The sequence below is a fragment of the Amia ocellicauda genome, chromosome 17, assembly GCF_036373705.1.
Source record: "Amia ocellicauda isolate fAmiCal2 chromosome 17, fAmiCal2.hap1, whole genome shotgun sequence".
In the NCBI taxonomy this organism is placed as follows: Eukaryota; Metazoa; Chordata; class Actinopteri; order Amiiformes; family Amiidae; genus Amia; species Amia ocellicauda.
The window spans coordinates 28655546-28799724 of NC_089866.1; the positions used below are offsets into that span (position 1 = coordinate 28655546).

At 40.6% G+C, this 144179-nt stretch overlaps 4 protein-coding genes across 8 annotated transcripts; 2 read left to right on the forward strand and 2 right to left on the reverse strand.

Moving 5' to 3' along the window:
* The first annotated feature begins 2622 nt into the window (after window positions 1–2622).
* LOC136712312 (uncharacterized) lies at window positions 2623–12304 on the forward strand. 2 transcript variants are annotated; one of them, XM_066688810.1, is made up of 2 exons: window positions 2623–2856; window positions 3416–12304. In XM_066688810.1, the coding sequence occupies exon 2, from the start codon at window positions 8356–8358 to the stop codon at window positions 9307–9309; it is 954 nt and encodes a 317-aa protein (XP_066544907.1). In that variant the 5' UTR covers window positions 2623–2856; window positions 3416–8355; the 3' UTR covers window positions 9310–12304. The 2 variants fall into 2 exon arrangements, with proteins under 2 accessions (XP_066544907.1, XP_066544906.1); XM_066688809.1 differs by having other exon boundaries at window positions 3416–8353.
* LOC136712311 (rab5 GDP/GTP exchange factor) lies at window positions 9538–35592 on the forward strand. 2 transcript variants are annotated; one of them, XM_066688808.1, is made up of 9 exons: window positions 9538–9651; window positions 25389–25553; window positions 29513–29655; window positions 30276–30427; window positions 30737–30806; window positions 30978–31113; window positions 31439–31530; window positions 31851–32107; window positions 32416–35592. In XM_066688808.1, exons 2-9 carry the CDS (start codon window positions 25399–25401, stop codon window positions 32725–32727), a joined length of 1317 nt encoding a protein of 438 aa, XP_066544905.1. In that variant the 5' UTR covers window positions 9538–9651; window positions 25389–25398; the 3' UTR covers window positions 32728–35592. The 2 variants fall into 2 exon arrangements, with proteins under 2 accessions (XP_066544905.1, XP_066544904.1); XM_066688807.1 differs by lacking the exon at window positions 9538–9651 and adding an exon at window positions 23137–23222.
* A 14488-nt stretch (window positions 35593–50080) lies between these two features.
* On the reverse strand, window positions 50081–109395 carry morc2 (MORC family CW-type zinc finger 2). 3 transcript variants are annotated; one of them, XM_066690113.1, is made up of 28 exons: window positions 109133–109395; window positions 108264–108458; window positions 93934–93987; window positions 93446–93480; window positions 92228–92296; window positions 91643–91733; window positions 91061–91169; window positions 87937–88096; window positions 87610–87721; window positions 84112–84237; window positions 83394–83473; window positions 83194–83276; window positions 80732–80817; window positions 80183–80323; window positions 79438–79592; window positions 75811–75939; window positions 68317–68422; window positions 67339–67471; window positions 67047–67133; window positions 65550–65873; window positions 64026–64298; window positions 59613–59831; window positions 58839–58896; window positions 58310–58451; window positions 55185–55349; window positions 54839–54932; window positions 53158–53346; window positions 50081–52553 (listed from the first exon to the last, which is right to left on the reverse strand). In XM_066690113.1, exons 2-28 carry the CDS (start codon window positions 108329–108331, stop codon window positions 52485–52487), a joined length of 3357 nt encoding a protein of 1118 aa, XP_066546210.1. In that variant the 5' UTR covers window positions 108332–108458; window positions 109133–109395; the 3' UTR covers window positions 50081–52484. The 3 variants fall into 3 exon arrangements, with proteins under 3 accessions (XP_066546210.1, XP_066546211.1, XP_066546212.1); XM_066690114.1 differs by lacking the exon at window positions 59613–59831; XM_066690115.1 differs by lacking the exons at window positions 50081–52553; window positions 53158–53346; window positions 54839–54932; window positions 55185–55349 and adding an exon at window positions 57272–58197.
* A 6995-nt stretch (window positions 109396–116390) lies between these two features.
* Window positions 116391–131264, reverse strand: LOC136712404 (transmembrane protein 248). The gene is made up of 7 exons (XM_066688961.1): window positions 131070–131264; window positions 128521–128697; window positions 127712–127991; window positions 121743–121887; window positions 119258–119417; window positions 117805–117945; window positions 116391–117209 (listed from the first exon to the last, which is right to left on the reverse strand). The coding sequence occupies exons 2-7, from the start codon at window positions 128677–128679 to the stop codon at window positions 117177–117179; spliced, it is 918 nt and encodes a 305-aa protein (XP_066545058.1). The 5' UTR covers window positions 128680–128697; window positions 131070–131264; the 3' UTR covers window positions 116391–117176.
* Between the last annotated feature and the right edge of the window lie 12915 nt (window positions 131265–144179).

The following is a 144179-nucleotide window of genomic DNA, read 5'->3' on the forward strand; positions in this document are numbered from 1 at the left end:
GAGAGCAGAAGATCATAACAATATTAATATGATACTTCACGCTCTGCGCAGTTGGCGCCGTTTCTCAGATTCTGTTGGCTCTTCTGAGAAGCAGCTCGGCCGACGCGACTTGCTTGCTGTCCAATGGCATCAGTCAAATATATTTCACAATGTACCTCCCTTTCCGTAATTGCTTCTGAAAATGCTGCAGCAGCTTCTTTATTTTTTCAGCACTTCTAAATCTCACAGCCGCTGCAAATCTCGCAGCCCCTGCTTTATTTTTCCAGCACTTCCAAATCTCGCAGCCCCTGCTTTATTTTTCCAGCACTTCCAAATCTCGCAGCCCCTGCTTTATTTTTTCAGCAGTTGCACTTCACAGGGCCACCATAGTCATCCACCATTCCAGTAGATTAACCCCCAAAAAATGACAAAATGCTCCGCCACACTTCAAACATGCACACAGCAAACATTACTTCATTCAAAACAAATAAATTAAAACTTTTCATTGATTTTTCTTTTTCTGTGAGGTTTACATCGTCTAATGTGAACCCTTCTAAATCCTGCTGTGCAAAAGTTCATAGAGCAGGGTCTGGGCGCATGTGTTTTGTCTAGCTGCCACACGGTGTGATCTTTCTAAGTAGACCCTGTGACTGACTGGTTGTCATAAGAATGCAGTTCTGATCAGTCAGCCAGTTACCTTCCTGAGAGAAGCACCCAACCTGGCTGAAGAAGTAAAATCAGCCGAGTTGGTTTTGTGTGGACTGAAAGAGAAGGCTCAGTAAAGCATAAAGACAAAGCAGGCCTATTGTACGGTTTGTTTGTTTTCTGTATTGTTTTGTCGTTGTTGCTTGACCTTCAGGAGTTGTTTTTGTCTTATCTATTCTAGTTAATATTACAGTATTGTTATCAGCATCCCTCCTATTCAATGTCCTGTAGCCCATCTGGGTATACAGGCAGGGGCTGACTGGAGCCCATCTTTATAACTGATAGAAAGACTTCCCATACTCATTGTCCTCTTAATGGATTAAACATTGTGTTTCCTGCATGAGCCACTGGTTTCCTTCTTTTCCCCTAGGAGTGATTCCACAACCTGCAATTAACTGCTCTCACACTGGTGTATTTTATGAGGGGGCGTTCAATTCAAATTAACCGAAAAAATAAATCTATTGCTGCCACACACAATATATATATATATATATTTACCACAGAAAAAAAATGCAAGTTTTTTTTTATTTGTTTGTCCTTTTTTTATGGGGTGCGTGCGTGTTGTTGGCACGAAAAAAAAAATTGTAGTCCAAGACCATTTGTAGTTCTTATGGGTAACCTCGTTATACAGAACTGGATTGGAACTGAAACTATGTGGCTCCTGCGAATCTTTCTAAAAATTAATATCTTTAGTTAAAAGCCTGGTATATTTATTTGTGTTGAGATATTAAACAAAAATCAAATGCTGCCACAAAATTTAATAATTAGAAACATGTGCTAATAGCAAGTGTAGCCGGAGCTCCCTTCTTGGGATTCGTACTGCGCACCACAGGAGCCGCATTTCCTCCAGCATAGTAGAGTATTAATCCCACTACACCTGCTTTCACAACATCAATTAACACTCTACTGACTTTTATCATGAGTGGTTAAGTCATTTGTAACGTACTCATATATCGTATGATCCCCATTTGACTAGCTAAACAGGAATTGCAAGTGTGTCGGACATTGTCCACTTTTATGCTTCAATATGCTTATATCTAAAGCATAAAGATATAGTACAATGTTTGAGTCACGTAAACGGAACTGTGCTCAGATGATACCACGCAGAAGGGTTTTAATAAAAAAACATGTCCGCTTTATTTGAAGTAGCACTGTTTGAGATGGCAGAAATAGGTAAACACGTGAAGCTACATGGGTATAAAATGATGCACCTTAAATGCATTTTGTGGAAACTCAAGCCACCAGACGCCTTCTTCGCACACTGCATCCTGAAGGAGTCATGTTACAAGTATCTTACTAAGTTTATTACATTTCTATCCTTTCTATCCAGTTCTGTCGTATCGCGAGGTTACCCATAGGAACTACAAATGTTCTTGAACTATGTTTTTCCCCTGGCAGCAAAAAATACCCGAAAAAAAAAAAAACTGGCAGCAACACGCCCCCAAAATACTGTGATAAACCTGTATTTTTTTTTCGTGTGCCAGCAATACGCTTCTGTAACAATGTGGATATATCACATACCAGAAAACACTGCAAAAAAACATATACCAAAGTGACGTGGTGGAGATGGGTTGGGTTGAACATGCGCAGTGTGCCCAGTTGGTTAGAGATGAGAGCGGATGCTTCACCTCTGGGCTGCGTCCACAAATCGCACACTTGCTCCCTACACCCTTCGACAAGTGTACACTTTGCGTGACGTGCTTACGCCACAGAGTGTGCACTTGAGTGAGGAGGGTGTAGAGTGTAACTATAAAGCGCTCAATGGGACACACTTCAGCGTCAGCATTCAGCGCCTTTGCCGTTGTCTGAAAAAGTACCTACGCAGTCTTTTCTTGTATTTGTATTTGTATTTAATTAATAATAATAATAATAATAATAATAATAATAATAATAATAATAATAATAATAATAATAATAATAATAATTGTCATGAAAGGATATCTATTTAAGGGGTACCACCACCTAGTGGTCCCTTTTGACAATTACTTGTTGCAACCTGCTGTACTCTTGCTTAGTTCTAAAACAATTCTGATTGGTTGCCTTTGGTCACATTGCAAGGTCAAAGTGCAGTCGGCCATTTTACACAGAAAAATAATAGAGAAAGCATCCTTTCAACTTGTCTTTGCAATCTTCTTCAATCTGCTCGTGTTAAACCCTGGAGAAGCTTTGCTTGTAAGTAATATTGTTTATATTATCAGTTAGCTGCGGGTTCTGTTCATATTTTGTAATTCCATTGTTTATTTAGTTATGCTGTGTAGATAAGCAGCTGACCTCATTGTTACATGGGTTGCATAGTTATTGAATGTAGTTAAACTGTTTGATGCAACGTGATTTAGTAATCATACATTTTTTTAAAGGTAATGTCTTTAAGTTGTACATTGTATACTTACCGGTATTAGCATTTTGTACAACCGATGTATGGCGTTTAATTGAGAATATTGTTTCTATATTTGTCATTGCAGTTCACAAAATAATAGGATCCAGTGTTGTGAGAATGTACATGTTACTCAGGACATTCAAGTAAACATCCCGAACTTTACTTCAGCGCCTGGGTCTTCATTCAAGTCTTGCAATATTAATCCTTAGTGTTTAGCTATCTGTCTATTCATGCAGAGCCACGCATGCGGGAGACAATAGTGAAAAGCAAAGTCACGGCAGGTTTATGCAGTAGTTCTGGAATAACAAGTTACTGTCTCCGTTTGCTATCATCCTTCATCTTCACGCCCCCTAGGTTTACAGCACACAGGATGGACAGCAAAGCACACACGGAAGAACAGACAGCTCAATCTAACACAGAGATGCAGCAGACAGCCATGGCTTCACCAGCTAAAACATATACGACCAGGTCAGTTGCAAGTAGCTCTTCAAAGAGCTCCAGCAAATCCTCTGCAAGTATGACAGCTGCCAAGGCACGTGCCAGAGCTGAAGTAGTGCGTGCACGTTCTTCCTTTCTTAAGAGAGACTGAACTCATGGTTGAGAAGGCCCAATTGAAAGCACAATTGAAATCTCAATTGGCTGTAGAGGAGGCACGCACAGAAGCAGCTCTAGCTACATTGCAGCAAGAAAAAGAATATGCAGCCGCCCTTGCCGAAGCAGAGTTCCTGGAATCTGCAGCAGCAGAATTGGATGACGGAGAATGCAGCAAAGACATTGCATCTATCCCTCGTGAATCAAACGAGAAGAGGACAATCCATTATGTCAACAGTCATTCTGCAATGCACACCAGTCAGCCATCTCTGCTTCAACTCGAGCGCTTCACCCCATCTCCTCACTCATGCTACGATTCTCATACTGTGCACCACCCAGTGTAGCATCCAACTGACACTGGTGTCAACAGACAGAACACTGCTCCAGTCCATAATGATGTACCAGCCAGCCATAACAGAGTGCACGGTGAGAACCAGTCAACCGCCCATCATGACTTCACCACTCATCCGCACAGCTCCTCAGCACTCAAGACAGGTCAGCGTTAGGATGGAGGTGCCGCAGTTACCTGCTCCTGACTACAGCGGCATAAACGACATAGCAAGATACCTGGCTCGTCGCGAGCTTGTACATTCCGGGTTCACCAAATTCGACAACCGCCCTGAGAGCTACTGGGCATGGAAATCTTCCTTCAATAACACCATAGATGGACTCCAGCTTACCCCCAGTGAAGAACTCGATCTTATGACTAAGTGGTTAGGCCCCCAGTCGTCAGAGCACATAAAGAGGATCAGAGTCGTCCACATCAGCGACCCTACTGCTGGACTTAAGAAGGCATGGTTACGTCTGGAGGAGTGTTATGGCTCACCCGAAATCATTGAAAAAACTCTATTTGACAAGCTGGAGAACTTTCCCAAGGTCAGCAACAGAGACCCTATAAAACTCAGAGAGCTCGGTGACCTGTTGAGAGAGGTGGAGTCAGCAAAACTAGAGGTCTACTTACCTGGACTCTCATACCTTGACACTGCTCGGGGCGTGAAACCCATAGTGGAGAAGTTACCATATGGGCTACAAGAGAGATGGATTGCTCAAGGCAGTCAATACAAACTTCAGCACCAAGTTAATTTTCCTCCATTTTCTTTCTTCATCAATTTTGTAAGCAGAGAGGCCTACACACGTAACGACCCCAGCTTCACGCTCAGCTCACCCAGTGCTGCTACAGTGAAACATGACGGCGCAGTGCAAAGGTATGGACACCCTAAAAGCCTTGTTTCCGCACACAAAACAGAGGTCACTTCCACCTTTACCTCTAGTACTGCAGAGACCCCTAACAACAAGTCAAGTGTCGACAGACAGTGTCCTATTCACAGAAAGCCTCACCCCCTCAAGCATTGCTGAGGGTTCAGAGCCAAGACACTGGAGGAGCGCAAGATGTTTGTTAAAGAAAATGGGATATGCTTCAGATGCTGTTCATCAAGCAACCACATGGCGAAGGACTGTAAAGTAGCTGTTCAGTGCAAAGAGTGTGACAGCAGTGGACACATTGAAGCCCTTCATCCAGGACCAGCACCATGGATAGTAGATGGCACGGACACAAAGCATGGCGGGGAGGAGAGAAGTGAATCATTACTAGCCATTAACTCCAAGTGCACTGAGGTTTGCAGAGAAGGTGAAAGCTCCCGTTCCTGTTAAAAAATTTGCCTCATCAAAGTGCACCCTAAAAGTCAACCCAACAGGTCAGTGAGGATTTATGCAATACTCGATGACCAGAGTAATGGATCACTCGCACGGTCCGAGTTCTTTGATCTTTTCAACCTCAAAAGTGCAGACTCTCCTTACACTCTACGAACGTGCTGGAGTTACTGAGAGGTCTGGGAGAAGGGCTACTGACTTCATCACTCAGCCTTTAGATGGAAGCTGCACTGTGCTTCCCGCCACACTTATTGAGTGCAATGACATGCCAGATGATAGGTCAGAAATACCAACACCAGAGGCTGCCAGTCACCACCCTCATCTCAAATCTATCGCTCACCTCATCCCGCCACTCGACCCAGACACTCAGATTCTCCATCTGCTTGGCTGTGACGTCCTCCAGGTCCATAAAGTGAGAGAACAGCGAAATGGACCCCAGAATGCTCCTTAAGCCCAAAGACTCGACCTTGGCTGGGTAGTTGTAGGTGAGGTCTGTCTAGGCTCAGCACACAAGCCTACAGCAGTCAATGCTTACCGGACTCATGTTCTGGAGAATGGCCGCCCTTCTTACTTCAGCCCTTGCGAGAATCACCTTCTACTGAAAGAGAAGCCAGTAAAGAAGAACACTCCACTCTACTCAATCTCTCCTCAAACCTCTCACATTTTACACAGACCAGCTCCTACCTTAGAAGGCTGCTCACTTGAAAGAACCATATTCGAAAAGACAGAGGATGACAACAAGGTTGCCCTATCTATTGAGGACAGACTGTTTATTCAGCTAATGGACAAGAAAATGTTCATTAACGATGCAAACAGTTGGGTGGCTCCCCTTCCATTTTGGATGCCAAGGTCACACATCCCTAACAACAGAGGGCAAGACATGAGTCGTTTTGCTTCTCTCTGCCGCTCACTGGAGAGAAGACCTGAAATGAAGGACCACTTCATAAGTTTTATGCAAAGAATCTTCGATCAAGATAATTCCGAGCTGGCTCCAGCACTGCGAGATGGAGAAGAATGTTGGTACCTACCCACATTTGGAGTGTATCACCCACGTAAGCCAGGCCAGATAAGGGTCGTTTTTGATTCCAGCGCTCAACATCTTGGCATATTGCTCAATGATGTGCTGCTGACAGGACCTGAACTAAATAACAGCCTGGTAGGAGTCTTGATGCGCTTTCGTCGAGAGCAAGTGGCCAACACAAGTGATATAGAACAGATGTTCCACAGCTTCATCGTCAGGGAAGATCACAGAAACTTCCTCCGCTTCCTGTGGTTCAGAGACAACGACACCACCAGAGATGTGACTGAATACAGGATGAAAGTTCACGTATTTGGCAATATCCCCTCTGCTGCGGTTGCTATCTACGGGCTCAGGAGAGCAGCTCTGCATGGAAAGGCTGAGTTTGGAACAGATGTGAGGGACTTCTATGTTGATGACGGACTAAAGTCACTCTCCTCTGCTCCCGAAGCCATCAACTTGATCAAAACAGCCCAAGATATGCTTGCCATCTCAAACCTGAGGCTCCATAAAGTAGCTTCAATCAGTCCCGCTGTTATGCAAGCATTTCCCTCAACAGACTACGCAAAGGACTTGAAAGATATTGATCTAGATGTTGACTCCCTGTTCAGCGTAGTCTCGGGCTGGCATGGGACCTTAAGAATGACACTTTCACATTCCGTGTTGCCCACAATGAGAAATCATTCACACGCAGAGGCATCCTAGCAACAGTGAATAGTTTGTTTGATCCCTTAGGTCTAGTAGCCCCCATTACTATACAAGGGAAACTCCTTCGGAGAGAACTCACCCATGGCACAGTTGACTGGGATGCTTTGCTTCCACCTGAGAGAGAAGCAGAATGGAACACCTGGAAGAATTCACTTCAGGACCTTGCACAGTTTGAGACCTCTCGTGCCTACACTGCAACCTCACTTTGCAATGCTCGACGTAGAGAGATTCATGTCTTCTCAGATGCCTCCATCAAAGCCATTGCAGCTGTGGCGTATCTCAAGGTGATAGATGTACATGGTACATGCCATGTTGGTTTCATCATGGGGAAAGCAAAGTTAACCCCCCTGTCAGTTCACACCATTCCCAGGTTCGAGCTAGGTGCTGCTGTCCTAGCAGTAGAAATTGCAGAGCTGATTGTGAGTGAGTTGGATATTCAACCCGATGCCCTGGAGTTCTACACTGACAGCAAAGTGGTGCTGCGGTACATCCATAATGAAACCAGGAGGTTTTACGTATATGTCAGTAATCGGGTGCAGCGTATCAGGACGTTTTCTCACCCGCGGCAGTGGCTTTATGTTGCAACCAACCTGTCCGCAGCTCATCTCTCAGACACCAGTAGGCTCTCTGGTCCCGCTTTCCTATTGCATTCTGGGGAGACGGACACTACAGAGAAAAACACATACGACCTCATTGACCCTGAGGTTGACATAGAAGTAAGAGTCCACACCACTACATGCAGCGACTCACACAGTAGCCTTGACTCTCATCGCTTCGAAAGATTCTCCACATGGAAATGTCTCATAAAAGCAATAGCATCCCTAATCCACATTGCTCAGTCTTTTAAGTCTGCCACAGTGAAGCAAAAAGAAGAGTGCAATGGGTGGCATCACTGTTCAAAGCCTCCAACACCTGATGCTTTGTCGCTAGCTAGAGATGCTGTCATTCAGTGTGTACCAGAGGAAGCATACAGGATGGAGATCTCCTGCCTGAAGAAAGGAAAATACATTCCCAAAACCAGCCCACTGAGGAAGCTTGACCTGGTGTTGGACAGTGAAGGGCTCCTGAGGATAGGTGGTAGACTTCTGCATGCTGAACTTGACATGGCAGAGAAAAACGCCCCCTCATAATTCCTGGCTGTACTCACGTTGCCACTCTACTTACAAGATACTACCACGAGAGAGTTATGCACCAGGGCAGTGTCCTGACTGAAGGCACCCTCCGTTCAGGTGAGATATGGATAGTTGGAGCCAGGAAGTGTGTTATTAGTAACCTACGTAAGTGCATCACCTGCAACAAGCTTCGTGGGAGAATGGCATAGCAGAAGATGGCGGACCTACCCCGAGATCGACTAAGCACAGAACCACCTTTCACCAACGTTGGTCTGGATGTGTTTGGCCCCTGGAACATATCAACTTGCCGCACCAGGGGTGGCGATGCAAACAGTAAAAGGTGGGCAGTGCTCTTCACATGTCTCAGTGTGCATGCTGTTCACATCGAGCTTATTGAGGCAATGAACACTTCCAGCTTCATCAATGCACTCCGACGTTTCTTTGCGATACATGGGCCTCCAAAGCTAATCCGCTCAGACTGCGGTACAAACATCAAAGGGGCCTGTAAGGAGTTACAAATACTACTAGAAGACACCAATGAACCCAGTATGCAACGCTACCTCAGTGAAGAAGGATGCATGTGGATCTTCAACCCACCTCACTCCTCACACATGGGAGGAGTGTGGGAAAGGATGATCGGAGTTTCAAGACAGATCCTAGACTTCATGCTCTCACAGATCAGCCCTTCATGTCTCACTCATGAGGTGCTCTCTACTCTCATGGCAGAAGTGACTGCAATTATCAATGCAAGACCTCTCACACCCATCTCCACCGATGGGGAGTTACCCTTCCTCCTGACTCCAGCCATGATCTTGACAAAGAAGATCTGTACTCCTCCTCATGATAATGCAGACTTGCACTGCCAGCAGTGGAAGAGGGTCCAGCATCTGGCTAACATCTTTTGGACAAGGTGGAAGCGAGAGTACCTCTCTACACTTGAGAGTCGCAGTAAGTGGCAGGACAGCCAGCCCAATATCAAGGAAGGAGACTTAGTTCTGCTGAGAGACAACCAGTCAAAGAGAAACCAGTGGCCTATGGCACTCGTCATTAAAGCCACTCCCGACACCGATGGAAAGGTCGGGAAACTTGAACTTAAGGTCACCAAGAGTGGTACTGTAAAAACCTTTTTCAGACCTATTACAGAAGTAGTTGTTCTTATGTCTTCTTAAGCCTTTAATGGTCACTGCAGGTATAGTTGTTCATATGTTTTCATACATTTTATACTTTAATAAAGGTGGTATTGTGTTCAATACCAGGCGGGGAGTGTCATGAAAGGATATCTATTTCAGGGGTACCACCACCTAGTGGTCCCTTTTGACAATTACTTGTTGCAACCTGCTGTACTCTTGCTTAGTTCTAAAACAATTCTGATTGGTTGCCTTTGGTCACATTGCAAGGTCAAAGTGCAGTCGGCCATTTTACACAGAAAAATAATAGAGAAAGCATCCTTTCAACTTGTCTTTGCAATCTTCTTCAATCTGCTCGTGTTAAACCCTGGAGAAGCTTTGCTTGTAAGTAATATTGTTTATATTATCAGTTAGCTGCGGGTTCTGTTCATATTTTGTAATTCCATTGTTTATTTAGTTATGCTGTGTAGATAAGCAGCTGACCTCATTGTTACATGGGTTGCATAGTTATTGAATGTAGTTAAACTGTTTGATGCAACGTGATTTAGTAATCATACATTTTTTTAAAGGTAATGTCTTTAAGTTGTACATTGTAACTTACCGGTATTAGCATTTTGTACAACCGATGTATGGCGTTTAATTGAGAATATTGTTTCTATATTTGTCATTGCAGTTCACAAAATAATAGGATCCAGTGTTGTGAGAATGCACATGTTACTCAGGACATTCAAGTAAACATCCCGAACTTTACTTCAGCGCCTGGGTCTTCATTCAAGTCTTGCAATATTAATCCTTAGTGTTTAGCTATCTGTCTATTCATGCAGAGCCACGCAAGCGGGAGACAGAATAAGAATAAGAATAATTTTGAAATACACTGTTCGTTAATATCACCTCCTAGTTTTAAACTACTACTCCAAAACATTTTTTGGTTTAACTTTCTAATCGTATATTTAAATCATGATTATATAATCATTTTATTTTATCTATGTATTATTTCCTTTATACATAATTTAACAATTTCTACAACTGTCTAGCTAACATCACATGTATGCACCCGCCGCTGCTATATTTTTCCAGTTGTCTTGACTCCGCCTTTAACTCAGAGTTCTGGGACTTCAGCGCTTCAACACTTCCGCAAAAGCGCACTCTTTTTTACACTCCGTAGAAGGGAGCATTGAAGGGTGCAAACAGCTCGATTAGGCTCCTTCACTCGCTCCCTAAAGGTTTGGGACACCCCTTAAGATGGCCACCGTAGTACCTCCGCCCCACAAGGGAAGGGAACGAGGGAGCAAGTGTGCGAGGAGGCTGAGGAGATATCGATCAGGCATTAATCAAGATACCATTCATAAAGCCTACATTAAAGTTTACAAGTGTACACTCTGAGGCTAGTGTATACGTTGCTCGCTATGTTTTATTGTATGCTGTAGTTTATTATTAATATGCTATGCTTTTATCTTGTTGGTGTTCTCAGAAGAAGGGTCATTATTGCCCAAGGTGGCGGACACAAAATCTCGCAGTGAATAAGATGGATGATCGGACATTTAGTGCATAAATGTGTTTATTTCTGTGGGGTAGGGCCAGTCCCTGAGCTATGATACTGACACGCTAGTCTAATACAGACCAGATGCGTCAAAGCTTTATTAATTATTATAATTATTCGTTCTACTCTGATACCGTTAAACACAGGGAAATATATATCTATTTAAAAAATGAAACTAGATTGGTTTCACTACTCTTATTGGCTTGCCTTGATTTTGATTTTTAGCCGATATGTTTTGTCAATGTGATGCTGCCTCCGTTTGTTATAAACTTGAACAGCATCACATTGGTCACCACCAAATTACATTTTTTATGTATATAATTTTAGTTATTAATACATCATAAATAACAAATACAGTACCAATACTTTAAAAACTGTAATATACATTAATATACATATATGTACACTCAGTGATATTGATCATCTCATGCTTGTAAACGCTTGCATTGATTTCTCCCTCATTCGCTCTATTGCCTGTGTATGACAAGCCAAATCTCATCTCTATCGAACTGGTCACCCAACATCTCCACCATGTCACTTTGGTATATATTTTTTTGCAGAGTGAGATTTTTTTTTCTGGTATATGATATATCCACATTGGTATACGAATTGTTTTTTCTTCTATGTGAAATATCGACTTTGGTATGTGATTTATATTTTTGTGCCATATGATATATACATTTTGGTATATGATTTTTTGTTTTTCTGCTATATGATATATCCCCTTTGGTATATTAATTATTTTTTCTATTATGTGATATATCCACTTTGGTATATGATTTCTTTTTTTGGCTCTATGATATATCCATTTTGGTATATGATTTCTTTTTTCCGTTAATTTTGAATTGAACTGCCCTTCATAGTCTTTCACAGTATAAAGCATGCTTGACTTCTGTATAATATGTGTCTTAATGGTCTGAATGTTTCAGATGTATTACCTCCTTTCTATATGTAATGAACGGTTGTAATATGTCTCAGAGGTAGCAGGTGAGAAAGCTGTAACAATATTGGTGTTAAGATTTCAATGTGAATTTGATATAAGAAAGTAAATTATGTTGGAAAATGTCACTCTGTTCACTTATTATGCCCCTTTCAAAGGGTTTATATAAAATGTGGCAGATTTCCACTTTCTGTGCTTCTTGAAATATAAGTGAAGTGATCTGGTTACAGAAAAAATACTTTAACAACCCCTTTGCAAGTGCATAATCTTGCCCCTTGTAAAAATCATTCTGATTGTGTCTTTTTCATGTGTTCAATTTTTTTTAATAAGCAGTTCATGGTCTGCCTAAACACCTCTTCATACTTTACCAGTTTCATATGTACAGATTCATTCTGGAATGGCAGAATTTCATATTATCAGCATTCTTTGTTTTGCATATGCCCAACAGCTGAAATTGTGCAGAAACTGTGCAGTTCTGAATTTCCACACTAGATAATGTGGCTGAAGCTAATTTTGAACCTTATCTAAATTTGTACATTAAAATTTGTTATGTTAAACTTGGTTAATGTTTAGCCTTTCGTGTAAGGTACTATGAAAACTGGGGGATTGGGGGCTTTGTAACACATGGTCTCATAAGTTAATGGGTTATTTTTGTTAATATTAGAATTTCATAGTATTCTGCAGTTAATGTGTAGGAGTCTTAAATAATGCATCTTTCAGCTGAAAGGAGCTGAAGAATACAAGCTTTCAGACTCATTGAAGCCCCACCACCCCCTTGCCTGTCAGTAATGCATAAACTCCTTGGCTTCCAGTCAACTCCAATTGCAAACAAATGGGAACAAACAGCCAACACGCCCTTTGTTGTTTTGTGACTTTATTGTAAGTAAAAACATGCATGGTTTGTTGATATAAATAACTATGAGTGTGTCATCCACTGCTAAACAATGAGGAGGTACCAGGATGGACAGACTGCAGGTTAAACTAAACCGTCATCCTGGGGTCAGAATTAATAGCAACATTTTAGAATAATCTAGCTTTCCTGTTATGCATCTCTGCCCTGATCTTATCGCTGAGGGTGTTGGAGCTACAAGGGTCTGCTGTGGTAGACAGGATAGAGTCAAGATAGCATTAATAGGAGCTCCTATTTAGGGATATCCTGTCTTTCAGCAGCATCTTATTGCTGGGAGGGGAGTGTGCAGCCATTCCTGGCAGTATCGGTGGGCCAGGTGGGCAAGTACAGCTAAGTACATTGTAGAAAATGCAAAGCTGATGTAAAATGTTTGGAGCCACTGTTAGGAGAGTCCAGTTAATAGAACGGAAAACCATAATACTTCCAGTTATGCAGGGCATAAAACAATGATTAATGCAAATTTGCATATTTCCAAATGAGGTGTCCACAATACTTTTATTACCCCCATAAACCCTGTTTCCTCAGTGGTGTTCATACATTGAGCATGTGCATTGTAGCTTCACATCCCACCACCTCCCCAGCCCTCCCAACTGCTCCTTGGCTTATTCTCCGTAAGTTACGGGAGGCTGGTTCGGTAGTCTGGACCTGGCGCTAGACTGTCATTCCCTCAGTCAAGCGAGTAAAGCCAAACCTGTAGAAACAATGACGATCACTCACACCGGTTGTACACTCCTGAAGTGTTATTTCGTGTTACACATATGCAATTTTGAATAACACATTATGAGAAAAATCAAGCTCTTAGTCTGAAATCATCAAATGTGTGGGCATTCAGAGAAAATAACGATAATTTTAATCATGGTCCAAACCTAGAGCTGCTTTTCCATCTAGAAAAATGTTGTAGAATGTGCTAGTAACAGAAGATAACTAACCATAGAAAAAATCCAAATACTAATGTCAAACATGGATTTTCATTGTCTCGTGATATTGTAAAAATCAATAATTTCTGCTATCAATGGGTATTACTGTATGTGAAACTTCAATACATGACAGATTCTGAGGTGTTTTAATAAATGTGCAAACAGTATACAAAGACAAAATAAAAACTTTGACCTCATTCACAAATCACAACTCATAAACTTGTACCGAAGCAGGCTTTTATTTATGAGCAGAAAAAATTGCAAATAAAATAACATAAACCATGATTAGTTTGTAATTTTGATTTGATATAGTACTTAGGGCAGGGGTGTCCAACCCTGGTTGGTGATTCCACAAAAAATCCTACACTATACACTATATTAGCAAAAGTAATAAAAAGTCTCCCTTCATCGGCAGTCAATATCAGTGGCCCTATGTGATGTGTGGTTTTTTAGAAGATTACACTGATTGCCACGTATAGTCCCAAGACATTTTGGACAACAGTGAATAGCAAGTGTTGATGGAATACAGAAGTAAAATGCTGGTCTTGGAGAGTGACAGGGCATCCTGGTTTTCATTCCAATCAAGCTATCCATTACATAGCTGGTCCAATCATTGGCTTAATTATTCAAGATTGACATGATCCTTATCCAATGACTAAAGCTTCCTGAGTTTCTCTGCGGCCAGGGTTGCAAAGCGCTGATGTCTGTAATGGTAACATAGGTAGCCACACTAGTTTGGACCCATGACAGTTCAACATCGCTAGCTGTTGAGATATGACTCTGAATGATGACTGAAATTAGAAACGTTTGTCATTTCTCCTTTGTTATATATGTCTCACAGAAACAGACCTTTGAAGGCATGACTGGTTTCCATGTAGCACAGGAGCAAACACTAAGTGACCAGATAATGAAATGCCAGCCCTGCTCACTTCCTCCAACTTTTTTTGGAGAGGTTTTTCCGGTTTACTTATTTATTTATTGTTTTGGCTATATTCCTGATTCCTCTTGCCTGGCTGCCGCTGAATTAGATGAGAGAGGATCACAGACAAGAAGCTTCTCTGTGTGTGGAGGATGAGCAATGCTTATTCCAACCCAGATCATCCTCCCCACACACAAGGCCTCTGTTCACCGTGGCTGTGGCCCCCACTCTCAGCCTTGTGCCGGGGATGTAGGAACACTCCCCCACCACTGTTGTTAGCGACCTAAATGCAGCTCCTGTCATTTCGGTGCAGAGTGCCAATTCAGCAACACACATACACTGTGCCTGGTGCATTGATCTATCAATACAATAAAGTGAGTTAAATACGTTTTGGGTTACTGCAATGCACTTTTTCCCAGTGTATCACCTAGTTATGCAGGACATGACCAGCAAGGAATATGCAGTTACACTTATACACATCCATAGCCACCATAGTGTCCCTTATAAATGTGATACTATTCACTTAAATTGATTATGAGGATGCTTCAATGGGAACTTCTGGGAATATTACACAATATATATACACTCACCTAAAGGATTATTAGGAACACCATACTAATACTGTGTTTCACCCCCTTTCGCCTTCAGAACTGCCTTAATTCTACGTGGCATTGATTCAACAAGGTGCTGAAAGCATTCTTTAGAAATGTTGGCCCATATTGATAGGATAGCATCTTGCAGTTGATGGAGATTTGTGGGATGCACATCCAGGGCACGAAGCTCCCGTTCCACCACATCCCAAAGATGCTCTATTGGGTTGAGATCTGGTGACTGTGGGGGCCAGTTTAGTACAGTGAACTCATTGTCATGTTCAAGAAACCAATTTGAAATGATTCGACCTTTGTGACATGGTGCATTATCCTGCTGGAAGTAGCCATCAGAGGATGGGTACATGGTGGTCATAAAGGGATGGACATGGTCAGAAACAATGCTCAGGTAGGCCGTGGCATTTAAACGATGCCCAATTGGCACTAAGGGGCCTAAAGTGTGCCAAGAAAACATCCCCCACACCATTACACCACCACCACCAGCCTGCACAGTGGTAACAAGGCATGATGGATCCATGTTCTCATTCTGTTTACGCCAAATTCTGACTCTACCATCTGAATGTCTCAACAGAAATCAAGACTCATCAGACCAGGCAACATTTTTCCAGTCTTCAACTGTCCAATTTTGGTGAGCTTGTGCAAATTGTAGCCTCTTTTTCCTATTTGTAGTGGAGATGAGTGGTACCCGGTGGGGTCTTCTGCTGTTGTAGCCCATCCGCCTCAAGGTTGTACGTGTTGTGGCTTCACAAATGCTTTGCTGCATACCTCGGTTGTAACGAGTGGTTATTTCAGTCAAAGTTGCTCTTCTATCAGCTTGAATCAGTCGGCCCATTCTCCTCTGACCTCTAGCATCAACAAGGCATTTTCGCCCACAGGACTGCCGCATACTGGATGTTTTTCCCCTTTTCACACCATTCTTTGTAAACCCTAGAAATGGTTGTGCGTGAAAATCCCAGTAACTGAGCAGATTGTGAAATACTCAGACCGGCCCGTCTGGCACCAACAACCATGCCACGCTCAAAATTGCTTAAATCACCTTTCTTTCCCATTCAGACATTCAGTTTGGAGTTCAGGAGATTGTCTTGACCAGGACCACACCCCTAAATGCATTGAAGCAACTGCCATGTGATTGGTTGGTTAGATAATTGCATTAATGAGAAATTGAACAGGTGTTCCTAATAATCCTTTAGGTGAGTGTATATTGCTTTCAATGCTTGATTGTTTAATAGTTCATGCATTTGCCATACATTTTTTGCTATATATACACTCACCTAAAGGATTATTAGGAACACCTGTTCAATTTCTCATTAATGCAATTATCTAACCAACCAATCACATGGCAGTTGCTTCAATGCATTTAGGGGTGTGGTCCTGGTCAAGACAATCTCCTGAACTCCAAACTGAATGTCTGAATGGGAAAGAAAGGTGATTTAAGCAATTTTGAGCGTGGCATGGTTGTTGGTGCCAGACGGGCCGGTCTGAGTATTTCACAATCTGCTCAGTTACTGGGATTTTCACGCACAACCATTTCTAGGGTTTACAAAGAATGGTGTGAAAAGGGGAAAAACATCCAGTATGCGGCAGTCCTGTGGGCGAAAATGCCTTGTTGATGCTAGAGGTCAGAGGAGAATGGGCCGACTGATTCAAGCTGATAGAAGAGCAACTTTGACTGAAATAACCACTCGTTACAACCGAGGTATGCAGCAAAGCATTTGTGAAGCCACAACACGTACAACCTTGAGGCGGATGGGCTACAACAGCAGAAGACCCCACCGGGTACCACTCATCTCCACTACAAATAGGAAAAAGAGGCTACAATTTGCACAAGCTCACCAAAATTGGACAGTTGAAGACTGGAAAAATGTTGCCTGGTCTGATGAGTCTCGATTTCGGTTGAGACATTCAGATGGTAGAGTCAGAATTTGGCGTAAACAGAATGAGAACATGGATCCATCATGCCTTGTTACCACTGTGCAGGCTGGTGGTGGTGGTGTAATGGTGTGGGGGATGTTTTCTTGGCACACTTTAGGCCCCTTAGTGCCAATTGGGCATCGTTTAAATGCCACGGCCTACCTGAGCATTGTTTCTGACCATGTCCATCCCTTTTTGACCACCATGTACCCATCCTCTGATGGCTACTTCCAGCAGGATAATGCACCATGTCACAAAGGTCGAATCATTTCAAATTGGTTTCTTGAACATGACAATGAGTTCACTGTAATAAACTGGCCCCCACTGTCACCAGATCTCAACCCAATAGAGCATCTTTGGGATGTGGTGGAACGGGAGCTTCGTGCCCTGGATGTGCATCCCACAAATCTCCATCAACTGCAAGATGCTATCCTATCAATATGGGCCAACATTTCTAAAGAATGCTTTCAGCACCTTGTTGAATCAATGCCACGTAGAATTAAGGCAGTTCTGAAGGCGAAAGGGGGTCAAACACAGTATTAGTATGGTGTTCCTAATAATCCTTTAGGTGAGTGTATATCAATAATTGTTTTATGGAGTGCAACGGAATTGGTTTGTTATGGTTTTCCTGTTGGAATGCATACTACTTGGCATTGGATAGGCTAGGCTCTTTTTACTTCTCTTCTCACAAAATTACTTTAATTTTCCTTTTAGTTTCTTTCCTTCGGTAAATGCAGATATGACACAATCATTTCCCACAATCAAGGCACACCAAAAGTCTCAGTGCAATCACAATCAAGCAATACAGATAGATAAACCATGGTAAAGCAAAGTTAAAGCTTGATATCACCATGGTCAAACTATAAGAAAACAAACACATCTACCTTTGTAAACTGTCAGTCTTACCTATCAGTTCAGCTTTGGGGTTTATTTCCTTCTGATACCATTTCATTTATACAGCTAAACCTATATTACACACCAGGCCATTGCCATATCAGCTACTCATAGTGCCTGTTGGAAACCCATTAGTGTTCTACTGCTGTGTTTCATATTCGTGTAATCCCTTTCACAGGTAGTCTAGAATAGTTGGCTTGGTAAATGTCTGCATCCTGATTGGCTGACAGAATCTGGCTATTTTAAGGACTGGAGTTGCCCACCTTTGTATTAATTAGTCCCCACTATACATCCTGGTTGCTCTGCGTCAGACTGATGGGGTGATGAGGTTGCTTGTGTTGTATAGGGTTACAACACAAGGTTACACTTTGACACAAAAAACTAGTCCAATTAAATTTTTCCTTTCCCTGTTTTTTCTTTTCATGCAAAGTTCCTTGTAAAACTGAGTTCCTTTCTACTCCTGATTTGCCGACACATGGACAAGTCACAAATAGTTTCGTTCATATTGCACATACTTTCATCATTCTGTACAGTTTCTTCAAAAAGTACTTGTATCCTGTGGGTGGTGTTTGTTTGAGAGAGCACCCACTACTGGATCCTGACTACACCACCCTCTATATTCTAGTTGTCAGGGGGAAATGCACAATATTATGATTTATATACAGCAAGTCCCTTCAAATAAATGAAGTAAATCGATACTGGAAATACCTATGCCTCTACTTGGTCTATTAATGAGAGATGTTAGTGTTCTGAGGTTTGCTTTCTACTATTTAAAAAAATGTCAACACGATAATTTTACGTCCTACTGAGAGTAGAAAGAGTCACCTTTTGAGGTAAAATAGTGTTATGCTGGGGAGCAATTTGTGGAAGTGGAAATTCACACCCAAACTGGTTTCCCCCAATTTTCTTGTCCTCAATATCTTTGTGAGCGTTTCCAGGCTGGTTTTCTATTATTTAAAATAATTTCCCCAAAACCATTATTGCTCCCTTTGTTAGTAGTAAGGGTCTAAACCTACAGTAGTTCTATGCTGGGGAGCTATTTTTCGAACTTTAAATACAGGTGTTCTCAATGCCACAAGTTTGTGTCTTAAATTGCATTGGGGGTCCTCTTCCTCTGCCTCTACCTCTACAAGGTAGAAAGGTAGATTCAAGTTACATTCCCATGAAAGTATGTAGCTGATCCCCCAGACCACAAACTAGACAAGAAGAAGGTTAGCTTGAAGTTGAAAAGACTGTGTAGAGCTGTATTGAACTGAAATGTAGGTATAAAAGAGAATTATTGATTTTTAAATTAGTGGAAAGTATGCCTCAGAACGCTAATAAGACTTATTTAATGACTAAATGGAAAAATAGGGTAAACTAATTTGGGTATATATTCCCAGTTACACAACTCCCCAGCATGAAACTACTGTACATTTTAAGAGGACCCTTTCTCCTATCAAAAAGACAAGGAATGTTTTTGGGGACTTTTAATTTTTAATTATTAGAATGCAGACCTCGGAAAGCTCACAAAGCAATTTAAGACAAGAAATTGGGGAAAACCATGTGTATTTTGACTTCCAAAAATTGCTCCCCAGAATAAAACAACATTTTTTCAAATTATCGTAGTGTTTTTGTACATTTTTCCACTGACCTGTCTTATGTAAGCACTAGTCATTCAATTAGGAAATCATTCGTGCACAGTCCCCACAGTAGGGGGTTTAACTTTAGTATAGAATTGAATAAAGAACCAACTTCTAAAAAGTCAAATCTAAACAGATTGTTAGTTCTATTAAGATTCAACTAAGTAACTGAGAACTCGGTTGGAACAAAAACCACTGGTTTACACTATATGTGTAGGCCTGTCTGTTTATTCAGCTATAGTACAGCAATGAATATTGTTTCTATTTATCTATCTATCTCACTCTCTTAAACTGTTGAAAAGTGATACATGCAAACCATCCTTTTGTCTATACTGGCACACCTTCATTTTTTTAACTTTCCTCCATTCTAAGTGACAGATACAGATTTACAGATTTTATTTTTCCATTTGCAACACAGGTGAGGCTCGATTTGTTAAAGGTTATCCAGATCACTGATACAATGTTTCAGTTAAGTTATTTGCTTTGCATTCCTTTGGTGATGGTATAAAGTACATCTACTCTCTATCAAGTGAATAACACTGATAATCTCGTTATCATGGTACCTGTCAGTGGGTGGGATATATTAGGCAGCAAGTGAACATTTTGTCCTCAAAGTTGATTTGTTAGAAGCATGAAAAATGGGCAAGCATCAGGATTTGAGCGACTTTGACAAGGGCCAAATTGTGATGCTAGATGACTGGGTCAGAGCATCTCCAAAACTGCAGCTCTTGTGGGGTGTTCCCGGTCTGCAGTGGTCAGTACCTATCAAAAGTGGTCCAAGGAAGGAAAAGTGGTGAACCAGCGACAGGGTCATGGGCGGCCAAGGTTGACTGATGCACGTGGGGAGCGAAGGCTGGCCCGTGTGGTCCAATCCAACAGACGAGCTACTGTAGCTCAAATTGCTGAAAAAGTTAATGCTGGTTCTGATAGAAAGGTGTCAGAAGACACAGTGCATCGCAGTTTGTTGCGTATAGGGCTGCGTAGCCGCAGACCAGTCAGGGTGCCCATGCTGACCCCTGTCCGCTGCCGAAAGCATCTACAATGGGCACATCAGAACTGGACCACGGAGCAAAGGAAGAAGGTGGCCTGGTCTGATGAATCACGAGTTCATGGTGTTGACTTGGTCTCCAAATTCCCCAGATCTCAATCCAATCGAGCATCTGTGGGATGTGCTGGACAAACAAGTCCGATCCATGGAGGCCCCACCTCGCAACTTACAGGACTTACAGGATCTGCTGCTAACATCTTGGTGCCAGATACCACAGCACACCTTCAGAGGTCTAGTGGAGTCCATGCCTTGACGGGTCAGGGCTGTTTTGGTGGCAAAAGGGGGACCTACACAATATTAGGCAGGTGGTCATAATGTATGTCGGTGTATACCATCATCATATTCACATCATAATGAAACTAACACCAATTGAGCCAATAGCAGACTTTGTTTTGTAGATTATTTTCCTTAAGATTTGATTGGTGTCCTCTAATAGAGGTAGAGGAGCATGTGCTTTTTATTTTTTGTTGTCAGCATGCCTACAGCTGTGTGCTGTGAAAGACTAATGTTCTCAGTTCATTCCGGAGGGCTGGGGAGTGTCGAGAGAGTTCAATGTATGTTCGCAATAGTACAGATAACACACAATGGTTGAGGGGAATGGACAAAGTGCGTCTGCTCTTGACAGAGAAAGGAACCTTGTATAAGTGTAAGTACCCTGGACATATAGAAACATCCAATATGAATGAGCAGGGCTGGGTGGATTGTGAGATCATGTGAACAGAAGACTGTGGTTATATAACTGAATGAAGTCCACTTGCCTTATACTTTTAGTCATGATTTATGTAAATTAGTTGAATACAGGTATTATAGTGTACTAAGTAAAAATGTTTCCAATCAATCCTTATGATGAGCAGATAAATCTGTTGGTTTGTTTCCCCTCCCCCAGCTAATCCTCAGATTTCAAAAACTACAGTTTTATACCCAGTCAGTCACCCCTTGCCATGTAATATTGTTTTACACCCTAATAGAGTTATTTGTGTAGTACAATTACAGATCAGTCTTAAAAAAGTGTCAGCTTTTGAGGGTTTACAGTGTCTTAAGCAGTAGAAGTCTATACTCAGCGTATAGTCCAGACAGTGCTAGTTCCAATCTGGCCTAAACAGTGCTGCCAGGGCTGGGTGGGCTGGAGTCAGCCAGGGTTTTGTCAGCTTGTTGCTAAACCAGGTCTCTTGTGGTTTACTGCTAACCTTCTTAGAAAAACATCACTTGCACCAATAAACCAGAATTGTCCAGTAGAACTGAAGAAATCATCACACACTGGCAAGAGTTCCATTGACTGCGTTCACTGTCCAAATATGCAGTTAGCCCCTGAATGGAGCCATTGCTGGGATAAGTGAGACATTTGGAAGATGAATAGGAAAACACAGAACCCCACCACCCTCCTGCCCCCCCCATTTCTCACCACCCCTCCCCATCCCTACAAGTCATTCCACTTTTGGGTGCAGCAGTTAAATCAATCGCCTGCTCCCCCCTTTACACCCCCCCGCCTTCCTGACAGGTGCCTTTCATGAAAAGACCTCCAGTGCAGAAATGGCAAGCTGTCAAATGCCACAGAATGGAGGGTGAAGAGAAACAGAATGAGGAGAAGTGTGTGTGTGTGAGTGTTGGGGTGGGTGGGGGGGGGAGTTCGGGGGCAGTTGATGGATAGAAATGGATAAAACATGCAGCTGCTCCTCGGCAGCATGCGATGAGAAACAACAGAATGTTTAGTGTGAAGGCAGGCCCAGTCAAAGCCAGGGTGTCAGGGCAAGGGGAGATTTTTGTGTGTGTGTTCCAGTAAGGGCTCTGCTCTCACATTCTGAAGGCCCTTAATACTCTTGTTATTTCTTTGAATCAAAGAGACACTTGTGGCCCGTAGCAGACAGAGTAGGGGTGGCAGGGCAGGCAAAACAACCTGGCTGCACAGCGGGAGATGCTGCAGCCTGCTGGTCAGAAACCAGAACTGCAGCTCTAGACTTCTGAAGAGGTTCCCATGGAAAGTTCAGGGCTGGCACCAGCATTGTGTTGGTTTTAGGGAGAATCAAACCAATCCATCGATTTTCCATTTGTATAGGCATGGAAACAGCTTTAAATTGTCATTTAAGGGCTTTAAAACATTAACATTTTTGTTCTCATCCATTTTAAGTAGTTTTTAAGTAATTTCTTAAAAATGGGAATGAAAGACAGACAAAGCATGAACAACCTATGCTTTTGTATTTCTATTTAATAATGTTTGATATTCAGGGTTTATATTGCAAGGACTTTTTTTTTTAATGCCAACAATACTAATTATGCCAATATAAAATACACTACTGGGACAATGCTTAAAATGTTTGATATTATGTTGACGTATCAGTTACATTTATCGATATAATCATTTAACTTTAATTTCTTAAACAGTAAAAATAAAATAATAAAATAATTATTGTTCTGTGTGTTTGATAACAGCAATTCTATTTCTACAAGTTATAAAAACAATACGAATAATTTATTTCTAAAAACATAAAGCATGGTAGATAAAACATACATATGCAAACTGAAAATACAAATACACATGGAAAGAGGCATCTATTAAATATTTTTTCAGGAATGTAGTCTGACGAGTTTGACCTTCCTGATTGAGCTCTTCCGGGTTAAGGGGACGGAGAGGTAAACAGACTGAAACGGGTAACCTCTTTCTATTCATCTAATCAATTATGTTTCATGTATTTAAATATTGCGAATTGGTTTCTTTTCCGTTGTGGGTCTGTTAATTGCTGGGTGTCCTGGTTCTTATGGCATCACATCAAATAGTTGGGTCCTTTTCAGAGGGGCGGGGGGTGGAATCAAAAATGTCAAAGATTGTGTTGCTTCCTGAAACTAGGTTTGACATCTGTGCTGCTTGTCTGGAAGCAAGAAAGTCGCAGTTACTGAACTTTAGTAAATTAACAAAAGTCATCCTGGTTTAAACAGCTGTAGTCCCACTGTAAAAAGAAAGTCATTAAAAACAGCTAGTTGTGTGGCGTTCAAATGAAATTAGATGTTTTGCTGCGGAGTTCCCCACCGTCTTACTCTGGACGCTGGTGGTAGTACATTTTTTAGCCCTGGATGTGGTTGAACGATAGCCTACTTTGTTGAATAATTATCATGTATGAATTCTTTAAAATATATGTTTTCCTTTCTTTGTAGGCTACTAATTCAATAGTATATAGAGATAGTGTCTTAAGTTACATCCCACAATAATAATACAAATATATATATATATATATATATATATATATATATATAAATAATAATTACCCGACTCTTTTTACCCGAGAACTACATTGAGATTTCAAATTGAAAACAAGTTGTGTGGCGCTGACAGATACAAAATATATATTGTAATAATAAATATTAATAATATCAAATAGATTTTTAATTTTTAAAAGTTTGAAAATTAATAACAAGTAAATACACAGAAGCCTTAATTTATGTATGTTATATTTTGGTGCTGACGATATTGAGTAATTTATTATACTAGGCTATGCTATATAAATACTTTTTTTATAGTTGGTTTATAGTTTACTGCCACCTGATGGTGGTATACATTTCTAATGATGATAATGATGATGATTAATAATAGTAATAATATATTCCTTAGCAGACAGCCTTGTCCAGATATCTCTTTATTTTATTTTCAGACATAATTTATACAGCTGATTTTTGTTGCAGTCTTGGTAAAGTACCTAGCCCTAACTGCCACTCCACACGCCTGCTTCTAGGAGTTGGGAAATTTGAATTGATTTAAAAAAATATATATATATATATATATATATATATATATATATATATATATATATGAAATGTCCAGCTTGTCCAGCTGTATCTGGATTTTATTTTAAAAGAGTCAGATATCAGTTTGTCCACAAACATATCACTAGTTCAAGGTCTAGAGGAGAGGTACAAATTGGGGGAAATCCTGTTACAAATTATTTTTTAATTAGTACATTGGAAATATATTTTGTCTCTCTGTTACCTGGATTATGGTGGGTGGGGCCTGTTATTTCTGTACACAGACTTGTTCTCTCTGGTATTTTTTGGGCCAGAAATACTTCTGGTCAACTAGGGCATAAGTGTGTCTGATTAATTTTCTGTTTCTGTAGGACAAGGGTTGACAAAGCCACTGTTTTTACTGAGGAGGTACATCTCTGATGTGTGTATTACAGGTTAATTAATGACCTGGGTGCTTTCACCAACCAGTGGTGTGTGAGTGTGTAGAGTATGCCTAGATAAGGAGGGAGATTTAACTTTTTTAATGTGATGATCTGGAGGTTTTAACAGAGTAGTGGGTTCAGTTTTTATATTGGATATGATTGTTGTTGTGCTTTTAGTTTGTTTTTTATTCATGTTTTAATTTGGATTGTTTTGATGATTAATTATGAAAACTATTTATGTAAATATATAAAGGGGATTAAAAGTCAAAGTCTCTTTCTCTCTCTCTCTTTTTCTCAACTTCTTGGTTTATAAGTGAATGTATATGCATGTGGGTGTTCATATCTCCCTATCTGTGTCTGTACAAAATGTACCCCCTGCAGACAGATACAGACAAACACTACATTTGAATACCCAGCATATACGTAAACATTAAACAAGTAATTGGATTGGATCTTATCGTAGTGATCAAACTATTCAAATTAGTATAAACATATAGCAGTGTTTTTGCTCCATGCTTAGCATTTATTGCAGTCATGTTCATACTGTGGCAGCTGCCATTTCAAACCAGTGGGTTCAGCCAGCTATTCGGTGTTGTTTTGACATTAAGGGCTCTGAGGTTGTCTCCTGCTGACAGTCATGTGTTCTTAATCATTCCAGGTACAAAAGAATGTGGGCTGAGCAAAGAGGCATTCACGTGGATCAGTCAGAACTGCTGTGCAAAGATGGCTGCGGTTACTATGGCAACCCCGCATGGCAGGGCTACTGTTCCAAGTGCTGGCGTGTTCGCACCCGCAGCACGCAGCCTGACAGACAAGAATATGGGTAAGATGTCACCTTTCCTCATCCAGCTTTAAACCATCAGCAATGCAGCTTTTCCTGTTAGATGGCAAAACCAGCCTTTTTAGACGAGTTGTTCAGTGGAGCTCCTGATGTACAAGTTTTGAGCATGAAATGGCCTAGTCATTTCTTACTGCTCTGCACGATTTGCTGTGCTTGTTGAGTTGTCGGTGCAGAATGGCAGCCACACTGCTTCATGGGATGCTGTACTTCAATGGTTGATGATTGAGTTTGGAAAAACACTAGACAATAGACAATTATAGTTATTATTAAACAACTGATTCCTAGAACGTAAAAATAACCAGAGTTTCTTGTTAAGGCACTGTGTAGAAACCCATTCACAGGGAACTCTTTGGAACAAGCCTAGTGTGTCTGAATTACAAGCAGCAGGCAATAAGGTCACCAGCCCAATACTGAAAATCATTACAGATTAAATATTAATAGGAATGCCCCTGTCAGCTAGACATTCCTTCCTGCTTTTAGGGATTGTTTGACAAAAGGACTACAGTAAAGGAGTGCAGAATACTACTGCAGAACAATCAGGTAAAACAATCGTAAATGTGTGCGTATTCCATGGAGAACACATTGGAAAAACTACTAGTCTTTTTTATTTTATAGAATACGAAGAGTAATAAAGATTAAAGAGACAATCCAAACTTAACTCTGTTGAAAGCAGAAGTCTCATATTATGAATTTCTCTAATATATTCAAATTCTACAACCTTGGCATATTTCTAAATTCTGCATGGTACAGGGCAGCCAACACCAAGCAGTTAAACTGTCATGATTTGGCGACTGGTATATCTCTAGCCCTGACAGGGATGCTATCTAACTTCTTTAACAGGATTGCATTAAGAGCCTAATTGTCTATGGATACTCATGTGGCTGCATTTTGAGTTTATTTTATTATATTTAGCAGATTGTTTAATTGAAGATATTTCATAGGGGCTTTACGCAAAACATTCTAATTGAGAAAATAAGCTGTAATAACTGCCATCACTCTCCACCAATTTTGTAAAATCAGGCCCTTAACCTTTAACCTTAAGGAGCAGGATGTGAATATTGCTGAGAAATGTGAGAGCCGCTTGTCTTAAACAAACGAAGCTACACTAGTGATATATAACAATATTTTGTGGAAAACCCTGCCTTATCACCCCCTGAAATAACAGACCTCTGCCCCTCCCACTTGCATACCACTTCTTGATTTTATCTCTGGGCCACAGCTGCACTTCCTGCCACATAGGGTGCAGTTATCAGAGCTGACTGATGGGAAGGTCTTAAAATCTGTTGTTTTTTTAATCTCACACTTCTTGCAAACAGTGGAATGTAGGCCCTGTTTTGGTATCCTTCTATCAAAGCTTTATTTTTGCTTCAGGACATCCCTTAGACATAAGTTAAAAAACAACAACATACCACTACTGCAATATATAGGTAGTATTCTAGTGGAATAGCTCTGCATATTCCCATAAAATTCTAGTGGTATGTTTTTCTTACAATAGTGATTTCACTTTAGGATCAGTGGATTTCAACATTAATTATTTAACTGTTACAACTGGCCTTTAAAAGGTCATCATTCAATTTAATCTGACTCCCAATACATGTTCACTGCATTGCAAGTCAAGGAACGGAGAGTTTGTGTACTAAATACGATGGTTTTCATATAATATGCTGTAAATGTTGTCAATCCTAACACTTTGCACATTCTCGCATCGGGTTATGTGGCTGAATCAGCAGAGAGACCTTCCTGTTGAGTCTTTCTGTTATGGACTGTTACATTATTACAAAAGGTGAAGTGATAACTTAATCTTATGGAAGCATATAGAGGACTTAATTCAAATGACAATGCAAAATGGAACGTCATTATGCAATCCCACAATTGCATAATCATTTTCCAGTTATGCACACATTATTTGGGACAATAATCCCATTTGCATTTGCATTTCCATATTCTAGTACGCACATTCGCAGACAATATTAAAATGTAAAAGCAAAAGCCAATTGCAATTACATTTTCAAAAACTTCACCCGCTTTATGGTGTACTTTATTCACATGATAATGTATTTGAGAAAATAGAAAAACAGCACCCCTCTTGGCAAATACATGTCCTAGCTCTTACGCCGTTTTCTGGACAAACTGGAAATGCAAATGTCAAATCCTATTGTAAACGCATGGTCAAAGACTGCTATTACAAATGCATGATCAACCCCGCTTCAAGGTGGACTCTATTCTGTTAATAATGCAATTATGAAATAAGAGGAACAGCTCCCCTCTTTGCAATTAATGTCATACCTCTTACGCCATTTTCCGGACAAAATGTAAATGCAATGTCAAACGCTATTGCAATTAAATGATCGTGCTCTGCAGACCCCTAACCTTCAACCTCTGGACATGCCCACACAGGACTGAAGCGCTGCCATAGGTCAGCGGTGTCTGTTCGCTGTTCTCTGCTCTGTGGTCTGTGTGCGCAAGAGAAGCGTTTGATTTCAAATATTGATACACACCCGGAAATCAGACGCTCCTGTTTAATGTTACTCTCGCTTTATTTATTTAAAATAAATCTGAATACATATGATGACACTATTGACTGTAAACACTTTAAAGGAAAGTAAAATTAGAAGTGGATGTGCACTGTATAGAGTAGGTCCTGTTGGCTAATTTCTTATATCGATCATGACCTAGTCTACCCAGCTAACACACATTACGTTGCTACACAAATATCAGCCCTTGTGCCAAATCACTTTTGACTTCAGAATTAAATACTGTGCAAACATAGAGCTTAACTCACATTAATTGCACCTATTATATGGCACTGAGCCACGGTAATGAGTTTATTTTATACTTTATATTTTATACTGTCTGGTGTAGTCACCCTGGATAACGGCATCTTCCCTTTAAAGTGTTTACTGTCAATAGTGTCATCGTATTTATTCAGATTTATGGTAAATAAATGAAGTGAGAGTAACATTAAGCAGGAGCATCTGCTGGGTCTGCATCAATACTTGAAATCGAGCGCTTCTTTCATGCACACAGACCACAGAGCAGAGATAATAAACAGGGACCGCTGACCAATAGCAGCGCTTCAGTCCTGTGGGTGTGTTCAGAGGCTCAGAGATTCAGAGGTCGAAGGTTAGAGGTCGGTAGAGCACGATCATGTATTTGCAATAGCGTTTGACATTGAATTTACATATTGTCCGGAAAACGGCGTAAGAGGTATGACATGCATTTGCAAAGAGGGGCACTGTTTCTCTCATTTCACAATAGAATTATTAATTTAATAAAGACCATCTTGAAATGGGGTTGATCATGCGTTTAAAATAGCAGTCTTTGACTATGCGTTTACAATAGCATTTGACATTTGCATTTCCATTTTGTCCAGAAAACGGCGTAAGAGCTAGGACATGTATTTGCAAAGAGGGGTGCTGTTTTTCTATTTTCTCACATACATTATCATGTGAATAAAGTCCACCATAAAGTGGGGTTTATATTCATATTTTTGAAAATACTATTGAAATTGGCTGTTACATTTACATTTTAATACTGTCTGCCAATGTGTGTACTAGTATATGGAAATGCAAATGTCATTATTGCATTTGCATTTTGTCCCAAATAAGGGGTACATAAATGGAGAATGATTATGCAATTGTGAGATTGCATAATTATGTTCCATTTTATATTATCATTTGAATTAAGTCCTCTATATGCTTCCATATAATCTGACCTCACATTTTCTTAAAACATTCATGTGTTTTTTAGTTGTCTCAAGCCATCGTAGCTGGCTTTAACTGGTTCAACTTAGTAACTTTGTTTTTAAAAGGGCCATATTGTATTAAGATTAATCTCCAAGTGTTTGTCCTTTTTTCATAATCTTTTCATTTTATACATGAGTGTGAGTGAGAGAGAGAGAATTCTGTGTTAATGTCACATTCCTGTTGCTGTCCACTCAGCCCCAGCTCCTGCCCCAGCCCAGCAGGGGGGGCGCCCCTCACCTTTTCCAAGTTCGAGGAGAAGAAAAATACGGAAAAGGGCCGTCGGGTCAACACCATGAGGCGGTTGTTCTGGGGCTCCTCCCCTTCCCCCCCAAAGAAAGGTGAGATATTGCCCTGTACCACCTCCACATTTCACTATGTAACTGATCCACAATTTAGGAAAACTTTATACTGCTCAACAAAATGGACTGTGTTTCTACTCATAGTTCAGGTCATTTTCTTGTAGTCTTAAAAAAACAACAAAAAAAACAGTACTCATATTAATATTTAGGGCTCCTTAGTGATACTAGACCCTAAAAGCCGAAACACACAGCACAGGTTAATTAAATAAAAAACGTACTGCTGAAAGAAAAATAAACCACATAATATTTGTTTTAGGAAGTGATGACTATCGATGATCATTATCTGATCCACTGCTATTATGATTTCCATTAAAGGAATTGCATCCTTTGAAGTTACAACAATACAGTGACCTAGGTGCTGAACCAGTTATGACATATTACACAGTTTCTTACATTTTATATGTTTAGAAAACCTGGGATGAAGCATTTTGGGAATTACTATACTCAGGGCCAAAGTCATCCTTGTTGTAATTATAGCCCCAGTTTGAGCCTGCAATATTTTGACTTCAGGGGCCAACTTGATCTGTGAGTGGAGGTCTTTATAATGCTGAGATTCCAGGGCTGTCTCACTGTCTCTCTTCCCTGCTGTCTGTTTGCAGAGCCCTCAGAGAGCCAGATTGCTGCCCTGAAGGCATTCCAGAGCCTGCAGCCAGGAGACTTCACCAATTTCCTGAAGCTCCTAAGGAGACCAGCCTCCCAGAACCTTCAGTCCCGCTGCACCGCCTTCCTCAACACTATGGAGGCCTACCATGTAAGTCACCCTCCCTGTCACCCTGTCATCACTCAATCAAGCTGTCAGCTTCAATGCCCCCTCTCTCCTGCTATCTGTCTGTCCAGCCCTGTTTCACTCTTCACTCTGCCTCTCACCTCTCTCACTCCATTCTCCATGGGCCTCCCACACACCCTGCCACACAGTCCTCTGAGTGAACCGCAAGTTCCTCTGAGAGCCCTTGAGGTGTCCCACACAGGAAACATTTCTCTGATCTTCAGCAGTCTTGTTAATGTGGTTCCACCTCTGTCATGTTTATACTGGTGATGAGGCCTGTGTTTCTCTTGGCAGGATTTACCCGTGGAGAAGCAGTCAGACCTGGTGCAGGACTTCTACCAGAGCATCGCTGGCCATTTCGGTAGTGAGTACAGCCCAGCTGTAGTGAACAGGGAAACAAAGTCTTAATACTCTTCCAAAGTCATTAACAAACACATTTTATTGTTCAGAAGAAGGCATCTTATTGGCCCACATTAAATAGCAGTCACCTGCCCTGGCTCATGGCCTATACTGAGCTGCTGTCTGTGCCCTGCAGGCCTGCCAGAGGAGCAGACAGTGCAGATGATGGAGCACATTGAGAAGCTGATCATGACACGGCTGCACAAGTGGGTTTTCTGCCATGACAGCTCTGATGATGAGCAGAAAGACCTGGTGCTGCAGAGGAGGATCAGGTGACCACCACACATACACACACAATTTTGTTTTGCAAATATTAAACCTCTTGTCATTGAGAAGCCCTCTGGCTGATTTGAGTCTTAACTGAAACCCTTTTTCCCCTTCTAGGAACAGAACAGTTTTTTCAAATGCATTTTTGTCTTGGAATGAAGCCAAGTTAGTGGGAGTGTGCATGACGAGATAGCCAGCTTTAGTTTCTTGGAGGAAAATACAAGGAGGAAGTGTAGAAATCAGTTAATATCTCGAACTTCAGTGATCAGTGACCAGGCATATTTTTCTCCCTCTCACCCTGAGTTACCTGTGCACCCATCTTTTCCATAGGGCACTTAAATGGGTCACCCCAAAGATGCTTCGTGTCCCCTTCAAAGAGGAAGGGTCAGAGGCCAGTGACCCCTTCCTGACAGCCATCACAGGTAAGGGCTGGGAGAGAGTTTGTCGGGCAGCATTTACAGTTCCTTATAGTTTACTGCAGTGAATATCCTACACAGCACAAAAAAAAAACGTAACATATACTGCTCCATTCTGCACTACTTCATCCAGTATTGTAAGCTTTTGCTATTTTCTAAGAGTGTACAAAAATATACCATTTGTATTGAGTGTGTTTGTGAGTATCTGAAATGTATTTTGAGATATACAGACAATGGCCATGTATCAATAGATCGGCCCAGTCCCACCACAATGCATGTTCCAATTCTCTGTGTGTTGACTACATTCTCCCTGCCCCATTTGGCAGCCATAATCGAGATGGACGCACGCAGGACACCGCAGGACAAGCTGACCTGCGTGTCCAAATGCAGTCAGAGTGTGTTCCAGGCACTGGCATCCTCCAGCTCCGAGCCGGCCAATGCTGACGACTTCCTGTCCGGCATGATCCACGTGGTCCTGAAGGCCAACCCCCCCCGGCTTCACTCCAACATGCAGTACATCATCCGCTTTGGCCTGCCGCACAGCCTCATGGCTGGGGAGAGCGGCTACTACTTCACCAACCTGGTGAGCCTTGGGGAGCTTGTTTACCACTTAAAGAGCTTTTTTTTCCTGGTTTGGTATTTGTCCCCCTCAAAAAAATAGTGCAAATGTACTCGTTTACTAAAGAGACATGCATCATTAATACTATTATCTCTGTGATGATGATTATTATTTTTTGTTTTAAATGTATTCGGATTTATAAGAGTTCCAGCAAAAATATGAATACAATTAATGGGGGCGGGGAGCAGGGATGGAAACTGTAACAATTGACAATTAAAGGAGTACAATAAGTCACAATAAGTCACTGTCCCTGCTCTTGTCCCCCCCCACAGTGCTGCGCTGTGGCCTTCATCGAGAAGCTGGATGGCCCGGCACTGAACCTGAGCCCCGAAGAGTTTGAGGAGTATATGCAGGGCCGGCGCCCCCCACCCCACAGTGGGGTGGAGGGCTGCGAGGGGTTGTGCAGAGCCAGGACTAACCAGCAGCTGCTGGCAGAAGTGACAAGACGGCAGGAGAAGCTGGCTGAGGGAGTGTGTGCCATGCAGGCCGAGCTGTCGCAGTGGGTCCAGGCCGTACAGAGCCAGGTGGATGACATCCAGGCCAAGGTTCCTCTCCACATCACCTCCACAGAGTCAGATATTTAACTACGGCACTCTCTGACCAATCAGACTGACTTTTCCGTCTGTTTTATGGTACAGATTTCGTTGGTGTTATTTACACACGTTGGGATGTGGGTTCTCCTTGTGTCGTCCCTCCACTCTCACCTCTCCTTTGATGCATTTATATGGGTCTTTTATGGAAACACAAAGATAAGAAAACCAGCTGGGCCCAACAGTTTTGCTCGCTGATCTTCTCTCTTATGACAGTGTGCAGCCTCTACCAGTTTGAGCTCCTATAGCCTATTAGCAGCCTATTCATTAAACCAGATGGAAAAATACCAAAAAATCTTGCATCATGTGATACTGAGCTGAGAAATTAAACAATCACACCCTGGCGTACAGACGTTAGAGAGGAAATGGAAATGGAATTTGAAGTGTTCAACGACAGGTTCTGGATCGGGTTCCCTATCCAGATTGCACCACTCCTTTACCCATCTCTGTTTAACCCTGCATGTTGGAGTGCAGCCAGGGAGCGCTTGGCCTTCAGGACAACAAACAGCCCAAAGTTTGTTACCAATGCATTTCACTGGGTTTACTTCACTCAAATGCTGCCTGAGGACTGTGGGATGGCTCGTTGTGCTTTATATCTGAAATGAAACGCTTCAGGCTTTTATGCAGCTGAAGTGTTTCCGTTCCTAGATGTAAATCGTACGGCAGAAAATGATCGTGATGGGAAGAAGAGGTTTTAGTTTTGTGTCCCTGAGACATCTGTGTCTGAAGGAAAACACTGATTAAAAGTATTATATTCTGTTTGTTTTCTGAGTGATCAGGGAGTGAAAGAGAGGGTGCAATCAATGTGTCTTACAATTTCCCTCTGTCTGGTACGATTAATTCACAGAGTTGGCTTACACGAAAAACGGAAACTGGAATGCTTAATTTCAAGTGCCATATTTATACACAGCTTTGCCTTTGGAGTCATTCCAACCAGTCTTTGTCAGTTGATGAGGTACAGTACAGTATTATTAACTGAATTCAGATCTAGCCAGTGTTTCCCTCTAGTGGAACTTTAGGAACATTAACAACAGCTTTCAGGTAGAAACAATAGTGGTAAGCATAGTTTTCTATCTATGCAGGAATAAAAATACATAATGGGGCTCAGCAGAATATATTTGACATACTAAATAGCAGCCATTGTTGCACGTTTTGAAGTACAGTTCTGTTGGGTTCAAAAAGGAGAGAGATGTTTGTTTTTGGATGAAGTTTACAGCAGAGTAGGTATTCCTACTTTCTGCATTTTCTGATCTTTGGGCTTTGTTATTGAATTGCCTTTGTATTTATATAAGTTTGTAATTTAATGTCAGAATCTGTCCACCATAGTGCCTTAATTATACAACATTATATTGTATGTAGTTTGTACAACTCTTTTTACCAGCTGAGTCACATTACTACAGTACTCTCTTGATATAAACTGCATTCAAATTCTGAGTGGTTAGGAAAAATGTAAGAGGGTTAAAACTCATTATTGTGTGTATGTATGCACGAGAGAGAGGTATATGTGTGGGGTATATGTTATGTTCTGAATAATTTAAGTCTCACTGAACGAACATATCAGCTGAATGCACTTCTGCTCTGTTAAATTAAACAGTGAGGTTTGTGTGTGTATAGTTTTCAGATTATTTTCATTTATAAAAAAAGGACAGCTTTCAACTGTGGGCAGGTGGTTTGCATTTGTTTACCCCAAATATCCCATGCAGTCACAGATACACATTATAAAACAATAGTGTGTTTGAATATGTACACAACAAAGGTAATTTCATAGTTACAATCTATTTCTGAGAGAAGAGTTTGAGTGAATCAAGGTGAGGTGTATGAGACCATAACTGGCCATTAAAAAGCTGACAATTCATTTTCAATTGAAACACAAGACCATACACAGCAGAACCTGTGATTTAAAGCATTTTCAATTGATATGTTGATTCAGAAAAAGACATATTTAAAAATGGTATACATGAATATTCAAGGTTACATGAAGACTGGTCACATGAAAGCCCTTCCCGATGTGTTCATTGTTACTGTAGTGGAAACCCCTGCTCTCATACCTGAATGCAGATTAACTGAGCTCAGATCCATTAATACCTCATCCGAGATAGAAAAGGTGTAGAAACTGAGACATTTTTTTATCTGAGAGATACCTTGATGACTACGGTGTCAACAACCAATGTTACAGGACAGTACAGCCTTGATAAGTGGGATCTGTGAGCTCATCTGTGTTAAATCCTTCCCTCACTCTCATACTATCAACATACCAAAACTAAGGGCTTGTTGTCCACAGTAGCTCAATCTCAAGCACAAGGAACAAGCATTGGCTACTTGTGGTGAAAGCAGAGCTGCTATTGTAACAGTCTGGTGGTGTTAAGGGTAGTTCAGGGCTCTCCACTGGCTCATTTGTCTAGGGTAACCATGTGGGTCACATAAATGTTCCATCACCAGGGAGTGGCTTATTATGTGTTGGAGCTGTGAAAATGTATCATCTGTGTGTTGATGATAATCACAAAGTTAATATTTATTTGAGGAAAAAATGTTTAATGCTGTTCTTATAGGACCTCAATTTGTGTATATGGATGCACATCCTCTAGTCCTTCACATTTAATACACAATAGTACACAGTGGAGAGCCCTTGCTTTCTTGTCAGTGTAAAATGAAGAACTGGTATGAATGTGAATTTATAATAGTCAAAATAAATAATGATGTATTCTCTTATGACTGTTTTTTTCCCTGTAAGTTTACTAGTTTTGTGAACTTTACACTGTGCACAGAGTTTTATGACTTGCACTACATTGAAATGCAATACAATTTTAAAGAGCATTCCTATTTAATGTAAATTTGTGAATACAGCTTTAAAATGACCAATTTGATGTTTTCTCAGTTGTCATTTGTTTATTTGTTAGGCAGTGACAGTTTTCTATGTCTTTCTTTAATCACTGTGTTTCTTTCCACCTGAACAGAGAAGCAAAACTGGAGGGGGAAAATGCATTACTGTAATGATTAGTTAAAATGTTAAAATGTTTTAGTTTTTTATTGAAATAATAACAGTATCTTAAAACAGACTTAAAATAGCTTGTATAGCTTGTGAAGCACAAATGACTCAAGACTTCTTCAGATAGATTGCTTCTGAAATGACAGTTTTTAAACACTTTTTTTCTTGTGCCTTCAACCATAAGGTTGATTTGAAGGAATTTCCACCACAATGGGAAGAAACCAAACCATTTCAGAGGTAAAACATAAAGGAGTGAAGGACAGGGTATTATTTAAGGGTTTTATTATTATTATTTGTAAGAACCAATTTTTAAGGAATCAATAAGATGTTTATTAGATAATGGTAATAAAATAGAGATAGAGAGAGAAATTGAGAGCAAATTGTAAACTGATAACATTTTTAATTACATATTCAATGGATTACAGTACTTAAAATAACCGGACATCTTCCAAAAATCCTGGACAGGGGGTCAAAGTACATACACTACATGGCCAAAAGTATGTGGACACCTGATTGTCAAACATCTCATTCCAAAATCATGGGCGTTGGGCATGGGCAATATGGAGTTGGTCCCCCCTTTGATGCAATAACAGCCTCCACTCTTCTGTGAAGGCTTTCCACTAGATATTGGAACATCGTTGAGGGGATTTCAGCCAAAAGAGCGTTAGTGAGGTCGGCCACTGATGTTGGGCTATCAGCCCTGGCTCACAGTCGGCTTTCCATTCATCCCAATGGTGGAATGGGGTTGAGGTCAGGGCTCTGTGCAGGTCAGTCAAGTTCTTTCACACCAATCTCAAACTATTTCTGAATGGACCTCACTTTGTGCACAGGTTGTAATGCTGAAACAGGAAAGGGCCTTCCCCAAACTGTTGCCACAAATTTGTAGGCTGTAGAATTAAGATTTCCCTTCAGTGGGACAAAGGGGCCGAGCCCTGAGATTATTCCTCCTCCAAACTTTACAGTTGGTCTATGCATTCGTGCAGGTGGCGTTCTCCTGGCATCCGCCAAACCCAGATTCCTCCGTCGGACTGCTAGATGGTGAAGCGTGATTCATCATTCTAGAGATCGCATTTCCATTGCTCCCAGGTCAAATGGTGGCAAGCTTAACACCACTCCAGCCGACACCTGGCATTGCGCATGAAGATCTTAGGCTTGTGCGGCTGCTCAGCCATTGAAACCAATTTCATGAAGCTTCTGACAAACAGTTCTTCTGCTGACGTTGCTTCCAGAAGCAGTTTGGCATTCGGAAGTGATTGTTGCAACCAACGAAAGACAATTTTTATGCGCTATGTACTTCAGCACTCAACAGTCCCGTTCTGTGAGCTTGTGTAGCCGACCACTTCGCGGCTGAGCTGATGTTGCTCCTAGATGTTTCCTCTTAACAATAACGGCACTTACAGCTCACCAGGGCAGAAATTTTACAAACTGACTTGTTGAAAAGGTAGCATCCTATGACGGTGCCAAGTTGAAAATCATTGAGCTCTCAGTTCATTCTACTGCCAATGTTTTTCTAAGGAGATTACTGTGTGGCTTGATTTTACAGTGGCTCTCAAAAGTATTCACCCCTCTTGGATTCTTGGACTTTTCCACGTCATTGTGTCACAACATGAAATCAGAATGGATTTAATCAAGAGTTTTTGCCACTGATCAACACCGAAAATGTCCATAATACTCCCAACCGGCACGTATTCAAGACATTGACCCTCACCTACCGCTGTCTCGACCACACTGCACTAAGTTACCTTCAGACACTCGTCTCTCCATACATCCCCTCCAGACCACTGTGCACTTCTGTTGCCAGAAGACTAACTCTGCCTCCTCTCCACTCTCCTTCCTCCAGAGCCGCTCCTTCTCATCCCTGGCCCCTAAATGGTGGAACGACCTTCCCACTGAAGTCAAAACAGCAGAGTCCTTGACCTCCTTCCAGCGCTTACTCAAGACACATCTTTTCCGACAGTACTTGTAATATTAGTCCTTTTAATCCCCATTAGATAGCACTTCACAGAGTTTTATTATGCTTCTTGTGTTTTTTATTGTTTTCCTCCTTGCTCCCTTTCCCATAGCCCTTGACTGTGATGCTACATCTTGACAGCACTTAGCTTTTACTTTCCAGGATGTATTATAATTAGAATTGCTATGTTTAATGTAAATTTGAATTTATAATGTTTGATGCCTTGTACTTAACCGTATTCTTGCAGTTTGTATTGCACTTATGTTGTAAGTTGCCCTGGATAAGGGCGTCTGCCAAGAAATAATAATAATAATAATAATAATGTCAAAGTGAAAAATATGATCTGCATTTTTTTAAAATTAATTACAAATACAAAACAGATAATAATTTAATGCATACAGTGCATCCAGAAAGTATTCACAGCGCTTCACTTTTTCCACATTTTGTTATGTTACAGCCTTATTCTAAAATGGATTAAATTCATTATTTTCCTCAAAATTCTACAAACAATACCCCATAATGACAAAGTGAAAGAACTTTGTTTGAAATCTTTGCAAATATATTAAAAATAAAAAACAAAAAAAGCACATGTACATAAGTATTCACAGCCTTTGCCATGACACTCAAAATTGAGGTCAGGTACATCTTGTTTCCACTGATCATCCTTGACATGTTTCTACAACTTGATTGGAGTCCACCTGTGGTAAATTCAGTTGATTGGACATGATTTGGAAAGGCACACACCTGTCTATATAAGGTCCCACAGTTAACAGTGCATGTCAGAGCACAAACCAAGCCATGAAGTTCAAGGAATTGTCTGTAGACCGCCGAGACAGGATTGTATCAAGACACAGATCTGGGGAAGGGTACAGAAAAATGTCTGCAGCATTGAAGGTCCCAATGAGCACAGTGGCCTCCATCATCCGTAAATGGAAGAAGTTTGGAACCACCAGGACTCTTCCTAGAGCTGGCCGCCCAGGCAAACTGAGCAATCGGGGGAGAAGGGCCTTAGTCAGGGAGGTGTCCAAGAACACGATGGTCACTCTGACAGAGCTCCAGCGTGTCTCTGTGGAGAGAGGAGAACCTTCCAGAAGAACAACCATCTCTGCAGCATTCCACCAATCAGGCCTATATGGTAGAGTGGCCAGACGGAAGCCACTCCTCGGTAAAAGGCACATGACAGCCCGCCTGGAGTTTCCCAAAAGGCACCTGAAGGACTCTCAGAGCATGAGAAACAAAATTCTCTGGTCTGATGAAACAAAGATCGAACTCTTTGGCCTGAATGGCAAGCGTCATGTCTGGAGGAAACCAGACACCGCTCATCACCTGGCCAATAACATCCCTACAGTGAAACATGGTGGTGGCAGCATCATGCTGTGGGGATGTTTTTCAGTGGCAGGAACTGGGAGACTAGTCAGGATCGAGGGAAAGATGAATGCAGCAATATACAGAGACATCCTTGATGAAAACCTGCTCCAGAGCACTCTGGACTTCAGACCCTAAGCACATTGCCAAGATAACAAAGGAGTGGCTACAGGACAACTCTGTGAATGTCCTTGAGTGACCCAGCCAGAGCCCAGACTTGAACCCGATTGAACATCTCTAGAGAGATCTGGAAATGGCTGTGCACTGACGCTCCCCATCCAACCTGATGGAGCTTGAGAGGTCCTGCAAAGAAGAATGGGAGAAACTGCCCAAAAATAGGTGTGGCAAGCTTGTAGCATCATACTCCAAAAGACTTGAGGCTATAATTGGTGCCAAAGGTGCTTCAACAAAGTATTGAGCAAAGACTGTGAATACTTATGTACATGTGCTTTTTTTGTTTTTTATATTTAATAAATTTGCAAAGATTTCAAACGAACTCCTTTCACATTCTCATCATGGGGTATTGTTTGTAGAATTTTGAGGAAAATAATTAATTTAATCCATTTTGGAATAAGGCTATAACATAAAATTTGGAAAAAGTGAAGCGCTGTGAATACTTTCCGGATGCAGTGTAAGTAATCGCCCCTTCAGTCAATATTTGATAGAGGCACCTTTGGCAGCAATTACAGCCATGAGTCTATATGTATAAGTCTCTACCAGCTTTGCACATCTGGACACAGCAATGTTTGCCCATTCTTCATTGCAAAATTGCTCAAGCTCCATCAAGTTGGATGGGGCCCTTTGGTGTACAGCAATTGAAGAGTTGAAGAAATCCAGAGACAGAGAGATTTCCAATCAAAAGGTTTTTATTACAAGCAGCTGCAAGGAAGAGGTTCACGAGGCAATCTCAAGAACAGTCTTAGAGAAGTTACAAACTACAGGCAGACCAAACGGGAGAGAAAGATAACCGGAAAATGTAAGGCATATGTAATGTTTATTATAATGCTTATTGAATATACCAAGCCCAAATGTCTGGAGAAAACTGGTTCTTATCAGACTCTGTTCCTCTGGGTTCCACCCCATGCCCCACACTCCCCTTCCCCTGATATGTCTCTTCCATTTTCTATCCCTTTAGCCATAGGGTGTATATCAGTGAGGCTATGTGGTAAACCTGAAATGTGTGGCAGCAACGGTGAAGTGTAGGCGGGTGCATGCATATGATGGACATTGATTAGAGGATATGAAATAACCATTAAAGAGGAGTGCAATGAGTCCTGGGCAGAATCAAGCCTCACAGTTGGGTAATGTGAGGCCGTCGTGTGATGCATTTCTGGGACACTACAACGGGAGATTTTAGGTGCAGAAGACAGAAGACACCGAAGATAACAACAGACAGATAGAAAGGAGGAACACCACCGGAGACAGAACAGCAGAGATAATCTAAACAAGAGTCCACCAACTCATGAACGCTGACTTTCCCTCCCAACCCCACCAAGAGTGTTCCAGGGCCATGACCCGTGCAGAGCCAAGCTGCACCTTGTATCAGCCATGCTTAATGTCCGTCCTGGGTTTGAGGAACGAGTCATGAAGATCAGTTAATGCATCACAGGGTGACAGGTGTCTCGTCCGTCGCTAATTGTCCATACCACCAAGGAGCAGCCAGCAGGCCATTAAGGATGCAGCCAGGAATGACAAGGTCGCCAAGGACCAGTGTGTCATTCACCTGCAGACACATTATCGGCTTCGCGGGGCATGTCAGTGGGCCGAACCTGTATATAGGCAAAGAAGTCAGGAAGCACCATTGTGTAGGAGACACCTGTATAGCCTCCCTGACACCTGTCAGGGGAAGTACAGTGATGATGGCAGAGGACGTGTTCCCGAATGGTTGGAGAGTGGAACAAGAACAAACAATAAAAGACACGGTTTCAGTGCAACAGTCAGTAGTCGTTGTCATAACGCCTGTCAGGGAGGACAACATGTAGCCAGTGGTTCCTATCTGATACACAGTGCCATCATGTACTGCTCCTAGGGATTTAAACTTAAAGGCATGGGGAAAAATTTGGGAAGGGGTGGCTGCAGGGTGGATGAGGAGAAACCGGAAATGAGCAACAGCTGACTGGAGTGGGACAGAGACCACCAACTGAGGAGAAATGTTGGCAAGGGAAGCCAGAGAAGAATCAGTAGAAGTATAGAAAGGAGGAGTCCCCAAACGAATAACCAACGTCACCCCTCACCATCTTCAGAAGATCCCGAGCAAGCCCATCGCATGCCCTTCCATCAGAGATTGTTCACGTTATGTTAGCAATGATGTCTGGGATACCGTCCAAATAGTGGTGAAATGCATCTCCGGTCATAAGCGACTAAGTGACTAAATGACTAAGTGTGGTTTAGTGCCTTAAACCATTGCCCATTATGGGCAGCTCTGTCAGCTGCCGCGGTAACAGAATTGAAAACGCTCCCGAAGACCAGATCGAGAAGAGATGAGGCGAACCATAACCGAAGAACATAGGCGTGCTTCCTGAATTGGATGTGTCGAGATCCTGAATGAGTTGTGCCTCCTGAACATGAGCACGGAAAGAACACAGCTGCTGGCATAGAGTAACGACATAGAAGCATAAGCGGTCTTTGAAAGGTGCCGAAGAATCAGTGGGGCCAAAAATGCCCTGCGGCAGGGCCATAGCACGACCCATCATCAGCTCATAAGTAGAAAGCTGTGTAGTGCAACTGGGTGATGCACAAAGTTTATACAGAACAGCTGGAAGGGCCACAGTCCAGCCCTTACCAAGTGTGTGAAGAGCTTTCGCCAAACTCTCCTTCAGGGTGTGATTAGTGCATTCCACCAGACCAGAACTCTGTGGGTGATAGGGAATGTGAAAACGCTGTTTGACACCCATGAACTGACAAGCCTGTTTCATTACCTTGCCAGTGAAATGCGTGCCTTGGTCAGAGTCGAGCTGGTGAGGAACACCCCAGTGGGGAATGACGTCTTCTGCCAAGATCCGGGCCGCAGTCGTGGCGGAGCAGTCATGTGTGGGGAAAGCCTCCACCCAGTGAGTGAAGTGGTCCACAATCACCAGACAATAGGTTTTGCCATGGCACTTTGGAAGCGGACCTATGAAATCAATTTGCAGGTGTTCCCAGGTTCCCTGTGGGTGGGGCTGAAAAGACTAAGAAATTTTAATAGGCTTACCTGGGTTGAATTTGGCACATGTGAGGCATTGTTGACACCAGCGTGCCATGTCTCGACCCACCCCAGGCCACCACTATGAACCAGTGAGTTGCACCATCATAGCTTTATGCCCTGTGTCCGTATATGTCGAGCAGGGTGAGGCGAATACACCAAGGAGCAAGAACCTAAGTGCCATCAGGACCGCACCAGACGCCATCGGGGTGCTGCGTGGGCCCCCTCCTCCCCCACTCATCCAACTCCATCTGATCGCAATCAGTATGTAGCTGGATGATGTTTACGTGAACAAAAGTGGCAATGGTAGAGGCCACTGCAACGAGTGAAGCCGTGGCCCCCCCAGCAGCAGCTTTCGCTGCCGCATCAGCAAAAGCGTTGCCTCTCTGCAGAACATCCGAAATCCGTTGGTGAGCTTTGATCTTAATTACCGCAACCTCTGTCGGAAGAAGAGCAGCGTCTGCTAAAGCCTGCACAAACTGATGATTTTTAATGGACTCACCTGCAGTCGTGAGGAAGCCCTGATGCTTCCAAGCAGACATGTAGTCATGAATGATGCCAAAAGCATACCTACTGTCAGTGTAGATATTGACAGCACAACCAGAAGCGAGAGTGAGGGCCTCCGTCAGAGCCACAAGTTCCGCTACTTGGGCTGAAAGATGACCAGGCAGGGCGCCGGAGCGTAGCACAGAGCCAGTAGTGCCCACTACCGCCCAACCCATGGATGGAGTGCCATTGTTATACTTACGCAAGCCATCGACAAACAGGGTCAGATCAGGGTGACGCAGGACTGTGTCTTTAACAGGTGCAGCATCTTCCTGGTGAATTAAAATTAGACAGTCATGAGGCATGCCTTCCCCCAGCATGCCAGAAGCGGGGTTAACACCTGTGTCACATATAACCTAAACGGATTTGTCCTTGGGCAGGAGGAGTACCTCCCATTTAGCACGGTGGCTATCAGAAATGGAGCGCAACTTACCAGTGTTCAGAAGCTCCACCAGTGTGTGCAGAGTGTGCAGAATGAGCTGAGCCACCATGACAGTGGGCTCACAAGCTTGAATGGCCCAAGTAGCACAATCCAATGAGGCCAGACAGCGATACATGCCTGCTGCAGTAGTAGTAGTAGGTGACAGGATGAAACTTGTCACCATGAAGATGTGTATCAGTGGCGTTATAATACTTACCGACAATGGCGAAGTGCAGATGGGAAGCTTTGGAGTGATCAGGGAGGCCTAAAGCAGGGGCCTCACATAGAGCTTGCTTGACTGCGGCGTAGGCCCCCAGGCAATCGGATCCAGCGGCGCAGGGCTGCCTACAACAAGACGCTGTACAGGAGCAATAAGTTGGGAATAAAGGTGAAACAATAATTAAGGAGGCCCATGACTTTCCGAACACACTTCCTGTGTATCGCTGTAGGTAAGCCAGTTACACTGCACTCCTTTTGTTTATATGGTTATATTTTTATTCTATTTGGGAAAGCAACCAACTCATTGGTGATTGTTTGGTAATTTGTAGGGTGAGAATAAAGACGTGTTTTTATTACTTCTGTGCTCCACAGCTTACCTGAGGTATGTTTTGTTGGTTTTATTCCCTTATGGTTTTAAATTGCTATGGGTAATGTAGGGCAGAGGACTTGGTACATTGCATTTGCCCGAGGTATGTTTTTATAGTTTTTTTCATATGCGCTTACTTACATGGTCTCTCGGATCTTTTACAGGAAGTGAGTGCCGATTACTGTTTACTGATAGTGTAATTTTATTATTGTTTTATGGCTTTTAGAGTACAGTTTATTTTTGTATTGGTTTTTATCATCATGCTTTTTAGTGTAATACAGTGAAGGAAAAAAGTATTTGATCCCCTGCTGATTTTGTACGTTTGCCCACTGACAAAGAAATGATCAGTCTATAATTTATCATTATAATGGTAGGTGTATTTTAACAGAGAAACAGAATAACAACAAAAAAATCCAGAAAAACGCATTTCAAAAAAGTTATAAATTGATTTGCCTGTTAATGAGGGAAATAAGTATTTGACCCCTTCGACTTAGTACTTGGTGGCAAAACCCTTGTTGGCAATCACAGAGGTCAGATGTTTCTTGTAGTTGGCCACCAGGTTTGCACACATCTCAGGAGGGATTTTGTCCCACTCCTCTTTGCAGATCCTCTCCAAGTCATTAAGGTTTCGAGGCTGACGTTTGGCAACTCGAACCTTCAGCTCCCTCCACAGATTTTCTCTGGGATTAAGGTGCTTCTTCTTGAGCCACTCCTTTGTTGCCTTGGCTGTGTGTTTTGGGTCATTGTCATGCTGGAATACCCATCCACGACCCATTTTCAATGCCCTGGCTGAGGGAAGGAGGTTCTCACCCAAGATTTGACGGTACATGGCCCCGTCCATTGTCCCTTTGATGCGGTGCAGTTGTCCTGTCCCCTTAGCAGAAAAACACCCCCAAAGCATAATGTTTCCACCTCCATGTTTGACGGTGGGGATGGTGTTCTTGGGGTCATAGGCAGCATTCCTCCTCCTCCAAACACGGCGAGTTGAGTTGATGCCAAAGAGCTTGATTTTGGTCTCATCTGACCACAACACTTTCACCCAGTTCTCCTCTGAATTATTCAGATGTTCATTGGCAAACTTCAGACGGGCCTGTACATGTGCTTTCTTGAGCAGGGGGACCTTGCGGGCGCTGCAGGATTTCAGTCCTTCACGGCGTAGTGTTACCAATTGTTTTCTTGGTGACTATGGTCCCAGCTGCTTTGAGATCATTAACAAGATCCTCCCGTGTAGTTCTGGGCTGATTCCTCACCATTCTCATGATCATTGAAACTCCACGAGGTGAGATCTTGCATGGAGCCCCAGACCGAGGGAGACTGACAGTTATTTCGTGTTTCTTCCATTTGCGAATAATCGCACCAACTGTTGTCACCTTCTCACCAAGCTGCTTGGCGATGGTCTTGTAGCCCATTCCAGCCTTGTGTAGGTCTACAATCTTGTCCCTGACATCCTTGGACAGCTCTTTGGTCTTGGCCCTGGTGGAGAGTTTGGAATCTGATTGATTGATTGCTTCTGTGGACAGGTGTCTTTTATACAGGTAACGAGCTGAGATTAGGAGCGCATCCTTTAAGAGAGTGCTCCTAATCTCAGCTCGTTACCTGTATAAAAGACACCTGGTAGCCAGAAATCTTGCTGATTGATAGGGGATCAAATACTTATTTCCCTCATTAACATGCAAATCAATTTATAACTTTTTTGAAATGCGTTTTTCTGGATTTTTTTGTTATTATTCTGTCTCTCACTGTTAAAATACACCTACCATTAAAATTATAGACTGATCATTTCTTTGTCAGTGGGCAAACGTACAAAATCAGCAGGGGATCAAATACTTTTTTCACTCACTGTATACTGATCCTGTGTCTGCATTTTTTGTGTTCAGTCGGTATTAAGAGTGGAGGCTATTTGTTAATATAAAACGGTGCTAGGGTAAAACACTAGGGTAGGCGCCACACTTAACAGATAATCCACCACCCGTCCCAGTCTTTCCCGTATTCCCGGTCTCTCACGTAATCCTCTGGCTGAAATTATAATGTCAACTGGCACTATTCAATCACCCAACTGCAACATATGCAGACTCTAAGATTAACACCTTTTTAACAATGTCAGCTGGCACAATTCTATGAAAAATATAATGCAATCAATCTGCATACCCAGGTTTCCCAAGTAACCTTTGTTGGTCATAACACGTATGTCACAATAATACACTGCAACACTGCAGTCGCATTGCGGAAAACATCTCTTTTCAGTAGCGCCCACTGGACTCTCTGGATTGCACACATGGGCACCTGCAACCACACTGCAGTCTCTGTCTCAACTAGTGTCCGAATGCTCACTGTCGTGATATCCTGGCCGCACACGACCTCACTACTCCTCTCTGGGGAGCTGGTGCAGGGCAAAGCCCAAAACCTGGGACCCTCTACACTTGGAAACACAAAAATCTCTCCAGACTTACTCTATTCCTTCTAGCAGATTGGCGCCCTTCGTGGTGGTGATACCCGTGCAGACTCCCAGCACACAGAGCAGTATTGAAAGGAATCCTAAACTTACCCTCGCGTCTGGATCTGCAGCTGCTATCCTGCTGACCACGGCTACTGAAGAGTCGAAGAAATCCAGAGAGAGAGATATTTCCAATCAAAAGGTTTTTATTACAAGCAGCTGCAAGGAATAGGTTCATGAGGCAATCTCAAGAAAAGTCTTAGTGAAGTTACAAACTACAGGCACTTTTATGCAGACCAGACAGGAGAGAAAGATAACAGGACCCACATGTCTGTCCCGTGATGAGTGCAAGTTCGGTTTCTGCCTGACAACTCGTTAGGAAAACCCATATATGGTTAAACGGGGGAAAATTAAAGCATATGTAATGTTTAATATAAAGGGTGCTTATTGAATATACCAAGCCCAAATGTCTGGAGAAAACTGGAACCTCTGTTCTCTGTTCCTCTGGGTATTAGGGTTGCACTATGGCACAGTACCGTATCACAGCAAGGCTGCGAGACAGTGACCTTGTTTATACAGACACACAAGGGAAAGAAATACAGTTAATCAGCAATGTTAAACTCTATCCACATATTTTCAATGGGATTGAGGTCTGGGCTGTGATTGGGCCACTCCAGGACATAGACCTTTTTGTTTTTAAGCCACTCCAGTGTGGCTTTGGTTGTATGTTTGGGGTAATTGCCCTGCTGGAAGATTAATCTTCTCTCAAGTCCCAGGTCTATTGCAGACTTCAGCAGGTTTTCTAACAGGATTTCTTTGTTCTTTGCTGCATCCATTTTGCATAATGCTGCCACCACCATGCTTCATGGTAGGGATGGTGTTCTCAGGATGAGAATGAGGTGGTGTTAGGCTTGCACCAAATGTAGCGCTTAGCATTGAGGCCAAAAAGCTCTATTTTGGTCTCATCAGACCATAGAATCTTCCTCTACTTGGTCTCAGAGTCTCCCACATGCCAAATACATTAATTAGAAGGGGTGTCCACATACTGATGGCCATGTAGTGTACAAATACCACAGTCCGCTAAAATACTGGCCAGCTGGCAAGCCTAATTGCCACAGACATCTTTACAATTTTCTACTTTATCATGTTTAAATGGTTAAACATGTTTGTTATTAATATTTTGGTTTTGTTAAAGTTATTTACATAAAAAGAAGTAAAAAAGGATACAATATAAATAATGATGGCATCCTAGTTTGCACTGTTTTTTGTGGCTCCGGAGCTAGAGCTGGTTAAAAGCAGCCAGAGCCAGAGCTGGAGCTGCAGTGTGGAGCTACACCGGAGCCACTCTGGCGCTGGAGCTGGGGCTGCTGGAGACGGCCGGGAGCTGGAGCAGGGGGCCTCCATCAGCTCTGGAGCCTGACTGGCGCTGGAGCTGAACCTCTGGAGACACTCCGGAGCCTAAGCCAGCAAACCTGGAGCACTGCCAATCTTAGTCTAAATCCTTTGCATGGCCAAACTACTGTTGAAGTAGTGAAGCAGTGTTACTGACTTGGCTCTGTCTATATTTGGCTCTGAAAGGGGCTTAGTAAGTGCCCCTGCCGTAAACATGACAATCATGTCCGTACATTGTAAGTCATCAGTTTGAGCTTCACGCAAAACTTTGTGGAGCAATGCAGAAATCCATGAATACAGTCCTGCATCTTATTTAATTTGGCATCAAGTCTTCAGCCTTTTCAGAAGATGTGTCAGTGGCTCACAAAGATTTGCTACTGTTCAATGATGTGCATTGACTTAGTAAGGGCTAAGTGTTATGTTAAAAGTTGTGTTAAATATTGTGTTAGGAGTGACAACTCCTAGACAGGCGTTTCCAGTAAAACATGTAACGATTTAATCTCGAGAGCCAAAGTCCTCACACAGTACACAGTAATCAAGAACGTTTCATAACAGTACTGTGCATTAGACATAACTACGTAATACCCACTGTTATGGCAAGCCAAATTATCATTTAGAGATATCTCTAAATCCATTTAAAGATATCTTCAAATATTTAAAGATATCTTTAAATGATTTAGAGATATCTTTAAATATTTGAAGATATCTGGAATTATTTGAAGATATCTTGAAATATTTGCAGATATATTTAAATGATTTAGAGATATCTTTAAATATTTGAAGATATCTTTAAATGATAATTTGGCTTGCCATACACTGTAGACTGTTACTATAACTCACTGCAGCACTGCAACTCAGTGTGCAGACATAACACTCGGTACTGGTGAGAGTTTGTGCACTGCAAGATGAGATCCACATCTTTTTAGACCCCCAAGACTAGCCTTTTCTAGAATTTGTAAATGACAGTGTGATGATTACATAATTGTTTTCTTTTGCAAATAACTTCTGCTATAACGACTTAATGCCAAATCTAAGGTGATGAGCTTACTTCTCAGTTTCTAGTGTTGCCCCTTATCGAAAATGTTCTTTTTAATGTTATCCTGAATTTTCTGTGAAAATATCAAGATTCTCACCTTTGTTTAGCTGGAGAACCATTCTAAGAGGTATAAAAACAGTATGTATTCATGAGTTCAGCACAGATCTCTAGCAGTGGTTCTGAAAAGTCTCTCCACCATTATAACTTAACCAAACTGAGACTGTTAAGGAAAATTAAGAGTTAATGGAGCGTTACTGAGAACCAGGGAGGATTCCTGTGGACGATGAAGGAACTCTACCACTTCCCTTTAATAATAACATTTGTCTTAGTTCATTAAAAAGGGTGCAATGTGTGTAAATGATGGATACATATTAATAAGGAAAGACAAAGGAATAGGTATTCCAGCAGACATCTTGAATTTCTTATGAATTTAAATATCTTAAACTAGCCAAATAAATAAGACTGATCAATAGGAATGATCAGTGTTCCTGACTTGAAGGGGGGAGAGAGTAAATTAGGGTGTCATTAAATGGAGGAAAGAAATTGCCAGATTGAACCTGTTATTTGTCTTTTTTTAAGTCTCCAGTGGTGTGGCTGAGGGAGGGGTTCTCACTATGAGCTGAGAGAGGCAGAGGTCCTCCCTGCTGCCCAGTACTGCCCAACAGGGGCTGCTGCTCCTCACGGTTTCACTGGGCCAGCTGGCAAGACTAATGCATACAAATACAAAGACCCAGACATGGTCACACACACACAGAACATCTAAAAGGCCCATTTTATTCAATGTCTGTTTGTGTGATTTCCCTTCCTTTAAAATGGGCTTAAACTGCAATGCTGCATTGTATTCTTCTTGGTCTGTGTGATCTGTGTTTCCCCACCCCCCTACACTTGTATTAAGAAAAAGTTGCTACATATATTCAATATCTAGTGACTTACTTGCTTATCAGAATCAGACTCTTAATGGGACTGTGAGCATTGTGGTTCATTCAGTGCCATTCAGTGCCATTATTAACACCACTACTGGCACAAATGTTAAAAAAAAAAAAAAAAAACAAGACTGTGGGGAAAAACACATTATTGTGTTAAAAATACACTGTGTTAAAACAATAGTGTGTTGTACTTTGGTGAATTTTAACACAAAGTTGAACTGTCCTTGCACAAACACAGAATGTGTTAAATTAAACACATTAGTTCCAAGAATGTTGAAAATCTTGTATAGAAGTGAATCACGGTTTGGTTACAAATTCCAGATGACTACCAACATGAAATATCTGTATTTCAGCTTAATCAAAACATTCAATTTGTTCCTTATCTCACTGTACCATCTCCCACAAAAGCAAGCTTAGTTTTATCTTGAAAAAATCCTCGGTTAAAACAGGTCAAATTTAAAACTGATGTAATTGCCAGGAGAAACACCCCCCCCCACAAAAATACAAAACAAAAACAAAAACAAAAAAGCCAAAGCACCATTTTTAATAAAACACTTGTCTTTCTTCTTTGACATTTAAAATATTCTAAAAAATATATTTTTAGGTTTCAGAACAATGAAAATCCCACAACTGGGACAGAACTGTACAGACGAAAAAAACATATACACTCCTCCAGTCCCAATCCAAGGCCTCTTTCTTAAAAGATATTACAAGCTGGATGACCTTGAATCGAGGTTGATGGATTAATAACATTAATATTTTTCAATCAAAATAATAAAAACAACCACTAAACTGATGAAACCCAGCACTTTGGCATAAGCAATACTCCTGTGGAAAGTGCCCCTAGAGTTTGATACATCTTACAGTTAGAATCATATCCCTAACGTCAGGGAGACGAGGTGAATGACATGAGACAGTTCAGGTTGCCAATAAAATTGAGTTGGGGGATGTGCTAGTTCAGAATACAGGAATTATACATAATAGTCAAGTGGTAAATGGCATGTATGAAAAAAATATTGAATTCAGCTGCTTTACATACTTAGTCTGTGTGGCAGGAGTAGTGAACAGCTGATTAGTGTTACCGATTAATTAAGCTCCAATATTCCTTGTACTGCTGCATTTATATCATGGGTGTCAAACTCCAGTTCTGGAGGGCCACAGTGTAAGCTGGGTTTTGATCCAGCTCAGCTCTCAGCTCCTTAATTGGTCTAATTAAACATTCAACTGGATTAATTTAATACTGCTCCTCAGACTCTGAAATGTTCTATGGGTTCAATGTCTTGAGTAACCACTGAAATGTAAAGGTATCTACTATTAAAAATAAAATAAGCCTACCTGACATGAATTAAGTAATTGAATCTCCTGTTGGGAAAACAAAACAGTAGACACTTTGGCACGCCAGGACTGGAGTCTGACAACCCTGATTTAAATCCATTTCAAGGAAGCCATATGGTCACACTATTCAAAAATCTGGAGCCTATTGTGATAGGACTGGGACAGAATAACTACAACACAAAGGATTTAAAAGTGTTCAACCGTCACAGTATTCAAGAAGTTTAAAGGTAAATGGAAGAAAATTTGCGAAGGAAGGGAAGCAGTTAAGAATCCTATTGGGTAGTAGTATGATCCATTCCAGCTTTTATGGGGTGCTGGGCCCTGGTGAAATTAAATAAATAATCTGCTTAATATTATTGTAGCTTCACATATCTATTCATTCGTATTTTCTCAAACAAGGGAAGAAGTTCAAAATATGCAGCACCAAGGATTGCATATTATAAGAGCTTGCAGCTGGTAAATCCCAAAATGGAGCACTTACATGACCACATCAAATTCCACTCAAGACAGATTCAATTGAAGTAGATAAGAGCTCTATTCCACAGTACACACTGCTGTGCATTTGGGCTCTTATCTACTTCAATTAAATGTATGACTTTGTAACTAGAGAATGAGAAAAGATGATGGGTGATGTTTGAGGATTTATGAAACTGGAATTATGTTTTGAATGTATACTTTTTGTACGGATATAAGTTTGTCTTGTGAGGGCTGGAACGTCAAGTTTAAAACAACTTCAACATAAGAATGAAAATGAAACTTTGAACCCTGTCAACAGTTAAGAACATACTTGTTATTAAAAATAAAATAAGCAATAAACACTGGAAAGTGGTGATTACTTCTCAAATCAATCATCCTACTGAAGCCTTGGTAGGACCCCTCTGTCTCCGAGGCATAAAAATCTTGTGTTTCCGGGGCTCCAGAAGAACTCTGAAGTACTCCTCTCAAGTCCTGGATGTCAGTTTGGAAACAAAAGTAGGTGACTTCTGTACTGATCCCAGGGTTCATTTTAGTTCTGAAAACATGTTACATGTCTTGAATCAAATTTGGTCCACAACTGCTTTAAAACGTCAAGTCCTCTCAGTCCTTTTACATGGCCTTCACTTTCAGTTTAATACAACTTCCTTTAATTCCCTGGAGAAGCCTTATACCCTTTTACTGAGATATTTCACCATCTCAGTTCAACTCAAGTCGCTTGTTGTTTTGCTGAAGATAAAACGAAAGCAAGTTCTCATTCAGGTGTAGGTAGGAATGGAAATGGCAGCCACCAGACAGTGAAGATGTTAGCAGTGTGTGATCTGAACAAGAGAAGAGGCCGCACATTGCAGTTGAAGAATGCTCTAGCCTGTGAAGAGCTGCCCTGGACATAACAATCCCAGTGTTGCCTCCAATACAGCCGAGGTCACCCCACCCCACCCACTCAAACAGCTATCCTCGATTGGACCCCTTCTCCTCAATCCTGTCGCTCCCCTCAAAAAAAGGCTTTTGGAACACTGGGAACGCAGATCAATGTAAAAATCGAGAACAGAAAACTCCTGGAAGGGGGTTAGTGGGGCCCATGCTGGTTGTGTGTGTGGTCAGTCACTCAGCAGATGTTAATCTCCCTTGGTGAGCAGGTCCTCAATGTAGGCATCCAACTCGTCATCTGTGTTGATATCGATATCCTGCAAAGGGGGGGGAAACAATGGAATTTATTTAGTAAGTTATTAACAACCAACTCTGTGCTCAGTTCAGGAATTGCCACCTGCAATTACTTTTAAAATTGGTACATTTCTACATTTACCAAGATGTAAATGTAGGGCACAAACAGATATTCTGGTAAAAGCCATTTTCTTATTATCTTGCAATCACTACAGCTATATTACTTACTACAGCTGGCACTGATTTACACTTTACATTTAAAGCATGACTGATAATGATCCTCATTAATATGGAATGTGTTTGAAATCTAGGCAACATCTAGCTGTATGGCTATGAAATCAGCTTTTGCAATCTGTCTCTGATTGAACTCTCACCTGATTCTCAGAAGTTTAGGCATGTCAACAACAATGTGACAGCTAAAAAAAACAGAACAAAACAAAACAAAAAAGTCTCTTGCCTCATTGTGTGTTCATTCACTGCTTGACAGAGAAGGATCAATCATATTCTATAATTTGAAGAGTGAGCACAGGCAAGTAATATTATATTGATAGTAACATGAATCCTTTAAAAGTATCAATGGTATATACGGGAGAACCACCCACTCCAGGTCAGACCCTAGCTCCTCACCTCCTGGACTTTCTGCAGCAGAGCCACGATGTTGGTCCTGAGTTTCTGTAGCTTCTCCTCTGTCTCTCTGAGCCTGGCCTCTGCACTGTTACTCTTCTCCTCAACAGCCCGTGCGCGAGCGTCCGCCCGGCTCTGGTATGAGTTACACAGGCTCTGCAGCCCCAGCTCATACTGCTGGAAATACTCCTTCTGTTAGAGCAAGACAGAGCGCAGCCATCAGCTTCACTACACTAAATACACTCGCAACACTCCTACACAGGTATCCAGGTTTGTTGTACTTTCAAATACACAGAATGTTAAGTGTTTTGACAGATTTGTTCCATTGATTGTAATTTTCACCCATAATTAAACTTTTTCATTTTTAGCTGCATGTTTTAAGAACTGTTTTCCTTGTTTGAGGTGGGTTTTTTGTTGGTTGTTACCAATCACTGCACAACATATGGAAAGAATCCCAGGAAAACCATTTCTAAAAATGAACATATTGCTACCTGGTTTTCCATTCAGTTGGGGTTAATTCCTTTTGTTCAGTTTTAATTTCAGCTCAGTCTGGTCTAGTCAGTTCCAATTCGATACATTTAAATTTCAACTGAAATTCCACAACTTTACTAGAACTGATCCAAACTTTGCCTTTATCAGTCAGAATATTAACATCTAATTTAAAATATATTTCTATAACTTATATATATCTTTCACTTCAACTTTGTTACATTTTGAACAGTTTCTATCTAAGAGTTCATGTTATTGCTATGTTTCCAAAAGCCATGGTAAAAGATCCCTCAGATATTTAATCTAATAAGTGCCATATGCGGTTGTTGTAATATCCCTGTGTTGTCTCATTGCTGTCTGATAGCCTTGCCATTGTTGCTAGGATTGTCACCTGGCCTGAATTCCCAAACAATTGTGGTAACAAGTAATGATAGGATCTTTCTCTGCACCTAAATGAAAATGATACTGATATATATATAACGTGAAGTTACCTGACATAAATACTAACCTGCATAGTTATTTAATGTCTGACTAACAATACTAATGAGAGACTCACCTTCGTCTTACTAACCGGTATTGTAGTCAATGTGTTTATAACCTTTTTTGTTTAACGATTTGTTTGTTTTCATATGCGATCCCATGGTCTTTGATTTGGTCACGGAAGTGATTTGTCTTTGATTTGTTGATCTAGAGTTGAATTTTAATTAGTTTTTCCCTTTTGTATAATTAGTGTAGTGCTACATTTAGTCTTTGTTTTTGAATACATTTGACAAATGTATATCTTTGGAATTGGTGTCTGCGTCCAATTATTACAGAAATTGAGTTTTACAAGATTCCAGGATTCGTGATAAGGTGATACTATAAATTCACTTCTTTAATTGAAATGTATAAGTGTACCTTACGCTACATAATTGGTGCCCCGTGTGAGGAATCTTAGACTGAAAATAACTAGTTTCTGTAATAGTTATTGGATAGCTTTGTCCAGAAATCCAGATTCCAAAGTTTTGAAACAAGAAAACTTTTGTAGGCGCGATACACTGCCCATGTGGTATGTGGGTTGCCACCTGGCCTGAATTCCCAAACACTCTTTAAATTGCCCCTAACCCAAAATATATTAACAGGTCCTTTGTGCTTCAAACATTTGCTCAATTGAGAGGGCTGAGCTAGTGCAGGCCGCTCCCCAGCCCACGCCTACCATTGGGAATGCCACCAGCTCCTCCGCACTCATGTTGTTCACATCATCTTTGGGAATCCGGAAATCCGGAGGGAAAAAGTACCGGAGAAATGTCCTGGGAAACAAAAAAAGTACAGAACACGCTTGTTACAAGACAAACTGTACAGTGAGGAAGGGTTTTTAAAAACTGAGCCCATTAGGATACTTAGAAAATGCTACTTAGATTAGAAATGCGAACACAGATAACAGTACTAGGTACAGATACGTTTAAATATGTAAAACACTATTTTAATCCCCCAAAAACCTTTAACTAGAGGTACAGAAATGTGAATAAATCCCTAAATCACCCCCCCACCTCCTGGGGTACCTCATCATAACCACCAGGCTGTCAGTGACCTCGCGGCTGGTGCCAGGCTGTGTGGTATCTGGCTCCATTCTGGCCGAGACCCCCTCCTCTTCCAGGGTGTCAGGGCTCTGAGACTCCGGGGAGGGTGGACGCATCAAGCGCACATCAGCACTGTCTTTCAGCACCCTGGAACCAACACACAACTAGGCATGATATAAATCACAAAGGGCAGCAGTGTGGAGTAGCATCTAGGGCTCTGGAGCAGATGGTCATGGGTTCAATTATTATTATTATTATCTTTGTCATTTAGCTGACACTCTTATCCAGGGTGACTTACATTTGTACCCATTTATACAGCTGGGCATTTTACAATCTAAATGAAGTACCTTGTTCAAGGGTACAACAGCACTACCCCATCCAGGATTTGAACCCACAACCCACAGTCCAGAGCCCTAAACACTACTACACAGTGCTACCTATATCTCAGGAGGTGGACACTGTTGTTTTAACCTTTATCTAGATTGCTCCAGTAAAAACACAGTTGTATGAATAGGTAAATATATGTAAAAAAAAAAAACACAGTGTGTGCTAAGAAATGTAATAAATAATAAAAAAATAAAAAATAAATCATGCTCAAGTTATTCAATGTGCTAGTCAGACCACATTTAGATGAATGTGTTCAATTTGGACCGCCTTGTGACAAAAACAGGACATTTCTGCTGTGGAATTAGTTCAAAGCAGAGCAGCCAAAGATGCATTTGCAAAGCTTTTCTGATACAGATTCCTTTATACTATTGAATAAAAAGTAATTGTAAGAGTGTGGCAGTCAAAATCAGAAAAAAAAAATAATGATAATAATGTAGCATTATGTTGGGTGTATTTTGATAAGAGCATTTTAGCTCTGAGCTGAAGCACTGATCTAAAGAAGACCTCTCCCCCCAAAGTTATCAGATTTCCTTAAAGTGTGGAACTAGTTTACATCAAAGTGACAGTTTTGGGAGGATGGCACCGAGAATAGGCCAATTAGTTTGGAATCCTGCTGTGAAATGTCTGGGGAAGGGGGCCTGTAGGTAATAAAAACTCTTTGAAATGGACGAGAGCCGAAATCCAGACAGAGCTACGAACCCGGGCCAACCGGCATTTCCAAAAGATGGCATGGATTGACATCAGTCATAAATCAAGCCCCCCTCCAATAGGACACTGGGGGCTGAAACTGAAATCCAATCTCAAAAACTCAAGAACCAATCACCTATTGATCTGACAGGCGTATAAAGGACAGCGCACAGTCTCTGTCTCTCTCTCGCCTGAACCAGAAACTCGCTGCTACAGCTAAACCTGTAGCTCTGTTGCCCGAACCGGAACCAGAAACCAACCAAGTCTTTGCCGGCAACAGAAGAGTTAAACTGGGAGAAGGAGATTGAGCCATACGAAGAATTCTTTTAAAGGACTTTATTAAATAAAGAACTTTACAGACTGCGCGTGCCCGTCTGTGCCCACCTGATCAGTGGAGTTTTACAGCTGGACAATTGACTACGTCGACTGTATACGAAAGTGTCAGTCATTTAAATAGCTATTGAGTCTTAAGAAACTTGACCCTTGGAACCAAACAGGGCCCTGCTTTCCTCAAAGACTTTGTCTTCAAATAAGTACGGTGAGAGACCCTGCTTGCCAAGAAGATTTTGTGCACAACCTTGGAGCCTTCAAACCAGTGGAAAATCTGTTTGGAAAAGACTCTGTTTCGCAAAACCCCAACTTCCAGGTGCATCGACTGAGTGGAAGTTCTTGGACAAAGCCAAACCGGACTGCCTTTGTTCCAAACCACACGGACCTCGTGCCGTGTGCTGTTATCTGAGCCCGAAGACAGAGAGGCCTCTCTGCGACGAAGTTCAGATAAGTTTAACAGTTTGGAGTTCATCATTCATGACATTTGAGAAATCAATTAGAAATGTTAATCTGTGATTCATAACTCTAGAATGTGTAATATCATTTAGTTTTCTTAAATATAAATGTGTGTTGCATTAAACTGTTTTGTTGATAATTTTAGAAATAAAATCTGTCAACACTGAGAAATATCTTCTCATTGCTGTTTAACTGTTTAGTCTGAAATTGACACAAGTTAATAGACACCAGATTATAGGTGGCACTGCCTATCCTTTATCATTGAATAATAATCAGTTAAGGGAAATTGTGGTAATAAGTAATGATAGGATCTTTCTCGGCACCTAAACGAAAATGAGACTGATATATATATAACGAGAAGTTACCTGACATAAATACTAACCTGCATAGTTATTTAATGTCTGACTAACAATACTAATGAGAGACTCACCTTAGTCTTACTAACCGGTATTGTAGTCAATGTGTTTATAACCTTTTTTGTTTAACGATTTGTGTGTTATCATATGCGATCCCATGGTCTTTGATTTGGTCATGGAAGTGATTTGTCTTTGATTTGTTGATCTAGAGTTGAATTTTAATTAGTTTTTCCCTTTTGTATAATTAGTGTAGTGCTACATTTAATCTTTGTTTTTGAATAAATTTGACAATTTATATCTTTGGAATTGGTGTCTGCGTCCAGTTATTACAGAAATTGAGTTCTACAAGATTCCAGGATTCGTGATAAGGTGATACTATAAATTCACTTCTTTAATTGAAATTTATAAGTGTACCTTACGCTACAATAATAATAATAATAATAATAATAATAATAAACAAAAAGCATTTTCAAGAGTGAGGTCAAGCAAAGATCAAGACAAGGTATAAAACTATGTAATATTTGGAGAGTGAGGGAAGCAGGCTGGTTAATAAATGTAACAGGACTTGTTGCTGCTTTTAAGGTTTGAAATAAAACCTCTCTTGTTTGAGGCTTTTCAAAAACTCATCAGCAAGGGATGGGACGTGATTCCTGCCCATCTCCTTTCAGCACTGATTCTGACATCTGGCTTCTGGCATCTGGCAATTAAGTGGCTCTGCTCCCTCCATGTGTTTAATCTTGTTCATAAATCATGGTTGTACCTTAGCAGGAGTTAAAAATCTGTGGATCCAAGGTATTATATTCAGGTGGACACTGATAAGGTAGAAATGTTTTTTGGTTTTGATTTTTAAATGTCACCTGACTCTTAATGCTAAATTGTAAGATCACTCACCATCTGTCCCGGGGAGTTGTTGTAGTGGGCACATAGTCAAACTTCACTTTCCAACGAATGCCCTGCTTGCCAGTCTCCACAGCAGACACTCTGCCTGTGTACCACTCCTTATTCACCTTCACCTCTACCAGCAGACCCTTATCTGTGTAGGATAGAGAGCAGTGTGATTGAGAGGAAACACATGCATGTGTTCTCATTCAATCTTGAGATCAGATCGATGAATCAGTTATTGAAGAAGGCTATTGTATTATTCAGTTTCAAAATACGGTTTGAGTAGATCTGAATGTCATTAAGAACTGCTCACTGTTTTTGTAAGTTTTCACTTTTAAGTATATCATTTTAAATAAATAAAATAAGCAATAAACACTGATTTTTTTTTTTTTTTTAAATAGGGACAAAGGATAAGAAACACAAACTTAACTGGCTTCTTTTAAACTCCTTACCTGGTCTTCAGCCACACTCCCTGCCCAGTTTGCATTGTGGTATGTGTGCTGCAGCATAACCTCTGCAAGTCTCAGAAATAACATACCTTTTTGAGACATCTTCAGATCCACTCCGGTCTCCTCCTCATCGGGACTGTCTGTGATCTGTAAAACAAACAGGCATACTTTTTGACATCTCTCATACATAGACATGTAAATACCAGAAGAATAAAGCTTTCCACAGAAATACTTGGAATTACAGTACAGGGAATGCTTTTTTTGAGCAAAAATAGTTGGGCCTTTCATACCACTCTTTCTAAAAACACTCTCCTTTCATTCCAGTAAAATGCCAAATATTACGGATGGCAAAATTTGACAAAGTAGTCTGTCAAAGCCAACTGGATATTTTGGTTTCTGATTTGAAACTTTAAGTACTGTATAATAAACCCATTTGGCTGAGTGGAGATAGGAATGGCTCACCACCTAAAACCAAAACTACTTAAAAATTAACAGTTAGTTACCAGCTGTTCTATTTAAAAAAAGTGTAGAATTGGAGGCTTGTGTTTAACACACTTCATGGCTCTATCAGGCTTTATCAATTTACATTTTTAAATCATTGTGACTGCTCATCTGGTGTAATAAAGTCAAATATGAAGACCCTTTTATATCAACACTCATTTAAAGACCCACAGTGAGGAGAGAGTCTGTGACTGGAGAGAGGGGGCCACTGTTCAGACCTTCCAGCAGCTCCCTGAGGCCAGACACACAGTCACACAGTGCGGCAACAGTGTCCAGCTCCCTGTCTGGGCTGTGGATAGGAGAGGCCTGTCTGTGTCAGGAGCTTAAATAAACCCTGCTGCAGTCAGGGCACTGTTGTGTACCTCCACCACTGCGCCGCTCTGGGCTCTGTGTGCACCTGGCTGCATCTCGGGCCGAGACAGTGCTGCTCTGGACACCTGGGGCGCAATTGCTGCCGCCAGTTTTTGTTTTCCAGAGATCTGCTTTTCCTCCTCCTCCTCCTCCTCCTCCTCCTCCTCCTCACTGCTTTGTACAGGAGGGAGGCTCCTCCTCTGTGGGCCAGGTGTTCTCTTCACAGCACTCTGCAGAGTCAAGGACAGCAAATTCCACAAGGTGTAAGAGGAGATGGCTTTAGTTTTCAATGGAAACACTCAGGACAGAATCCCACCAGTTTGAAAAAAATGAATTTCAAGTTCTGAAGAAGTTTGTCAATTCCTCACCTGTCTGCTCTTATATTGGTTTAATAATGCTCTTGTTGAGATGAAAAAGTGGCTCATCTTATTTTAGAGAACTTTTTCTGTTTTTCCCCCAATAAAGCTGAAGCCAAAATCTTCAAAATCATTTTGTAGATTAAATCATGATGAAGGATAATAAAAACTTGAACATCACGATGACATTACACATTTTGGACTAACACATTTCTAATTTGGTCAGTTTTGAAGCAAATCAAAACTAGTTATATATATATACACACACACAAAAAAAAGCTTATTAAGTGCAAAGTGCAGGATGAATAGTTTGTTTTTATAAAAAGATGCCAGGATTGTATAATTTTCAAGTATAAAATGCAGGGTTTTCAAATGCATGTCTTCAACTTTTTTGTTTTTGTCTGAAATGGCTCCAAAAGGTATACTTGCATCACTACTTTCCCACCTGAACCTTAAATATTGTATGCTGGCCCCATTGCTTGAACATTAATTTTTTTGCATTACATTCATTCCTCTTTCAAAATAAGTACAGGATTTTAGTGAAGACATCTTTCCCAATATTTCAGTGCTTCAAACATGGTCCATTGGCTGCCATTAAAGAAGCAGGCATAACATTTTCTTTCAAATTGAGAAACCCATCTTCTGCAAAATACACACATGCACAAATGCACTCTGCATTTTGGTAAATGGGTGCAGGATTTTAACTTTGACATGAAAAAGAGAAAAAGTGAGATTCTATCCTGTCACATAGTCAGGACAGATGCGTTAGAATGGGCTTTACCATTTATCTGTCAAATCAAATTAATTAAAATCTAATACTGATGGAGAGAGACTGGAGAGAGGGGAGTGCTGTGTGTGGCCACTGTTCAGACCTTCCAGCAGCTCCCTTAGGCCAGACACACAGCCACAGCTCCCTGTCTGGGCTGTGGAAAGGAGAGGCCTGTCTGTGTCAGGAGCTTGTATAAACCCTAATGCAGTCAGGGCACTGTTGTGTACCTCCACCACTGTGCCGCTCTGGGAACTGAGAGTGCCTGGATGTGTGACGGCCACAAGTTTGGGCTCATGCCGAGACAGCGCTGCTCTGGACACTTGGGGCGCAGTTGCAGCCTCCAATTTCGGTTTTCCAGAAATTTGCTTTTTGCCCTCCTCCCCACTGCTTTCCTCAGGAGGAAGGCCCCTTCGTCGTAAGTTCAAGGACAGTAAGAATTTCACATGATGTCTGATGCTGATCAGTAGCTATAGCTGATGCTACTTATATTAGAAATTGGACCCCTGCAATATTTTCTGTGTATGGTTTGTGAATGGTAATTATCTAGTGTGAACACAATGTTGGTCTTATCATAAGCGATAGCTAGTTGCATGCTCAGACGAGGTTGGTGCAATTCTCAAAGATGCATAAATTTAACACCTAAGTCTGTGCACATACAGTTTGACTGTTAGAAGGATAAACGTTACAAAATTGGATTTAGTTTAACTTAATTCCCTTGTGCTCTTTGATATTACACGGCAATCCTACAAAAGCATAAGACAATTAGTCCATGCAAAACAGTTTTAAGTGCAGTGAGTGGATTAACAGTAAATAACAATTACTTCTTATTATAAAAATATGTATTATTATTATTATTTATTTATTAGCAGACACCCTTGTCCATAGTCATACATAGTCCCTGTGACTTACAGCACCTAAAAGAAATCCCCAGATCTGCAGTTACAGTGTTGGTAATGAAGACAATAATGAAGTCCCCAGGATTAAGCCTTTTCCTCACCACTTCATTTGCTTGGATTGTCACAGCCTCCCAAAAAACAATTAAAAAACACATTGTAAGAAAACTTAGATTACTTCAGATTCTGGGATAAGTGGAACAAACCTATGGATTATTTTTCAATCTATATGACATCTAATAACATATATTATTTAATTTTTTATATATACATTTTTTAGATAAAATCTGCATAATTGGCAATTTAATACGACAAGTTTTCCTGCAGTTATTTTTCCTGTCCAGACAACCTTGGTAACAATTCAATTGTGCATGAAGAAAGGAGAGGGGTCACCAAAGCAGGTATATAAAAAAGCAGAAGGCACCTGAGGACCTTTCCAAACTCTGATCACAATGTAAGTTAAGCACAGCTCATGCACTGCCATATTATTTCACTCTCCAGTATGTGACCCAGGACAAATGAGTCATAGAGACCACTGCCATAACTTAACCATTACCAAGATATGTCCATTGGCAATCTCATTGGCTGGAAAGACTTTTATTATAATGCATTTTGTAAATTGAAAAAGGGAATTGAAATATGTTGATGCCTGTATGATACGGGTGAAAACTGTGCAATAGTTTAATGGGTTTTTTGCACTGTTTCAGGTTAAACCAACATCCATGGAGTGGGCTACACTGTTCATTTTTATATTTAAAAAAGTATTTAATGACAAATACTTTCAATTAAATTTTGACATGTTAAAGTAGCTAAACCTTCTAAATTAATCAAAAGGGACATGACTGTTGTAGACTTAACGTATTAGACTAGTATGTTTTCCTTTACTAATCTTTATTAAGTTTTATATATTTTATATTTTTCTGTATTATTTACTGTATGTTTCATGCAGTTTGGGAGAAAGGAACGCAAAGTGAAGCTGAGCGGTTCTGGCTGCACAAACTGCTCGAAATGACATCTCTTACAGAATAAGAGACACCTTTCAAATGACATATTAACTTAGAAATCACACAAGCAAGACACACAAATCTTTATAGTGACAAAAACATTTAGGTTTGTTAAATATAACAATAAACCCACTTATCTCCATCTAAAAATCCACTCTGTAACTGATGTACAATAGTCTATATTCTATCTATATTGCGTTTTCTTGCTGGTTAAATGTAATTAAACTTTTTAGATTTAAATTTAAAACAATTGTACATCCTGTGAAACTTGCACCACTAGAATTTAAGTGTCCTGAAACTTCGATGGTAACTGCAGAATTTTTAAATCCTGATAATTCTCTGCATGGGATGACATTTATAGCCAAGATAGTTTGAAAATGATACTCTGGGATTGCCTGGTTTCTCATATGTAATTTAAAAACACAAATTATCCAGTCTAAGCTGGAACCGTGCGATGGAGAGATATCTGAAATTTTGAATTAATCTATACCAAACTGCACATTCCAAAAACCCTAAACCTTTAAACATTATTCTCCTTAATCCTGCTTAGAAACCAGGTTAGCAACCAATATTAGCAAAACATATTTTTTATCCTGGTGTATTAAATTGTCTGCTTGCTTTGTTTTGTCAGTCAGTCCAGTGTGATTGGCTGCAGAGGCGTGCTTTCAACAAAAGGATGTTTTTGTAATCAAATGCATTTTGAATTGCTTGGAATGTCTTATCAAATAACCGGAGTGAGAACTGAGGGTAGTCTTGTGTGTTGCTACTGCTCCAGGGGAAGTGGGGCATATGATCAGTGTTGAGTAACCCTAGTTCTGGAAAGGTGCAGTCCTATGTGTGTTACAGATCCCTTTAAATATCCACCTGCATAAGAGCAGGAAACAGCACCTAGTTCATTCAGTCAAACAAAGCATTAGTTCAATCACAACACAGTGCAGTTCTTTAGCACCCACCACTAAATGCTAAGTTGTGCCTCCAGTTTTCAACTGTCATTACGTGGTCAGAAAGCATCCCAGGGTTTTTGAAGCACAATAACCTTGCTGGGGCCATATTAAAACAAATACATGATCTACACAACTGAGCAGGATAGGTTTGATTGCTTTTCACAGGTGGGTTAAATATTTTCAATGAGGCCTTTTGATCTGCATGCCATTCATCTGTGATTCACTGTTGATAAAAGAGCATCTTCTGTATTGTAAAATGTGATTATGGTTCATATGTTCAAGGTATGGAGTGAAAGCATGGGGGACTCACCCACAACTAAACGATCTTTTCGATCTAAGCAAGTCTAATTAAGAAACTGTCAGGTAACGGTGCTTCACAGGCAGGCTGGTAAACCCCTCAGTGAGGTTGGAAAACTGGAGGCTGTAGCTAAACTGTGTGGTGAGGGGGGGGTTAGTACCTCCACAACCACGCTGCCCTCGGCTGTCTGCGCCCGCAGCTCCGTCACTCTGCCACGCCTTGGCTCCACTTTCACTTCAGCTGCTTTTCTGTGCTGCATATTGCCTGCCACCATTTTAGATTTCTTGGGCTGTGGCTCCTCGTCCTCCTCCTCTTCATCGTCATCTTTCTCTTCATCTTCATCCTCCTCCTCCTCCTCACTGCTCTCTGCCTGAGGGAAGCTCCTCTTGCGCTGGCCGCCTACAGCAGCTGGAGTCGTCTGCTTTGTTGCACCCTGTAGGGGCAGAGTTGTATGGGTGAAGAAAAACATTGAGAAACACACCTTCGAGAACAGCCTGCAGTTGGTGTAAAAGTTAATCATCATTGTCTTTGCTCAGTTTAAGACGGATTTACCTAGTAACAATATTTCCAGAGGATATATGCCTTGTAGTATATTAGTATTAGGAATGTGCATGACAAATATTTTGACTATCAATAATTCAACAGCTGTTGTCCACAACTATTTGAATAGCTGCCTACCCCCGCCCCCCTTCAAAATGTGACATACATTAAACATGAAATAATGCAATGTGAGAATTACTGCAATTGCAAAAAGTTTCGCAGATGGGCATTTCGCTTTTAGTTGGGTTAACATACCAGATGTAGATTTTAATTGCACCACACATTATGTACTTTACAGCGTTTGACAAAATAAATTAATGTATTTCCATGTAGAATTTCTCAGTGAGGAAGCCATTTTAGCCAAGGTAGATTCTAGTTTAGCCAATCACATATAAGAAATAACAAATCCCACCCTCCATTCAATCTTCATTACAGCTACATAGAGAGGAAATCAACAGTACAGGCTTTAAAATAAAATCAATATATAACTTTTTTTATTTTTTTTTGGTAACTATCGAATGATAGACATCTTTAACAAATAGTTAAATTTTCAACTATTTGGTCTCATCCCTAATTAGTATATTGCTACTGCTCCCCACACTGGCCTGGTGGTGTTTTGCCAGTTAACATTTTTGTCCAGTCTTTTCAGTGGCACACTATAATGCACAAATTCGAAGTGTTCATATCTGTCAAGGATCATTTTCCATCACTATTCCAAGACTTATGCATTTTATATTCCCAGTCTGTTTCCCCAAACAATCTACTTATTCACACCGAATTTAGTTAATTTAGTTAGCATTTGTTGTATTCAGTAATAGTGTCTTTCAGGTCGACTAAAAAACTGCAGGCTGGTTTTACAAAGCCAAAAGAGCACTAGTCTAGAACTATCCAATGTAATTTAAGGCAGAATTGTCCAAGATTAGTGTTATTCAAGGATTGTGGAACCAGCTGTGTCACTCAACATTTTAATCAGACATTAAACAAACATATTAAATATACCCTACTACCATCAACCTATACAATTCCAAGGATAAAGACCACCCCTTAATATCCTTGAAGTGAATAAGAACATTGCTCTTTAGAACATTTTGTGTAAATGTACACTTTGTTTTAGCAAGTCATGGAGTACTGCATTCATTCTCACCCTAGCGTTGTGACTGAGTGCAGCTCTGCTGGGAATGGGGGTTCGGGCAAGGGTCTTGACAGCTGTAGTGCGGGAACTGAGGGCTGGCTTGGGGGGTGGCGGTGTGGGCTTGGTTATGCTTCCCCTGGGTCTGCTGGCCTCCTCTCTCTTGACAGAAGGGGGTAGAGGAAGGGAAGCAGGCAGCTTTGGAGATCGGGTGGGGGTGGCGGGCTTCTTGCTGAGTGGGGGGGGCTTGGCAAGAGGGGGGCGACTGGGAGCGTTCTTGATCATGGCAGGAAGAGGGGGGGAGCGGGGCCGCTGTGTCCTCTCTGAGGCCCGGTTGGCCTAACGGATAGAAAACAGCACAATACTGTCAGTCAAACATTTCCTTTGCTAATAGAAAGATCAGTTATTTCTGGAATCTCTAAATAAATTGCAGGATTCCAATGGTTAATTGCACTCTCAATGTGAGAACTCTCACATTATGCAATATCTTGATGCCCATAGTGAAAGCTAAAATATATATATATATATACACACACACACATATACATATATATATATATTTATACACACACACACACACACTATATATATATATAATGTCCGTCTCACTGACTTATCACTAGAAAGAATGGTAGATAGTTGTGTTTGTATAAGCAGTGCCTCAAATTTTGCAGTTCATATAAACTAGGATGCAAAAATATGGATGTCAGTTTTAACTACTTTAACATTCATGTGTTTATATTTTCTATGAAAACAATATAAATGTGAAACATAATTGTTTGACTATTTCATGCATGTGAATACATTTTAATTTCCACTTTTACTTTGCTATTTACAAAACATTTAATAAACTTTGTAAGTTTAGCAAGAGTAATCTATTCTTATTTCACAGTTAAGATCCATAACATTGATTTTACATTAACATTGTAAAACACTACAATAAACAATACAACAACAGCATTGTTGTCAGAAGTGTTCCTATAAATGGCATTTATTCCACTAATGAGGCATTACACACTTGCTCAGAAAACCAATTGAGATTTACTACTCGGATAAAATTCATCATTGAGGATTATGATTATGCCTTATGAAGCTCTCTGTGTTAGGCAAGTGCAGTGTCTATCATGAGAATGGTCTTTTGTCTACTTTTTCAGATATCGAGACTTTCAAAATCAGCACAGGTATAGACCATGAAACAGGGCAGCTGAGGCAGGGAGTGGAAGATTTTGAAATAACCAATCACCCACTGATGACCATTATGTGAGTCTATTGGTAAGGGCTGATCTAAAATGAGGGGCGAGGGCCAGGTGCACTATAGAAATACCAAATACACTCAATTCTGATGCTGACTCTCAACCCCCAGCAAAAATGGAGGACAAAGTGAAGTTTAACATATTTGCAAACCTTTGAGAGATTATCCCTAGCTAGCAAAGAAAACTTCAAACCTACTTTAGCCCTCATTTAAACATCCTTGCTGTTGAGTATCAATTTGTTCTCAGACTGACGGGTTACCTGGGAGCTGCTCTCCGCTGCAGGCTTCAGGCTGACCTCCATGGGTAGGCTCTTCATGTCTGCTTGGGATTTCACCACTGTGGTTTTCTAAGAGCAAAAAAAGATGCAGGAAGATTTAACCCCACAGCTGGAAATCACATTCCCTTCATGTTAGAAGCCCTATATTTGACTACATTAATACAACAGTTCCCTGAAACTCTACCAACATTGCCTACTAAATGAGTAAACTAAACACCCTCCCTCCACCTCTCTCCTCCCCCAACCCCAAGTCACAATCTCAGCTTGAACAGACCTGTAAGGTCTCCAGCTTCTCCTGCTGCAGACGGATCTTCTCTGACAGCTGCTTCTGCTTCTCCTCTGTTGACTTGAGTTCTTTACGCATGACTCCTACAGGGAGGTTCTGCTTCTGCTCCAGAGTCTCACACCTGGAAGACAAACAGCTCACTGCAGAAATGTGTGGAAATGCTGCTATGAATTAAAGCAGCAGACGATTAAAGGTATAAAAGATCAGAATTTCTACACCCATGTGAAGTAATACATCTGACCCAGACCTAGGTCTTTAACTAGAGGTTTTCTTGTTAGGGTTGACATTTTTCTATTTATTTTTATATATAAAGTAATTGATTTAAATATGGGATATGCTGGCCTGTCAGTGACTACATGAAAATGAACAGTTCCGTTATGTGTTGAATCTCTCTAGGAACAATAACTCCTGGCCAGACATATGCATCTCTAAGATGAATAGAGAGATTACATGATCACATTACACTTCCCATTAGCTGAGATTTCTACCCTATTATCACCACCATGTGTTTCCAACCCTGGGAGGAAACCTTGTCTTGTCTAACAAAGTAGTTTTAGGATTCAAGACTGAGCTTGTTGTGCCTTTCAAGGTCTGTAACAGATTTAAATAGTAGTTATCATCAACATTTTACTGTGTTTGGTGTTGTGCCCCATTTACAATTCTCAATAGCTATATTGAAACAGAAATTAAAGCATTAGAGTTCCCACAGATTGGCATAGGCATAGCAATCTCGGATATGTTGCGGGGAAAAATACCAACTTTTTAGACCAACATTCCGCATTAGCATTGAAACTGCTACCAAATTAGAGGTCATAGGACGCAATCATTATTATTTTATTTCATGGCAGACGCCCTTATCCAGGGCTAATCATGTTCTGTGTCGGCATGCTCCATGTCAAGGTTGCTGGTTATAAGGTGTCAGGCCTCTGTACATGCTGTATTAATGGAAATCTGTGTTGTGGTTACCTGTTCTGTGAGCTGTCAGGGTTCATGGAGCAAACCCAGGTATCAGGGTACTGCTTGTCCACGGCCTCCAGCTGGAACAGCAGAGTTCGCCACTTCAAACACTTGTCTGTGGAGCAGTGAGACAGTAAGATGGTTACCTAGCGACTCCACCGAGGTTGGAAGTATACAGCTCATCTAATTTGGCCAGAGTGAGCATATATATATCTACGGTTTCACAGATATGATGATAAATTAATTTTCTCAGGATTGCTATTCATAACGTGCAAATATTTATATAAAAGACGAAAAAGCACAGAAGAGGACAGACGATAACCTATGGAGTTTTGCCATTTCCATGGATTTCCATCTTTTTGAAGTTCAAGAAAGATACTAATTAACCAGAAAAGCAATTGAAGATGTTACAGTATGTTTCATCTTGTCCCAATATGCATGAACTCCCCATTATTATGATTTAAAAAATAAATCATTGTTTAACAAAATTTAACCCCTTAAGCTGACAAATCCCTCTGGTACCCTTAAAAGGGAACCAAATCTGTGTTCTTCTCTTTAATCCCATGTGTACTCTTCACTGCTGTGTTGCTTGCCAAGTGTTTGGTATCCCATGAAAGTTGAGACTCTGCTTTCTAATGATGTGAAACATTCTCTGATGGGGGGGTGGGGGGATACTTGGTCTGAGTCTTGTTTACAGTGTACTAATACACAATGATTTTACATAATTGAATCTTAACTTCTCTGTGTTTGAACATCAAATATAAATTGGATTAATAGTGAGGTTGCTCTGAACAAAACAAGCCTATTTCTAAAGAAATCCGAAACAGAGTGATCCCCCCCACCCCCCCGGGCTCTGAATGACGGCGGAAGACATGTAAACTGTAAATCGCATGTGCTTGAGAATGAAACACACTGGTAGCCAAGAGAATAAGTTTTCAAATGATGTGCGCACTGTTGGACTACAGTGTAACTTCTATGCAAAGGAGCTGGGCCTAACACGCAGTAGTAACGCAGTAAACTCTGAAATGTACATTATCAGTTCTTGGTAACCTAAACTTTGTTTTTAACCTCTGGCAGTTTACCACTTACTTTTGTACCATTTCAGGTTATTCACTGGATTGAACTGCTGGGGTGTTCTAAAACTTTTGAATGTACATATACATTCACATATATACAGTGAGGGAAAAAAGTATTTGATCCCCTGCTGATTTTGTACGTTTGTCAACTGACAAAGAAATGATCAGTCTATAATTTTAATGTTAGGTGTATTTTAACAGTGAGAGACAGAATAACAACAAAAAAATCCAGAAAAACGCATTTCAAAAAAGTTAGCAATTGATTTGCATGTTAATGAGGGAAATAAGTATTTGATCCCCTATCAATCAGCAAGATTTCTGGCTACCAGGTGTCTTTTATACAGGTAACGAGCTGAGATTAGGAGCACTCTCTTAAAGGGAGTGCTCCTAATCTCAGCTCGTTACCTGTATAAAAGACACCTGTCCACAGAAGCAATCAATCAATCAGATTCCAAACTCTCCACCATGGCCAAGACCAAAGAGCTGTCCAAGGATGTCAGGGACAAGATTGTAGACGTACACAAGGCTGGAATGGGCTACAAGACCATCGCCAAGCAGCTTGTGAGAAGGTGACAACAGTTGGTGCGATTATTCGCAAATGGAAGAAACACAAAATAACTGTCAGTCTCCCTCGGTCTGGGGCTCTATGCAAGATCTCACCTCGTGGAGTTTCAATGATCATGAGAACGGTGAGGAATCAGCCCAGAACTACACGGGATGATCTTGTTAATGATCTCAAGGCAGCTGGGACCATAGTCACCAAGAAAACAATTAGTAACACACTACGCCGTGAAGGACTGAAATCCTGCAGTGCCCGCAAGGTCCCCCTGCTCAAGAAAGCACATGTACAGTCCCGTCTGAGGTTTGCCAATGAACATCTAAATGATTCAGAGGAGAACTGGGTGAAAGTGTTGTGGTCAGATGAGACCAAAATCGAGCTCTTTGGCATCAACTCAACTCACTATGTTTGGAGGAGGAGGAATGACCCCAAGAACACCATCCCCACCATCAAACATGGAGGTGGAAACATTATGCTTTGGAGGTGTTTTTCTGCTAAGGGGACAGGACAACTGCACCGCATCAAAGGGACGATGGACAGGGCTATGTACCGTCAAATCTTGGGTGAGAACCTCCTTCCCTCAGCCAGGGCATTGAAAATGGGTTGTGGATGGGTATTCCAGCATGACAATGACCCAAAACACACAGCCAAGGCAACAAAGGAGTGGCTCAAGAAGAAGCACATTAAGGTCCTGGAGTGGCCTAGCCAGTCTCCAGACCTTAATCCCATAGAAAATCTGTGGAGGGAGCTGAAGGTTCGAGTTGCCAAACGTCAGCCTCGACACCTTAATGACTTGGAGAGGATCTGCAAAGAGGAGTGGGACAAAATCCCTCCTGAGATGTGTGCAAACCTGGTGGCCAACTACAAGAAACGTCTGACCTCTGTGATTGCCAACAAGGATTTTGCCACCAAGTACTAAGTCAAAGGGGTCAAATACTTATTTCCCTCATTAACATGCAAATCAATTTATAACTTTTTTGATATGCGTTTTTCTGGATTTTTTTGTTGTTATTCTGTCTCTCACTGTTAAAATACACCTACCATTAAAATTATAGACTGATCATTTCTTTGTCAGTGGGCAAACGTACAAAATCAGCAAGGGATCAAATACTTTTTTCCCCTCACTGTATACACACACACACCGATCAGCCATAACATTATGACCACTGACAGGTGAAGTGAATAACACTGATAATCTCGTTGGGTGGGATATATTAGGTGCACATTTTGTCCTCAAAGTTGTTGTGTTATAAGTAGGAAAAATGGGCAAGCGTAAGGATCTGGGCGACTTTGACAAGGGCCAAATTATGATGGCTAGATGACCCGGTCAGAGCATCTCCAAAACTGCAGCTCTTGTGGGGTGTTCCCAGTCTGCAGTGGTCAGTACCTATCAAAAGTGGTCCAAGGAAGGAAAAGCGGTGAACCGGCGACAGGGTCATGGGCGGCCAAGGCTCACTGATGCAAGTGGGGAGTGAAGGCTGGCCCATGTGGTGCGATCCAATAGACAAACTACTGTAGCTCAAACTGCTGAAAAAGTTAATTCTGGTTCTGATAGAAACAGTTTGTCGTGTATGGGGCTGCGTAGCTACAGACCAGTCAGGGTGCCCATATGCTGACCCCTGTCCAGTGCCGAAAGCGCCTACAATGGGCATGTGAGCATCAGAACTGGACCACGGAGTAATGGAAGAAGGTGGCCTGGTCTGATGAATCACGAGTTCAAGGTGTTGACTTGGCCACCAAATTCCCCAGATCTCAATCCAATCGAGCATCTGTGGGATGTGCTGGACAAACAAGTCCGATCCATGGAGGCCCCACCTCGCAACTTACAGCACTTAAAGGATCTGCTGCTAACGTCTTGGTGCCAGATACCACAGCACACCTTCAGAGGTCTAGTGGAGTCCATGCCTCGACGGGTCAGGGCTGTTTTGGCAGCAAAAGGGGGACCTACACAATATTAGGCAGGTGGTCATAATGTTATGGCTGATCGGTGCATATATGTCTGTATATATATGTCTGTATATATATATATATACACTATGTTTCAAAAGTTTGGGGTCACTTAGAGATGTCCTTGTTTTTTTGAAAGAAAAGCAATTTGTTTGTCTTAAAATAACATCAAATTGATCAGAAATACACTGTAGACACTGTTAATGTTGTAAATGACTATTGTAGCTGTAAACGGCAGATTTGTAATGGAATATCTACATAGGCGTACAGAGGCCCATTATCAGCAACCATCAGTCCTGTGTTCCAATGGCACATTGTGTTTGCTAATCCAAGGTTATCATTTTAAAAAGATAATTTCTAATTGCTCATTAGAAAACCCTTTGGCAATTTTATTAGCACAGCTGAAAACTGTTGTGTTGATTAAAGAAGCAATAAAACCGGCCTTCTTTAGACTAGTTGAGTATCTGAGGCATCAGCTCAAAATGGCCAGAAACAAAGAATTTTCTTCTGAAACTCGTCCGTCTATTCTTGTTCTGAGAAATTAAGGCTATTCCAATGCGAGAAATTACCAAGAAACTGAAGATCTCGTACAATGCTGCGTACTACAGACACCTCACAGGTCCTCAACTGGCAGCTTCATTAAATAGTACCTGCAAAACAACAGTGAAGAGGCGACTCCAGGATGCTGGCATGCTAGGCAGAGTTGCAAAGAAAAAGCCAAATCTCAGACTGACCAATAAAAAGAAAAGATTAAGATGGGGAAAAGAACACAGACACTGGGATCTTGAAGAAGGAAGGCTATTACTCCATTTTGCAACACCATGCCTTACCCTGTGGATGGTGCTTCATTGGAGCCAATTTCCTCCTACAACAGGACAATGACCCAAAGCACAGCTCCAAACTATGCAAGAACTATTTAGGGAAGAAGCAGTCACCTGGTATTCTGTCTGTAATGGACTGGCCAGCACAGTCACCGGATCTCAACCCTATTGAGCTGTTGTGGAAACAGCTTGACCATATGGTACGCAAGAAGTCCCCATCAAGCCAATCCAACTTGTGGGAGGTGCTTCAAGAAGCATGGGGTGAAATCTCTTCAGATTACCTCAACAAATTGACAACTAGAATGCCAAAAGTCTGCAAGGCTGTAATTGCTGCAAATTCAGTATTCTTTGATGAAAGCAAACTTTGAAGGAAACAATTATTTAAATTAAAAATTATTATTTCTAACCTCGTCAATGACAATATTTCCTATTCAAACTCATTTCATGTATGTTTTCATGGAAAACAAGGACATTTCTAAGTGTGGTATCTGGCACCAAAACGTTAACAGCAGATCCTTTAAGTGCTGTAAATTGCGAGGTGGGGCCTCCATGGATCGGACTTGTTTGTCCAGCACATCCCACAGATGCTCGATTGGATTGAGATCTAGGGAATTTTTAGGCCAATTCAACACCTTGAACTCGTGATTCATCAGACCAGGCCACCTTCCTCCATTGCTCCGCAGTCCAGTTCTGATGTTCACATGCCCATTGTAGGCGCTTTTGGCAATGGACAGGGGTCAGCATGGGCACCCTGACTGGTCTGCGGCTACGCAGCCGCATACACAACAAACTGTGATGCACAGTGTGTTCTGACACCTTTCTGTCAGAACCAGCATTAACTTTTTCAGCAATCTGAGCTACAGCAGCTCATCTGTTGGATCGGACCACACAGGCCAGCCTTCGCTCCCCACGTACATCAATGAACCTTAGCCGCCCATGACCCTGTCGCCAGTTCACCGCTTTTCCTTCCTTGGACCACTTTTGATAGGTACTGACCACTGCAGACTGGGAACACCCCACAAGAGCTGCAGTTTTGGAGATGCTCTGACCGTGTCATCTAGCCATCATAATTTGGCCCTTGCCAAAGTCACTCCAAATCCTTACGCTTGCCCATTTTTCAACTTTGAGGACAAAATGTTCACATGCTGCCTAATATATCCCACCCACTGACAGGTGCCATGATAACGAGATTATCTGTGTTATTCACTTCACCTGTCAGTGGTCATAATGTTATGGCTGATCGGTGTATACATACAGTGAGGGGAAAAAAGTATTTGATCCCCTGCTGATTTTGTACGTTTGCCCACTGACAAAGAAATGATCAGTCTATAATTTTAATGGTAGGTGTATTTTAACAGTGAGAGACAGAATAACAACAAAATCCAGAAAAACGCATTTAAAAAAAGTTATAAAATTGATTTGCATGTTAATGAGGGAAATAAGTATTTGACCCCTTCGACTTCATACTTGCTGGCAAAACCCTTGTTGGCAATCACCGAGGTCAGACGTTTCTTGTAGTTGGCCACCAGGTTTGCACACATCTCAGGAGGGATTTTGTCCCACTCCTCTTTGCAGATCCTCTCCAAGTCATTAAGGTTTTGAGGCTGACATTTGGCAACTCGAACCTTCAGCTCCCTCCACAGATTTTCTATGGGATTAAGGTCTGGAGACTGGCTAGGCCACTCCAGGACCTTAATGTGCTTCTTCTTGAGCCACTCCTTTGTTGCCTTGGCTGTGTGTTTTGGGTCATTGTCATGCTGGACTACCCATCCACGACCCATTTTCAATGCCCTGGCTTAGGGAAGGAGGTTCTCACCCAAGATTTGATGGTACATGGCCCTGTCCATTGTCCCTTTGATGCGGTGCAGTTGTCCTGTCCCCTTAGCAGAAAAACACCCCCAAAGCATAATGTTTCCACCTCCATGTTTGACGATGGGGATGGTGTTCTTGGGGTCATAGGCAGCATTCCTCCTCCTCCAAACACAGTGAGTTGAGCTGATGCCAAAGAGCTCGATTTTGGTCTCATCTGACCACAACACTTTCATCCAGTTCTCCTCTGAATCATTCAGTTCATTGGCAAACTTCAGACGGGCCTGTACATGTGCTTTCTTGAGCAGGGGGACCTTGCGGGCGCTGCAGGATTTCAGTCCTTCACGGTGTAGTGTGTTACCAATTGTTTTCTTGGTGACTATGGTCCCAGCTGCCTTGAAATAATTAACAAGATCCTCCCGTGTAGTTCTGGGCTGATTCCTCACCGTTCTCATGATCATTGAAACTCCACGAGGTGAGATCTTGCATAGAGCCCCAGACCGAGGGAGACTGACAGTTATTTTGTGTTTCTTCCATTTGCGAATAATCGCACCACCTGTTGTCACCTTCTCACCAAGCTGCTTGGCGATGGTCTTGTAGCCCATTCCAGCCTTGTGTACGTCTACAATCTTGTCCATGACATCCTTGGACAGCTCTTTGGTCTTGGCCATGGTGGAGAGTTTGCAATCTGATTGATTGATTGCTTCTGTGGACAGGTGTCTTTTATACAGGTAACGAGCTGAGATTAGGAGCGTTTCCTTTAAGAGAGTGCTCCTAATCTCAGCTCGTTACCTGTATAAAAGACACCTGGTAGCCAGAAATCTTGCTGATTGATAGGGGATCAAATACTTATTTCCCTCATTAACATGCAAATCAATTTATAATTTTTTTGAAATGCGTTTTTCTGGATTTTTTTGTTGTTATTCTGTCTCTCACTGTTAAAATACACCTACCATTAAAATTATAGACTGATCATTTCTTTGTCAGTGTGCAAACGTACAAAATCAGCAGGAGATCAAATACTTTTTTCCCTCACTGTATATGTATACAGTACTGTGCAAAAGTTTTAGGCAGGTGTAAAAAAATGCTTTAAAGTAAGAATTCTTTCAAAAATAGACAGGTTAATAGATTATATTTATCAATTAACAAAATGCAAAGTGAGTGAACATAAGAAATTGATTTGATATAGATTTATTTGGTGTGACCACCCTTTCCAGAGCTGTATATATATGTATATGTGTGTTATTACAGTCCCCTATTTAGCGTGGACAATGTTACAAAGCACACATACCACACTGGATGGTGATGGGAATTTCCATGGCTCTGCGCCGCTTGTATCGCAGCTCACTCGACGGAGGCTGACTCCAGTTGGCTGACAGGTAGCCAAACTCATCCCAGAATTTAACAATCCCCTTCTGGGCTGCAAGAAGCAGAGAACAGAAGAAAACTGTCTGAAAAATGCAATTCTCTTCAAAGTTGTGTTTACAATTAATTACAACTTCTGCCTTCATCTGGTTGTCAGGCAATTGCTCTTCTTAAGATCAATTCTGTTCTGAGAATCTTTAAGATATTGATCTGTTGCAAACTCTGACCAACCCCTAAACCCTACAGTCTCATACTCTATTATAATCAATAGGGCCACTCACCTTTTCAACATCTGATCCTAGTTGTATTACATTATACAATCTGATACATATATAGAAAACAAAAATACACAAAAATAAAGCAGAACATTTCATTATCGATAATATCCAGGCTCACTGTTTTAAAAGACTCGAGTCATTCTAGCCCAGTTATTCAAATGGTACATTTGAAGGCATCCATATATTATGAGGCATTATGGAGGGCAATTTTAAACAATTTATAAATGTAAATGTGCATGTGTGTGTGTGTGTGTGTGCGCTACTGGTCAATATGTCACGTCACATTTTCAATCAATTAATGACAGATTTTTTTTTTTTTTTAGTAATCATACATTTTAAATTTGTGCTCCAGAATGCAAATGTTTGGAAAACAACAATCACATTTCATAATTTGTGGATCCTGACATTTAGGCAGAGGTATATAATATACGGATAGGTCTATAGACCAAATCAGAATGTCTGTAAACAAAGGCTGTCGCTGCTTTTCCGGGTAGAAAACTAACGTCCGGCCCCAAATGGAAACGACTAAACAGATGAGAGAAAACAAATCAAAAGGACAACAGCTACTACCAACAACACAATATAGTCGAAAGAATGCTGAAGTCGTGTCGTACTTGGGGGTGATTGGCAAATTTTCAAAATTTCCCTTCAGAGAAGAGTAACTTAGTGCAGAGAATGGCATGGGAACAGAGGAGGGTCATGTATACAACCCATCTTTTAGACAGTACGGGTCTGGCACTGATACTAAATGATCCTCATTGCAAAGCTTTTTCTTTGAACATATCAGTCACAATCAGCAGTGTATAATTTCAGTGCATAGCCTGAAATTTATGACATTATGGACTACTCCTATCACACTGTATTGTTGCTTTCACTTCACTGTTCTTTATTTTCTTCCTGGGTTCTTGATCTCTCCACTGTCTCTCTCACCCTTTCTCCTCTCTCTCTGCAAGGCTCTATGTCTAAATTGGACCCTCTCTGGCACTGGTGAAAAACATGACATTATGTGTTAATATTGATATGGGTAAATGAATCAGCAACATGTTACAAGATCATGTCAGTAATGTATCACTGCTAATAATTACTGTCAGCTAGCTGCTGTATTACACAGTATCAACTCGCTTCACTATGCCACTCTAATGTACAGGTAACATGAGCAATACAAAAGCGCAATAATACAATATAAAATACAAATTACAAGAGTTCATATAAAAAATCCTATGTCATAGATGATGAGGTAAAATGTGTGGACATGCGGTAAAGTCCTGGGTATGTGCGAAAGGGAGGGGGCATAGGAGAAATCACAGTAAACAACAGGAGATCTTGCAATGTTATAAGTAAGCAGGAGCCTAATGAAGCATAGTTATATAAAGTGCAAAATTACAGGAGTGCTGCATAATTCAGGAGAATAAGCTGCTTAATTACAGTTCAAACAGTATTGTTTCTAACCAATGAAGATATGTATTAATTGTGGTTATTTCATTTATTGTTACTATTTAGACTTAGTCTTAATTTACCTATTTACCCAGGTATTCATAGAACAACACTGCTTATTAGGGATGCACCGATACCACTTTTTTCAGTACAAGTACAAGTACGAGCACTTACATTTAGGTACTTGCCGATACCGAGTACCAATACCAAGTACTTAATAAGGCAGTATTTTTCCCATAAAAATGACAATTACCATCAAAGTGCAATACATTTGAAGAAAGTTTGTATTTGTCAATAAAATATCTGAGTATTAAATAAAATGTATAACAGAAGGCTATTTCTGACATCCAGAAATGAAGATAAACAAACACAGCCTCCACACTGGCACTGTCTCCACATTTCAATTAAATGTCTAACTCACTGAATAGCAGTACTACACCACAAAGCCTGCTGTAACAGAACGACTGAAATAGTCATCATACATTAGTACGTCTCTAAGGACCGAGCCTTTTTGGAAAGGTGAGGCAGGTTTTTTGAAGAATAGAATCATCTCCATATGATCAGCTGTAAGCTTACATATGAACCAGCATGAATACATAATGTGCAGGACACCAGGTGAATATTTGTAGTTTGTGGTCACTCAAAGTTTTTGTTGTTGTTGTACATGTTGCATTTATTTTTACTTCTTAGTTAATGTTATTTTGTAACTTTTTATTATTAAATAATAATAATAACACTTAGTCATGAGAGAGACTGGGAAGAGGGAGTAATAGTAATAATAATATTATTATTATTATTATTATTATTAACTAGTCGAGCGAGAGAGAGACAGGGAGAAGGGGGTATTTAAAATAGGGCAATAGCACAATTATTGACGAGTTATATTTTACAACATAAAACCGTTTATACATATTTTATTAACTCGAAATATAGTTTACTTTTTACTTTATACAACGTGAAGCGCATTGAAATGGATCCGCCTGTCTGCGCACATCAATGCAGAAAACGCGCTTTTCAACAGGGCTGTGTGTTGCATTAGTAACCCGTCAGTGTCTCACTCCGTGGGCCAGGGGCAGCTGGCTGTGGGCTGTGCAAGTCTGTTGCTGCCCTGCACCGATACAGATCTGTCCCATCAGAGGAAAGGCAGACGAGTTGGATCACCTGCGATTCTTCAATTTATCATGTGCGCATAAAGGCTACATAAACAAGGACAAAAAATTTACTTTTAGCAATAAACTGTGTAAACTGGTGTATAAATCGGTATGCACATATCTTAGCAGACTTGTACAATATAACCACAATATAAACATAAATATAGCATAAAACTAAAGCACTTTCAAATGGCTCCGTCTTACAGCTGTGTATCAATGCAGAAAACGCGCATTTCAAATCTACAGTGCGTACACTAATACAAAAATTAGCACATGATCAAACAGCTGACTGATCAAGGGATTGATCCAGAGACCCGGGTTTGCAACGAGATCATTTAGACATTAAGGCATATCACTAAATCTAAATCAAAAGAGACAGACCATGTGTAATTTGTAACTGAATATGAATATTGTTGATGTAGTGCGTGACGAGAAGACACGCTCCCGCTATGAAGTGGTATCGGAAAATTTCTATGAGTATGAGTACATGAGCACAGTATCGGCCCGATACCCGATACTGGTATCGGTATCGTTGTATCCCTACTGCTTATTAAATCAAATTCTGCATGAAAGGAGTTTTCTACCCGGAAGCAAGTTTGTTCTGATGACGTCAGGTTGATTTGGTCTATGAACCAAATAAAATTGCCGTCATTCCCCTTCATGAATCAGTGAAGGATCGAGTGGGCTCACCGATTGAGATGTCCTTCCAGTACTGTGCCAGGTGCTCGCCCATGGCTTTCAGGAGGTGCCGGTACTCCTTGGCATCAGCAAAGTCCTGTTTGTTGTGTGTGGGCTCTAGCACCAGATAGGGTACATCCACCACACCCACCACACCACCACATGCCCTGCAGAGGTAAGACCATCAACGCCAACACGCCTCTGAAGTATTCTGGCGTTACACTGTGCCCTGGCATTAGAACCCCTGCCTGATTTGTACAAGTCTGACTGTGGCCATTTTGCTTAATCAGCTGAAGACCACTTCCATATATAAACTATAGAATCTTTTTACCTGTGGTTGAAAGATTTCCTAATACACTGTACAATAAAGCATTTAAAATTAACTTAATTAATTTAGTCCTTGGTCATGCGATACCACTGTAAGGCTTTTTAGAAAAAAAAGAGAAAGAAGAAGAAAAACATTTGTTTTTAATTGTACCAATTTCACCACCTTATATGTACTCAAATATAATCACTGGACATTCAAGTGCATTATAAATATACGGAAATAACTATGATGCTTTAGATCGGGCATACAGAAACGTCCACTATTGTTAAACGTTTAAAACACCAAATACACAATATCCCCAGATGTTGCTTTTAGATGTTATTCACAGAACATTTGTTTATTTACACTGATGGCTTTCCTTTGCTGTTCTTTCACTGATCAGGAGTCAGGTTGTATAGCTCAGGTGTGGCAAGCCCTGCCGGTACTCACATTCCCCCTTCCAGCTGCGGACCCACTTTTTCATACATCTTGATAAGCCGGCTGCAGTTGTAAACAAACATCCCATCAAGCTCGCGTTGGTCAATATTCACCCCAAATATAAAGCATAGCTCCTTGGGCTCCTTGAGGGCTCTGAGGGGGTGAGGGGGTGAGGTGGAGAGATAAATAAATTACATTTTAACAGTATAAAACCAGCATCATGCTTCATCTAAAAAAGAAAACGGGCAAAGATATTTCATGTGTTAAAATGTGTTTAGCTATCTACCTTTGGCAATACATAACAGATGTAATTTCTAAAATCATATTGACATTGTAAAATTATTTTTGTTACAGAGAGTACTTCCTGGAAAAAAACTGAAACAGCATTTTTGAAGAGCGGAATTATCAATTTCTCAAAACAGAAAATCAGGTGCCGTAAGCATTCCAGAATAAAATATTTTAACCTGTTGGGAAATATATTGATTTCTCCCCAGGTACCACAATCATCTGACCACACTACACATGACAAGACATACAGTGAACTATAATGTGTAGTCTCACTTCTGTTTGGCCTCCTGGATTTTCCTCTTGACATCTGCCTCCCTGCGCAGCATCATTGCGGAGTCCTGTGACTTACGCAGCATGGCCTGCAACAATAGGAAGAGAGTTAACTAATTGAAAACAGAATGGTTAAAAAAAAACAATGTTCTTTTATATTTTCTAGCATAAAATCCCTGCCCATCATGTGCTGGCAACAAGCTGCTCACCCAGAGCTGCCAGTCCAGCCTGGATGACTCAGGCGTACAGAGAAACTTCAGATTGCACAAAAAAGGTAAAAAATTAATTATGCTGATATTTCTTCACTTCACAGTGAGCACTGAGCAGGAATAAGGTGAGATCTGGAGAGACAGAGATAGTCTAAAGCTCTTAAATTCTAGGGTTCAAAAGAAAAAAGATGAGGGTAACCTAATATAATATGGATTGAACCACTCAGTGAGATCAGCAGACTCCCCTTCTGCAAGCTTTCATCAGTGTGCTTTCCGGGTTTCAAGCCTCTCATGGGCAATCCAAACAATGATGAAAGATCACAATTGGGCAACATGGGTGTTAGCAACTCCTAATTTCCAGGACTGAAAATATTTGGTATAACTCACACAATACTGTTAATACATTGTCTTTTTAATAAAGCTCTTAAAGAACATACATTTATTTTCCTGTAAAACAGAACTGGAACACTAATTTGTCAATAAGAGAAAAACTGACTAGGAACTATTGATGTCCAGTTATGATGTACATTTACTGCAGTTTTTGCAGTTCAGTGCATAGTATTGTGGCTGGAGTTTCATTGCTAACACTGCTCTGAGGTGCTGGCCTTTTCAACCAACTGTCCAATGATAAAGTGTGGTCTGCTTTGGTGTGGTCTTCTGTGCATTTGAAAATAAGGTACTTTCTTTCCAGGCTTTTTTTAACACAAGAGCCAGATGGGGAGGTGAACTTTTTGGCATATTCAACAATTCATGTGTGCGGGGGCAAATTGTGGAAAAAGTGGAATGAGGAATTCATTGCAAGGGGTCTGGGAAAAAAAAATCTGACAATTGGAGACCAGAAATACGAGATTCTGAGTTATTTCGAAGTCTAAAAACTTAAAAAATCTAAATCTCCATGAAATAAGGCAGATTTTGACTCCCAACCACATATCACTATGTGATACGTCGGGCGATAAATCACATATCAACCGATATGTTTTCGACTTAACACTGAGAATACGGACACAGCTCTCGCTCTGAGAATAAAAGGACCAGATGGCACGCATAAGCAGCCATGGTAAGCCAAACTCCCACAACACCTCCCACAAGACATCTCGGGGAACACGGTCATATGATTTCTCCAAGTCCACAAAACACATGTAGATTGGATTAGCATACTCCCATACCCCCTCAAACATCTATGAAAGGACAAAGAGCAGGTTGGTTGTTCCACAGACCGGACAGAATCCAAATTGTTCCTCCTGAATCCGAGGTTCAACTAACGAACAAAGTCTCCTCTCCAACAATCTGGCATAGGCTTTACCAGGGAGGCTGAGAAGTGTGATCCCTCTATAGTTGGAACAAACACTCTGGTCCCCTTTCTTGAAGATGGGGACCACCACCCCAGTTTGCCAATCCAAAGGAACTGTACCTGTCTTCCACGCAACATTGAAGAGGCGCGTTAGCCACACCACCCCAACACTGTCCAGCGCTTTCAACATCCCAGCAACCTCAGCTACAGTGATAGATCCGATCGCTGTGTTAAGTCGAAAACGTTCAAGGTGGGTGTTGGGACTCCGGCAAGGGTGCGTCTTGTCCCCACTCCTGTTTGTGATTTTCATGGACAGGATATCAAGACGCAGCCGATGTAGGTAGAGTATCCAGTTTGGGGGCTTAGAGGTGGCATCGCTGTTGTTTGAAGATGCTTCTTGCCCAATCCGACTGATCTCTGAGACGCACTCGAGTGTTTCGCTGCAGAGTGTAAAGTGGTTGGGATGAGAATCAGTACTTCCAAGGCCATGGTTCTCTCTTGGAAAAGAGTGGAGTGCTCGGTCCAGGTTAGGGGGGAGCAGCTGCCCTTAGTGGAGGAGTTTAAGTACCTGTTGGTTCATCAATAACAGTGCTGCGATTACATTATTTTAAAACTTTGCCATTTCTAACGATCCGGTCTGTTTCTCTTTATGGTCACAAGTTCTTGTTCAAAGGTGGCTTTGTGTTGCATTCGCAAAAATGCAATACTATTCTGATTGGTTACGTCGGTTAGCTGACGCACTGCGTCGACAACGCAAGGACGTGAAGCCTCATTTGCCGGCAATCATTTTCCTGCTCCATTTACACAGACCCACTGCCAAACAATTGCAACGATTTACCGGCAATAACCCATTCACACAGACCTTGCCTGCAACAAAATGCCACCAAATTGCCGGCAATTGTTTCAGTGTGAATGGGGTTATAGAGAGTCCTTTTCTGCCATTTTGCAGTGAGGGGCTTGCTTACCCGAGCCTCCCTAGTGAGGTCTCCTCCCAGCTTCAGCTCTAGTGCCAGAGCCTTGCTCTCCGCCTCTCTCGCCTTCTCTTCAGCTACAAAAAAAAATATTAAAAACATTACAGATATTAAACTGCAAAATACAAACAATTCCTCAATCCCCAATAACAAAACAGAAACAAATGAAAACCCAGATTTCCTGTCCCACCTACCGATTTTGGCCAAGTGATCAGCCTTCTTCACCTCCTGCTCTGCTCTGGTTTTAAAACGAGTCGATGTATATCTGTACATCCTGAAGAAAAAGAAGTACTCAATATGACTGTGGAGATTAGTGAATAGGAGCTTAGCAAATGACTGTACTGTGCTTATTTATGCTGAGTGACAATTAGATGGGGTGGCCACTGATGGTATTTCAGGACAGGCCATGCTTGCAGGGCACACCACAGGGCTGCCGCAAGGCAGCCACCTGCCCACACAGGTGAATAAGCGCACCTGCAGTTCGTGATGGCAGTGCTCAGAAGGAGCCAGTGCACACTATTGCATTGCACCGTACCTGCGGGGAAGTGCAGAAGGGTGTTTGGGGTACATTCAAGCAAAGGCAAAGTGAGTTTTGATGTCTTTGTCTTTTGACTTTTTTTTTTTTTTTTTTGTATTGAGGTCCTACTAACTAGAACTGAATGACAATTACAGATACTGCTTATGATCCATATATTCCCACCTACAACTCAGACTGCTGCCTCATGATAATCGCTGGTGCCCAAACTCTCACTTTTAAGTGGGAAACCATGTAGTGGTCCAGAGGCTAGACATAGCTGGGACTAGGTTCTATTTTGTTGTATAGCCCTTATTAAGGCTATTTTCTTTGTTTCATTGTCGCAGCTCATCTTCATCTTGTGAAAGCCTACAATGGAGTCATGCAGTGATGTGTACCTTGGCTTGTAGAGACAGCAGGAGAGTCTCTTGGTGCGCACTTTGTGGCCCTGGATAAAGATCCTCATGCGGGGGTCAATGTAGATAACAGCAGCGTAGGCCCTGAATGACCGCCTCTCTGGTTTCCTGTGGGGGTAAGAGGAAGCAGTGAGGCTGATGTGGTCAAATAATTTCACCCTCTCTCTTCCTTCTCTCCACAACATCTAGTTGGAGAGTCAAGTTATTCCACTTCTGAAGACTTACTTGCCAAGCTTTATAATTTTGCAAGTACAATTTTTAATTTTTAATCTGCAAATCGACTTCTGAAATACATAATACTTGCAGGGTTCTCAAGGAAATCTGTTTTTTTTTGTTCCATGACTTTTCCATGAACATTTTCTGATTTTCCATGACTAAATTATTTATTCGTTTACAACATAAATGCTGGAAAGTTGGAAATGTACACAGAAAATAATGAGAATATTGATAAACACAAAATCAGCTTATGTCATGATGGCCTCCTACTCATCCAATTCACCTACTTTAATAAAATATGCTACCATCAACTAATAAAGGGTAACCGGAGATGTAAATGCAAAATTAAACCTAGTACTATCTGATCAATGTATATGTAGTATAAATGTTTATTACAGTTGAAACTATACAAAACAACATTAACAATCTGTATTTTAATGATTTTAGCTGTAATTCTGAATTGCCTTGGATATAAACTACTATAAATCAGTTTAATTAATAAAAACATACACTCAAACATTACGATATACAAATGGTCAGTTCAGTAGGGGCCTACAGTAATCCTTTCCCGTACTCTGCTTTTAGATGACTGCTTTGTTTTAAACTTTAAAGCTTTTATAATTTTTTCTCTTTCAAAAAAATGTATTAATAATGATTTTCACCAATAAATTACCAGATTTTTGTGTTTGAGGAGTTTGGATTTTACGGATTTATACCCATTTTAAAACACGCTCAATATTATTTTCAGTTTCTTATCGGTAGTTATTTTTTATGAAGTACTACTGCACAAGCTTGTTTGATATTACAACATTATCATCTTGTCACCACTCACATCGAAGCTGTTATGCAGTGTACAACTCACACAGAAGCTTGCTGGATGTCATGTATTTAATATCGCGCGCTTGCTTGCTTGTGGTTTTGAAATAAAATGGAAAAAAATATATATTGGGTTTAATAAGGTGAACAAACAAAAAAGGTATTACTATAGCCTACATCAGTGGTTTTGAAATAATGAAATTTAATTTGTTGAATAGAACAATATGTATTATTATTTACTTTATTTAAAATAAATACTCATATCATACATTTGGCTACTTAATTTAAATGCAACAGACACATCATAAAGCATTTAATGTAGGCAGGGGTTCTCAACAATGGTCCTGGCGAACCCCTGTGTCTGCTGTTTTTTGTTCTAACAGAGCACTCACTTGATTAATTGAAACCTTAAATGGAATTATCAACCAACACATGAGAGCTGAAAATAACAGGAAATGTCTAATCACTTAATTTGTTAAATTACAGATTTGCTTAAATAACTGAGAGCTGAAAGGGCAGGTGAGCGAACATTAGAAGAGACAGTGGTTTGTCAGGACCTGGGTTGAGAAACACTGTCTACATTAAATGCTCAAACTTTATGAAGTTGCACTTAAATGTATGATATGCATATTTATTTCAAATCAAGTAAATAATAATACATATTGTTCTATTCAACAAATTACATTTGATTATTTCAAAACCACTGATGTAGGCTATAGTAAAACCTTTTTTTTGTTAAACCCAATCATTTTTTTTGCAGATTTTCACCCGGTTTTAGCGTTTGTTTTGATTTTTCATAAATAAAAACTGAAAACACGGAATACTATATGATAATAAGAAAACAACAATTAAAACAGCATTTCTACTTTATTTCACAAAAAACAACATTTCGATCTACAAGAGATCTTCATCAGAATCCATATCATGATGAAGATCTTGTGTAGATCGAAAAGTGTTTGCTAAAAACCTGTGAAGCATGGGTTACATAAATACATTTTATTTGTGCATTGCAGCTGTGGAAAGTGTGCAGGTATTTCTTTGTTTTTACTTTATCGATTTTTTTTGTACCCTGCACCTACTAATTAAGTTGGATGTGCGTTTGATTAACTTTTACTATTAACTTTATTTCAAATAAAAGAGCGATCATCATTCTGGCAGATCCTGACCAATTTAGTCACGATCGCATACATGGATTTACGTCATTCTGCTCAGAATCTACACAACTACTGAGAATTTACTGGATGAATGGTCAGATTCTGTTCAGAATTACGTAAATTTGCAGTACAAGAACGCAACCAATTATCGTGAGAATCTGTGCAGAATGCCGAAAGTCTGCTTCTTGTGAACACACCAAGCTTCTTTGTGTTGCTGTATGGTTCTAGGAGTTGTGCTTAGCCTATATGCGCTCCACACGGACTCTCCCAAGACTTGGAAATCCCTGTGTACATAATATCAGGCACAGACTACTATGTGCCATGACGTTCGTAATAACCACATGTATTAGAGTACGTACTAAAAGTAAAATTTAAAAGAATTGTATTCTGTACCATGAAACTTACTTTGTATCAGAGTGTACATTATATCCCATGTATGTTGTAAATGGGTTTGACTACGTACATGTGTAGCTATTTCCCATGACTTAAATTTTTTTGGTCATTTCCATGACTTTTCCAGGATTTTCCATGACCATGGGAAGCCAGTACTTGGTTTTGAATAAATTTCATTTTAATAAAAATTATATATTTATTTAATTACAAACTAATGGTGTAAATAAATATATATGGAATAACTATGTAGGCACAGGAAATAACATGTTAACAAATAACTGTACATAGAGGAAATATCTACATAGCTATGTTAATTTTAAAAGTAGACAGGCGAAGTAAACATGCAAATGTGTGTCAATTTTCCTTTTGGGGTGCGTGCAGTGTTTCCCACAGCTATATTCAGGCCTTGCCACAAATCGGTGCCACTTGGCCAAACAAATGCTTGAACGGCAATTTATTGAAAATCAAATGTATATATACAAGCACACTTGCTCATGCCCCCCGGTTAACAATCATCTAGCACACCCCAGCACCTGGCAACAAATCTGAAGCAAACCACCATGCTGAGGGACATTTCTGGGGGAAACCTTGTCATAAGTTTCTTGAAGTCTGGCATAGGTGTGCATGAAGTTATAAAAGGATGAGGAATGTGGATTTATTCAACTTACAATGATTACAAGTGGAAAGTAGAATTTTAAATCAATATTAAATGTTGTAACTTGTAAATTATGCAAATTAGCATTTCAGAAGGTTCGAAGGTTCTTTCATTTTTGCTTCTGAAACTTCGAAGGTGAAAATGTATATTAAAAAAAAAAAAAAAGTTACACCTCTGTGTAGTCTGGGTAGCCAAAAAGTCTCAGTTAGCATTCCCCCTATTCCACCTTTACAAGCAAGGACCTACACTCCCTCTGGGGGTATCCCTGACATCAAGATGTCTTGGCAATCTGTCTCCACGTCCAGCTCTGGCTCCCGGCTGTCCATCAGCTTCAGGTTGTAGACAATCACCAAGGTGCCTGGAGAGATGGCAAGTACACCAGCCAGCCAGTCAGATTGCTCAACATTCAAAACTTTAACATAATCATCTTACATATCTGCACATACAGATGACTGTAGTATCTGATAAAACAAACATACCATGAAGCTAATAAGAAGCTTGCTAAATTTGAAGTTTGTGAACACTTCATAATGTTGGCTCATTGAGGTTGTGCGGTCTGCTGTAGAATCTTACCACTCTCCCCCTCAATTTTGCTGAATTGCTCCATGAGCTGTGCTTCAGTTTTAAATGGCGAGTATTTATAGATCAGTTCGGTCTCGATGGCAAACTTCTCAGGGTTGTCGGTGACTGGCTGCTTGGTGTTGAAATCCCAAGTAGGAAGAGGCACGATCACCTGAAACAAACAAGAATTTCTCTTTTACCTCACACAGTATTAGGAGTCTATGAATGACACTCATTACGTGGCCTAAAAAGTTGGATATTTCTCATTAAAACTTTACTGATCAGCAATAAAACGAATCTTATACAAACCTATACAAAACAGCTCTTTCAAATTATTAGCATTGGAGTAAATAATTGACCATTTTCCTATCCTATGGAAAATTCTGCAGAACCTGTTTTTCCAGTTATTTTCTAATCAACCTGAAGTCTACATACACTTTACTAAGACAACAGTTTTTGCCTCAGGGAAAAAATGCTACTGGTTTTGAAAAATAAAAGCAATCTTGATGAATGATTATAGATAGGGTTTTGGCAGCATATAAATGTGGCTATAATTTAATAGTTACATAGAGGGAAATGGAACATTGTAGTACTAGTTACTGAACAGAATTATGTCATGGCAAGAAATATAGAAATTGTATTTGGAGTAGGCATAGGACAAATATACTTCTATATCTAATCTTACTAATACAATATTTAATTATTTTTTAACAAATGCAAGTACCAAAATAAGCAGGAAGAGCCATGAGCTGATTTGTGAAGTGGCTTTCAGCTATGCAACACTAATCTTCGATACCAGTTCTGATAAATAATTAGTGTGGTCTGGATAAAATTTCAAATTTACACAAAACAATATACAGTGGGGTAAAAAAGTATTTGATCCCCTGCTGATTTTGTACGTTTGCCCACTGACAAAGAAATGATCAGTCTATAATTTTAATGGTAGGTGTATTTTAACAGTGAGAGACAGAATAACAACAAAAAAATCCAGAAAAACACATTTCAAAAAAGTTATAAATTGATTTGCATGTTAATGAGGGAAATAAGTATTTGACCCCTTCGACTTAGTACTTGGTGGCAAAACCCTTGTTGGCAATCACAGAGGTCAGACGTTTCTTGTAGTTGGCAACCAGGTTTGCACACATCTCAGGAGGGATTTTGTCCCACTGCTCTTTGCAGATCCTCTCCAAGTCATTAAGGTTTCGAGGCTGACGTTTGGCAACTCGAACCTTCAGCTCCCTCCACAGGTTTTCTATGGGATTAAGGTCTGGAGACTGGCTAGGCCACTCCAGGACCTTAATGTGCTTCTTCTTGAGCCACTCCTTTGTTGCCTTAGCTGTGTGTTTTGGGTCATTGTCATGCTGGACTACCCATCCACGACCCATTTTCAATGCCCTGGCTTAGGGAAGGAGGTTCTCACCCAAAATTGGCCGTCCTAAGTCCCTTTGATGCGGTGCACTTGTCCTGTCCCCTTAGCAGAAAAACACCCCCAAAGCATTATGTTTCCACCTCCATGTTTGATGGTGGGGATGGTGTTCTTGGGGTCATAGGAAGCATTCCTCCTCCTCCAAACACAGAGAGTTGAGTTGATGCCAAAGAGCTCGATTTTGGTCTCATCTGACCACAACAGTTTCACCCAGTTCTCCTCTGAATCATTCAGATGTTCATTGACAAACTTCAGATGGGCCTGTACATGTGCTTTCTTGAGCAGGGGGACCTTGCGGGCACTGCAGGATTTCAGTCCTTCACGGCGTAGTGTATTACCAATTGTTTTCTTGGTGACTATGGTCCCAGCTGCCTTGAGATCATTAACAAGATCCTCCGTGGAGTTCTGGGCTGATTCCTCACCGTTCTCATGATCATTGAAACTCCACAGGGTGAGATCTTGCATGGAGCCCCAGACCGAGGGAGACTGACAGTTATTTCGTGTTTCTTCCATTTGCGAATAATCGCACCAACTGTTGTCACCTTCTCACCAAGCTGCTTGGCGATGGTCTTGTAGCCCATTCCAGCCTTGTGTACGTCTACAATCTTGTCCCTGACATCCTTGGACAGCTCTTTGGTCTTGGCCATGGTGGAGAGTTTGGAATCTGATAGATTGATTGCTTCTGTGGACAGGTGTCTTTTATACAGGTAACAAGCTGAGATTAGGAGCGCTTCCTTTAAGAGAGTGCTCCTAATCTCAGCTCGTTACCTGTATAAAAGACACCTGGGAGCCAGAAATCTTGCTGATTGATAGGGGATCAAATACTTATTTTCCTCATTAACATGCAAATCAATTTATAACTTTTTTGAAATGCGTTTTTCTGGATTTTTTTGTTGTTATTCCGTCTCTCACTGTTAAAATACACCTACCATTAAAATTATAGACTGATCATTTTTTTGTCAGTGGGCAAATGTACAAAATCAGCAGGGGATCAAATACTTTTTTCCCCTCACTATACATGCAAATAGCTGAATTCACAAATAACGCTTATTATTTGCCATACAAATTCTTCCAAGTACCACACACAGGCAAAAGTATGAAGTAATGGTTAGGGCTCTGGACTCTTGAGCAGAGAGTTGTGAGTTCAATCCCAGATGGGGATTGAACAAATTAGTTTACCTAGATTGCACCAGTAAAAACACAGCTGTAAAAAAATGTAATTCTGAGTTGCCCTACGAAATGTAAGGAAATAGCAGTTTTCGCTTTGAAAAAAAAAAAGTAACAGTGATACACAGTTCATTCTGAAACCTTTATTCTATCTTCCCATTGACTATATAGATTCAAATAAGACTTTAAATATTGCCAGGTAAAATAGAAAATAATGAAGTGGTGAAACAGTAAAGGACTGAAATAATAGTGGGTTTACACGTTTAGACGATTAAACAGTTACAGCCCTAGCCTAGTTAAGTGTAATCCTTAACTCATGAAAAGGTAAGATGATTTAGGAGTTAACCTGTGTTGAATTCAGGATTGTGATTGGGCTTTAGTTCCTGTTTGCTACAGTGACATACTTGCAAACAGTTGGGAAATAAAATCAATTACCCCTGCACATCATTTTGGGCCTAACCATCAGATTTGGATTGTACAAGTTTAACTAGTCTCTGACCACTTCCTCCGTGGTGCCCTGAGATGTAACCGGCTCAGACTTACCTCATCTATTCCCTCTTCCTCATGAAAGGTTCGGGACAAGAACAGGCAAGTCAGTTTCTCCTCTTTCTTGGTGAAAAGAATAAAATCCTTTCCAATTCGCATGGATCCACTGGCAGAGACAAAAAAACACATACATTCTCAAAGACACATCAGCTACTTCTCTCACACTGTGTACATAATTGTACAACAGTAGAGGACAGACAGCTGATGAAAACCAGTCCAGTCACTTAGCTATCACCATGCACAGAACCCCCATATTCTAAGTGTTGGCTTATACTAGAAAAAACACCAAGTTTAAGATTACTGCCAGAGAAACTTTACATTCACATTAACCTACATTCTGCCTGTTAAGAAAATAATGTAAACAAAGTGTATAACACAGTAACTCATTACAGCTCAGCCTCGATGGCAAAGCTGCATTCATTTCAATCACTGATATGAAGACTAAGTGCAAAAAAAATTTGGAAGTGTAAACCCCAAATGATATATTTGTAGAATGCACTGAATTATGTCATCTACTGTAATAAGCATGCTACAACTATGCTGATCCCCTCAAAACCCATATAGAGGAAAACATCTTACGATTTCAGCCCGTTGCCGTACTGTCCGATCTGTGTAGACTCTGGCGACCTTTTGTTGGATTTCCCAAACTGTATCACATGTGTAGCTTCATCTAGGAAAGACAGAAAAGAGCCAATGATCAGTGACCAGCGTTTCATCTAAAAGTATTAATTTGCAACAGCTTGTCAGGACCTATTCAAGCAATCACATTACCAAGCAATCGGCACTAAAATATGACAGGATCTCAGTGATTACTGTCCAGGAATGGAATCCTGCTAATCCTAAAAGAGCAGAATAACTAGGAGAAAAGACATATTTATGTACAGTGGCTCTCAAAAGTATTCACCCCCCTTGGACTTTTCCACATGTCATTGTGTTACAACATGAAATCAGAATGGATTTAATCAGGAGTTTTTGCCTCTGATCAACACAGAAAATGTCCATAATGTCAAAGTGAAAAATATAATCTGCAAATTATACTTTTGAGAGTCACTGTACTGACTAACTCAAAACACAACTGATAATGAAGAACTTGTTAATTAATTTGATTGAAATAAGGCAAAAAGCAATCATATCAGAAGTGGTTAGGTCAAGGCTGGTACTCACTGGGGTCCATGCCAATCCCATCATCTAGGAAACACAGCATAAACCCACCTCGCAGGTCGGGTTTGTTCACTGAAAATACAGAAAAGAAGATAAGAAAGCTGGCAAACAGAAGAATACATTGATCTTAAATTACTTAAATTAGTTCTGGGAAGAATTATAAGAGTGCAAAATATTTATAGTAGGTGTGAACTGTATTACATCAATAACCTTATCAATTTACATTTCGACACAATCACACACTTGATTACAGACTTTAACTACTACTAATATTTATGATACATTGCAATCAGGCGGCCACAGTACTGAAACAGTCCTATTAGAAGTATTAGGCTAAACAAAGTGTTTCAGTCTTCCAATTTAGGGCATGTCACTTATTACTTTAGACTTAAGTGCAGCCTTTGACACAATTGACCACCAAATTTTGATACACCGCTTAAAAAAATTGAGCTATTTCTGCACTTCAGTTAGTTCAAAGTGTTGCTGCAAGGATCTTACCTAAAACAAAAAAACATGAACACATCACTGCAGCATTAGTTCCACTTCACTGGCTCCCAGTGCGCTACAGGATAGCTCTCTTATTATTATTTATAAGCACTAAAGGGACTGGCACCGCTCTAACTTAAAATATCTTCTAAGTGAATACACTGTAGAACGGTCATTGCGATCCTCTGAAGCCGGTTACTTAGTGGCCCCAAAAATACATAATATAAAACGCAGATGGCAGAGCATTTAGTTAGAGCCCCAAAACTACAGAACAATCTTTCAGCCTATATAGGAGATGCCCCCTCTGTCCTAGCCTTTAAAACTTGGCTGAAGACTCATATCTTTACTCTCCATTTTTCTAGTGACTATAACCCATAGTGCCGCTCGTCTCCTGCCAGTTCTCAAGGAATGTAAAAGAAAGACATTTTTGTTGCGATTCGGCCGATTACCTATTCAAAACAAGCCAAGGCCAAGAGGAAAAGCTAACCTACTGAATCCTATAGCTCACGTCTACAAATTTTACCACACTTCAACCTTCAAATTGAGTTGTGCTCAAAACATTACTAACATATCTCATGCCTTGAGAGGAAAAAAACTGCTTAAAATAAGTAAATGTAAATAAAATAAAAAATAAAAAACTTGCAAGTAGTCACATGAATTTTGTCTTCACGCAAACATGCAAAGAACAGCTGCTTCTGTTCCGCTGAAAGCCTGTATTTAGTGTGTGAGAAATACCTGTATAGAGGTCTATCCGTGTGGCATTCGCATCCCTGCAAAGAAAGAAAAAATAAAGTTAGAGACAATCTGAGGTTAAGTGGAAAGTGATTCTGTGAGGGTAGTAAGCTTTTCTGTCGTCACAGCTGACAAACCACTGGAATATAACTTCATAGCAATGTAAATTAATGGGAGGAGCTCTACCACAACTCCAAATATCACAAGTTAGAAACTTTACCAGTCCTATTCCTTTAATATCACTTATAGTTAAGCTCAAGAACTGCACTGGTATTATTCAATTACAGTGATCTGATTTTAATGTTCACATGAAATCAACTAACCAACTGAGCTCACTGGACCAATGTAACCTTTCATTCCCAAGGCTGATGTGGGTGACTATTTAAAGACACCGACCAAGCTTGCCAGATTGTGGGTCTTGAGGAACAGGAATAAAAACCCTTTATACACAAAGAAGAAAGCATGACAGAAGAAACAGAAGTTATGTTTACCTTGCATTGTCCACAAGCTCAGCCAGTGCTCCAAAGAGGAACTCATGGGTGGTTCTAAACAAATTCAAAAAAGTGAAGAAAACATTTACTTCCAGTAAGTACCAAGTATCAAGACATCCCACTAACTTATTTCCTTGGATCATCCTTTGTTTCATCGTTAAGGAACAGAAAACATCCTTGTAGATGTTGGGATTACAGTGCATCCGGAAAGTATTCACAGCGCTTCACTTTTTCCACGTTTTGTTTGTTACAGCCTTATTCCAAAATGGATTAAATTCATTATTTTCCTCAAAATTCTACAAACAATACCCCATAATGCAAATTTATTAAAAATAAAACACAAAAAAAAGCACATGTATATAAGTATTCACAAGCCTTTGCCATGACACTCAAAATTGAGCTCAGGTGCATCCTGTTTCCACTGATCATCCTTGAGAAGTTTCTACAACATGATTGGAGTCCACCTGTGGTAAATTCAGTTGATTGGGCATGATTTGGAAAGGCACACATCTGTCTATATAAGGTGCCACAGTTAACAGTGCATGTCAGAGCACAAACCAAGCCATGAAGTCCAAGGAATTGTCTGTAGACCGCCAGGACAGGATTGTATAAAGGCACAGAACTGGGGAAGGGTACAGAAAAGGTCCCAATGAGCAGAGTGGCCTCCATCATCCGTAAATGGAAGAAGTTTGGAACCACCAGGACTCTTCCTAGAGCTGGCCGCCCGGCCAAACTGAGCGATCGGGGGAGAAGGGCCTTAGTTAGGGAGGTGACCAAGAACCCGATGGTCACTCTGACAAAGCTCCAGCGTGTCTCTGTGGAGAGAGGAGAACCTTCCAGAAGAACAACCATCTCTGCACACTCCACCAATCAGGCCTATATGGTAGAGTGGCCAGATGGAAGCCACTCCTCAATAAAAGGCACATGACAGCCCGCCTGGAGTTTGCCAAAAGGCACCTGAAGGACTCTCAGAACATAAGAAACAAAATTCTCTGGTCTGATGAAACAAAGATTGAACTCATGTCTGGAGTAAACCAGGCACTGCTCAACACCTGGCCAATACCATCCCTACAGTGAAGCATGGTGGTGGCAGCATCATGTGGGGATGTTTTTCAGTGGCAGGAACTGGGAGACTAGTCAGGATCAAGGGAAAGATGAATACAGCAATGTACAGAGACATCCTTGATGAAAACCTGCTCCAGAGCGCTCTGGAACCTCAGACTGAGGCAAAGGTTCATCTTCCAACAGAACAACGTCCCTAAGCACACAGCCAAGTTAACAAAGGAGTGGCTACAGGACAACTCTGTGAATGTCCTTGAGTGGCCCAGCCAGAGCCCCGACTTGAACCCGATTGAACATCTCTGAAAAGATCTGAAAATGGCTGTGCACCGACGCTCCCCATCCAACCTGATGGAGCTTGAGAGGTCCTGCTAAGAAGAATGGGAGAAACTGCCCAAAAATAGGTGTGCCAAGCTTATAGCATCATACTCAAAAAGACTTGAGGCTGTATGCCAAAGGTGCTTCAACAAAGTATTGAGCAAAGGCTGTGAATACTTATGTACATGTGCATTTTTGTTTTTTATTTTTATTACATTTGCAAAGATTTCAAACAAACTTCTTTCACATTGTCATTATGGGGTATCATTTGTAGAATTTTGAGGAAAATAATTAATTTAATCCATTTTGGAATAAGACTAACATAACAAAATGTGGAAAAAGTGAAGCGCTGTGAATACTTTCCGGATGCACTGTATAAGGCCCATTGATACAAAATGTACCAGAAGATGTAAAAGAAACACGTTAGTAATCTAGGAAATAGGAAACTTTCAGTCTATTCTTCTAAAATTAAAGTTCCACTAAAAATACCTATACCCCATTTGGAATGTAATACAAATTTCCCATATACACAGAACTGCTCAAAATGTCTTACAGTTTGAGCAATGACAGGCATTATAACATCCACAATGTACAGACGAAACAGAAGATTATATTACATATATATATATATATATATATATATATATATATATATATATGTGTGTATCTACACTCACCTAAAGGATTATTAGGAACACCATACTAATACTGTGTTTGACCCCCTTTCGCCTTCAGAACTGCCTTAATTCTACGTGGCATTGATTCAACAAGGTGCTGAAAGCATTCTTTAGAAATGTTGGCCCATATTGATAGGATAGCATCTTGCAGTTGATGGAGATTTGTGGGATGCACATCCAGGGCACGAAGCTCCCATTCCACCACATCCCAAAGATGCTCTATTGGGTTGAGATCTGGTGACTGTGGGGGCCAGTTTAGTACAGTGAACTCATTGTCATGTTCAAGAAACCAATTTGAAATGATTCGACCTTTGTGACATGGTGCATTATCCTGCTGGAAGTAGCCATCAGAGGATGGGTACATGGTGGTCATAAAGGGATGGACATGGTCAGAAACAATGCTCAGGTAGGCCGTGGCATTTAAACGATGCCCAATTGGCACTAAGGGGCCTAAAGTGTGCCAAGAAAACATCCCCCACACCATTACACCACCACCACCAGCCTGCACAGTGGTAACAAGGCATGATGGATCCATGTTCTCATTCTGTTTACACCAAATTCTGACTCTACCATATGAATGTCTCAACAGAAATCGAGACTCATCAGACCAGGCAACATTTTTCCAGTCTTCAACTGTCCAATTTTGGTGAGCTTGTGCAAATTGTAGCCTCTTTTTCCTATTTGTAGTGGAGATGAGTGGTACCCGGTGGGGTCTTCTGCTGTTGTAGCCCATCCGCCTCAAGGTTGTACGTGTTGTGGCTTCACAAATGCTTTGCTGCATACCTCGGTTGTAACGAGTGGTTATTTCAGTCAAAGTTGCTCTTCTATCAGCTTGAATCAGTCGGCCCATTCTCCTCTGACCTCTAGCATCAACAAGGCATTTTCGCCCCCACAGGACTGCCGCATACTGGATGATTTTCCCTTTTCACACCATTCTTTGTAAACCCTAGAAATGGTTGTGCGTGAAATACTCAGACCAGCCCGTCTGGCACCAACAACCATGCCACGCTCAAAATTGCTTAAATCACCTTTCTTTCCCATTCAGACATTCAGTTTGGAGTTCAGGAGATTGTCTTGACCAGGACCACACCCCTAAATGCATTGAAGCAACTGCCATGTGATTGGTTGGTTAGATAATTGCATTAATGAGAAATTGAACAGGTGTTCCTAATAATCCTTTAGGTGAGTGTATATATACACATATACACATATATATATATATACGTGTATATATATATACATACACATACATACACATATACGTATATATATATATACGTATATATATATATATACACTCACCTAAAGGATTATTAGGAACACCTGTTCAATTTCTCATTAATGCAATTATCTAACCAACCAATCACATGGCAGTTGCTTCAATGCATTTAGGGGTGTGGTCCTGGTCAAGACAATCTCCTGAACTCCAAACTGAATATCTGAATGGGAAAGAAAGGTGATTTAAGCAATTTTGAGCGTGGCATGGTTGTTGGTGCCAGACGGGCCGGTCTGAGTATTTCACAATCTGCTCAGTTACTGGGATTTTCATGCACAACCATTTCTAGGGTTTACACAGAATGGTGTGAAAAGGGAAAAACATCCAGTATGCGGCAGTCCTGTGGGCGAAAATGCCTTGGTGATGCTAGAGGTCAGAGGAGAATGGGCCGACTGATTCAAGCTGATAGAAGAGCAACTTTGACTGAAATAACCACTCGTTACAACCAAGGTATGCAGCAAAGCATTTGTGAAGCCACAACATGTACAACCTTGAGGCGGATGGGCTACAACAGCAGAAGACCCCACCGGGTACCACTCATCTCCACTACAAATAGGAAAAAGAGGCTACAATTTGCACAAGCTCACCAAAATTGGACAGTTGAAGACTGGAAAAATGTTGCCTGGTCTGATGAGTCTCGATTTCTGTTGAGACATTCAGATGGTAGAGTCAGAATTTGGCGTAAACAGAATGAGAACATGGATCCATCATGCCTTGTTACCACTGTGCAGGCTGGTGGTGGTGGTGTAATGGTGTGGGGGATGTTTTCTTGGCACACTTTAGGCCCCTTAGTGCCAATTGGGCATCGTTTAAATGCCACGGCCTACCTGAGCATTGTTTCTGACCATGTCCATCCCTTTATGACCACCATGTACCCATCCTCTGATGGCTACTTCCAGCAGGATAATGCACCATGTCACAAAGGTCGAATCATTTCAAATTGGTTTCTTGAACATGACAATGAGTTCACTGTACTAAACTGGCCCCCACAGTCACCAGATCTCAACCCAATAGAGCATCTTTGGGATGTGGTGGAACGGGAGCTTCGTGCCCTGGATGTGCATCCCACAAATCTCCATCAACTGCAAGATGCTATCCTATCAATATGGGCCAACATTTCTAAAGAATGCTTTCAGCACCTTGTTGAATCAATGCCACGTAGAATTAAGGCAGTTCTGAAGGCGAAAGGAAGTCAAACACAGTATTAGTATGGTGTTCCTAATAATCCTTTAGGTGAGTGTATATATATATCAGCAGGGGATCAAATACTTTTTGATCAGTCTATAATTTTAATGGTAGGTGTATTTTAACAGTGAGAGACAGAATAACAACAAACAAATCCAGAAAAACACATTTCAAAAAAATTATAAATTGATTTGCATGTTAATGAGGGAAATAAGTATTTGATCCCCTATCAATCAGCAAGATTTCTGGCTACCAGGTGTCTTTTATACAGGTAACGAGCTGAGATTAGGAGCACTCTCTTAAAGGAAGCGCTCCTGATCTCAGCTCGTTACCTGTATAAAAGACACCTGTCCACAGAAGCAATCAATCAATCAGATTCCAAACTCTCCACCATGGCCATGACCAAAGAGCTGTCCAAGGATGTCAGGGACAAGATTGTAGACCTACACAAGGCTGGAATGGGCTACAAGACCATCGCCAAGCAGCTTGATGAGGAGGTGACAACAGTTGGTGCGATTATTCGCAAATGGAAGAAACACAAAATAACTGTCAGTCTCCCTCGGTCTGGGGCTCCAAGCAAAATCTCACCTTGTGGAGTTCCAATGATCATGAGAACGGTGAGGAATCAGCCCAGAACTACACGGGAGGATCTTGTTAATGATCTCAAGGCAGCTGGGACCATAGTCACCAAGAAAACAATTGGTAACACACTACGCCGTGATGGACTGAAATCCTGCAGCGCCCGCAAGGTCCCCCTGCTCAAGAAAGCACATGTACAGGCCCATCTGAAGTTTGCCAATGAACATCTGAATGATTCAGAGGAGAACTGGGTGAAAGTGTTGTGGTCAGATGAGACCAAAATCAAGCTCTTTGGCATCAACTCAACTCGACGTGTTTGGAGGAGGAGGAATGACCCCAAGAACACCATCCCCACCGTCAAACATGGAGGTGGAAACATAATGCTTTGGGGGTGTTTTTCTGCTAAGGGGACAGGACAACTGCACCGCATCAAAGGGACGATGGATGGGGCCATGTACCATCAAATCTTGGGTGAGAACCTCCTTCCCTCAGCCAGGGCATTGAAAATGGGTCGTGGATGGGTATTCCAGTATGAAAATGACCCAAAACACACAGCCAAGGCAACAAAGGAGTGGCTCAAGAAGAAGCACATTAAGGTCCTGGAGTGGCCTAGCCAGTCTCCAGACCTTAATCCCATAGAAAATCTGTGGAGGGAGCTGAAGGTTCGAGTTGCCAAACGTCAGCCTCGAAACCTTAATGACTTGGAGAGGATCTGCAAAGAGGAGTGGGACAAAATCCCTCCCGAGATGTGTGCAAACCTGGTGGCCAACTACAAGAAACGTCCGACCTCTGTGATTGCCAACAAGGGTTTTGCCACCAAGTACTAAGTACTAGGGGTCAAATACTTATTTCTCTCATTAACATGCAAATCAATGTATAACTTTTTTGAAATGCATTTTTCTGGATTTTTTTGTTGTTATTCTGTCTCTCACTGTTAAAATACACCTACCATTAAAATTATAGACTGATCATTACTTTTTCAGTGGGCAAACGTACAAAATCAGCAGGGGATCAAATCCTTTTTTCCCTCACTGTATATACGTATATGTATATATATTCATAAAACTGTAAATTCAAAAGTACTCCAACAGCTCCCCTAAAACATAAAATAAAAGCATAGGTGAAGTGCATGATGTATGTATTTTTGCTTAATGACACGTGGGCAAGAAAATTGAAGATTTTAAGAGACATGATGGATTGTGACCATTGAGGAGCAAATCTGAAGGGAAATCTACAGCCAGCTCATCAAGGAGTCAAGGCAGTCAGATTGTGCTCATTGCCCCTCCAACACTCATTAAAAAATGCTATCCTCAAGAGTTTAACCAAAATTTCAATCAAGTTTCAAACTCAGTTTATACATTCCTCTATTAGCTGCAGGATTAATATGATGTCCAAATTAGTTATTAAAGGATTGATTTTATAAATGTGTTTTATTCATAGGTTACTTGTGTCATACCCTTCTGTGGGCCAATCCAAGTATAGCTGTGAGCCAGCTTATGCCCCCGCACCTGGATTGGCTGTCCTTGGTCTAAAGACACTCATTAAACCTAATAACTAACAGTTGTTTGAAGAACGCTTTTTTTTTTTTAACACATTGGCTATTATGTAAGTGTTAAGGTATGCTTTGTGTTTTGTCTCTGGACTCTCCCATGCTAATACAGAAGAGTTCAATTTAATGTCGGCTTTTCCTCTTTTCCTTTCTCACTCTCTCCACAAGTTATTATTGTAGAGAGGGTTCTAGCTGACATTCTGTTGCTCAAGAGTTTCCAGACTTGCTCATGTCATGTCTTATACAAAGATAACTTACTGTTGCTAGACAGAAAGATGGACCATATTACGATTTCACTTCCACACTATTACAACAGAAATGGGTAATTCTCCCAAAACATGTACCACAAGTGTTAAAACAAGAGTCAAATTTAACATGTCATTATCTATTATATTCTTGTGTTTTTTTACTTATGAAATGCCTTATCTAAAAGCATTAAGAAAAAAGATAATCAGCCATTAATATTTTGTGTTAGTGGCATGTTTTTACCACCCCTCCACAGGACTTTGATTGGAACTAAGACACCAAAAAGGTGTACAAAAAAAGTATATACAATTTTAATGTTCATTTTAACATTTCAACAATGTCTGCACACATCTGTGGGTGTTCATGAGAGTTTGAATGGGTGGATGGCACCTTTTAAAAAGGTGCATGCTGTGGCCATGTTTGGGTATGCGTTTCATTCTCTGACACACCAAACATAACATTTTGCTACTTGTTTTGGTAATTTATCATTTCTTTCTGATGTTTTGCTGCTGCAGACTTGCAGAAAAAGGTGTCACAGTGAAACAATGAACAGTGAATGTGTTAACTAAATATTGTGCTTGAGATCTGTGGTCACAATTTGGATGGGAGCTGTGGAATTGTGCAGCTCTGTGCAGAACTGCAACAAACAAAATATGACAAGACTCATGGCCACTGAAAACCACTGTAAATTATGTCCACCTTTCTGGAAGACTCTGTCGTAACCTTAATCACAAATGAGACACCTCGAACAAAACTGCTCGTTCCACTCCTTACACATAATAATCCTTACACAGAATAATGCCTCGGTTCCACTAGCTTAAGCGCCCGTGCCATGGCATGCCGTGCCGGACGCGTCCCAGAGCTTTTTTGGATGCATCCAGACGCTTAAGCCAGTGGAAACAGGGCATAAATGCTCTAATTGAAAGCCAAGTACAAGAAAATACATCCCTTTCAGGTACCGATCGAAACATGATTTTGGGACAGTGCGCTCGTAGAAACAAATTATTTTTAATAATTGCATAACACTGCATGCATTCTATCAATTTTGTTTACGAAACAGATCCTATATGTGTGTGATAATATATCACGACTCCGTAGTTTCTATACAATATTACGTGGGGAACAAAATTGTGTGCAATAAAGACACCAAGTGTTTCAAATGTGAATTTCGTTATCAATTAATTTCATAATATCAGTCTAAAATCTGTTTATAATTAATAAGTAAGGCAGATGATAATTCTGAGCCTTTTTAGTTAAAATAAATATATATACTCGTTTGGAATGACAGCAAAGCATGTGACAAAATGGAGTCTAAAAAACAGCATCTTTTCGTGATCAAAGTATTAATTACACAAAAATGTGAATAAGTAAGGCCATTTTTGTTAACAAATATACTTGTGTTTGGGATGACTGTAATGCATGTTACAATATGCTTTGTTCAGTAGGATTTCACTACTGAAACTATCTTACATCGTCCACTTGTATGTATGTGAACAACATAGGTTAAGCTATGTATTCATGTTTAGTTTTTTGAATCTATTATGAGGTTGGTGATCACCTGTAGTGGTACAGGTTGTGGAAGAATGACACAAATGTATTCTGCATTCAATGATTATTTGCCATTATGATATGTTATGAAAGCCATAACCAATTAAGTGCTTGAAAAAATAGTCTTAAAAACGCACCGCTACCTACTTTTGACGTGACTGTTTGAGAGATTTCCATAATAAGTCAAAATTTCTGAATAAACTGTGCTTCCAGTAAAAAAGCTCTTTGATGTTTCATAGTCTTGTCCTGAACCTTGCTGGACTTTATCATAGTTACTGTCTGCATCAGAAAGTAGCTTTGCTAACAATATTTCATATGTAAATATTTTGGGATTAAGAATATTCTAGGTTAGAGCCAAATCATATGATATACTCTACTGAATGTACAGTTTAAGTCTACTCTCACACAAAAAAGTGTATTCTGCAACGCAGAACAAAGAACAGGAAGTCTTGTAGAACAAAGACTTTCTACAAGACTGGTAACTTTCTTGAAGGTCTTCCAAGATGGCGATTGTAGCCATTTGCATTGAAGGAGTCTTGGCATTAAATTATCCAAAGACCCTTCCTTTGCTGACCTGAAAACTTCAAGGACTTTAGTAGACAACTAGTCCTTTATATTATATTAATGTTCTCCTAACTAACCCATACTTTTCAGCTCAATACACAGGGCAGAAGTACAGTTTCTAAGTGAGAGGTCTTCTTTTCCATTTTAAGTGAGATCAAACTACATACTAGGACCATTCTTTTATATAAAGTAATCCTGGCGATGTATATGGACTCTTTGTTGTCAAACCATGACCTAGCTCTACTGACTAAAGCCACTATAAAACAACTTTAGTAAACCACATTTTGCAAGTACACAGAGCAAACCAGACTGCCAAATGCCGTGATCTCGAAAGACCCATCCACACTGAAATACCAGAAAATTGCCTGCTTTTTTCCTGTTGCACCCCATTCTTTGAATGCCGGAATATTCCTGGCAAGGATCCATTTGCACAAAAAACAGAGATTGCCGGCAAGAGCGCTGCAGCCATGGGAACGAGACGCTACAGAAGTATGTGGATTCGAGAGAGGAGACATGGACTGATATTCTGGACGTGTTTGCACGAGTTCAATAAATTCCCCATTTTGCCAGTTTCCTTCATTGTGTTTACTGGTTCTAACCAGGGCGCTGGTTCAGTTCGGACTCACTAGCAAGAACTACTCAGGAGGGAAAGACAAATGATACGGCAATCTAGGTGCGTTTTCACGCTATGTCCAGTTCATTACATTGTATGGTTGTGTATTTTTGCGATGGGTCACTGGACCCAGAAATCACAGAGCATTTGAACCAGAACATCCAGTATGAGACTCGGTTCCTGGTAGAGTGACGAGAGGCATTTGCTTTGCTGGTCAGATCTGCGCACATTCTGCACGTGTACACACCTGTGTATAATTCGGTTGCCTTAATATGTAGGTTATTGTACGCATTATGCTGCGATTTCTTATGCACTAATCATGTAAAATGTAAATATGTTTTACTAATACAAAACAATTCAAGCTCACTTGATCACTGCAACACTAGGGATGCTCCAATCGATCAGCTGCTGATCGGTATTGTCGATTTCCATTTAAAATTACTCGAATCGGTAGTGGCTCCAGTGGACGGTCAAAACAACCAATCTGTTTTTTTTTTTTTTAATGACACAAAAGTCGTGAGCCAAATATACTAGCCTACAATAACACTGCAGCATGTCCTCGCCGGTCTGGCAGTTTTATCACATTTCTCCTATAGATGAAAAATTTGCAGTTTGTAAGGTATGTGCTGTGGGCAACCAACTGATGAGAGAACAAACCGAGCCTTTGCCAAAAGCACAACGCACAAGTATTCTGCAGGCAATGCACAAGAAAATTGTGAGAGAAAAAAGAACGGCGACAAATACGAACGAAATGATGTGACATCAGGACCAAATGTCCATCTGAGTGAGCAACTCATCCCAAGAACCGCAGAGCCGCTGGTCTTTTGGAAGATGAAAAAAGCACGTTTCTCTGCATTGGCAGAGGCTCGGATCTACCTTTGCGCTCCTTGTACGAGAGTAGTGAACGTCTATTCACTACAGCAGCACATTCTGGATGAAAAGAGGAATGGATTGTCCTCAAAACATGCAGAGATGTTCATATTCTTTATGAAGAACCTGCCCTCGATGCTTAGTTAAAAATCAATGGTCAATCGCTAGCCTACCTTACCCAATAATGCGTTTTCTTTGTGGGCTGCTGTCTTTTTGTTGAATTCATTACATTTTAATGCACATTTCTGTTGTAGGCAACATTTAATTACAAACATGGTTTGAATTGCTGATAAAGACATGCCCAGTGCCATTATATGTAGCCTTACATGGAAAAGGTTTAGTGTAGGCCTACAAGTTTGATAAATCTTCATTGATTAGCCTACATGTTGTAACCTTGCACAATATTGCTTATGTTCTTTGTGGGCTGATTTTTTGCTATTTTTGAATTTAATATTTCTGTTATAGGCTACCTTTAATTACAACTGTTGGTTTAATGTGTAATGAAAAGGCCTTATATGCCATGAAATGTAGCCTTATGACCTTTGTTTTATTAGTAAAAATATTAATTTAAAATGATTACTTGTTGCAAAAGCCATAAACTCACGGCATTTAATTTTGTCAATTAGTCAAAATAAAATGACACCTGTGGTCTACAGTTCAAAATAACTAAGGTAGCACTAACATTATGCATAGCACATAACTGGTTACAAAGGAGCTTAGTGTAAAGACTTAATAATCGGTTTTGGCCAATTCTAATGACAGAAAATCGGTGATCGGTATTGGCTGTAAAAAGCCTGATCCAAGCATTCCAATGAAAACAAGTGATCTGAGTCCTGAGAAAACACGGAAGTGAACCATGAAAACGAACCCGAGTTCAGCATGTTTGTATACAAGTGTGAACAGTGAGCACACTGATACATTGTTTCAAAGCAACAAACTGAACCGATTTAGTTTGAAACTAACCCAGTGTGAGGGTGTAACACGTTTGCCTGTATATAGATATTATATTTTGCATGATTTATTGGTATATAACATCTGACGTGTGTGACAATAGTTAGCATTACATACGCCAACCTGTTTGTTCATTAGTAACACTCAGAATTGCTGCAAATTATTTTCAACCTCCACCATTTCTAACGACCCGGTCTGTTTCTCATTGGTTACATCAGTTAGCTGAGCACTGCGTCGACCACACAAGGACGTGACGCGTCATTTGCCGGCAATCATTTTCCTGCTCCATTCACACAGAAACGTTGCTGGAAAATTGATGGCAATTAGACAAGGAAACTTGCCGTAACCCATTTATCACTGGCAGAGCCAGAGGGGTGTCCGTGGTGGCACTGACATCTGATTGGCCACCCCAGGTGCCACCTCAAAATTTAATTCGCTACTGGCAGTTTGATGCTGATAGACATCTCATTTCACATCTTGTTGAAAGAAGCATTTATTCTGATGTTCGGCGGCGCATTTTTCAAATCCAGGACGAGGAAGAGAGAATATTAAAGTTGGTTGCAAGATACAGAAGAATAAGAATAAGAAGAGCATGCAGAAAAAGATGAGAGAATATTTTCACAGCTCCACAAGCTCTTTTCGTGAGTGGCGAAAACATCATACTTGAAGTAAGTTTTAAGGTTTAGCATCGGGTTTAGGTTTCCTGAACAACTTTTACGAAAGTAGAATTACTGTGTAAGTTAACGTTAGACCTTTGGCTCCATTAACGGATAGTTAATCAGATAAGAGAGATCGGTTCCCAATGTAGCCTAACATTATGTTTACATCTGTGCTGATAATACACGCATATACAGTGCAGTGTGTAAGTTACAGTACACGCATGTTTAACTAATGTGGGGTAACTAGGCTACAACTGTCAGTGTTCAGCAAGTTAACATTTAGCAATTTGAAATCCATTAACTCAGATTTTTGTACTTGAACTCAAAACGAACAATTGTTATTATCAATCTGTTAACGTTACTCAAAGGATTACCACAATTTGCAGATAGCATGCTTGCAATTGTAAAAGTGTAAGAAATTATAGCTAGCTAAGTTACTTACTGCAGAGTAGGGCTAGCCATGATCTAACTAGTAACTTAGGCTGGTAGTTGATGTATGTGTGTGTGTGTGTGTGTGTGTGTGTGAGAGAGAGAGAGAAATAAATTGAGCTGCAGGACAGAGGTAGAGAAACTGACTATTCATAGCGAGTTAAAGAATTCGACTGAAGTAACTCTTTTGGACCACACTATCTGCCACATTGAAGAACTCCGGATTAAGTGAATTATCACTTCTACCTCTAATCAGCAAGCATATGATTGTCATGCTCCTTAGATGCCAGGTTAGGGTTACACATTAATTTTCTGTCATGGTCTATGGACCCCCTGAAGTAGACTTGGCCATCCCCTGGCCACCCCGTGTATAAAACTCTAGTGCCGCCACTGCCATTTACACAGACCTTGCCGGCAACAGAGTGCCACCAAATTGCAGGCAGTTGTTTCATTGTGAATGTGGTTTAAGAGAAACCATCATCAATGTAATTCCATTTCAACAACTAACAAAGTCCAAAGAGGTTAAGTGTAAAAAGGAGGCAGGTCCAAAGTATGAATTCAAGTCAATGTCAAAATGGAAGAAACTCGAAAAACTTCCCTTCAGAAGGATGCCGAGTGACCAACAACTTGAATCAGTTTAACAGACACATTTGAATGACTTAGTATACCCCCCAATTACTCAAACTATTTCAAATTGCATGCTTTCTTTGTGAATTTTAAGCTATAACTTTGAGAGAGAGAGAAAAAAAGTATTCAGAACAATAGGCTTTCATTACTACGTCTATGTGTCATGAAAGCCACTTGGTGGAAGCCTATACCATACCTATACTTACTATAATTGTGGCTGGATAATCCACAAACTATTAGTTACACTGCTGGTTGCATAACATAATGCTAATAAATACCTTTATATTTCTCCACCACACGCATATATAAAGATTTGCTTTGATACCACAATGGCTAATGTAAAATTGAATTATCACTCATTTGCAGACATCAGCATAGTTTTTGTACCCATTATTTCCGAGTACTTATTTGAGCTGATGGTAACATATACCATATAGATCTTCACAGTGAGTTACGATGCACTTCATTAAGAACAATATTTTAAAATATTGCCCAGGTCCAAAGCAGCTGAAAGATCAGATGAAATAGCATATTAAGGAAAAGACATCTTTCTTTCTATCTTTCATTTGCATTATAAAATTAAGTGTATTTCCATTTGTAAAAATTGTATTGCATTTCATCTGGACCAAAGTTCATATTGAGGCATGGAGTTCTTGGGTGGCCTACTTCAAAATATTAAACAAAGGCATTTTTTTTCAAACAACTTCAATAATGAAGTAGCTTAACAGATGTATAATAATCGTGACCAATAGTGGATCACAAAATGACTCTATTGCAAATTCAGTCTCAACGTGGATGTTAAAACAGGGTTGAAAGCACAAGCAGCTTATTAGCGGCAGTCTGATTTCAGTACAGTCTCCCCCAAAACATTGTGGTGTTGACCAGCTATATTCCTGGCTTCCCAGGCTTAAGGATTACAGTTACTCTTCGAGACAGAAAACTGCAGAGTGACGTCCACTTAGGAGATAAATCCCATGACCAGACCCAATTCATTGCATCTCAACAATACAGCTGGACTACAAAATAGACTTACACTTAAATTGAGTCAATACAAACATACAAGTAGTGATATAATAGGACTCTGACCTAACCTAATCTAAGTGGGTTGTGTTTTTATTATTCCAGTGTTTATCTGGAAGTGACAGTGATCATTTCCACCTTCTTTTCTCCAGGTACTTACGAGTTGGTGTGCAGGTATTCGAATGTGAGCTGCGCTCGGTTTAAGCTGCTGTAGTTGGTAAAGGCCATTTCACCAAGGAGGTCAGCCCTTGATGTGTGCAGCACGGTCAGAAATCCTGTAAGTTGGTAGCTTCGACAATCTTGGCAAACCAGGAGATGTCAGTCCAGAAACAACGGACTCGTCTTCATCTCTTTCCTGTAGATACCAAAAGTGTCTTTAAACATGTATTTCTACAGGAATTCCAATTCATCCAGTTTAAAACACCACTGAGACCCTGTCAGGGTAGGGTGTGTTAGTGACAACTTATAAATGCATACTTCAAAATAGTATTAGTTCCCTAATGCTCAAGGGTTGCAGTAAAACCTAGCTCTATTTATTAATTTACACATTTCTCACTAAACAAGTTAATTGAGAATATTAATAAAATAATTCACTTTTGTCTTTAAGTTGACAGTTAAAAAAATGATTCTATATTGAGATTAGATCATTCATTTTGATTGCAAGATACTTCGTTTCCATTGCAGTTTTGTTTTCAAATATATTTGTTCGATCAACGCGCGTCAAAGTTATGGGGTTTACTGCATTGCATAGGGTTACAACGTCAGGCGTGTATACACCCTCGCCCCCAGTTGTCCTACTGGAACGCAATCCAGCGCCTGTTCACGTGGGAGGCCCTCGGTTAATAAGAGCTTCTGCCCTTAATAAATCCCACAGTATTTCCCATATACTTCCCTAAAACATGCCGCGTACAAACATAAGCAACAGGGTTCACAATCTGCCATACAACTCCGCTTTACAGCCCTGTGTAATATGTATCCTACCCCAGCTCCCACTATTTCTCGAATGTTATTATACAAGGCTGTCTATACCTGGCAATGAGCATTGGCAAATATCTATGAACGCTGTGTTATTTTGTTTTTTTGCAACCCGTTATGATAGTCCCGTTCGAGTGCGTGTCTTTTTCTATCCTCGGTCGACGCCGGTGGAATAAATAGTTTATGTTCCTCTCAGGTTTTTTTATGGTAAATAAAGGAAGCACAACTCCAAAGGCCGCGAAAATATCCGAGACTGCACCACCTCACTAAGCCTTGCGCAGCCCAGCATCGTCCACAGAAACAAAAGTCTTGCCGATCAGACACAGAACCCGCCCCCTTCCAGATGAAGATTAACCAATGAAAACACATCGAGCAGTTCTGCTGTACTTCTCATTGGTGACTCCCGTCCTCACATGACGGAGAACAATTAAAGAAGGTGGTCATGTGATGAGGGTGAATTCCCTCAGCTCTGGTTTGGGTTGGACTGGCTCAGGTTTCTGCAGGAAGGGAGACGTGTACTCTATTTATTTTGGTGTTCTCGCATCTCATTTTGCTATTAAGATACATCCGTGTCTTGTCCTTTTTCCTCCCCTGGATACTGATGAAAGGGAAGTCGACTGTAAACCTTGCCGTTTGAGTATTACATCGATGCGCTGAAGATTACATGAAATGTTGCTTCATGAACGCGTCCTGTTCAGCGAAGCTTTTCCGCATCTCTCACAAGCGGCGTGATTAACATTTTTGTGTTTGTTCTAATTTCTTGCTGTTGTGAAGTAAGGGGTCTTGCAACTATCTATTCCGAGTGGTGTGATAATGGTAGTGTTTTTAAGTGCATCCGATGGTTATTAACGAGAGGCGCGATTCCACAAAAAAAAAACGAATTAAAATTGTATTACAGAATACAAGTCGGGTGTATTTCCTAGCAATGTATGGTAAGTGGTGTAAAGGCATGGTAACAGTGGGAACTCCACGGACTCTGGTTATGTGCTACCCTGTGGTCTTTGGAAAGAAGATGGAACTGAATGTAGGCCTACATAATAAATATTATTGGAACCTATGGAATCGATAAGTACATCTTAAATGCTGCAAGATTGTGTGTGGGTGTGTGTGTGTTACTGCGTGTATACATATGAGTATTTTATTTATTCTGGTCAATCTATCGCGTTAAACCATATATATGTTGTATAACAATTAATGGAATGTTAGCTTCATGAGCTTCTAATTTATTGCACGTTTTCTATGGCAGAAAATGTGAATTAGTTGCGAAAATGCAGTTTGAATTGAGACCCATATCCTAGGTCCTCCTAGTTGCCATGTTTAAACTATTAGGATCACGAAATGGCTGCCATGTTTGGGGTGTGCATTTTCCACATGGGAGAGTATTGTTAACGAGGAGCTTTTGGCTTTCACGATAACTTAATTCTGCTTTGTAATTTTATACTTAGTTTAGTTTACATTTATCCTTTCAGAGAAAAGTGTGTGTGTGTATATATAATATTATATGAGAAAAAAAAATGGAGACCACTTAACATTGATTTCTGAACTTGGAGTAGTCTCAATTTTTTCCAGAGCTGTATATAATGCAAGTAAAGAAGAGGGTGAGGATCAGGTTGTGAAGGATAAGAACAGGCGTTACATTGTTGTAATGTATATATATATTACAAATATATGTAATTGAAACATATCCTTATAAACCCAATCTCTTCAGTCCATGCAGAGTGTCAATATATTTGTTGCCTAAAGCACAGTTTGATTACTGAAGGATCTGTGTATTGCATTCAAAACATGGTACAATGCTTCTTTGTTGCAAATTGCAAATCAAATTTTCCCATCTTCAAACTTGGAAACCTATATTTGGTATAAATTAATATCAGTAATGTTTTTTGTTTTTTTTTAAAGCCCAACGTTTATTAAAGTATCAAATATGGATTTGAATACAGCATTCACTGTGCTGATTATTGCATTTTATGAATAATCTTGCGGTTAGCCATTTCAGATCTCTTGTGACTCCAATATTGGTACAAGGTAAGCAACAAATCCATGTAAAATTATATATTTAATGAAAGAGGAGGTGAAGGGTGAAGTTGCTTTATATGAACAATACAGTACAAAATATATATACACAGCTCTGGAAAAAAATGAGACCTCTTAACATTGATTTCTGAACTTGGAGTGGTCTAATTTTTTATCCAGTGCTGTGTGTGTATATATATGTAATTCATTCAAATTTGATGTCTTGCCATTGTTGCAAATTGTATAACTTTCTTTGTGATCGTGCATTAAATAAGTGAAATAATGCATTTTAAAGTTTCCTTTGATAAATGGCAATTAAGAAATGGATATGAAACATAATGTGGGATGCTTGTGGACGTATTTCCAATAACAACCATCTTTTGGAGTATACAAACATCCATGCTACCTTTATATCCTTAGCAGAGTCTTCCTCAGGATTTTCTGTAAGTGCAAACATTTCTGTGAGCATAGTATTGGATGGGGCGACTTCGGCTATAATCAGAAATGGCAATTTGCTCGACAGCCAGTCAGAAGCATTCATTCGTCGGCTATTGTACTTAACAAAATGGCACTCCGGGTCTCGAGAAATCTACTAAATATAACAAATGAGAAGGTAATTCAACCCATCTTGCTCCTTTGCTTTGCAGTAGTTGGTCTATCAGAATCCCCTCTGACATATTTTGAAGAAACCAAGAGTCTGCTTCAGCTACGTGCCCCTAATTTGTGTAAGTTTTAATGTTGTGCTGTCTGAACATTTAATCGCTCAACTAACCCATGAGCGATACACAACTTGTGTCTGGTAATCTTGGAGGTCAGTCTTGAAGATAAATTGGTGCTTGGGACTTAAAATGCTGAAGAAAGTCTGCAGAAAATGGATTCACAGGAAGATAAATGTGATGAGGCACCATCTTTGATAAAGGTCAATAGTGTCAACATGGATAATCAGTAAATGGTGAAAATAATTATCCTTTAAGAGTACATGTTGGTGAAATGGTGAATGGTGAAAGGAACCTGTATGTCTGCCGAATTCACGCTATCCAGAAGTCTGGAATGGGAGAGCTACAGGGTGGGCTTGTTTTCATTCCAACTAAGCATGCACTTACATCATTGAGCTAGTTTAGTTTTAGTTAGTCTAGATTACCATTATCTGTAGCTGCTAATTGAAGACTGGAGGGGAAAAAAAAACCTGATGGATTACTCACTCTCCAGGACCAGGGTCAGAGCCCCCTGCACTCTTTTGTCAATGCTGAATTACAGATGGATAATGGATTTACTCTGTGCTGCACAATTCTCATCAGTGGGGTTGGGGTCATTCACACAGTCTCTTCAGATTTGTATTCTACATAATAGGGCCAGTAAAAGATTTCCCAGTTCTTCATTGGTTGATGATTCAGAGAGACCTGTAAAATTACAATTACAGCCCTCAAAGACATGAAATGTGCACCACTACCTTAATTCAATATCAAAGTCCACCACCCTTGCTCCTTGGGATCTAAGGGGTCTTTTAGTTGTGATTCCAACTAAGCTCTCGACTACATGTATGAAATAACTGTTGTCTTAACTAGTCAAGAGAAACATGTTCTTTGACTGCTGTGTGAAGATTCCTGTAAAACAAAGGACACCTGCTGTATATCTGGATGTTGTGTGTCTTGAAGGCGAATGCAGTTCTTTTGAATGGTTGACTGGTTGGACATGATAACCTGTGTGGAGGCTGACATGACTGTCTGAATCCCTTCTGGGCCATGGAATTACTAACCAAGGAGTAAGGCTACAAGCTCCCAAGGATGCAAACCCCCAGTGCTTCACAAGAACAGAATATTTTTACACTGCTGTACTGTACAGTATTGTAAATGCCATGAAGTGGACTTGATGCTTCAATTGATGTTTAAATGTCTGTAATGTTTACTTGCACCATTTCAAAGACCATTATGGTGTTCTGGCATTTAAATAATGGCATGGTAAAACAATTTAAAAAATAGTACATAATCAACATTAGTATAATACATTTTTCATAGTGCAATATAAGGTTTCTTGAGTACACACAGAAGGGAGAAGCTGTCATTTGACTAAAATTTAGACTCAACCAATTACAGGCCTTGAGGTAATTTCCTGTGTCTACAAAGCAAAGGTAATTACCATATTTTGTACTCAACCTTTTTGTATTTAAAATAAAATGTTTAAACTCATTTACTTGACTAATTTATTTCAAGTGAATCTGCCAGTTATTTTTACTTGAAGGTGAAACCTTTGAAGAAAGCACGTTGAATATTTGTACCAAACAACTGCAGTGATGTGTTAACAGTAGTCAAGCAATTATGAATTATGTGAAAAGAGTGAATATCAAATTTGTGTACAAATGCATCACTAATAAACCTCCAGGATTTAAATAATGGTTTGATATATGCATTTATTAGGCAAGATAGTTTACTCAAGTTTAAACTAGAGTATGCAAAATACATCTGCTACATAAGAAAGGCGCTTATAGTTTTGGATCTGCTCAGTTCCAGGTTTACATTGAACTTTCTTCAAAGTTTTTCACTGGGATAATAACCATATTAATTTAATTTAGGTTAAAAGGTGTGGTTCAGAATATGCAAGAGGAATGATGTTATTAATTGGATTTCTATCACCACTTCATTAATCTTGGGTTTTAATTTTGCTTTAACATAATTTTGTAGTTTGGGATTTGCTGTATTTGTATAACTCCCCATATCGCTGAATAGACTATAATTCCGAACAACAAGTGGGCTCATAATACACATTCTGAATTTGGTTATCAAATTCCCAGCTTGGCCCACACACTTAGGCATGTTTTATTCATTTCCCAATTTCTATTTAGAAAATATTCAACCATTTAATTCCAACCAAGTCATTATAAAATTAAGAATAAAACCATAATACCTGAAAGTACACCTGTTTTTAAGTCTTTCACCCCAATTGGATGCAGAAAATGAGAACATTCCTGAAAACCACAGACACAGTTGGGAATCTCCCTGAAGTCCATGCTGCCAGTTCATTCAGCAGAGACCTAATTAAGGTGGCTACAGATTGCTTCAATTCTCCTGGAAGTCTGGACTGAGCTACACTAATGTCATGGGAAGAATAACAGGCGACCACATCAATAAAAATCGGAGGTTTGTTGGATCTACTCAAGAAGAGACTTGGGGGTTCTTCAGAAATGAGTTAGGCCGAGCAGGTTGCCTCAATTTGGAATCATGTAGTCTTTAATGATAGAAGGCGGCAGATGTCACGTCCTGCAATTTTACCCATTGAACTGCACGTCACACCAGAACCAAATAGGCTTGGAAAGTGCCTTTTAACTTTGGTCGTGGATGTAGCCCTGTGCAAGTTTTTGTTTTAGTAGAGTTCTTCATTAATTGGAAATAAGTGATTTTATAGTTTGTGATTTGATGTAGGTGATTACTGAATCTCTTTAATTCTGATCAGCTGTTAAGAGATTAGTCAAGAGAAGCATTTAGTTGGGTGATTCGGTTCAGATGGAACAAAAGCCAGAAGAGAGGGGTTCAGTACTACTACTGGATACATGGACACGCTCCCCAATTCTGAAGCCTAACATACAAGTTCAATCTGGAAGTAATACAGCAAGGACACCGGTTTGAAGTTGCTGTTAGAGCTGTCTTGATAGAGTGCATTCTTGGTTTCCAGTCCTGGTCCTTATCCAGCAGGTTGCATGGCATCTCCATTTGGTGGCTAGGGATCAAGTTCACGACTAATTAAGACCATAATTGTCTCAGCTATGCGAGAGCTGATTTGGAGTGCTGTCTTGAACCAGAGGGTTGAGACTCGGGTCTTAACCATTTATCTGCTTGCTAAAGTATTTCCGTGATCTTTCCAGTAACACGGACAAAAACAAAGTTATGCCAACATGAGAACATGCTTATCTGGGTCACTGTTGAGATGACACCCTGTTATTTCAGGGAGTAAATATTGTGGTTCTTTATACATTTTGACTGATCGTCTAATCCAGTGGTTCCCAAACCGGTCCTGGGGGACACCCTACCCTACTGATTTTTGTTCCAACCGAGCTCTCGCTTACTTAATTGAACCTTAATTGAAGTAACAATCTGCTTAGATTTTACTTTTTAAATTGTGTAAGAAAATCATTGTTTCTTCAATACGTTTTTTAATATAATTCTATAATTAACTTAAAACCCCTACTGTTTAAAATAATTAAAAGTCTCTGATTTAGGAAATTAATTAAGGGTTCAATTAAGTAATTGAGAGCTCGGTTGGAACAAAAACCATCAGGGTAGGGGGTCCCCCAGGACCGGTTTGGGAACCACTGGCCTAATCCCTTAAAATGTCCATCAGATCAATCAAGATACAATACAACAAAAAGGAAATGTGCATTAGGTGATACTTTTGTTTACAGACACTCCCTTATTAAATCATAAAGAGTGAATCCTGTATGTTCCCTCTAAGAGATTATGTAAACATACAAAGCAAAGAAACCTAGGCTGTAAACAGTTGTCAGACAGTAGTTATTCAGCCATGGATATTGTCTTTTAGATATAAATCAAACTAATTGGAGAATGGAGGTGGGGGGGGGAACTCATACAAAAACAAGATGTCAGAAGATTGGGATATTGTAGTTTTGTTTCTCGTTTTCTTGTCATAGTCCATTAAATCAGTAATAATCTCTCCTCAAACTAAGGTATTAAACACTTAAAACACCAGAATCTTTATCAATAATCTGCTGCATATCCTTGGAGAAATAAATCAATTAAATTTGTTTAAGTATTAGAAAACACTGATCTTCCAAATATTTCTCCTGCACCTGTATTTATTGCTTTTTAGGTTACACAGTATAAAGTCTATCATCTGTCTTGGAGACATTATGTACACCATCATTGTTTAGGCTCAAGTCATTGAAGTCAATGTTCCATTCTCTCTCTCTCTCATGTGTGTATAAATATATACATTATAAATATATATATAGTTTTATTTTATTATACTGCAAGCAAATGTTTTTACAAAACCACTCTCATAAGAAATTAATATTCTACAACATTGTGATTCAGGGGACAATTAACTCTTACTGGCTGCAAACTTCCACAGTAAATTCCTAATAAAACCATGGATCCAGTTTTCCTACATCAATAAAGATAATGCAAGTTCCTATGACAAGTTCCTATTGTAATCAACTTCAACAGTGTTACTGAGCTGATCTTTAGTTTCTTTCAGATGAGACCTCAGTGTATTTTACACAGTGTATTTTTTCACTAACAATATTCAGCCATTGACTTAGCGGCAGGTAAACAAACCAAAACAAGTCATATTGGCAGTAGTGAAATTTATTATTTATTTCCATTTTATTTCCATTTTAGGATAACTTTCAATTCTGTTTGAAAAGGGCATGGGCAACAATGTAATTAAATGTCTACATCCTGTCATTTATTCCCAAAACACTTAAAGTAGTAAAAATAGGTTTTATTTCCAGCGAACAAGAAATCATTAAGCAATTCCAATTTATTTAACCGATCAACAGTTAGACCTAAGCCCATTGGGACACTACCACTGCCTATGGTTTTCAGAAACACAGACCTAAACCTAGAACATCAGGATGCCACAGTAGTAACCCAACTTAAATACATCCTCAGCCCTTTACTGTGGTGACTCAAAAAAACTGTTTTGGTGTATGTACTCTTGGAATGTCCCTCCTTTCCCACAGTTAAGTCCCTATTTACATCCTTTTTTTTTTTGCATTATTTACTTTTGTCTTGTCATCATTATCGTTATTAAGGTCATTATCGTTATTAAGGTCTTCTACTTTTTAGATTATATTCCTATCCTTATTATTATTATTATTATTATTATGATTATTCAAGCCTGTTATGGAACATTGTCTCCTATTCCTACTGTCTTTTGAGGTTTCACATGCGTCTTAAATTGCAATATGTCCAAGAAGCAACCTACATCAGCTTTTATGAAACAGAAGAGAATGACATATGACTTCAGAGGATGAAAGTGGCAAGATCAAGAGGGTCTGTTTCCCACTGAGGCACTTCCCCTTGGCCAACCCACTGTGATGGCACATCACCTTTCAAGAAAAGAGCAAGACGCCTCAAGGCTGTAGTAAAGAGTCAATCAGAGGCTCCTGAAAATGAAAATAATTGCTCTTAATAACATTTGTAAGGGGCAACATTAAAAATATGTCAGGACAAATGGCAAGACATTACTTAAAGCTCCCGTTAGTGTTTCTGATAACATCTGAATATGGCATGTGTCAAATACTTTGAAATGTCATATTAAAAAATCTATTACTAGGATAAAATCAGAAAAACAACTTCAATTAGAAATAAATATACATGGTTTGAAATATTTGAACAACAGTATATGGCGCAGATATAGTTGTTTTGATATGATGATGGTAATTTGTTAATAATTTCAGAATGTAATAATTTAAACATTTTGTTTTAATTCCACAAAGTTAATAATATTTGAAAGTACGGATGTATTTCTCCATTTATTTATTTTTAAATATGACTAAATAAAACATGTTTTAAAACTGCTCTGCTGCAGGTGTAATTGGTACCTGCATTAATTACTGTTTGCTAGAGTGACATGAACATGGTTGAAAATATTTCAGCTATTTTTGTGTCCCATGTTTGGTGGAAAGCCTGGTCTATACGATGATCCTCTAGACCAGCTGTATGAGAATCCCACTGAAGCAGACTGTGTAGATGTGTTACCTTCTGTAGATCCAGTCCATTGTTCTGATGCCTGCGAGACTTCAAACTGGACAGGCTTCCAGCAAAGCAAAGCACACCACATAGAGTCAGCAGGCAGACACTGACCAAAAGCAAATGGTGCCTAGCCAGGGCTCTCTCCTCCTGTTATGGGCACAGACAGGACAAACTGATCCAGGATGCAAAACATTCAGGTGCATGGAGGGCAGGGTTGCCAAACGTCTGTAAATTTACGGACAGTCCATAAAAAAAATCTCTTAATTTCACCTTGTCCGTAAATAAGTTTGACTTTCTGTACAAATTTCCCATTACCACCACTTCCTTCATCACTAAATTTCTGACTGCCATCAAACTAAAACCTATATCAAAACTAAAGTTTGATGAAGAGCGTAGATAGGTCAATGTGCCTGACAATCAAAAGTGTTAAACAAAAAATGTAGTCTGACAAGGTATGCAATGAATACATATGGACAGAAGTCTGACACTTTATGCAGTGAATACGTATGGACAAAGATAACTAAAAATGCATACTGCATGTGGTGCAAAAAAAAAATCTATTGCTTCTAGAGGTGTTAGGGTTGTGTGAAGCAATGCTAGAAGCATGAAGCAGTCAGGAATAGTTAATTTCTTCGTACAAAAGCCAACAGGGCAGCTCTGCACCAGCTCTGTGAGTATCTCTTTTTTATTTTCACACTTTTTTAAGACTAAAATAGGGGTGTCAGTAAAAAATATTCCAACTAAGTCAGTCATGTCAGTAAAACCACTAATGTATGGTTGGCAACCCTAATAGGGGGGGATCATGGTTTTTGGTATTGTAGCACTGGGATCCAACCACAAACACCGCAGTCAAGGTTTGACAGTGTATCATATATAAGAGTAGCACAGCCTTCGGTTTGCTGCTGCTCAAGCATAAGATATATGGTTAAAATCAAAAATGTGTCATGGCAGTTTACTTCTCAGACACATTTTTGATTTGTTGTTGTTAATGTTCCGACTCCATATATATATATTATATATATATATATATATATATATATATTAGATCATGGTTATATCCTCATTGGACCCATCATTTTATGGCAGCAAATGCCACCTTCTTGGATGGATTAATGTTTTCACTGTTAATACTAGTCGATGAAACGTTGTCTACCCCGCCACCCCATCCACCCCTGGTCGGCACTTCATCAGTACCATTGGGTGGATCCTTTTTTGTTTTGGAGCCACTGCCCCCAACAGTGTGTCTCTACATCTCTATGCATCCAATATGCAGAACTAAGAAGAATTAAGAACTACTCATTTTAAAGTAAATCATAGAGTTTAGCTTATTCTTTTATTTATCTTTGTCAACAAAAACTAATCCTAGCTCTGTGCCAGTTTGCAAGCATTCCATATTTAGTCTCAGAAAGAATTTGACTGCAGTGTTTTAAAGTCCTTGGTAGGGGCAAGTGGAACTTACCGGTAACAGCATGACCGTAAGGCTGGGGTCAGAGGTAAACACAGTGCTGTAACACTCCAATGCATGCTGGGGCTTGTTGTGAGTTGGAGCCAAGAGAACAGCACTCAAAAAGGGAGGTTCAGAGATACTGTCAGCTTCAATTGGACAACGGGGAGGGTGTCTGTGGATTTAAAGACCATTTGATAATTTTAGGCATGAGTAACTGATTCCACTGCTCAAGGACTAGGTTTTACAGGTACTTTTCAGGTAGCAACTGATTAAGACTGGAAATCACATGTAATTTGAGTACTCATCCTAACAATGACTTCTATTAAGTAATTAAAGCCTCAGGTGAAATGGAAACCAGAAACCCCTTCAGCCCCCAAGGACTGTAAATGCATACAATGTTTGTGCAGATTTGAAATTTTGCATTTGTTTGTTTCGATTGTTTGTTATAGAAACTACTCATTGGTTGTGCTATTCTTGATGTCTGACTGGATCCAAGAGAACATGGATTTTTTGTTTTTGTGTAACTCCTTTTATATGTCTTCAAAACAAGCTTTATTAACAAATATTCCGCTTTTCAACATATAAGTTTGCATTAAAGAAAAAAGAAAAAGAAAACCATAACAATTATCCTCATCTTTCTTCCTTCAGAGGGATTTTACCTCAAATAATATTAAAGAGATTTTTTTGTTTTTGTTTGTTTGTTTAGGAGTGATGTCAAAGGTGTAAATATTTATAAATAAAGATTCAAAAATAAGAAACTTAAAGAATGCATGTTCAATTAGATTAGTAGGTGTATGGGAAACACAGACTAGTGTAGTCACAATATAAATTAATATAAAGTTCTCAATTATGCCTTGTACTGAACTGTATTCTTGCACTTTGTATTGCCCTTATATTTTGTAAATCGCCCTGGATAAGGGCGTGTGCCAAGAAAAAAATATATATATAATAATATGGACACATTCATGTCAACTTCAAATTTTCAGATAAGTGTCAAAAGACGTTGAAAGTGGACGATTGCTGTGATGTCAATACCTAACAATAGAGTTTGACGAAAAAATTAACTTCTACTTTGCACAAGGAAAAAACAGAAGTTAACATGGATCTCAAAAAATCTGCCCCAGTCTACAGACCTCATCCCCACCCACATGTATAATCTCCACCTTTGCAGCTACCATCTCTTCTATCTGCCCTCACTCCCCAAGGACATGCAACCTACTTTAGAAACACAGAACAGATTCACCAGTCAACTGAGGAAGCATCACACAAACAGTGTCCTAATGTATGAACCAGTTGGGACATATACAATTGGTACCATATGGCCCTTCCCAGCTTGCCATGAAGAGTTATGGTTATGTCTTAACATGAGCACCTCATAGCCCACTCTCACCTACATCCCCATTATTATCACAGGTACCACAGGGACTCCCAGTCATTGTCATAGAGTGGCACAGCCTGGATCCAAGACAGACGTTTACAGGCTGCAGGATTCAATGTCTCTGCCCAGGGTGTGGCGTTATTAAGCAAACCCTGTAATTAAGGTACGTCTCAGTTTAAGGATTATCAAGAGGATCATTAAAACACAACATAATTGAAGACCTGTCTGTACCACCGAGCAGCTGCTTAAGCTTTAAGTCTCCATTTTCTCAGGTGTTTTAATCCATGACTCTTGAGTTAACAAGCAGAGAAATCAGTTATGCAAGTTATATCTATACCACAAACGTTGACAACGTACAAAAATCCCTCGCCACTCAATAAAGAGGTTCAAGCCATATAGGCCATGTTATAAGAAACTATTGGGGGTAAACTTGACAGCATTGGAGATATCGAAGCCATTAGGCCAGTAAGTTACAAGGATCAATTGGGGAAAATTAACATTGTCAAAGTGATTCTGGACAGCATTAGTCTTTCTCCATTTCTTCAAACAGCTTAATGCAACATGTAAGTCCATATGTTAGGAAGTTTAGAGCAAATTGCTAATGCTCATAGCATTGACATATTGTCTATCCTGAATGTGTCCAAGACTTTTGTGCACACTGCACAGTATATACCAAAAACTTTGTTGAGTAATGGGTTTGATTTTTTTTTTTTTTTAACAGAGCAGATGTATATTTAAAGATGGATTTTTTGGTTGGTTTTTTTCTTCTCTCTCTTTGTGGCAGAAAATAGGAAGGACAAGAGGGTGACCACCCTGGGGGCTAGGAGGTGGTTTGGGGAGTTTAAGTTTCTGTAAGAAAACATTTTGACACAAAATCCTGCATATCTTGAAATAAAAAACATTTGATCACAAAAAATCTGATCTTTCAACATAAAGGAATTAAATAAAAATTCTCACTAACCAATTGTTCCAGGGATATAGAGACTTGTACATCATAAGCTATGTTTCACAGGAAATGTAACTTTCCCCTCCCCCCCATCAGAAAATCAGACACCCCATTGCACCCTCTCTCCCACCTGTACCAGCTGTCTGCAATACCCATTTCCTACTGTGACTCACGGGGTATCAGGCAGGACATGTGTTGGGCCAGTAATGGTGAGGCAGGTGGCTATGTGTGCAGGCTGGTCCCCAGATCCATTGCTTGACAGTTGAGACTGGGCTGGGATGATCAGCGTCAGGTTCAGTGTCTCCTTTGCTGCAGAGCCTTTCAGTATGATATTACAATACGTGGGAATCAGTGTCAGATAACTGGAATCACAGACATTGTGGGGATTTTGTAAAGCCTGCATTTCTTTTTTTTTCTTTTTTTTTATGTAATTGCCAATAATTGTTAACCAATTCAGGTCTCCGCTACAACCCACAAACTAAAGAGGTGAAGACCGATACACACAAATATAGCATTTAGCATAGCATTCCAAAATCACTAGACATGTTCTGATTATGTCTAATAAGACAGTTATCTTTCAAGCACTAACCAAGGGGCAGGGGTTTCTGCGTACTTCTGTAAGAACCCAATCGAAACATCACTCTATCAAAGCTGCCATTGGCCCCTGTACACGTCACTCAGAACAGGTCCCTTCCACTTCCTGTTCTGTAATACCTGACGTCAGCGCAGGTTCGTCCTCTTTTGCCATTTCGATGGACTCAAGAATGTAAGCTCTATGTGTCTGTGTTTGTAATAAACATTCAAACTGCATATTTCGGCTGGCTGGCTCACTTTAGTGTTATTCACCACCGTTTTCGCTACACATCGTCTCTGTCTTGTATGTGTTTAGTTATTATTGATAGCTAATACCGATTCTGTCCCATCCGCGCACCAGACGTCTGGCTGCAGTTTCGTTACCAAGAAGAGCCTGGAGTGGGGAGGTCCTATGCCCCGTTTGTCTGGGCACCGACAGCGGGCACAATTTGGCTGCAACTTCTGGGTCCACTGCGGCGCGCCTCCTGCTGCTGCCGGACCTCCTGGATGACCCGAGAGCCACCTGGGACCGTCAAGCAAGGCCCCCCGCCCAGGCTCGGGCCGGGAAGGCCTATGCCAGAACCCAGGGTGCGGCTGAAGCGGGCCTGGTTGACGTCCCCCGAGTGAACTCCACCTTTGCTGCTCTGGTCTCCTTAACCCCGTTGTCCGCGGAGTCACATGACTTGGCCTGTCCTGACAATGTCCCGTGACGGAGACCCTGCTCCAGAGGGCCTATGAGGCTGGATCCCAAGCCGCTCGCCTGCATAACACCGAAAGCCTGCTGGCCCTTTACCTGGCCCAGCTGGCTGAGGCCCTGGACCCAGTCACTGCATCACAGGCCCCACCCCCTATCAGAGGGAGAGTGGTGGCGGCCGACCTGCTGGTCAATGTAATGCATCACGGCGCAAGGGCAACTGAACGCTCCTTGGCAGCTATTGTGGAGGCATGCCGCCAGCTCTGGCTGTCACAGGCAAGACGAGTGCCACAAGTGTCACATACAGGACCTGCCTCATAGACACGCCCATATCACCGGGCTTTACTTTTGGCCCCTCCCCTCTACCCCAGTTACATTATCGGCCCAGCCTCGCAGGCAGCCTTCAGGAGCTCGATGTCTCTCGACCTTGGCTCCCAGGCAGCAGACCCAGGCAGCAATCCCGCCACCCTGCTGATCTTCGAACAAGCAGGCAGGTGCCCCACACAGCATCCTGGCACCAGGCCTTACGTCCTGACCCCCAGCGGTCTGGCATTACATGCATCAGGAGGATGGCTGGCGGACCTCTGCCCCCTTCCCCTCCTGCGCCTCAACCCTGTGATATTCCAGCGTTCTCTGGCCCACCCGTACAACTCCCAGCAACTCCCATCTATAACAGTTGGCAACTCCCCGTAGTTTCAGGCTCGTCCATTCCCCTTCTGAGGCGTGGTGTGGCCGTGAGTGAGGGACCCGTTGCAGTGTGTGGCCAGTATCAATTTCGAATTATAATAGTTGCATTGACAAAGTCCATATATGCACAATGGGTGAAATTCTGCAGATCTGCGCATATCTGCAGAAATCTGTGCTACAACGCGCCCCATGGCTTCCTTACAGAGAAGCACATGAGTGTATAATAATGTGCAGTGCAATTAAACTACCACGAATCTACAGCTGGTATGTTAACCCACCTAAAAGCCAAACAGCCTTCTGCAAAACTAGCAATGATAGAAAAGAAAAGAGGAGCAACAAACACATTCATATTACACACACAGCCAGCTGTTGCTATTTATTTGTTATTCGCTCAAACTCGAACACACAGGTGTGTTTCTGTACATAGACGGCAGTCTGAGTGTTTAGTGTGGTTTGGAAATGTGGAAAAGTAAATCGTTTAGTCAAGTAGACTATATAAATTAGCTAGCTAGGTAGGTCTTACACATTTTGTATTTCGCTGTTGTGACCAGAAAACATTGCCACAAGGATGTGAATGTTAAGGCATTGTCCTTGCAGCTCACATTGTTAAACTGGCAATTGAATGAAAATTTATAAAAATTGAAAAAGAAAAATATATTGATCGGTCAGTTACAGATGTAATGGCAAAATATTCCTTTATAAACAAATAGTCACAACCTTTATTGTTAATTTGAAATTGTGACGATAAAAAGTTGTGATAATGTCGGGCAACAAGATATTTATTTAACAACGTTATTGTGTTTCATCAAGTATTCATCAATTACGATGTATTAATTTATGTTGAAACGATTTGCGATAGAGACATGCATTATTTGCTGTGTAGCGGAGATTCTGCTGAAGAGAAGCATGCGGTTTGATTACATCGCGTCTTTGCTAGCGTGCATGGTATTGACCAATGTCCATCATCATTCCTAGAGATTATATTTTCTACCCAATCCAAAGGACCTCTCTCAACCCTGGCGCTCTCAGCTGATAAGGCAGGTGTCAGGTTATGCGCTGGTGCGAGAGCAGTGATGAGAGTGCAGATGAGAGAGAGAAACAGACTTTTCCATTGTAGCTCATAAACAATTACTTTTAATGACAACATTCATTTTAATGACTTTTAAGGGCCTTAAGAAAATACTTTGAAATGTAATGAATTTTAATGACCATGCGGAAACCCAGAGAAGCGAGTAGCAGTGATGAGCAAGAGGAGCACGAAGAGCGACAATGTGTCACCATTTAACCCCCCTCCCTCATGTGTTAGTTTAGTGTGCTTATACAGATCCCCATTAGCTGCCATGTTATTGCATATGAGATTGATTAATTTGAAAACTTATGCTTATGCACTGTCTCTACTAGCAAGTGTTATAATTCAATAGAATGCAGTGTTTTTGTCAAAGACCTTATAACACTTGCACGTAGAAACTGTGTGGGAACATGTTTTTCTATCCAGATCCTTTTCCCTCATATGCACCTGTCTAAGAGTCTATACAGGTGTGCGATTAGCTTTTGTTATTGTGATTGATTAATTGCCTAAATAAATGTGTCATGAACATGTTAAAACATGACATTTATGCACCCTTATGTATTTCTGGTGGTGTTTGCCTTTGGCTGGTAAAAATACCAAGTGGCTGGTAAGATTTTTCCTTCTACCAGACACAGTGGCTAGTGGCCAAAAAAGTTAATTTTATCCCCTGCACAGGGAGTTCCTCCAATTTGCCCGCTAGCCATACACACTTATTCCAAGTGCGTGGACATAGTGTTCGGTCCCTTGCGTTGCCAGGGGCTCCATGTCTTCAATTATTCGCTGGCGCCAGTAAGAGTTGTCTCTATACACGCATGTCTCTCCCTCTTCTGACTGAGAGCTCGCATCATGTTGTCCCCTTTCCAGAGGCTGCTGGGCCTCCTAGCGATAGCATCACAAACCCTCCCCCTCAGCAACTGTGGAGCCAGTTCAGCAGGGCGTACGTGGATCTCTTTGCCTCGGCAGAGTCCACACACTGCCCACTCCGTCCAAGACTGCCCAGGAACCTAGGGATCAACGCGCTAGCCCACACATGGCCGCGCTGTCTCCTTTACGCGTTCCCCCTTCTCCCGGTGGTCCTGGAGAAGGTCAGGAGAGAACGAGCAACAGTTCTGCTGATAGCCCCACAGTGGCTTCGCAGATTCTGGTTCACAGACCTGATCGCCCTCCTCCACGGAGAGCCTTGGCATCTCCCAGTGAGAGTGGACTTCTTGTCCCAGGTGCAGGGCACGCTTTGGCCTCCTCCAGCTCCAGGCCTGGCCCCTGAGCGGAAGCGACTGATTGCCTGGGGTCTGTCAGACGCAGTAGAAGGCGAGAGCTCCCTCTACGAGGTCGCAGTATTCCTACTGCTGGCGGACAGACTGATGGCGAGCCCCCTGGGTCTCATTTCCTGGCTGTGCAGTTTTTAAAGAGAGCTAACTGGATGCAAATTGCCAGGCTTGGAAGTGCACACAGTGTTTCAATTTCTCTGTTGTCCTGTATTAGCTATGCTAATAACTGCTCCTGTGTTACGTGGTGGTGCATGATTTGGTTCCTGCACCCCGCGATGTGTTTAGTTGTTATGACAGCACAGTTGAGCTGGATGCTCTGTACCGTTCAGTGAACGTGACTGTCCTGCTGCCACGCTGTGTATACTGTTATTTCCAGCTGTGGCTACTCAGCAACTAGCCAGCTGTGTGTTATTCAGTGGGTCTGTGGCCCCGCTCCTGCAGGATCAGGGGTTCACTGCCACGTTAATGCGCAGAAGGCCTGATGCCCCGCGCCATATATTGTGCATGTAGATATACGGCCTCGCTCCTAGATGCACTAGTAGAGCAGCCGGCCTTGCTATTGTAAGCGGAGGGTGTAAGAGTTCACCTCTGTAGCCCCGCTTTGTATATGCTGATTGTAGACAGTCCCCAGTAGAGCGTGACAGCAGTCCTCGCTCCTGGACAGCCCCAAGGTGCCTCTGTGGCTCCTATCTGGAGTTGTGTTGCCGAGGCCTCTAGAGGTACACCTCAGGGCAGGCTCCCTTATCAGCTCGCTGCCTACTCCCTTGCGATGGTTTTGTTATACAGTAACCCCTCCCCCTTGGGCAGTGCTTCCAACTTGAAAGATAACAATAGGTTGCGAATGCAACCCTGGTTATCTGAAAAAGGAACCACTGCCCAAGGGTTGTAAGGTCGCGTAGGAGTCCTAGCTCCCGGCAAAAGAGGATGAACCTGCACTGACATTGCTGCATTTTATAGAACAGGAAGTGGAAGTGACCTGTTTTGAGTGACGTGCGCAGGGGCCAATGGCAGCTTTGATAGAGTGACATTTCGATCAGTTTCCTATGGAAGTGTGCACAAAGCCCTCCCCCTTGGGCAGTGCTTCCTTTTTCAGATAACCGGGGTCGTTTTATTTATTTTATTTCTATGCATTATTGTCTATTCAGTTTGTACTATGTGCACTGTGTAGAATCACATGCTCTTAGTATTGCAAGAGAAATAACCATAGTGTGATCTTCCCATCCCCTCACAAAATACTAATTACCTGGTTCTTTCACTCATATTTCAAATCCAAACATTGATAATGACTTTCTTATATGCTCTGTTATGGTAACAGAGATAATATCTTAACTTCATAAACTGCACCCAATAATATATTTTTCTTGCATGTAATTTACAGTCCTGTGATCAGGTTTGGGACAATAGCTAGTATGAATAGAAAGAATTATGAATTATTAATTAGAAGTATGTAAAAGATGCTGTACTATAGCACAAATCTACATGTGCCAATTACCCAAGACTAAGAATTGCAGAAAAAGTCAGAATGGTGGCAACTTGGAGAAAAGAGCACATTTAAATGGCATTTTCATCCATTACTGAATGTATAAACCATTTCACACCCTTTAAATGTATTTTGGCAACACTTTGTCTGAAATTACAATGGAATTTTACATTAAGTATCATGTATGTATTAATTCAGATTTATTATTACACATTATTTCCCTTACTCAACAAGCAATAATCAAAGGCAGACACTTATTATTGAGTGTTGCCTGTATTTTTGCAGCTGAAACATGCATTTACCCTTCTCACACAGAAGCAGTTGGCTACCTTTGTAAATAATGGAAAAAAACTTTTGTGCAGAGCTCTCACCCTTAAAACCAAGTTGCCTTCCCCAGAGTGTAGTCTGCAGGCTGAGGCGGTCCTGATTCAGACTCTGTGGATCCCAAGCTAATTGAACCAGGAAGGAGACACGTACAGAAGAGGTACCATGGGAAGAGTTGGCCGTGCGTCCATCTACAGTTTCATGCTCGACCAGTGGAGAGGCGCCATGAGTCTGGCCCAGGTCCAGCGGCTCAGTCTGTCCATCTGTCCCATTCTCAGGCAGACAGAAGTGCAGGCTTGCTAGAGAGCTCAGGACCTTGTTCCAGTCCTGGTGAGGTTCCAGAACACCATCAGTCACAGTGACATGCACGCACGCACACACACACACACACACCTTAAAATCTTTCAAACTGAAAGTAATGTCACCCCACTCTGCAAATTATATTTAATTAAAAAGATCACTGTACAACTATGAAGTAATAATTGTTACAACTGTAACTGCATTGAACTTCTAATCCTACAACTTTGATTATTTTCCTATAATATATTGTACAATTTACTCTTACATCTGTTGGATACAATGCCAATAAAGAGAGCTTCATCACCTGATCCCAAAAAAAGTTGAAATACTGTACTTTTTTATTTTGTTCATGCTGTGAGATTTTAAGAGAGCAAAACTGGGGCCATTACATATCAATGAAGCAGGTTCGAGATTAAAACTCATCATCATAGCCCTCTTCAAATGGAAGATTCAGAAACAAACTGATTTTTTTTTTTAAAGAACTATTGCTAAAGCCAGAACTCCTGCACATTCCTACAGACACTTTTTAAAAAGGAAGGACTTGAGCATTCCAAACCTGAGCAATGTCTGGGTTCTTCACTTCATGAGATTGGGTGTAGGCCCCAAAGCTGATGAACGTGATAGCCAGTGATAGGAGGCAGAGGAAGAAGATAACAGCTGGGGGCTGGTGCACCAGACAGCTTCTCAAATTCCCCAGGGGCTGCCACACTACCATGGTAACAGACACAGGCACCTGACAACAAGGCACAGCACTAGTTAACAAAGAGATACAAGTTGAAAGCTAAATTGTCCATGTTTTTGCAGCCTAACATCACAGAGTAGTTGATTACCTGTAACCCAAAAAATAGTATGTATTACTTAGCAGATGTTCCTATCAGTGCAACTTAATGCAAAATAAAAAGGCCATTGAGCAGGAACATAAACAACCTCAATGCTAGAGTACAATTAACTAAGTCTTAGTCTCAGATTTCCTTTTGGTTCTGTGGAAGGAAAGTTAGAAATTATTTTCTCATACCTGTTTTTCTCTCTTGTATACTTAAGAAAGATAAGGTCAAGCTAGAAGATAGTTTGATTTCTGTTTGTTATTTACGATGAGAACCTTGGAGACAATGTCAAACAGTATGATTTAAGTGCCTGCTCCCTAATCCATGTGTTGATCTATGAACTCTGTCCTATAATGATATATTCTGCTTAGCTAACTTTTTAAGATAATATAGTAATGCCTTTCTGATTATAACCAGATCTTTGATTTTGTGTATAAAAGCCTCTGACTTTTTAAAATTGAAGGCAGAGCAACTCTGGACTCTTCTTGATTCACTGTTGTTCTCCACGTCACGTGTAATAAAGGCATTGCAACAAACGTTCCAACCTGATTGAAGACAGATTGTTCTTCAACAGTACCCCTCCCAAACCTTAGTCAAGTCCTTGCTTACAACCTATGTACCATAACAGGAGAAATTGAAAGAATGTGTGCGCTTCCAAGCCTGGCAATTTGCATTCAGTTAGCTCAAATCACTAACTGCAGGAGGGGGTCCTGACTCTGCTCCCTCTGAGAATACAGGCTTACAGGTGCACAGCAAACCACAAATTATGTGTTTGTAGCAAAGGATGTGGGGAAACAGGTTGAGGACTGTGAGGTGTCTGTTGGGGTGTGAATGGAGAGAGGAAAATAAAAAATAAGTTGATAAAATTAGGCCACGGGGGGAGGTTGAGGGAATGTTTATTATTGTTAATTGTGTTTACTTATCACTGCTGTGCTCATCTGCTGTGCTCTGTGCAGCCAGTGAACCTGTTGGGTTTCATAGATTGTATGTACCCTGCTAACACATTGTGTGTTAGCTGGGTATTAACCTGCGTGTTGTTTTACATACATATTCCTTGTGGCCCATTCTTTGCTTTTATGTTTGTTGTTAGATTATATATATATATATATATACAGTTGGGGGCATTTCCATGGCATGAAAGGGAGATAGGAAATCCTTCTGTACAGGTGAATCAGTTTCAAGAAAACACCATCTGAAAAATCAAATCGTTTCGTGTGGCACTTATTGTTGGGAAGTTAGTGTTGTGCAATGTTTTCAACCAGCTAGTGTGATTTTTACTCTTTAAAGCGCCGTGGCAGCAACTGCATCATTCACGGGGGAGGGGTGTGTGACACACGTATCCATAACATTGGATACAACACCATTTGGAAGTAGAAACTGTACTATCTTAACAACTACACAGAGCACTGTGTAGTTACCAAACGAAATTAGAATAATTATTAGAAAAATGTTGCGCATATTAATAGTCGTCTAATGTCTCTTCTTCGAGAGGCAGACATATTAAAGTGAGAGGGGCAATTACAGATATGCTGGCAAGTAACACCGTATTTATAGAGAGAAAACCATGTTAATGTGTTTGCATTTAGAGATACTGATCAAAGTCAGTAGAAATTATCCCAAACATGATTTTGAAAAATACATTTACGTTTAGATAATTCAGAATTGCCGTTGATGCACAGCTGCGTTTTTATTTTCCTATAACCACGATAAGCCTGTCTGTGCTGATAACCGGAGCCAGCTGAGACTCACGGGAAGGACACAGCGTGGGCTTTACACTATTTTATTGCGTAAAGGTACACGATAACTGGAAACTCTTAACAACAGCCCAACTTACAGGTGTACGTTTACAGTCGGGTTAGTTAAACACAGGATCCATATGAAAAGCTGCAGCTGGACGGAGTCTCCATATTAAGTGTGCTAACCAATCGTAAACGCAGGTGTTTTTCGGGCCAACTTTTTTGAGCTATACTGACTGATGACAAATGTATAAGCTACACCATATTTTCGCATTACTTAACCATCCAATAAAAGTACAACTTTTTTTTTCCTTTCTTGTTTTGTAATTAAACATTCAAACAGTTGAAAATGATTGTTGTTGTAGTAAAAAAAGAAGCAAACAAAAAATGTTACATTGTCTACATGACGTTTTGAAAAGTAGTTCGTATCACCAGCTATTCGAATATAGAATATGGTTAACTTTGTTGTTGCGAAAATATGGACTGCAATAAATATAGGCACACTTACGGAATGTGAAATATGTGATCTGCAACTACCAACTTACCTAGATTCACAGCTCCACGAAATCTCGACCGTATCCTTCACCATGTACGATTCTGAAATGCAGATATGCCCAGACTGAAGCCAAACGACCCAGGCTTAATTTAGCTAACCATTTTGAAAAAAAAAACACTTCCTATGCGCGGAGTATCAATCTCCTGTATCAATCCATAGCCATGAACCGGAACTACAGGATACATCGATGTTGCTACACGGAGGAGTAAGGGTCGCGTTCGTGTAGCGCAGATTTCCGCAGTTCTTTACAGATGTTCAGAATCTCACCGATCCCATTGGTGGAGCAGAGAAAATCGATACAGAACTGCGGACATCTGCGCTATATGAACGCAATCAAGGAAACATACTTCATAACTTGCAGACATTTGCAAAGATGGAAAGAGTACAACTTGTTCTTGCCGTGTTTTTATATTGTTTCTGTTTTAATCTTTGGTGTATAACTGAAAGGCAGTAGTAAATGCATATTTTGGTTTCCTTGGGGATATTATAAGGTTCCATGGCCACCAGGATACTTCGACAGGACGGTGTAGCATGAGAAAGTGCATGCCATGAGATGGTTCACCCTATCACGTGATAGTGATTTTTGTAAATTGAATGTTTTAAGTACGTTTTTGCTGCTGAACATATTGAAACTATAAATACATTTAAAAATGCATTACTTTTACATATTGCATTTGTTAAAAAAAAAAATTGGCCTAATTTCAACATATCTGCTGTCGTTTCCTTTATATTTTGAGCAGCGCATTCCAGAAATAACAATTGTGTATAACTTCTCCCTGTATCATGATCCAATTGACATCTGGTTAAGTTATGTGCTGGTGAATTGTCCCGGGATGAATTGTCATGGACACATGGTAAGCACATTACCCACTTATCCACACATCCCTGAGCTGCAAGTGTATCCTTCTCACTTCGCCTGGGTCTTGTGGGTCTCAACTATAAAACCGTATAACCCTGGAGAAGATATGGAAGGTCTCCAGCGACATTGTTGCACTAAAACATTGCCTTATCAAGCAACTTCCAAATGTCTGCAAAGACACGTCTCCCTTTGTGATAGCATATTGTTTGGGATCTGTGACCATTCTTATGTTTTCCCCTGATTTTCATAGGGGGACTGCGACCATTCAATGTTTCTATTCCATTGACATGAAAACCTCACTTGCAGACTGTGTTTCCATCATCAGAAGATGAGTCCACATAGAGTTCACTTCTACATTGTCACTGGTCTCAGACACTTCTTCCTCAATCTAATTTTCATTGTCAAAAAGGCATTCTAGCAACTCACTGACTGAAAGTCTTTTGCTCATGTTTCAAGAGAAAACATACAGTTCTGCTGTACAAAGAGAGTGAAGGTTGGGTAGGAGCCTGTGTGGGATGCTTAGTATAGCCCCTTTCCCCACATAGAAGAGATTCCCACGTGTTTGGGCTCCACAGTTCTTGTGGAAAACCTCATGATTCAGTCTAAATATTTCTATTTGTGTAGAATACTGTTGTGTCAGAGAGGGAGAGAGAGATTACCATTTCTGATCCGAATCGGTAGCATTTGATCCTGCTCAAAAATAGCAGTGTAAACACTCAGCAATCGGATCAAATGTGCCTCTCAGGGAGATGGTGATCCAGATCAAATGCATCGGTAGCATTTGATCCTGGCAGTGTAAACGATCCATAGACTCAAGTTCTGGGCCTCCAGCATGTACTGTGGCAGTGTTTGTTTTTAACTAGGCAGGCGGCAGACACCGTCTGATGGAGCCAAAGTCCTGCTGTTTACACGTTATATACACATAGCGGGGTATAGGCCAGATGCATTCACCACCGCAACACAATGTAGGGTTGGACATGCACCGGCTCCTGACCTGGAGCCAGCTACAGGACCCGGAGCCGGAGCGGAGCTGGACAGTTTTTGTTTGTTGTGCTCTGGAGCCAGAGCGGAGCTGGAGCTGGCACTGCTGGAGCCGGAGCGGAGCTCATCGTAGCGCTACGGAGCCTGGAGCCGGAGCTGAGGTCATGGAGCTGATCCACTCATTCCCACCTCCATTAAACTCACCCAGATATTAAGTCCAGTTTTCTTAAATTAACAAAATATATAACTTTATAGGTATTGTTGTGTGTTGGGGGTCATAAAATAAGATCAGTTCTCAATCCAGCTATTAGTACATAATACATTATTTTGTATTAATTGTAATTATATGACACCTTCACTTTCTCACTCTGTTCAAGAAGTGATTCTATAATCTAAGGGTATCTCTCATAAACCACTTGCAAAAGAAGTAAAGTCCATTTTAACTCTAAAGTTTTACGTATTTCCAAATTATTTTATTACAACCAAATTCTTCATCTGCCTAAAATAACCTCACTTTATAGCCATCTGTTATCTGAAATGTCCTGACTAGTTTGTCCAAAGGTTGGTTGCCAGGGACTTAAGGTCACATGCTGGAGTCATACCCGCTGCACCTTGTTTGCCACTTTTGAGATACGAAAATACCGGACCCCTGGTGGGGGGGGAGGTTATGAAATGTCAACCTAGAGGGGGTGCTGGCAATTAGACAATGATGGGTGGGGGATAACACTGATACATTTTTTAACTACATATTCAATAGATTACAGTACTTAACTAACCGGACATCTTCCAAAAATACTGGACGGGGGATCAAAGTACATACATTGCATGGCCAAAAGTATGTGGACCCTGCTTGTCAAACATCTCATTCCAAACTCATGGGCATTAATATGGAGTTGGTCCCCCCTTTGATGCAATAACAGCCTCCACTCTTCTGGGAAGGCCACTAGATGTTGAAACATTGTTGAGGGGATTTCAGCCACATGAGCATTAGTGAGGTCAGGCACTGATGTTGGGCGATCAGGCTTGGATCACAGTCGGCCTTTCCATTCATCACAAAGGTGGGATGGGGTTGAGGTCAGGGCTCTGTGCAGGTCAGTCAAGTTCTTCCACACCAATCTTGATAAACCATTTCTGTATGGACCTCACTTTGTGCACGGGTTGTCATGCTGAAACAGGAAAGGGAAATCTTAATACTACAGCCTACAATGACATTCTAGATGATTTTGCACTTCCAAACTGTTAAGTGGAAACCAATTTCATGAAGCTCCTGACAGTGCTGCTGTCGTTGCTCCCGGAAGCAGTTTGGCATTCAGAAGTGATTGTTGCAACCAACGAAATACTATTTTTATGTGCTACATACTCCAGCACTCAACAGCCCCATTCTGTGAGCTTGTGTGGCCAACCACTTTGCGGCTGAGCTGTTGTTGCTCCTAGACGTTTCCTCTTAACAATAACAGCACTTACAGCTCACCAGGGCAGCTCTAGCAGGGCAGAAATTTGAGGAACTGACTTGTTGGAAAGGTAGCATCCTATGACGGTACAACATTGAAAGTCATTGAGCTCTCAGTTAAGTTCATCCTACTGCCAATGTTTGTCTAAGGAGATTGCTGTGTGGCTTGATTTTACAGTGGCTCTCAAAAGTATTCACGCCTCTTGGACTCTTGGACTTTTCCATATGTCATTGTGTTACAACATGAAATCAGAATGGATTTAATCAGGAGTTTTTGCCACTGATCAAAACCAAAAATGTCCATAATGTCAAAGTGAAAAATATGATCTGCATTTTTTTTCTAAGTTAATTACAAATACAAAACAGAAAATAATTGAATGCATAAGTAATCACCCCTTCAGTCAATATTTGGTAGAAGCAACAAGGCAGCAATAATTACAGCCATGAGTCTATTTGTATAAGTCTCTACCAGCTTTGCACATCTGGACACAGCAATGTTTGCCCATTCTTCATTGCAAAATTGCTCAAGCTCCATCAAGTTGGCTTTGATTGGGTCACTCCAGGATATAGACCTTTTTGTTTTAAAGCCACTCCAGTGTGGCTTTGGCTGTATGTTTGGGGTCATTGTCCTGCTGGAAGATTAATCTTCTCCCAAGTCCCAGGTCTCCTGCAGACTTCAGCAGGTTTTCTAACAGGATTTCTTTGTTCTTTGCTGCATGCATTTTGCATAATTCTGCCACCACCATGCTTCACTTTAGGGATGGTGTTCTCAGGATGAGAATGAGTGGTGTTAGGCTTGCACCAATTGTAGCACTTAGCATTGAGGCCAAAAAGCTCTATTTTGGTCTCATCAGACCATAGAATCTTCCTCTACTTGGTCTCAGAGTCTCCCACATGCCAAATACATTAATTAGAAGAGGTGTCCACATACTGTTGGCCATGTAGTGTACAAATACCGGACAGTCCACTAAAATACTGCCCGGCTGGCAACCCTAATTGCCACAGACATCTTTATAATTTTCTAATTTTTCATGTCTGAATGATTAAACAGATGTTTGTTATTAATATTTTGGTTTTGTTAAACAGTTATTTACATAAAATAAGTAAAAAAGGAAATGATATAAATAATGATTGCATCCTAGTTTGCACTGTTTGTTGTGGCTCCGGAGCTGGAGCTGGTTAAAAGCAACCGGAGCTGGAGCCATAGTGTGGAGCCAGAGCCTGTGGGCTACTGGGGCTCGACTGCAGCCAACAACGGGTTCCCAATGGAAGGCACCGGTCCCGTCACATCTAACCTGTAGAACTGGACAAATGTAAGGTGTGAAGCCCAAGCTGTAGCCACATATACACTCACCTAAAGGATTATTAGGAACACCTGTTCAATTTCTCATTAATGCAATTATCTAACCAACCAATCACATGGCAGTTGCTTCAATGCATTTAGGGGTGTGGTCCTGGTCAAGACAATCTCCTGAACTCCAAACTGAATGTCTGAATGGGAAAGAAAGGTGATTTAAGCAATTTTGAGCGTGGCATGGTTGTTGGTGCCAGACGGGCCGGTCTGAGTATTTCACAATCTGCTCAGTTACTGGGATTTTCACGCACAACCATTTCTAGGGTTTACAAAGAATGGTGTGAAAAGGGAAAAACATCCAGTATGCGGCAGTCCTGTGGGCGAAAATGCCTTGTTGATGCTAGAGGTCAGAGGAGAATGGGCCGACTGATTCAAGCTGATAGAAGAGCAACTTTGACTGAAATAAAACAACCGAGGTATGCAGCAAAGCATTTGTGAAGCCACAACACGTACAACCTTGAGGCGGATGGGCTAAAACAGCAGAAGACACCACCGGGTACCACTCATCTCCACTACAAATAGGAAAAAGAGGCTACAATTTGCACAAGCTCACCAAAATTGGACAGTTGAAGACTGGAAAAATGTTGCCTGGTCTGATGAGTCTCGATTTCTGTTGAGACATTCAGATGGTAGAGTCAGAATTTGGCATAAACAGAATGAGAACATGGATCCATCATGCCTTGTTACCACTGTGCAGGCTGGTGGTGGTGGTGTAATGGTGTGGGGGATGTTTTCTTGGCACACTTTAGGCCCCTTAGTGCCAATTGGGCATCGTTTAAATGCCACGGCCTACCTGAGCATTGTTTCTGACCATGTCCATCCCTTTATGACCACCATGTACCCATCCTCTGATGGCTACTTCCAGCAGGATAATGCACCATGTCACAAAGGTCGAATCATTTCAAATTGGTTTCTTGAACATGACAATGAGTTCACTGTACTAAACTGGCCCCCACAGTCACCAGATCTCAACCCAATAGAGCATCTTTGGGATGTGGTGGAACAGGAGCTTCGTGCCCTGGATGTGCATCCCACAAATCTCCACCAACTGCAACATGCTATCCTATCAATATGGGCCAACATTTCTAAAGAATGCTTTCAGCACCTTGTTGAATCAATGCCACGTAGAATTAAGGCAGTTCTGAAGGCGAAAGGGGGTCAAACACAGTATTAGTATGGTGTTCCTAATAATCCTTTAGGTGAGTGTATGTCTGCTGTTGGTGTATGAAACTGAACTTTCAACTTTTTTTTTCTCAAAAGTTTATTTCGATTTTAAATCTCAAAACTTTTGACTTATTTTCTCAAAAGTTTCAACTTTTTTTTCCTCAGAATATATATATTTTCTCTGTCTCTTAAGTGGCCCTAATACTCTTCCGTAGTAGCCACCAGTATTAGTCAGGGTGTACATTATTTAATCGAAATCGAAGATCGATCGGAATGAGCATTTCATTTCGACCATCGAATTTAAAAACGGGGTCGTGATTTATTTATTTATTTATTTATTTATTTGGCTTCGCCAAACCAATATTAATTAAAAAAAAAAAAAAAAAAAAACTACAGCAGACAGTAAATATCTCTGCGTGTGTGCATTTCTCCCCCTTTCTTATATGCCACTAAATATTTTAATTAAATACCTATATGGCGTTTCAGCTGTGAACTCCTGTAATGTAATAAGTTATAAACACTTTTTTCTTAACTTTCTTTAAAAGCGCGTTTACTGCATTGATGTACACAGCTGTAATACTAGAGACTGAGCCATTTCAAAGCACTTCCACGTTGCATAATACTATAGGCTATTTACTATTTCAGTACCATGCTAATTCTAATTCTTTGTTTTATAATTGTATATGTCTTCTAAGATATGTGCATACCGATTTAATTTATTGTGTAAAGTTTGTTTTATTATTATTATTATTATTATTATTATTATTATTATTATGTGCACGTTTTGATACATAACTGAATAATCGCAGCTGATATAGCTCATTTGCCTGTCCTCTGATCAGCAAGTTTCTAATGTTCCTTGGAATTCAATCATGACAACTCCAGAAAAAAACTGTTCATGCAAATCTAGAACTACTTAAAGTCCATTTAAAGTGCGTTTTATATGCCCTTACTGTTAATTTACTGTTAATATTGTTATTGTTAATTTCCCGGCTGGCAGTGTTAAAATAATTGTTAAAAAAATTATTAATTTGGAGTGTGAAGAAAAAAAAAACTACAATCGAAAACTGAACTGAATCGAAAATGTGTGGAATTGTTACACCCCTATTAGCAAACATTTGAAGAGCTTCTTGGCAAAACGTGATACTTAAACGTAGGGTATGCAATCTTTTCCAGAAACATTTTTTGTTATACTTGTTGAAAGTCTCTTCACATCCTGATAGCAATCAATAATTTAAGTGGTCTAAATGTAAATATATATATATATATATATATATATATATATATATATATATATATATATATATATATATATATATGTATATCTTCTGTGGAAGGGACAGGACTAAAAAAGGATCGACCAATCATTGCATTCGGTCCGAATGTAATGAGAGGATGTCCTTCCTGTCTGTCAATCTATATTTCCAAACGGCCGCGCAACTTGTTAGCGCAGACAATCACACGTCATCAGCGCGGGAACCTTGACGCTGTGCAGAGCGAGCGCGAGAATGGAAGGCCAGCTACTATTTTCCGCAGCTACTATTTTTAAAAACATAATAACCGTAAATAAGATGTTTACGTTCGTTATTATTGTAATGTCTAACCAATGAATGAGACATGCGGTAATCTGAAACTGTTGCGATCGATTCCACCCACACGTCTCTCCTCCTGGCGCTGAGACTCTGCTCTGTGTGTGCGCATGTGTGATAGAGGGGGCGTGGCTTTGGAGACGTCTCTGAGGCGAGGGCGGGCGAACTGCTGGCTTCTCAGGATTGCATAACCTATCTTTAAGCCAATTCCACACATAATTAAATTTCTTGCTATGGCCATACTCCTAGAGGGTACCCTTTTCACATAGTATACACGGTTTAATCTAAAACTAGTTATGTTTTGTAATCCCAATGCTAAAAACTGTTTTGTTTTTTCCCCAAAATGCGACATTTGACGTTCCTGATTTACGGTGGCAAACCGTGACTATTGGAGATAGGCCCTCAGTTGCAGAAAAAGATCTGATGTCATACATATAGATAGACAACTTGGATGCAGGTGTATACAGAGCATGACTTGAGACCTTTCTTTTGCAGATCTATGTAGGAGAAGCAATTATTTGATGACAGAATCAAACGGTCCTAACCCACGCCTCAGCTGTAGCTCACAGAAGCAGCACACATACACAATGGTTGCAAATATCGATAGTAGGAACCACGTTAGAAGAATATATGGTTGCGTAGTTTCAAAGAAACATTTACCAAAACAAACATTCACTGAAATAGGGTCAGAATAAATTCAACCACACAACTGCTCACATTGTTTCAAGACCACAGACGGTATGCTGTCAGAAAGAGAAAAGTTGCGCTGTATTCTATGTTCTATCTCCATGCAAAAATACAAAAATGCACCACAACACGAAATGTCATGTACCCAGTACTTCCAATTGCAATGTCATTAACTTTGTTTTTACCACACAACCAGTGATCTGAAGTTGAAATAAATATTTTACACATTGTATTCAAAATTATTTGAACAAGATAGCAACAAAAAGCAAGCTGTAGATGAAAACAAAATGTCCACTCACCATTATGAGTCCATTCTCCTGTCCTTCTTTATGAAATGGGCAATGGCAGGTTCATATAGCTTTATATCCAAAATAAGTTATTTTTCGATTGAAAAAAGCTGCAAAAAGCTAACCAGTTAGCTAGGCTCAAGTGTGAGAAAACAAGATAAGGCTCACTATTGGCTCTGAATTAGTGACGTATACTTAGGCCCTCTAGAGCAGAGGTTCCCAAACTGCCGTCCGTAAGGGAGTGCTAGGGGGTCCGTGGCAAAATCCCCCCACACCCCCCAGCACATTTTTGGCACTCAGGCGGCAAAGTGGTCCCTGGGTCAAAAAAGTTTGGGAACCCCTGCTCTAGAAGGCCTTGAGACATCATACAATTGTCCCACCTATTACAAGACAATTTGTGATTGGTTGATTCTACTGTCATTCCAAAATGCTACTCTAGTTGAAGTCAATGTCAATGACGTTGGCTGGTGCCTTCTATTCAAAGCCTGAGGGCCTAGCCAATGAGCGTTGAGCCCAGCTACATTATTTCTAAAAAGAGACTACCAGAGAAAAAATCTGATTGGATATTTTTTCCTCTTTATATTAACCCTTCTTTTCCGAACACACACTGAAGAAATTCAAAAGGAAGATCATTACAATTAAGACAAAAACAGCTGATTTCCATGGAATGACAGGCCTGGAATACTGAAAACACTAAAAACATAATATGCTTGTTTTCTCACACACACACACACACACACACACACACACACACACACACACACACACACACACACACACACATATACACACACAAATTGATTTACAAGCAGGTCTCACAAATGAAATACTTCAGACATTGTATGGTTTGTTGAAAGGCAAGCTCCATGATACCACTTACTGCATTACCATCCTTTCTCATTTGGTTGGTTCATTTACTTTCAAATCTAAAACAAACCTTATCTACTGCAGAAAAATGCACAATATGTCATATTTGATTTCATAAAACCTATTGCTTTAATATTAAAATTGAATAAAATAGAAATTACTTATTGAATGTCAATTACAGTGAATACATGGATTAACAATATAATTTTCTGAAGTATGTAAAGCAATTAAATATAATTATTCAGTTAATTGTCATAATGCTGATGTCTTTATTGCTGTTAATTGCATATTCATATTCTTTATAATTAATATTTGTCAGGGGTGTCACAGAGAGACAGGTGGGACGTTTTTCAGGACCCAAGTGCAGGGCAACAAAGAAACAAAAAGCAGGCCGGCAAACAGGTTAAAGGGGCAGTTCAGGGTCTAAGTCAAAATAACAGACAGAAGGTCTGAGATCAGGCAAACTAGATTAGATAGGAGATCTGGGAGTCAAAGTCAATAAAGGGAGAAGCTGAGGTCAGGAAACACAAAAGGCAATCATGAATACAGGCTCAGAATTGTCACACTGGAGGCAAACAAGGCTTAGCAGGAAAGGAAGGGAACAAAGGGGTTTAAATACTGAATAGGGTAATGAGGGGCAGGTGTGGTAATTGATCAGTGATTGAAGGGTGATCATTCAATAAGCAGCTGTGTCAAGAGCGACATCTGGAGGTGAAGGCTGAGCAGAAGTCATGACAATATTTCTATGCAGACACTTTATTAAGGGTGATTTACAATTGTTTCAAGATTTCACATTATTTATCATACAGCTGCCCATTTACACACAGTTTATTTTTTCAGATAAGGTTGAACTTGCAGTGTACATAAATGTAGATGCCACTATATATGGGCATTCCACTTCCCATTATAGTCAATGGGCATTCTGTTTTTGTCTGTCCCAAATATGGCCTCCTGTCTTGACCAGTGGTGTTCCCCACAATAAACTAACAATAAAGTTATATCAATTTTTATTTGTGTTCTAGACAAGTTGGTATTCTGCTTTTATTTGTATTTATTTATTTAAATATCATCTATGTTGTACCCCTGAAAGGGGAGATGATCGTGAGAACAAGACCAGCACCGTTTCCTCAACAAATGCTTTTTTATGAATGGGGAAAAACCGTGAGAGCTCCCCCTGCTGCATACTTGCAGGCATAAATAATCAATCCTGGTAGATTAGTCTCTACCAATCGAAAGATGATCGAGGGAAATTATCCTTTTTCAGAAAACAGCATGCGTTCCCACCAACCACCTAACATGTAGCATTTCATCTATCTATCACACACTCCCCTACAAAAATGAATGTCGTCTTGACATTAAACAATACAGACGTTCCATAACAGAACATAAAAGATGGGGTGAGGGAGTGTCCATTTCTCTTCGTTCTTCAATAAGTAAACACTCATCAGGTCGGCAACAGTCAAAAGTCACAGTTCATTCACTAAAGTCAAACAATTCAAATGTGGTTAGTCAAGCAGTCGTACCACAGTCCATGAGTTCATTTCTCAAGTCCAACAGTCCATATCAACAGTCCATGGGTTATGACAAGGGGGTAAACAGTCAATGTAGAAAACAGTCCTTAGGCTCTCACTACTGGAGTCCATCATTATAAGGGGACTGGTAGAAGAATGGCTGAAAATGGGGCAGCCATGTAGCCAGTCCTTGTGTAGTGACATACAGTAGAGTCTGGAACAGAGGAGATAGGCCCTCAGTTGCCACAGTTCTCTTGGCCAACACTGCAGCAGGTAGGAGTACCCAGCTGGTCATATGTAAAGACTCTAGGTGGACGTATCTCTCTCCTAGGTAGCTGGTAGACTTGTTCCCCCTGGGTACTGCCATCACTTACAGCTGATGAAGGAAAACCAGAGGCTGGTTCAGCAACAGATAGGTTAGTTTTTGATTCCTCTTCGTCCTGGGTCTCTTCCGGAGCAGGTGAAGGAGCAGCTCGAACTGGCAAGTTATCCTGAGGCTCCTCTGACTCTGTTGAGATCTCAGCAACATCCTCATCATCTCTTTGCCTGTCAGCAGTAACACTTTGCTCTATGTTGACTTGGGGTAGCACATAATGGAAGTCATACTCATCATCACTTGACTCAGATTCCTCAACCATGACACTAGGCTGCTGCTTTCCTTTCTTTCTATCCACACGCTTAGGCACTGATTGGCTTTCTAGTGGCAGATGGTCACATGGCATGAGAAGATTGCGATATAAGACTCTGGATCACCCTTTACCTTGTTCTGGCTTTACTTCATAGATAGGCAAGTCACTGGCCATCTGACTTACTACAATGTGAGTGCAGTCTTCCCAATAATTGCGAAGTTTACCCGGGCCTCCTCGTGGTGTAAGTTTTTTGACGAGTACTCGATCACCTGGCTGGAGCACAGAACTTCTCACCTTGCTGTCATAATGTTTCTTGCTATTTTCTTCAGACTTCTGAGCGCTTTTTCTTGCAATCTCATAGGCTTCTTCCATTCCACGTTTCCACTTTTCCACATAATCTCTCTGATTCCTGGCACTGGTCCCCGAGTTCAACCCAAAAAGCATGTCGACTGGTAGTCTTGGAGATCTCCCATATAACAAGTAAAATGGAGAGTATCCAGTGACTTCGCAGCGTGTACAGTTGTAGGCGTATAGTAACTTGTTCAGTGATTCTTTCCAATTGGATTTTTGTGTTTCTGTGATTGTTTTGAGCATTTGTAATAGTGTTCTATTAAACCTGTCCATTCCCTTGCAGGTGGTAGGGCGTCATTCTGGAGCCAGCAACACCGCAGTAACTGTGCAAAAAGTTGATTTTCAAACTCTCCACCTTAATCATGGTGAATACGAGAAGGAAAGCCAAACTTCAAAGCAAAATCATTAAAGATGCGGTCTGCAGCAGTCTTGCCTTACTTAGATGTGGTTGCATATGCTTGGGCAAAGCGAGTAAAATGATCTACGATGATGAGAATATACTCGTATCCTCCTTTGCATCTGTCGAGATGGAGAAAATCAATCGAGACAAGTTCGAAAAGGCTGAGTGGTCACAATACTTGTTAGTGGTGCTCGTGTTTTATGACAGGGCTTTTTCTGTTTTAGACAGACACAGGCTTTTGTGTAACTCAATGTCAGCTTGCATATATGGCCAAAAGAAATGGTCCTGCACAAGGGATGTGGTACGGTCGACACCTTGGTGGCCCATCTCGTTATGGAGTTCTCTAAGCACGGTAGCTTTGTATTGCTCAGGTAGGACTAATTGTGTGCGGGCTGTTGTTTTGCGCTGCAGGATACCTTCATCATCCAATACTAGTTTCTCCCACTCACGAAACAGGCACTTAGCTTTAGCACTGAGTGTCTTAAGCTCTGGTGGTTTAGATCCTGACTGTTTACATTTAAGAACGGGACTAATACTCTGATCATTCTTTTGTGTATCTCTCAATTCCTCTTTTGACAGTGGCAAGACAGGTATGTTTGTGGATTGAGTTTCAGTTGCAGGACACTCACCAGATGCTGAGATGGACAAGGACCAGCGGATGCTGCATTCTTTTTGCACCTCGACAGCTTGGACTGTGGCTCCGATAGCATCAGAAGGCAGTTCCTCAGAGCACTCTCTCATCATCGTTTCAATGTCAATTGGCATCCTTGACAACGTGTCCGCATCAATGTTTTCCCTATGTAGCGTTATGTTGGGTGTATTTGGATAAGAGCATCTGGGCTCTGAGCTGAAGCACTGATCTAAAGAAGACCTCTCCCCCCCAAAGTTATCAGATTTCCTTAGCTCATCAGCTTGGAACTGGTTTGCATCAAAGTGACAGTTTTGGGGAGGATGGCACCGAGAATTGGCC

What these genes read in the sequence shown, in the direction of transcription:
- LOC136712312 (XM_066688809.1), top strand. Translation starts at nt 3,758, where the DNA reads ATGCAGCCGCCCTTGCCGAAGCAGAGTTCCTGGAATCTGCAGCAGCAG.
- LOC136712404 (XM_066688961.1), bottom strand. Translation starts at nt 128,679, where the DNA reads ATGGTAGTGTGGCAGCCCCTGGGGAATTTGAGAAGCTGTCTGGTGCAC. An exon ending in AGAACCCAGACATTGCTCAG is followed by an intron (nt 127,992 to 128,520) that starts GTTTGGAATGCT and finishes GAACCTCACCAG; the next exon opens with GACTGGAACAAGGTCCTGAG. An exon ending in ATGGACTGGATCTACAGAAG is followed by an intron (nt 117,210 to 117,804) that starts GTAACACATCTA and finishes TTTCATTTTCAG; the next exon opens with GAGCCTCTGATTGACTCTTT.
- morc2 (XM_066690113.1), bottom strand. Translation starts at nt 108,331, where the DNA reads ATGGCCTTTACCAACTACAGCAGCTTAAACCGAGCGCAGCTCACATTC. An exon ending in ACCTCACTAGGGAGGCTCGG is followed by an intron (nt 80,818 to 83,193) that starts GTAAGCAAGCCC and finishes CTATTGTTGCAG; the next exon opens with GCCATGCTGCGTAAGTCACA. An exon ending in TCTGAAGATGTCTCAAAAAG is followed by an intron (nt 58,452 to 58,838) that starts GTATGTTATTTC and finishes TATCCTACACAG; the next exon opens with ATAAGGGTCTGCTGGTAGAG.
- LOC136712311 (XM_066688808.1), top strand. Translation starts at nt 25,399, where the DNA reads ATGTGGGCTGAGCAAAGAGGCATTCACGTGGATCAGTCAGAACTGCTG. An exon ending in CCCTTCCCCCCCAAAGAAAG is followed by an intron (nt 29,656 to 30,275) that starts GTGAGATATTGC and finishes GTCTGTTTGCAG; the next exon opens with AGCCCTCAGAGAGCCAGATT. An exon ending in CTTCCTGACAGCCATCACAG is followed by an intron (nt 31,531 to 31,850) that starts GTAAGGGCTGGG and finishes CCCATTTGGCAG; the next exon opens with CCATAATCGAGATGGACGCA.